The sequence below is a fragment of the Vipera berus genome (genome assembly GCF_964194415.1).
Source record: "Vipera berus genome assembly, chromosome: 1".
Taxonomy (NCBI): Eukaryota; Metazoa; Chordata; class Lepidosauria; order Squamata; family Viperidae; genus Vipera; species Vipera berus.
This window is the reverse complement of record NC_138202.1, coordinates 251,878,045-252,012,980: the sequence shown is the minus strand read 5'-3', so window position 1 is coordinate 252,012,980 and position 134,936 is coordinate 251,878,045. Positions and strand designations below refer to the sequence as shown.

Genomic DNA, 134,936 nt, shown 5'->3' with positions numbered 1-134,936 from the left:
AGGAACATATTTTTTAGATAGGTGATGTAGCTAATAAATAAATCTTTCCATGCATCTTTATTCAAATTGTCTTTTTAGATTCATAAAAAGCAATAATATTTGGATGAACCTAATGTGTTAATTTATTACTCCATTACTTAATGGGGCTTATTTGCCTATTATGCCTTGCATATTTAAGAAATGTCAATATATCAATAATTGAGCAAATAAATTTTGACATTCACAAACCATTGGATAGTTCTGTTTTTTAAAAGTGTCTTCCAGCTACTTCCTTCCATGTCAGTTACTCTGCAAATGGAAGGTGGTATAAAACTAAGTTTAATTGTTTTGTCAATCTTTCCATTAGGCTTTATATTCTATAAATTATAGGTTGAATTTATAAATTTATAAGTCAACAATTCTGTCTTGAACAATGGTATCATACAAAAATTATTCAAATTTAACAAAACTGAACTTGAACAGTAGAAAGAGAAAATTTAATCGTTAGCAAGACAGACATTTATACTGGGATATATTTCAGGTGTATAATAGTTATAAGGGAACAGAATTCCTTTATTTCAATAAGGAAAAGAATAACATTGATGTTACAACATGAATTTCTTCAAGACATCAGTTCTTCCTTTTTTTAGAAAGAATACAAAGAAAAATATAATTAAATTGCAGTCAAAAAGGTCAGCATCTCTTTCCTGTATTGAATTGACAAAAGCAAATATGCTGTACTCAGATTCTGTTCTGAATAATTCAAAACTAGGTCCTATTTCCCATTAAACAGCTCAGTTTCATTTGGCAGGTTAAAGTTTACCTTTCCATACATAAAAGGAAGCCAAACATCAAAAGACAAAAATTGTCCAAATTGTAGCCAATATTTATAAAATTTGGTGTAGAACAGATGCTACCAAGGTTACTAGAAAAAGATAAAAAGATAAAAATAATGTTTGGAACATTCTAGCACTTTGTTTTATTTGGTGTTTGAGTGGTATTACCTGCCTGCCTTGATACTGATTGTATTGTTGGGCAATGCAAACCATGCAGCATGTTCTGCCTTGGTATTAATCATTTTGCTCATCTATAGCAGAATGTAAATAAATAGCAAAGGGAGTAAAATAAGAAAATATACAGAAGACATTTCTGTATTGCTAAGCACATTTGATTTGTGCTTAGATTGTAAGCCGCCCTGAGTCTTCGGAGAAGGGCGGGATATAAATGGGATTAAAATAAAAATAAAAATTTCTTAAATATTCTTTGCATTTTGTCTCCCTCCCTCTCTGTGTGTGTGTGTTTCTTTGCTGTGTGCCTGTGTATCTATTTGCCCCACAAAATAATATATAAAGTGCCCCACAAAACATATATTTTACCCCACAAAATAATTATATAGTGCTGTATATGACTTGCTTTATTCCACTACTAAGTGTACATTGTCTTTAGTACAGCATTACTGAACTGGTTATTTCATCAAAGAGTAATATTGAACAGTTGAGCATAGCCTCAAAGTTATGTTTAAAGCTTTTACTACCGTAATTCAAATTGCACATGATGGCATGGTAATGTAAATAAAATAAGCCTGATTATAAAATCCTTTCAGTACTCAAAAGGCAGTTGTAAACTTAGAAGATTCTTGAGTCACTTCGGAGGTGTCCTAACATATCATTCAGCACATAAAATATATGATATTTTAAATACCATTACATTTCCAATTATAATTCCTTAATCTGTCTTAATTATGCTTAGGTTTGTTACCTACCTGAATTGTCAATTACAAATGGAAAATTGCTGTATAAATTCAATTAAATAAAAATAAATTTTACTGAAATTACATGGTGAAAACACTGCACACATACACACGAAACTGAGATGATACATACATAAATAACAGAATTGTGGGGAAATATGACATACAAGAAATATAAGTTCACTAATATTTGAAAACTTTGTATAAATAAAATAATGTAGCAATGAACTGCTGTTTGTCGTTTTCCCCCACTTCTGTGTTAAAATGGTCAAATCACCTACTGAAAAATATCTTTCCTTGTAGGAATTATCTTTTTATTATTTGAATTAACATAATTCTTATTTCATAAGAGACAGTGAAATATTAGGACTGTTTGAAATATATTTCCCTAGCAAGTAAATTCAATAGTATTTTCAGGATTTTTTTAAAACCAAACAAAATAAAAAAAACTAAACTAAACTAAACTAACATTGCTCTCAACTGCCAGATATTGGTATTAAAAATTTATTTTCAGTAGTATAATTAAAATAAACAATATTTTAGCTTTTTTTTTCCATTTCAAAGCAGTTGAGTTATCTAAATAAAAGTTTTAATACACAATGATGCCAAATTTAACTTCATTTCCATAGCAGGATGAAACAGTAATGGCCAAACAGCTATCTCTTTTATCTCTATGAATGTCAGTGAAATTCATGTTTTCAAAAAACAATGCTTGTCTTCATATTTGTTGTTCTGTGTATAGTTCTCTATTTTCATTTAATGCAACTATTAAATATTCCCTTAACAAAGTACTTCCCCTCATTTGAGAAACATTATTTCTAGAGTCAAAAATGAAGTTCTTACTTTTAACTTGAACATAATAATCAAATATTTTCTTCCCAATTTTTCCACTATTTAAACTGGAAAAAAAATTAATTTCACCATCTGCAATTCCTCATAAGTAATGTAATGCAATGCAATGCAATGTAATACACACAGAGAGGTATACACATTCATGATTGTTTAGAATATGTAATAACATTCTATTAACTGAATTTAAGTTTTTATCTCATTGTTTCTAAAATAAACTTAGCTACATTTAACTTTTAATTCAGAGAAAATGAGAAAAAAATGACCAAGTTTAAGAAGATTAGATTTTAATATTAGTACATACATATACATTTAAATGTTATACTAACATTTCAATCATTGTTTTATCCTTCATTATGGTCTTTGTCTAAAAGTAAATATTATTGTCTTTAAGACAGTGTGAAATTACATCATTTCTACCAAAATGAAGTATGTACAAACATTAAAAAATGTTCAAGTACAGATAGACTTTTCAGTTTGCCTCCTAAAAGGACATATAAAGCAATGCTGAAATCTTGGTAGTAAGTCCTACTGAGTTCAGAGGCACTTATCTGAATAAATGTACAAATCATTGCAGAATCAAAAAGGTTAATTACATGATGTAATAACTTGTCTAGTAATCATCTACACAGTATAATTATATTTTATCAGAAAGTGTATATTTCATTTTTGATAGGAATTATATTTTTAAGTAAATGATTTATTCTAGCTTCTGTTTTACCATTTCTTACTAGCACCACTCTGAAGGAGATGGGTGGTTAAGAAATATGAAATATAAATAAAAATATAAAATAAATGACTTTAAATATAAACTCGAGTTAAATTATATGAAGTTTATGCTACATTTCATTGTTACAAAAACAATCCCACAGAATATTTGTGCTTATTTAGTGTTTCAGGCATTAATATTTTATTGAAGAGAAAAATAGTCCCAAATTCATAATCAGTAGTAATATTTTAGTTAGAGTAATGAGACTTATGTGAGGATAATAATACTGTATAAATGCAAGATTCTTGGCTTTAATTCTATCTACTCTCACATAAAATGAAAGATTAAAATTAGGTCCACAATACTAAGTTATTCATTTTCTGCAAGCAGGTAAGATTTTGCTTTTAGGAAGCTAAAATTTATGAGTTTTACTCCATGCATTCTCCAAAACATTAGTTTAAAAGATCTATATCTCATATGATTTTTTTCTGAGTTAATGAAGCAGTTGCAGCATTAAAAATATTTTCACACAGATTTATAAACCAATTGTTGGTAAAATCTTCATCACTGGAAATTAAATGTCAGCACTTTTTCAGATGTTATAAACTTAAAAATTAGTATATGACACAGAATGACAAATTGAAAAGCATTAATGTTTGCAACATTTGTTTTGGCTGAAGGAAAATATCAGCTTTCAGAGGCATACAAGGTTTGATCTACTATAGCTAAACAAAATATGCAGCACCAAAAAAAAATAGAGATTTATTTTGGAAGTTTACATTTGTATGATTTTGAATGTAGGACAGTTTTAGAGCATTAAATTTCCACCTTTGATTTTATAAATTGGGAGATTCTATGCTAATCATATAAAATTGTAAAGATAGACAATGATATATTTTTATATACTTTTATATACTTTTATATACTTTATAAACTGAATTTTATATCACATATTAATACTTACTAGAAAAAAATATACAAAAATTTATTGGGCTCCCTCATAAATTATATAGCTTGTATTTCTTCATTAAAACATATAAATTTTCCAAATTTGTTTTGGCCAAAATTAAAATTGCTTGAAAATAGGCTGTGTGATTTTATCTCAGTTTGTCACATTTTGCTTTTAATCTGAAAATCCAAAAATTCAAGGATCAATTTATTCTATTTTTAGAAACAAAATGTCAAGCAATCCTGTGTTAAAAACCAAAGTGGGAAATTAAAGTGAACTAATACAGAGCTGTTCTTAAAGAACATTTTTATTAAAATTATTAAAATTTAATTAGCACTGGTAAAAAAAATTACTCATCCATATTTTAAGTTCTTCAATATTATTTCGCAATGTGATTTACCTGAAACTTTAATATATATCATATGCAATTTTTTTACCCTTGGTTAGAAATCTCAACATAAACTTTCATGATGCCTTCCAAAACCTCAGCATCCAAAAATTATTGTTCATGTCTAAAGTCTCTTTTCACAACAGGATTTTTGTTGGATGTATCAAAACAAATTAAACCTATTTCTACAAATTAATCTAAAATCAGAAGAGATATGAGCACTTTGTTCAGCATCAAGGTACAAGACATGATGCGGCATGCAAATAAATCATTTTACAAAAATCAAACAAAGTTGAAAATGTAAAAATAAAAATGGTAGTTAAGTATAAAATAACATTTCTGAAGTTTAGAATATTTTCAGTTGGACATAATAATGATCAAGATGGCTGTCTTGCTTCAGCACTTTGGCCAGCGACTTCATGGATACAGCATCCTGTCATAGTAGGGGCTATTATGTAAATACATATGCTTCTATATCTCTGAAATTATGAATAAAGCAAAGCTAAACTATAACACTAAATTTATTTGAAAAATTATAATATAGCTGTCACTTCTTTCACTGTGACAGTGACCTTTGAAACTAGTATTATAAATCACTTCAGTAGCTGTCTTCTACTTTTAAATAAATATTGTAAGCAACAAGTTCCTCTGGTATACATCTAAGCCAACAAAATAATTTCTTTATTTTAAAAAGACAATTTTCAAAAGTAAGGAATATAACATGATTTAGAATAAAATAACAGAATTTTTTTTGCTGTTAACATTTGCAACTCATTTGTCTGTTCAAGATTCTTTTCTGATTGGGAGGCAGCATTGATATTTTTAAAGAACGAAGTGTAGAGTTTGACAAGGATTATTGTTCTTCTCTAAACGTATTTCAAAATGTCAATCTTTTAAAAAGGATTTAAAAATTACTCTTTTGAGATCCAGTTTATAAATCATCAGATAAAGTTTTCATGTGAAACCCTGGTTTAATTATAATTTTTGATTATTTATTATATCAAATGTGGGATTTTTTCCTTTTTATTCAATCAATCCTGCTCTGTATTAAAGCCATAATTTGGTATTCCAGAGGAAAAAAGAATTTTAAAAGCATTTAGGATGATTAGACAATGGGATTTATTTTCATGCATGTGCAGTTTTTCCTAATAGCAGTATTTATAGTAAATTATATAAAGGTTTTGAAAAAGTGATATTTGATAGTTATTACAGTGCCAATATATATTAAGCACTTTTGCTTTTAAGCTAGTTAAGATTGTTGGAAGGCAACATGTGTCCTCATGTGCCCATTATTTTAACTGGATATATTGATCCTTAGAATATATACCAGATGTTGTATGGCTAACGTCTGGCACATTATTAGCCAAACTATCTTAAAGTTTCATTCTGTTTTCATTCTGTTTTTATTCATGGCTTCATTCTGTTTTCTAAGGTTATATAATACAGTTGTTGCCTATACATAATTTATTGGCCAGAAATAATAGTAATTTTTCGGGAAGTTCACAACTGAGAAAGAAACCAGTCAACTACTTAATGCACTACAATGTGTTCCAGGGTAAATTTGAGTTTATCTGTACAGTCAATTAGGAAAGTGTTTCTCTGTTTAAAAGAAATCATACACAGAATCCCACCATTGTTTTTAAAATCTTGGGGTGATATTTCTGTCAAATTAATCTAACTAGATTTCTGCCATTATTATAAAACCGACGACAGAGTTTACAATACATGCTTTAGGTGCTTTATTTTTTCCCTTTCATTCCAAAACATCTGATACATTGTTTCGCAAGGAATTACTTCTCGCTACATAGTATTGCAAAATAACCTGCATGAAACAAACCTACAATATACATAGCAACTTTGGGAGAATTTTTTTTTAAAAAAATAACGTTCTGTTGGAGAGAGGAGAGCAAAATAATAATAATAATTTAAAAGCAGCAAGACAGACCCGGAGTTCATTTTCTAATGCATGAAATAGTCCAAGATGGCGTCCCATTACTTACGTTTTAAAATCCCATTCAGAAGACCCCCGATTTATACACAAGATCATAAACAATAATGGGCTTCTCCTTCCCATTCTTCCCCCCCTAGAAACCCAAAGGAATTTACAAAGGTGCATTAAAAAAAAAAAGAGTGTCTTTAACGAAAAACCGACTCCATCCATCGCCATCAGTTCAAGCCTCGCGCCTTCGCATAGCAAATAATGTATTGTGCTGTAAACTATCCGTCCCTTCACTTTTCGCCTCGGGCTTCCCACGTACGAGACTTTAAGCTCCAGTTTCCTCGCCCTCTCGCCTCCAGGTTTTGGGTGGCCTTTCCTGAACACCCTTCCTCCCCGCCCTCCCATCACGGGTAGCCTTATCCCTTCGCGGACTTTTCACACGTTAAAGAAGAAAACCGCACTCGGATCAAAGAGGAGAAGGTGGAAAAAAAGGAAAGCTCATAGGGACGGGACATGGCGCCCCCTGGCGGCCGCACTGCGGAAGGCAGGGGCTGACGGCCTCAACCTTGGCGCGACGCCTTTTCAAACCTAAAAAGCTCGAGCGCCGCCGGCTTAAAAGAGGCTGGAAGGAAACTTGGCCCGCCGTGAAAAAGGGAGAGCAAAGAAGGGGGGAACTCGGCTGTCGGCTTCCACCCGCTCGAAGGCCGGCAGGAGGGAGGGAAATAAAGGTGCACAGCCGGAAGTAGACCACCGGCAATGTCTTTTTTTCCTCCTTGCCAGAAAATAACACGCCTTCGCCCCCCCTCGCTTTGACCCCGCCCCTCCGCTTGGCCGGGCGAGCGGCGTTAAGGGTTTGCTTACCTCGCGCGCGCCATGGTCACTCGGCCGAGCAAGGCTCGGGCTTGCCCAGAAAGGGAGCAAATGCTGTGGGGAAAGAAGAGAAGGCGGCGGCGGCGGAAGGATGGGCAGATAGGGGAAAAAATAAATAAAATAAAAGGGCTTCGCTGGCCGGGGAAGCTTGAACTGGGGTTGAGCAGAGTCCGGGCGCTGCCGCAGCCCGGGCTCCCACTTCTGCACGCCTGCTTAAGGTGCCCCGCCCGCGCGCCGCATTGGCCCCGGCAAGGAAAGGAGCCTCCGATCCCGGGTGCTTCGCCGGGAGTCTCCGCGCATCTTCTCGGCTTCTTTTTCTCCCAGACCACGCCTCCTGGAAGGCTGCTTTTTAACCCTTTGCCGGAGCCCTTGCTGGCGGCTGTATTCGCACGACGTAATTTAACCGAAGCGCCAGCCAGGCTCGTTTTCTGCTCAAGAGTGCTGGGCGCAAAGCCCGTCGGTGGGTGTCGGGCGAATCCAGAAGGTGGAGATAATTGACTAAACTACAGATAATTGGATTGCCGCAAACACAAGTCAGTAAGACTGACGTTTACAGGACGCGGGTATCGTTTTTAATCCCCGTTCTGCCCTACTTTACTCACGGCTTCAGATTCACTGCATTGTTGTGATTGGACTCTCAGCTGACACAGCCCCTGCATCTGCTGAACCAGAATTGTATCAGTAATCGATATTGTTCAACGTGGCCATTTCTGTGCAGGCAGCCACACCTTCACTGAGATCTCCATCGTTTAACTTATGCTTCGTGGCGTAAATTGTACAACATGGTTTATGCATGCAATATGCCACAATGCCAGTTAGTTGGTTCTTACTGTGTCCTGTAAGGATAGGCTTCATCTACTTCCCTTGTGGTTTTCCTCCCATCTTATGAATTTGTGTTGGTTTCACACCAGCAATTAATCCCGCTGACAGAAACAAGGCAGGTGAGAACAAACAATAACCAACAGCAACTTTTTCCCACTCTGTGCTACCAGTGGCTTTCAGGACATAAAACTTTAGTTGCTCTACTGTGACCTGGATGGAGTGAGTGTGGTTCTCCTGAACATAATAGGTTTTTCAACAGTGTGAGATGCCATTAACACTAATATTTATTTATTTATTTATTTATTTATTTATTTATTTATTTATTTATTTATTTATTTATTCAATTTGTATAGCCGTTCAACCAAGTGACTTGGAGGCTTAGAATTCTAAAATTATAAAACAAAACCATTTTAAAACAGTAAAAACATCCACAAAATAAATAAGTACAAATAGCAGTCGTGATGATTAACCAGCTAGATGGGGGCCCTTTCTACATTCTGAGCCCCAGACCTGGGTACACAGACAAGTTTTTAAAGCTTTGCAAAAAGGCCAACTGGGATGAGGCCATTCTAATTTTCTAGAGGAGAATGTTCCATAAGGCAGGGGCTACAGCAGAAAAAGCCATGCAGTGTTAAATAGGAGAGGAGAGAGAACTGCCCTGAGGCACCCCATAAAGTAGGGACCACAACCTGGATCTCTCGCCATTTCCTCCCTGCCTCTGCCTCCGCACTCAGACTTACCTGTGCTGCGCCAAGGGGCTGGTGGGCTGCAGCTGGTGCCGGACACAGCAGCCCCGTCTCTTGTGTGCATGCTGGGGAGTGGGGTGCCCAGCTGGGCTGATCGCCCTGATACTGTGTTATCCCCAAAATAAGCCCTAATGCGTCTTTTGGTGCCAAAAAAAATAGAAGACTGGGCCTTATTTTCGGAGAAACACGGTATACTGAAAGTATTACAGTATATTGGTTGACAATAGATTTCTGAGTAGAATTGTAAATATTGTACAGGTAGTCCTTGACTTGTCCAGTGACTTTGAAGTTGCAACGGCACTGAAAAAAGTGACTTATGACCATTTTTCACACAACTGTTGCAGCACCTCCATGGTCACATGATCAAAATTCAGATACTTGGCAAGTAACTTGTATTTATGACAGTTGCAGTGTCCTGGGGTTGTGTGATCACCTTTTGCGACCTTCTGTCAAGCAAAGTCAACAGGGAAGCCAGATTCACTTAACCATGTTATTAACTTAATAACAGCAGTAATTCACTTAACAACCATGGCAAGAAAAGTCATAAAATGGGGCAAAACTCATTTAACAATTGTTTCGCTTAGCAACAGAAATTTTGGGTTCAGCTTACGACCCCAAAGCTACCTGTACTAGCTTTGACCTATACAGTACAGCCTTTCTGGATTTGGGCTCAAAATAACTTTGTGCCTTGGGATGCTATCTATCCCTTCACTTTGGGAGAAAAAGAACCTGGATGTCTTTGGGGATAAAAAACTTCCTATTGTCAGAATACTTGCAATATTGCTGGAAGAAGACTTGGCTTTTCCAGCAAACTTTTGAAGCTGAATAGTCACTGAGGTCACAAAGTTTACAATTTAAATTTTGTTGGGGTTCATGTTATTCCATTTTAATTATGTTAATTGTATTTTCATATGAGAATTTAAATGGTTTTATAGATTATATGATTTGCACAGCATTGTGGAATTTTTGGTGCTCTCTGATTATTTGCATAGAGAGATTTCATTACCCAAATACATGACTTAGACTTTGTAAGTACTGTAAATAGCATATAACCGATGGAAAATAAATGTATTTGTATTTCATATCTTTTGTATTTAAATGTGATGTGCAAATATGAATTAAACGTACCTTCCAATTAACCTGAAATTAAATTTCAAATGGAATTATCTGTTGTAAATTCTGATACTGGCTATTTCATTTCTGGATGTCAGGTTGAACTATGTAACTGAAGAGCTATTTAACTTTGGTTAGTGAGGGATAAAAAGGCAGTGTCTACATTCACATTGATAACAGTATCTGCTGATCATCTGGAGATAGTAGTACTCCTTCAGCCAGTAAAGATTCCACTCACACATTGAAGTGCTGATGTGCCATGTCTTGATTCTGTGTGGGGAAAGTATGAACTCTGAAGCCATATTCTCCCCTCTCAGATATACTGCCCAATGCACTGGCAGATACGTCAGCAGGTTGCGATGGCTCCCCAAGTTTGTTCTTCCATCTGGGCCATCAATTCCTGCTTCCTGCTTTGCTTCCAACTCTACGTGATCAGTCAGCACACTATACAAGCGGTGCCACCCTAGCACAACCTGCTGTAATGGAGGAAGCAAAGCTGTGAAGAAAATGGGCAGATATGATAAGAGCCAGGACAGATAAGAACAATTCCAAAAGGTAGAACAGGCAAGGCCCAATACAAAGGAAGCAGGAAATTTAAACAATAGAAATGAAAAGTGTACTCAGGTATGAAAGAAAGCAAAAAATGGAAATATATCATTTTAAGGAGCCAAAGCAGTCAAAATGTGCTTTTTCCTCCAGTCCCAGCCAACAACAGGGAGGGAAATTTGTGGAAGATTTCCTGCCAGCAGAGAAATCCACCAAGCCCTGCACCTTGGTTTTTCCTGCAATAAACTGCTAGGCCAGCACCACTCACTGCCCTCATTGATGAGGCAGAATATAGTAGAGGCTGGCTATGCAGACAGAGTAAATAATGCTGACATACTTTTGGATCACCTCCCAGAGAGGAAGAAAGCAGATTAAACTGGTTCTCAGGATGTGCCCAAAGCATTCCCTTTAAACAGCAATCAACACTTTTGTGGACTGTACAGTTTCAGTTCAGCCCACCATCGAGGCATCTATGTTATCTTTCCTTAATATAAAGCACTAAAGGTATTCATGCATAAATGCTTCTGTTGCTAATACACAGGGATATTCGTGCTGAGCTTCTAACAGAATTTATGGGTGCAATCAGATAAGAAGAAAAATCTATGAAAGTACATATTATCCATAGTCAGAAATGGTTTCTCCTTATTTGGGTCATAAACCTGTTTATAGTCTATACAGTTTCACTGCATAATTGAATAATTATTACTTGCTCCTTTGTACAGAAACTTCACTGCACATGATAAATGTGCTTACAATTGCAGTCATAAAGAAAGCACTTTCTTCTTGTGTAAAGATAAATTATAGTAGCTATATTTGCATGCATATTTTTTTCTCACTGCTGACCAATTCATATCATATTGCTTCTGTGAAATAATTGCTCTCTTCCAATTCCCTGCAAAAAAAAGAAAAAAAAGAATTGAGAAAGAAAAGGAGAAACTTAAGAACTAAATAGCTAGCAAGGGAACGCAATTGCATACCCTATAAAAGCATTGCCCCATTTGCCGATATTTTTACAGTATCTATGATCTGTATTTACAACAAAGCACTATCTTTCTCAGTGTCATTCCCTCTAACGCAGTGTTTCTCAACTTTGGCAGCTTTCAGAAGGGTGGACTTCAGCTCCCAGAATTCCCCAGCCAGCAAGTGCTGGCTGGGGAATTCTGGATGTTGAAGTCCACCCATCTGAAAATTGCCGAGGTTGAGAAACACTGCTCTAATGTACTGAAATATAATCCAGCAATTTTCACCTATCCCATTGTAATAGTTGTTATTCTATCTGGAAATGATAAGAATGGCATCCAATATACCTTGATGGAAGAGGGCAGATAACTAATACTGAGGCATAAAGGATAAATTCTTCTTCAAGTTAGCGAGGAGGAGTAGTTCGTGGTTTGATGTTTTACATCACCTAGTCACTTTTTATGAGACGGGTGGCCACTTAAATGTGAAAAGTTAATAAAATGGGGTTGGACTAGAACCTGTAGAGATCCAGGTTTAACCCATCTTTAGCCATGGAAGTTCACCAGGTCACTTTAAGCAAGCCTACCCTCCAGGTCTGTTTGTAGGGAAAAATTGGAGAGGATAATGTTATACATGTCAACTAAGGAGGAACTGCATGAAGTTACTAGTCTAGTTTGCAGCTAGCATTCTAGTTCTAATTCTAGCAATTAAGCAATATCCCATTAAAGTCTCATCGTCCTCCATTTCTGATCCCAGACAGATTGGATGCATAGAGATACCCAGTAGTTAACACAGCATTTAATTCTACAACTGTTTGCTTTCTATATCCCAGCCAGGCAGTACATATTTTTTTTCTTGGTTGGAATCTTATCAGGAAAGACATTTCCAAGCATGAACAAATTTCTGGGTCATCAGGAAAAGCAGAATTGACAGTACATGGGAGGACCCTGTACTTTGAAGGTACACGTCTAAGCAACAAATTATGGAATCCACAATAAGAAATGTATGTGTAAGGATACAGGTAGTCCTCAACTTACCACCACAACTGAGCCCAATATTTCTGGTGTTAAGTGAGACAGTTGTTAAGTAAATTTTGACCCATTTTATGACTTTTCTTGCCACGGCTGTTGAGCGAATTTTACTGCAGTTGTTAAGTAACACGGTTAGATGAATCTGACTTCCCCATTGACTTTGCTTGTCAGAAGGTCATAAAAGGTGATTTCATATGAGCCTGGAATACTGCAACCGTCATAAATATGAGTCAGTTGCCAAACATCTGAATTTTGGTCACGTGACCATGGGGATGCTGCAATGGTCGTAAGTGTGAAAAATGGTCATAAGTCACTTTTTTCAGTGCCGTTGTAACTTTGAGTGGTCACTAAATGAACTGTTGTAAGTCAAGGACTACCTGTAAAACTTAATGGGGCAGAATCTGGTTCTCCTGCTTACTTATTATTCATTTAAAACTGAAGTGAAAAAAAATACTCTTTTGGCTTTGTCATCATCATCATCAAACACTTCAAATCTATAATACTAATGCAAAACAAGAAACCTAATTTCTAAAATTATTGTGTTTAGATTTTTTTTTTTTGAATGGAAACCATAGCACGACTGCCCTCTTGTGGTAAGTGGATGAAAAAGCCTCAGTGATATTGCCTCTTCTCTATGAAATCTGAAATTAATTTCTAGCATAAAGACTATACCTTCATTTTAGCAAATAGGTACCAGGAGAATGCTTGTATTCTGAAGTATTTGCTTTATTTGTCTTTAGGGAAGAAAATTTAATTATAAACAAAATGCAAATTATGTACTTGTTAGGAACTAATGTAATCAGGAATAAGGGAAGCACTTTATGACAGTCATCTTAAATGAGTATAAAATAAGTGTAGTTTAGCTGAGCTTTCCAGAAGAAAACAACAAAGAACAATCAAGCAATCCTGATAGACATGCCCCTTGTGTCCATGGCAACACTGCTGAAAAATAATAGTCTCAAAGCATTATGTCCACAATCTCCACTTCATCTACTCTCCAGGCGTGGAAGAATCCAATGCATTCATATAATATTGAATGCATAACACAAGAACACCTGATGTAGCCATCACAACACAGTTTTCATAAACAGGATAGCCTTTAGGTTTGGCTGGAGAACTGGAAAAAAGAAATAACCCTAAAGAAGGCAGTGGTTTAGTCACAATGTTTAAATGCCTAAATGTTGTGTATCTAAAATTCCATCATGTCACAGTGACTCAGCTTGCATAACATATTAACACACCAACAAGGACATCATATTTGGGCTTAGCCCAGCATATGAACTAAAACAAGTAAAAAACAGAACAGTAGTATTCTTGGAAAAGGACTTTCTTCCCAAGACTCCTTTTGTCCCCCCACATCCTTTTTTCTCTCTTTCCCTCATTTCTATGAAATTGGACCTAGCAAAGAAAATAGGCTCTACTGATACAAAGAGAAGAATTTCCCTGTAAGTTTCATTGTTCTATAAAGAAGGAGGATCCAGCTGAAGAGGAAAAGTCTAATCCTTTTAGAGAACCTTTTAGAGACTGAGTGCCCAAACTGCAACTCAAAAACCCACTTACGTATTGCCGGGTGCTGGGTGGGCGTGTCCCATTGGGTGGGCTTGGCTGCAGTGGTCACGGCAGACTGGGTGGGTGTGTCTGGGGTGGGCGTGGCCACCTCGATGTTGCTCATGGGGAGGAACCCTTGTGGGGGGTGGGCAGGGGTGGGGTTTCTGGCAGGTGGAGCGTTGGGCAGGAGCCTCATCCTGCAGGGTGAGGGGCAAGGCAAGGTGAGGCAGGGGCTGGGGCGGCTGCTGCCTAACACCATCGGCCCTTGCACACAAGGGTCAGCGAGTGCATGGGGGCTGACGGTGTCTGTCAGCAGCCACAGCCTGCCGACCCCTCGACTGGCATGCTCTAGGGCTCTGTAGCCCGCTGCAAACTCCAGGCCAGCCCTCCAGCAGCAGGCAGAGTAGGGGAGGGGGGAGGCGCATGATGCAGACCTACTCCATCCCATCTGACTTTGCTTGCGGTTGGAGAGCAGGTCGCTGCTGGTCATCTCCTTGGCCCCCTCGCAGATCTTGCCCTTGGCCCGCACGTGGAGCCTGTTCCCCTCACACACCCAACGCATCTAAGCTCCATCTCGGGCTGCCGCCAGCAGCTCATGAAGGTCTATTAGGTTGCCGCTGCCACCCAGAGTGCCTGGCCTGCCCAGCACAAAGGAGGCAAAATGGCTGGCTAGCAAGCTGAAATAAAGGTGGTAGAGCACGCCCATGACCAGCAAGCCAAAGGCCACCCCAAGTGGGGAAAGTCGGATCCCCATCAGCGCCATGGCCCCCCAGTCCCAGCTAGGATTGCGTGCCTCACCCCATCTCTGCTGGGCCTGGGTGGCCATGATGCCAATGGGGATCTGGCTTTCACAGCTCAGGGTGGCCTTTTGCCTGCTAGCCCTGGGTGTGCTCTACCACCTCTACGTGGGGCTTCCTAGCCGACCGCTTTGCCTCCTTCATGCTGGGTGGGCCTGCAGCTCTGTGTGGTGGCCTAGTGGACCTGCATGACGTGTCTCTTTGCCACTAGCCACAGCCATTTGCCACCTTGCATGTCACACCCAATGCCGCTGCCAGGAGGCCGCAGAATAAACTGGGTGGAGGTAATGAACCGGTATACTGGTTTCTTACCACTGCCCAGCTTGTTTCGGGGTCTCATGGCAGCGGCATTGGGCAGGAGGTGGCAAATGGCTGGTTTCAGCATGACGCGGCTATTTGCCACCTATGTGCCCAATGCTGCTGCAATGTGGCTCAGCTGAAAGCGGCCGTAGAACAAGTGGGGCAGGTTCCCGCCTCACCTGCCCATTCACCTACAGCTTTGGTGGCTCTCTAGGCAGACCTGCAAAGTTCTCTTCTCTGACAGAGAAGAGCCACCAAAGCAGCAGGTGGACTGCCAGAGGCTCGGGAGGGAGGGTGCTGAAGTGGACGGTCAGGCCATTGGCAAGAGCAATGCGTCTGAGTGGAAAGTGGCCTGAGAACAAGCGGTGCAGATAAGGAAAGAAATCCTTGCTCTCCCCAAAAATTGCCTTTCTTTCCTTACCTGACTACCAGCCCTGTGCCTTTTCTCCTTTGCGATCCGCCACTGCCACGTGCAAGGAAACAAAGGAAGTTTTTTTGGGGAAAAAAAAGATCATTCTGTATCAATTGGCCAGGATGTACTTTGTACAGTGTAGTTCTCAAGCTCTTTACCTCTTACCAATATGTTCTTTATTTCAAACTGATAGGTATTTCTAATGCATGTTAATACCCTTTTAATACTTCAGCTCAACAAAATGGGAGTTTTTTTGGTGTGTATACTTTTCAGATTTTTTTAAAAAAATAAAGTGCTAAAAAAGAGAGAAATCTTTCCTACTGGTAAATTGTTCTTCTGAAAGCTGAATAATAGCATGGTTTTCAATTAACAAAGAGTGGATTCCAAATAGGCTTATAGAAAAGATACTTATTCATTCTATTTGAAACACTGATTTTTAAAATTAAATTGCAATGAGCTGAAAGGAGAAATATTTATTTTTTATTAACTAGGACTAATCTTAAAGTCTGCTATAAAGTGATTCCATTGTTCCCTCGAGTGCTTGGCAATAAGTCTCTACTGTAGCTAGAAAAATTACCTGCTATTACACACTGTGTGTAGAGAGCTGCAATCCTACATTTCAATTTGTCGTTATACCTGCATAATACATGTACCAGAGTTCCTTTTATGATGTGCTTTGTTACAAAATCAAGAGGTTATTTTCTGGCTCCTAGATAAGATGGGCCGCCTAAACAACCAAAAGAAAGGGAATATTTTAGAATTAACTTGCAAGTAATATTAATATCGTATAGCATAAAAATGTGCCAAAATGTTAACAGAAATAGAGAGCAATTTCTTCTTGATAAAAATTATGTTGCATTTGGGGATTAGATAAATGGGGAATAAGGGGACATGTTTACAGTGTAGATATTGAAATGGTGGATAGCTTCTACTTCTATTACTATCAACAGTTAAATGAACCAGGAGGCAAAAATGTGCCACTTGGTAGCTCTTTGAAGAAGACTGTAATGCTGTAAAGTTGGAAGGAAAGGAAAGAAAAGAAAAGAAAGGGGCAACCAGCAGCAAAATGGATGGACTCAATTACAGTGAGAAGGCACTGTTGAAAGACCTAGTTAGGATCAGATGGTCATAGAAAAAGGAAATGTATGGTGTTGTTAAGAATCAACACCAACTTGCTGGTACATAATCAAACATTTTCTCCCACAATATTAGAATCAGCGATAATGCAATCTTAACATGTTGTATAAGCTTAACCATGGCTTAGCACAAGGGTCTTCAAACTTGGCAACTTTTAAGACTTGTGGACCTCAACTCCCAGAATTCCTCAGCCAGCCAGGTTATATCAATGTCCTTTACTAGTAACATCAAGTGCTAGAAAACCTGAAGAAAAGAGTGTATTCTGTGGCCACTTTAGGGACAAAACGGACTAAAACAGGGGTAGGAAACCTCGGCTCTTTTATGACTCATGGACTTCAACTCCCAGAATTCCTGAGTCAGCATAGCTGACTCAGTTGAAGTCCATGAGTCATAAAAGAGCCGAGGTTGCCTACCCCTGGACTAGAACTTCTTTTGATCTGACCTAGCAGAATTCTTATTTTCTTATTTGTAAAACAAGGTCAAGCATTATTTCTTTCTTGACATTATTTTCCTCATCATTTTGAGCAAACTGTACAGTAGGATTAATTATTATCTCAGGCAGTGTGAAATGTCATGCTGTTTAATTCTTTGGGATAAAACAGTAAACATGGCAGCATGAAGTAGAGTACATGAAAGGAGAAGTAGCAATTTTCTACAATAACACTTTTAGGTTGATGTTTCATGCAAAAAGGGCAGTTAACCTATTCCTTATAATGAATTATTTTGAAAAGAAAAACTGCAATGTCTACCTTGAAAATAAGATAATTCCAACATTCTCTTGTTCTACAAATGAATTGGTCGACATAAAAAACAGTGATCAAATGTTAGGCATCTCCCTTGTATTAGTGTTGCTGCAGAATCCTAGGATCTTGCCCAAGGCCAAGTGCTCAGATCATGTGACTGGCATTATGCCTATAGTATTGCCTTTCTCACACATTTTTAATCCCGTTAAAAAAGTTGCTTATTTTTTAATGCCCTCAATGACTTGTACAGTATTGCCTAAAATTCATCATGCTACCTTATGTAATTTACATAATTCTGGCTTAGGTGTATCAAATTTATTGATGTATGTAATCTATTTGTAAGTCACCTTAAATCATCATAAGAACTTGAATTAGACAATGAATTTGGCTGCAAAAATCTGGACCGTCACTAGATGACAGAAACCATACCGAAACTCCCAACCTTTTACTGCCATCTCTGGTTCTGATAACTTTACCGGGCAATCTTGCATAAAGCCAGCTAGCCGAGGAATTCTGAGGGTCGAAGTCCACGTAAAGTTGCCAAGTTTGAAAAATTATGATTTCTTTGGTAAACGATGGTTTCTGTGGCATCACTTGGATCACTATGCTTATCTATTATATACGTCACGATGTAGCATGCCCCGCCCAAGAAGTTAAAGGTAGGGACGAATTGAGGGCGGAAGCTTTCCTCTTGCCTGATACTTATCTGAGCATGCGCCTCTCCAGAGCGGTCCCGTTTATTTTGACTTAGCTCTATGGCGTTCCTGCTGTAAGCATTTGGCGCATGCGTATTGCGAAGACGAGAAGCGGTCGAGTTCCAGGAACCGGCGGCGGGCGAGCGTGGTTGTGTTTAGCCTTCGTGGCGCCGCTGGCCATGGGCTGAGCTTGACGGGCTCCGGGATTTCGGCGTGGCAGGCCGGCCATAAGGCGGCCGCAGTGACGGTGTTGGAGGAGGCCTGGCTCCGAGGATGGAGAGAGCCATGGAACAGCTGAACCGTCTCACCAGGTCCCTGCGTCGCGCCCGCACCATCGAGCTGCCGGAGGGTAAGAGCGCACGCTACGGGGACAGTGATGCGAGATTGGTGTGTGCATGCATGTCCGAAGAGCTGCGGCTTGCAGGTCGAGGATCATAGGAAGGAGGAAGAAGTGAAAAGGAAAGTCTTAGATTCTTTTGGGCGGGCGGGGCGGAGATCTAGGAGGAAAAGTACTTATAAAACTAGAGACGCCTTCTTATACTCAAGTGGTGGACTTGAAGCTTTTTCCTTCTTTTCTTCCCATTTACTAATTCATCAGGAATTCCTTCTCAGCTAAGCAAAGTTAGAACAAAAGTGTGCTGAAGTTCGGCACTTGTATCAAAGAAGGGATGTCTAGGTTTTGTAGTGTAACGCTTTGCTTGCAGCGGGAATCTACTAATTATCCAAGATAGTGGCTACCTAGATCTCCTTTAGAAAACCTCAAGCCACGGGAATTCATTTGCTCATTTAAGTAGCTATTACTTAACTACTGATTTAATTTTCAGACCATTTCTGATATGAAGCCTGAATGTTTCTTCACGTTTCGACCACTTTGCCTTGGTATTTGGCAGGCAATTCAATAACCTTGGTCCAGGCACTTTGGGCAGGGTTGAACTTTTGAAGGAGATGGTTTGTGACTTGGACTCTTGGCTGCTGCTCAAGCAGCAGGTGGAAATTGGCCAGGATGTACTTTGTACATGCTCTATTTATGCCCTCATGGCAATGGTAATTTAAGCCCTGATCACCACTCATATGGACTATTGTCATGCATTTTGCAGAGGGCTTGGAAGTTGCGGCTGGTACAAATATGGTGACCAGATTACGGGTAGGACAATCAGGTCCATGTAGAATTTCACCGATGTTATAGTTGCTGCATTGGTTAGCAGGAGGCTTCTGGGCCCAGTTGAAAGTGCTGGTCATTATCTTTAAAGTGGCAGGACGAGATATAGCAGATAACACCATATCAGAATTTTATTTATTTGTATTTTTATTCCAAGCAATTCTCAGTGTTCATATTAGAAAATGAACATATACAGCAGACAACCGCAAATGGGCACTAAATAAAAAAAGAATAGTACCATAAGCAGAATGGGGATTACATCATTTCCCAAATGTCTCTGGGGTAAATCAATTTTAAATTATTTCTGAAGGTCAGCAGCTAGTGTGCTAGCCTGCCCTTAAAACGTGTGGGGGATGTGACCGAAAATCCTTTCTCCCTGGCCCAGAGAACCATCAACAGGTTTATGTGTGGTCTAAATAATAATAATAATAATAATAATAATAATAATAATAATAATAATAATAATAATAATAATAATAATAATAATAATAATAATAATAATAATAATAATAATAAATATAATTGGAAGGGAGCTTGGAGGTCATCTAGTCCAACCCCCTGCTCAGGCAGGAAACCAAATACCATTTCAGACAAATGGCTGTCCAGTCTCTTCTTAAAAACTTCCAGTGTTGGAGCATTATATTTTTCTCTATTCCCTAGTCATTTTAACTTGCAATTCTGTGTAATTTTCATTTTAAATTTACTTTTTAAAAATACTTATCTCTTACCAGGGAATAATTTTATTGTTGCTGTACTGTTTGTGCTTACGTTATTTGTGTTGATAAATAGTTGCAGCACATTTGCTTCTATTTTTTTGTTAATATCATTTTATCTACTGCTTCTTTAGAAATACAGTATTTTGAGATGAGGATGTTGTTTAGTTGCTGAGGGAATTAGTTTCAAACGAATTAATGCTATTTAAAAATTTCCCTGGGTACCTAATGGGATGGAAGCTCTACTTGTTTGAAAAATACTATGTAATGAAGAATATACAAATATCCTTTATACCATAATGATTAACACATGTTTACTGACTGTAACAGGAAAATGTCAGTACTGGAAAAACTTTTTCAGTGCTTCTACAACCTTGTCAAAGTAACAAGGTCATTTTATTCTTCAAAATGTATTACAGCTATAATTTATTTTCTACACAGATAGTGAAACTGCTGTTTACACGTTAATGCCAATGGTTATGGCTGACCAACACAGGTGAGTCTTCACAAGCAGCTCTGTAGTACAAAATGTTAAGGCTTTGCATATTGGATCACAGGAAGAACATTTTTTAAAATACAATGAAGATGCAACATTTCTACCTAAAACTTTTTAAAAAATCTCATTTGAAGCTTATTTTTTATTTCTTATGAAATGTTTCCATCCTAACCATGATAGAGTTGACAAAAGAGATTGTTTTTGAATGTTTCTTGCTTGTGATCCAGAAGTGTTACAAAAACTTTAGCCAAATTTGAAGAAAATGCCAGAGTTGAATAAATTATATTTTCTCATTCCATTGTTTTGGAAAAAATGAAGCAATTATTCACAACTGGTTATTTGAAGGTGATAACCTAATAAAGTTGCTGATAAGCAAGCTAGAATGGCATTGCTTTTATTTTTTCAATGTGTACGTCAATTTTAAACTGGGTAAATTTTATTAAAAAGACACTTCTGTCTTGGGTGTAGTAATATTTCCTATGAATACATTTAAATTGGAACTTTTTACAATGATGTTTCTTATATAAAATAGAAAATTTATAGGACTGTTTTAAGCACTGTTAGTGGAACATAGGAAAACGAATGAAAAATATTTTGTAATTATGCCATTAAGTTGGGTTCATTTCCTAGTGACTGCTCGCTCTATCAGCCTGTCTCCAGCAGTGTACATATTGTAGGTTTTTCCAATGATATTCCCATAACCCCTTTGAATCTGTCTTATCTACCTTATCTATTTTCTTTCCCTTCTACTTCTCCAGCCTTGCCAAGTACAAACACTTTTTTCTAGTTCATCATTTGTTAACATCACACACACGTTCATTTGGCATTTTTTCTTCCCATGTATGGCTTTATTCATCTTTTTTATTTGTTTAATAATCTGTACATTCTCTTGCATTTGTTTCTCCAATACAGGTATACTGACTGGTCTTTTAAATTTTTCAGGCCACAGTTTTGTTTTGTATTTATTAACATAGGATGTTAGTACATCAGTTGCCTGTTCTGAATTCCTAAACAGTTCAGTAGGTATTTTAGCTGTGTCTGTGCTTTACTCTTGCTTGCTGTTCTTTTTCCTGTACAGTGAAATCACTTCCTAAGTATATTCTTTATTGACACATCATTTTATAATCCTCTTTTAAAGGATTTTAATAAAAGTACTCTATCTTTCTTTAAACCTGCAGTTGCCTATTCTCTTCTGTGATTATTCTCGAGTATTCCTTCAAAACCTATGGTTGTTGTGGTTCTTCTGATGTTCTTAAAATCTCTCTCTTTTTTGTTATATTCTTCCTTTTATTGATTAAGAGGTCTGTTTTGTCCTTTCTTCCTTGCTACTGAAAATCTATATTCCAGTGTGCTTTCTTTTCATGCCATAAACTTTCATTCTGGCTGTTATGATAGATTATTCTGAAAATGGCCTCAATCTTACTTGAAATTTGGGAAGTTTTTTTCTCCTTTGGATAACCCTTATCTCCTCTCATTATTTCTCAGATTCATAGTTACTTAAGTATACTGAATATGCTCCATACATTGATCTTATGCTGTGACTATTCATAGGTTATGTCTTGTTGGAACATCTATTCTACCCTATATATATACGAGGGCAATTCAGAAATAAACCTCCGTTTGGTTATCAATTGTAGACACTCGCAGAGATGAAACTTTTATTATACACCTTAGAAAACTACAACATCACATTACTTTTTGACATAATCGCCTTCAAATTGAGGCACATGTCATAACGTCTTGCAAGGTTTGAAATTCCTTAGTAGTTGCTTGGCGCCAAATCTGGACTATGGGTGTGTGTGATCAAAAACATCCCAATGGAACTGTTTCAGAAGTTCTTGGGTGCATCTAGTGATGTGCGGGCAAGCATTATCGTGAACCAATACCACACCAGAAGTGGCGCCATAGAAAATCTCGCCAAATGTGAAGATGCCAAAGGAGTACTGCTGGTGAAGTTCATGGAATGTGGTTCGACCATTAGTTGAGAAGTCTACTGTGAAACGTTATGAAAACTCAGATGAGCCATACATAACAAGCTTCGGGGCATGTGATTTCCGTTGTGTTGGTTCACCGCACACTGTAGACGCACCCAAGAACTTTTGAAGTAGTTCCGTTGAGATGTTTTTGGTCACACACACCACCATAGTCCAGATTTGGAGGTTTATTTCCAAATTGCCCTCGTATATAATACCAATAACTAATGGTATGTGCCACAATTTCTGAAAGTGTTGAGGCTGTCTGGATTATAGGGTGGCTGAGAGTAATTATGTAGGTGGGTATATTTCATATTAATCAACACCTCTTAAAATTTGCTGTGGAACAATTAAAGGAACATTTGCACATCCTGCTTTTAAATATTCCATTGATGCAATTAATATTCAGCTGGGTATCCAAATTTCAACTGAGCAGTAAGGTGGGGTTCTTGTTTTCTTTGACTTACTGTGATGTGTCATACACAACAGCCGTCTGTCCTTATTAAAAGTAGCTGAAAATACAGCTCTCTCGCTAACTAAAATATGTCTTAGATCTGTTTCAGAGTTGCTTTCAAATTCAAAATTTGATGTCAATTATGCATTTGGACGTGTGAAGAGGAGCTTGCTTCATATTGCAGCTAAGTAAGACAGTCCTCAGAAGGTTGTTAAATGTGTTAATAATCTTTCATTATATCCCCCATATTTTTATTTTTAGAATATGTTAATCATTTTTTAATTTGTGCAATGATAACATGTTTTAAATAAAACAAGCAATCTTAAAGAAAAAAAGGTAAAAAATAAAAATAAAAATGCAAGCTAAAAATATAAAGCTTTTTTGTATCTTTGAGTGAGCGCCTTCCAGCTGACTCTTGGCAATTGCTGGACAAGTCCCTGCAGTTTTATTGGCAAAATTTCAGAGTGGTTTGCTATGGCTTCCTTTCTAGGTCTCAGAGTGAGTGACTGGCACAAAATTATTCAGCTGGTTTTGTCTCTAAGGCAGGACTAGAACTCAACATCTCCAGGTTTCTAGCTTGATGTGTTAACACACACAGACACACACAACCTCTTTTGATTAGTAGCAAATATTGTCTTTTCCAAAACAGATAAATCATAAATTTCCAATAACCTTTCCTTGACAAATTGAATAATATCAATTTTCCAATTTGTTAATATAATTCTTCCCTTCAGTGTGCTGCTTGCTCGGTACAACCACCATTTCTGATAAGTGAAATTCCAAAACTTTAGTATATAATTCAATATCCCATTAATATCTTTAACATTTAAAGATTTTCCTGTATATCTACTAATAAACATTAGTACATTTCCCCACATATGCTAAATGATCATATACCCATATCATTTGGGTCAGTGAGCCCTTAAAAGTTTTTCCACCTCTAGCATGGGAAAGTTGATGTCCTTTCAAGTACATCTTTGAATGTATTCTTTCCAATACACCCCAAATTTAATTTTTTGATGAACCAACCTTCATCTCAAATCTGTAGATATCATTTAAACTTCTTAAGGGCTAATTCAATGAGGCCATAGAAGTGGCTTTATGGAAATTCTAGCTTGTTATTTACATTTGAAATATCTCAGAAATGTCAGTTTTAAAAATGTTCTTGAGCTTTTGTTAGAGATGCATTACAGGTTTTATTTCTGTTATGTATTTCATTAAGTATCAAAGTAACTCAGGTGCCTTTGAGGCATAAAAGGTAAAGGTAAAGGTTCCCCCGCACATGCGTGCTAGTCGTTTCCGACTCTAGGGGCCGGTGCTCATCTCCATTTCAAAGCCGAAGAGCCAGCGCTTGTCTGAGAACGTCTCCGTGGTCATGTGGCTGGCATGACTAGACGCCAAAGGCGCACGGAACGCTGTTACCTTCCCACCGGAGTGGTCCCTATTTTTCTACTTGCGTTTTTACGTGCTTTCGAACTGCTAGGTTGGCAGAAGCTGGGACGAGTAACAGGCGCTCACTCTGTTACGCGGCACTCGGGATTCGACCCACCAAACTGCCGACCTTCTGATCGACAAGCTCAGCGTCCTAACCCACTGAGCCACCGCGTCCCTTACCTTTGAGGCATAGAATGTATTAATAATATGTTGAGAAGTCTATAAGATTTGTCCATTCTTGGAAGCAATTTTTGTGTTTGAGCAGCAATTTGAAATACTGAAAGTATTTTTGCAGGAGGACAGCTCTTTGTGTCATATTCCATACAGTATACTACCGGTAGTAATTTTTAAAAATATCGAAGAACCCCTAATTTAAGTACTTGATAACTTATTTAACATGCTCAGCTTTGCCTTCAGTTTCAATATTTTAGTTACTCTGTAATAAACAATTTTTTTATCTTGGCTGATCATCTTAATTTTTAGCTCAAATTTTTTTAAAAAATGATAAGTTGAAATGAAAGTCATAACTTTCAAATGTAATGTGATATCATTATGTTGCTGCTTTTTTTGTGAAAATAATCCTTTTCTACTGTTTTTTTTGTTAAGATATTTCTAAATTTTCTCCCATAGCTGTGGATCAGTTGAATGTCTAATCCTGTTGCTAAAAAAAGGTGCAAACCCCAATTACCAGGATATTTCTGGGTGCACTCCACTTCATTTAGCTGCTCGGAATGGGTAAGTTCTAGTAATCGCCTTTAACTATTTGAGTAGTAGCTCTTACAAAAATAGCTAAGCATTGTACAGTCTTTGATCTTTTAGTGAGCCTTTTTAAGAGGCCTAACAGAATTTTCATTGAAATATAGTGATGCTATACATTATGAGGATTGTTCAGGCTTCAGAGTAATACTTAACAACTATAAGAAGCTATATTTTTGTTCATCTTCTGGATGTGTTAGATGCAAATATTGCCAAATAAATTATGTTCCATATTTTTGAGATTTAAAGGTATGCATGCAAAATGATATTCGGGTTCAATCCAAGGAAACCGACAACCTGCGTTAAAAATGTTCAAATAATGTAGAGATGTTTCTCAGCTTTAATTTTAACTACATCTGATTTCATTCTTTTTTTCAAAATTAGGAATATGCTTATAGGGTATGTTTAAATATAATCAAGTTTATAATAACAGGCTTAGCTTAGTATTTCATTTTCAGTCCAACTGAACTGAGACCATGGTTATAGTACTATCAGGTAATTTTTAATATATTTATATATTTAGTTTCTACTAAAGTGCTATTCCATTTTAAAGATTTGAGTTGCAGCTCCCTAAGAGAGAATGATCTTTGTACTCTGCACTTTTAACTAAATGAGAAACTAGTGTGACTTCATGTATAATTTATACCCAGGGGAAGAGTTGTAACCTGCTCCTGTCATTGGAGAGCTACAGGAATGTCATGAAGGAGTGCTAAAATCAAGGGAAGAATGGTGGAGCGGAGGATTTTCAGCCTGTCATTCTTTCTTTTCCTAAGTTTGGTGACACATTGCTAAGAATATTCCAAATATCCTGAATAGTCTAAAGAATTTATTTGTGCCACTAAATATGACAGCAAAATGATCAAGTACCTATAACTTAGTTTGGACACATTTTGGAGGTGGGGGCTGCAGTGCAGGGATTTGCCTCCCAGACACCTCCTCCTCTCTTTTCCAATCTTGTTTATTTTTTTAAAAAATACACAAACACAAACTGGACATAATTTTATCTACGTAACCTCATCTCTGTACACAGCCCAACCTGTATTTAAGTTTTAAGGTGATGTCACCTCTAAAAGGAAGAAGAAAGAGAAATACATTTCTGTCCGAACATGTGCAGCAATGCTCAGTACAGAATGCTATGCATAGACCTAATGACTTTATTAATTTTCTATTTAAAAGAATGTGACATCGGGCTCCACAGGTACAGAAGGAGGAATATTTGCATGTTATACAGAGGGAATTTCCAACATTAAGAAGGCCTTTTATTGGACGTGTGGGAATTAAAGTGATTTTATATTATTATACAATTATACAGGTTTATGGTTAATATTACTGCATTATTATTCCAGTCCAAGTAATTGTGTGTCATAGCCAATGTTGTCCACTTTTCTTCGTGATTTGATCAGTGCCCAAGGGAACTTTCAGGAATTGGGGAATTATAAAGGTAGCATGTCTGAGGCGCCCAACAATTTGATCATTTATAGCCCTGCTAGTGAAAATAGTTTCAAATTTAGACAATCCAAATTCTAAGTCCTTGCGGTATTGTACTTAGTGCTCCAATAACAGTTGTTTACCACTGTTGGCTTCTTTCAAAATTTTGTGATCTTTATTTGCAAATCTCACTATTTTGTAATCTTTTCCAATTCTTTGTCCTCAACAAGGATTGGGAATAATAGTAATATCTGGTGTTCACGGTGCCAGTCTAGATTTTAAAATCCTGTAACATTTTTGCTATGTCACTTTCAATGACTCTATCAATGACTTCATGTTTCTAATAATACTTAAAACAAACTTTTTACATAAATGTTGGTATATCTTCCCAGCTTGATCGTAACATTTTTTTTGCAACCCAATTATTATGTTGCCATTGTTCTATCCTTATTTCAGTAAAGCCAATGTTTACTATCCAAACAGATCTTTTTTTTTCTTTTCCCTTGATGTAACTTGTTTGCCAGTGGCTGTCCTTGGGCAGCAAATAGCATTTCATCCCTTTCCTTTTTGAATGTACTGTTCATAAACCACTGCCATATTCTGATGTTGCCTGGTTTTCCAAAATGTCTATGAAATACTTTGGTTTTCCATTTTTCTAGTCTGATTTCAAGGTTGTTTTGTACATACATGAGTTTTATTTTCACAAATAGTCCTTTTTTCAGCGATTCTTTCAACAAAGTGTCTTTACTTGCTTTGATGTAACCACGAAGCCCCTGGTGTTTCCTCCTCTTGAATACTAATACTAATAGTTACTGTATTTTGATATATAAGTTATAAACCTCCTAGTGTCCAGTTGGATTGAGGTAGTATATACATTCATTAATGAATAAAACAAAAAAGGATATTGGACATATGATTGATATTTAATTTATTTTTTTCTATGCAGCCAGAAAAAGTGCATGAGCAAGCTACTGGAGTATAGTGCTGATGTCAACATTTGCAACAATGAAGGTCTGACAGCAGTAAGCGCTGTAATTTTATTCCTGCCATCCACATGACCGTGGGATGCAACTGGTTGTAAATGTGAACTGGTTTCCAAGTGTTTAAATGACCATGTGGCTGGGTGGGTGGGTGGGGTAGAGTGGCAGTTGTAAGTTGGAGGATGGATTGTAATATTTTTTTTTAGATTCTTGTAACTTTGAACATTTGTTAAGTGATCATAAGTCGAGGACTAGCTGTATTTTTATATACTTTTCTGAAATTTCTAAGCTAATAGAGATCTTAAGTATTCTGCTTCCATGAACATTAGGTCATTGTTTAACACTGCAATGCATGTGAGCAACCTGTAAATTTCCTTGCTGAATGCATGCTCTTTTATCTTTTGACGCAGATCCATTGGCTTGCTGTTAATGGACGAACAGAACTTCTTCATGACCTTGTACAACATGTTTCCAATGTAGATGTTGAAGATGCAATGGGGCAGACAGCACTTCACGTGGCTTGTCAAAATGGCCATAAGACGGTAAGTTGAGGAAGGTAGCTTGATCCTGAATGCTCTGGCTTTAATAGTAATCAGACTGTAAACATTTTATATGCAAGAATCCTGATCCCAAAAAATCCCAAGGTTATTTATTGACACTCAGCAGATAATATTAATTGCTGATTTTGAAAATGATGGACTTTTTAGTTCAGCATAAATTTTAAACTATTAGATCTTTTAGACCAGGGGTGTCCAACTTGACAACTTTTAGACTTGTGGAGTTCAACTCCCAGAATTCTCCAGCCAACCATGGGAACTCTGGGAATTGAAGTCCACAAATCTAAAAGTTGCTAAGGTTGGACATCCTTATTTTAGACATTTAGTTATTTCAGTCAGATTTTGTTGTTAGCTGTGAAGTCGTGTCCGACCCATCGTGACCCCATGGACAACGTTCCTCCAGGCCTTCCTGTCCTCTACCAAGTCAGGTTTTAGGCTGGATCATAATACAGTGACAACATTAGTTGCACTTGATCATTTGTGGTGCAGCTGGGATGGCAGTGATGCATCTATGTCTGTCTGTCTGTCTATCAGTCATCTTTAGAGACAACATAACCTTGAAATCAGGTAGATTGTATGAATAAGGCTTCTGTCACTTATACACAACATTCTCAGTTTATCTTAAAACATTTTACAATATTGATACACATACTTATTTACAAGGGGCTTAATTCATTGGGAAGATATTATTTAATTCTTAATAATCTAACCGATCTCTCAATTTTAATGAACATTGTTATTTTTTTATTTATTACTAAATTTATACGCAAGCCATCTCACTCTCAGTGACTCTGACGATTATGTGATAAGAAAGTCTAAAATGTAGAGCTAAGGTAGGAAAATAAATTTAATTTTTAATTTTAATTTCAGTATATAAGGCTTTTTTATTGGAAAACATGTTTTTGGTAATGTAAAAACATAATCCTGTGGATGTTTGCATGCAATGGAAATAAGTTGAATTGAGTTTAGTGAAACTAAAGAGCATAGGATTGAAGCTTAAATCATCTTTATACATCTATTTCATTCATTTTTTTTCTTTTTCAAAGACTGTTCAGTGTCTTTTAGATAGCGGTGCAGATATTAACAGGCCCAATGTGTCAGGAGCTACTTCGCTCTACTTTGCTTGCAGGTATAACTTGTTCTGCCATTTTAAACATTACACGAAATATACTTTGTGTTAAAATTGCAATCGACCAAAAGTGACAAAGTATGTATAATGCTGGCTTTGTCCTCCTCACCCCTGTTCTTAATCAACTGCATCAATTGTCTTGGCCTAGCTGGACTTTAAACTGTCTTGTGCCAAATGAGACCAATTATTCACAGTAGGCCCTCACAGTTGCCTTTCTGTTTGTTTCATTAAAGATTTATATCAAATTGATTGTGTAATAATTGTAGTGTAATTAAGTTCATCTGTGATTTTCACAATAATGCAGCGACAGTAGATGTTTTCTTCCAACCTCTGTGTGAAGGATGTCCTAATCAGTTCTCACTCAGACTTTCTTAGAATAATACATATTATTTATCAAATATTTTATGGATTGTGGAAAAGGATGAGTGACAGCAAAGCCTGCATTAACTAGAATTTATCAGGTTTCTTTATTTTATATAGCCATGGTCAAAGAGACACTGCACAGATTCTCCTAATGAGAGGAGCCAAATACTTGCCAGACAAAAATGGAGTCACCCCACTTGACCTTTGTGTACAGGTATAAATTGGTTTCAACTTTATGTATGGACAATTTAAATGTACTTGTTCATTGTCACTGTAATCATCAATCACGTAAACACAGCTGTTTAGCATTTTATCGAGGTGTTGACAGATGATGTAAGAACGATTGCTATAGAGGCCACCAACATGGTGCCCACAAGACATAGTTCAGGTATCACCTCCAAAACCATATTAGTAACTGCCAGATATTCAACTAAAATAATATTAAAGATGGGTGAAATTCCACAAGATATTTTGGGCATATTATTTGTTCATTTGTTCATTCATTCCTTCATTCATTTGTTCAATTTATACGCCACCCATCTCAAACAAGTAAGTCTGGGCAGCAAACAATAGTAACATTTAATAAAGCCGATTAAAAACATAATACAAAAATAAAAATTAATTATAGCAGCCGAGAAATATTATAGTCCTAATATATTATTAGCATAACCAGGAAATGATGCACGGCCTGGGTGTATTTATATCTATGTTTTTTCAAAGGAAAGGCCTAAATTCATAGCCATTCCTTCCAGTAGTTTGACTTGAATTGGCATAAAGTTGGTACTGTTTTATATTGTAACATTGTGGAAAATATATTTTTCTGGTCATCAGTATTCCTTACTGTGGTGAAAGAGAAATGTATCTTTATTTTAGAATTGAAAAAAGGATTTTTTTAAATTTTGAGATGTGACCTAAAACACTTCCATGACTGTGAGTTGTGAGTTTTTGAAAAAAATGGCCTTGCCTTCCTAGTAATGGGTTCTTTTAAATTTGCACCTGTGTGAGATCTCATCAAATATTTCAGTTATCTTCAGCATTTAAGAAACAATTTTTGAGTGTGTAGGACTGTCTGCTTATATGAAAACACTGTTTTTTTTCCAGGGAGGTTATGGAGAGACTTGTGAAGTTCTAATACAACATCATCCTAGACTTTTCCAAACAATTATTCAAATGACACAAAATGAAGATCTTAGAGAAAACATGGTAAATTCAGTTTTCATCCTGTGTTGAACCTACAAATTGATCTGTAGGTGCTTCCTTTAAGTAAATGCATTTTTTCTTCTATGAAATTCTAAATGAATCGTCAGTTTCTATATATGTTTATCTGGAAAGGCATCTCAATCAAATTTATAGGTATACATTTTCATAGTGTTATCCTGATAACCTGCACAAAATAACCTCCTTTAAAATCAGGGGGGGGGGGTTATATCCACAGAGCTATGCATACATAAACTAGCTCTTATTAGTAGCTGAAATGTTAAGTCTTACTTATGTTAACTAATGTGATAATAAATCTTAATGACTTTTCTTTTTATAACCAGTTGCGCCAAGTCCTAGAACACTTATCTCAGCAGAATGAAAACCAGTACCTTAAAATCTTAACGAGTCTTGCTGAAGTAGCTACTACGAATGGCCATAAATTGCTTAGGTAACATAGTTATTGTTATTCCTCCTCCTCCCCCTCCTCTTCCTGCGATGGTATATTCTAATTGCCATCAAGCTGAACTTACGTAGATTCAAAGATAATAGCGAAGCAGCTAGAATTTTCTGAACAGACACAATGGTCTTGTTTATGGAGGAAAGGAAGTAAAGCTAAAATAAGGGGTTGAGTGTGTGAAATGCTTTAATGATATTTATGTCGATAAAGCATAAGCAACCTGTACCATTCAGATGCTTGGATTAGATACAAGATATGGATACAGAACTAGCATCATTTTCTGCATAGAGCTCTTGTCCCTTGCAAATGGAATATGACAGTGATTCTCAACCTGAGGGACTGTGGTGTCATCACAGGGGGTCCATGAAGGCTTGAAGAAATGTTACAATTTAAATTTGAGTTAAGTCTTGGGGGCCATGGTCTGTGGCCACAGAAGGTATTTGAAGGGGGTCCGTGATAAAGAAAAGGTTGAGAACTGCTGGAATATGGCATAGTAATTGATTGGATAGCCTATCTATATTATTTAAAGTGTCCGTCAAAAAGTAGGAGATTTGTGAAATGACTCCTCTGTATTTTGATGTTTGGATATGGCCAAAAATATAAATGGCTTTGGAGAATGGGGCCTTCAGTCTTTATTAGAGTTATTGCATTCCTGCAGTATAAATTTTCTATATACATTTTGTTAACTAGAACAATTGCCTATGCTTTATTTCAGTTTGTCAAGTAATTATGAGGCACAGATGAAGAGTCTGTTGAGGATAGTGAGGATTTTTTGCCATGTCTTTCGTCTTGGTCCATCCACTTCCAATAATGGAAATGATATGGGCTACAATGGAAATAAAACTCCAAGAAGTCAAGTGTTCAAGGTCAGAAAAGTAATGCTACTAGATATTAGTAGACAAATAGATAATATAGAGAGAAATGTTATCGTGTTTGTGTACGGTAATCCAGATGAGAAGAAAATAAATTTGTTTGATATCTATTTAAGTTTTTTCTCTCCCCTTGTAATCATTACTGTTTTATATTTATGTATCTAAAGTTCATTCTATTTAAGATGTTGATAAGTTTATGCAGATTGCATATCTTTAGTTGATTAGTTTAATTACTTAGACCCAAATTTATCCGGCACAATATCTGGGCTTTTGGAAACAAGGTTAGAATTTGTTATGTTTTATTATTTCTTTGAAAATATCTATGTTGTGTGTGAGGCAGTAGATCTCTTAGATATAGGTTTTGGTGTAGGATTTAATATTTATAGTTTCTAGTTAATTATTTCCCTTTTGCACATGATTTTCATAACTATCATCTTCTAATACTTATACATACATTTTTACTTATCTAAAAGCATGACAACTGTTTCTCATTTGTCTGATACTGTGACTTTTCTTGCAATTGAATATTTATTCGGCTTATTTGTGGCTTTGTTACTTATGAGGTTTCAAATATGTTTTTACCCTTTGCCTTTATTATTGTTACATGATTGTGTTACTGTATGAACAAAAAAAGAAGCCAAACTTTCACTTCTTGTTTCATTTATTTTATAAATCAAGTTATCTAACATTCAGTGCATCAGGGTATAGAAGTAATCCCTAAATGTAATTCTACAAACAGCCTTCTTACTACTGTTGTTACTTGGGAAATCAGAAAGTGAAGGGACCATAGGACACTCTTGAAATTGTGATCTATTTTTTCAGCAGGCATCTAACCCATCAAGACTCCAATAACCCCCAGAATTGCTAGCAATACTTGACTAGGAAATGTCTGAAGGACACCAAAATGGAAAATGTTGATCCAGCTTCATAAAGAATGCATTTCATTCTTCATTACAATGAAATTTGACATTGTTGTTTATTAACTCTTCAGTTACAATCCTTTTTAACAGTATAAACACTTTGTTCTTTGGAAGTTGAATATCAGAGTGTTTGACTTGTCCAACTCATACTTTGCTGTCATACTGATAAATTAATGACAAAAATAAATTATCCTATAAATTATGGATAAATGATTGGCATTTGTATATATCAGAATATATTATTTGTTTGGTATTTGCAAAGTATGCTTATCTGCAATCTCTTAAGAATTGAGAACGAAACATTCTGATGTTTTCTGCTGTAGTAGATATTCTTTTAGGTTTTAACTGCCGGATTTTAGATGATCTTCTTCTCCTTCTCCTTCTCCTCCTTCTCCTCCTCCTCCCCCTCCTTTCCAGCAAGTGCAGGATCAACATTTTCCCCACATCAATCTAGTTTTGATTGATTGGTTGCAACAGGAATTAATCAATTAGCTTGTTGCCCAAGCTTGATGTGAACCTGGCTAAGAGAGAGTAACTGGTTCAAAGTTGCCCAGCCAATTTTCATGCCTAAGGCGGGATTAGAACTCAGTCTCCTAGTTTCTAGTCCAGCAATTTAACCACTACATCATACTGGCTCTCATTTATTTCTTTTTAATATTTTATTTTAATATTTATCAGGGAAATGGTTATTTTTCATGACAGAGATATGCCAGAAGAAATGGCTTCCCTACTTGTTTAATTAAAAAAGGAAAATACATTAGAATTGCCAGTGTTCAAATCAGTAAATGCATATAGTAAACTATTGTAAATTGACCTAAAATTTATCCCCTTAACTTATATTTGGTAGCCTTTGGAATTACTTTGGCACTCATTAGACGAATGGCTAGCCCTAATATCTGCAGAATTAATGAAGGACAAAACCAACATTTCTTCTATCTTGCTGAAGCCAAAAGGACCCAGTCACCAAGAAGATAGCATTCTTACCCCGACTTTTGAAGTAGCTTCAAGTGAGACGAATGCACTTTCGGCGGAAACAGAGGAATCTAAAATGTGTGAAGTTGGCAGTGCCCAGGAAGCTTACGTGGACTGCCAAGATGTTATTTCTGTGACAGCAAACCGGCTGAGTGCTGTCATTCAAGCATTTTATATGTGTTGCTCTTGTCAGATGCCTCAAGGGTAAGTTTCAGAGCTTTTCATTTCCTTCTTCCAGATCATTTAAAACCTGGTTTCTCCTCTGCTTCCCACTCAGTGACCTGCGTGTCTTGGGGTTACAGTGATAACTGGGGCTGGCTGGATTGCTGTTGCTAAACATTGTTACACCACACTTTTCTACCACATTGCTTAGCGGCTGCAATCTTGGTCCCAATTGCCATTGTAACTCAAGGCCTGAGTTAAATAATCAACCTGTGAATACTGAGATCTCTGTTTCTGTCCTGTCACCAGAAGCCATATATGATCCCAGCAGAATTCTAGAGAATCACCAGAAGTAAATGTTAACAAAGAAGGATTTACACTTTCTCATTTATTTATTTGAGAATGCACATAATTGTCAGGAGGCAGGTCAAATAGGAAAACTGTGAAGAATGAGAGCAAGTTAATAAGACTCTTAGAACATCATAGCCGGTGGAAGGATGTCACAAAAATTATACTCATTTAGGGCTCCCCCAAAGAACTCTTTAAGACCCCATGGAGTTAACTCTGGGTAGGTTTACATACCATTAACTCACGGTTATTTAACTATATGTCATGTATACATCATATTGACGTGGTTTACACGCCACAGTGGATTAAACCAACAAGTTATGGGCAAGTGCGGTATATCATCTCATCCTTTGTGTTATCACAGTGATAATATGTACAATATATATACCGTATATACTTGAGTATAAGCCGAATTTTTCAGCCCACTTTTTGGGCTGAAAAATTCCACTTCGGCTTATACTCCAGTCAACAAAAAAACTTACCGAGGACTTGTGCGCGGCCGAGGCTTTGGTGCTTCCGGGATCGCGCGCACCTCTCCCAAGCCACCGCCATCCGGAGACCTGCCGAAGTTTGGGGAGGTTTGGGGAGGTGCGCGCGCACCTCCCCAAACCTCCCCAAACGTCGGCAGGTCTCCGGACCTCCGCGCCTTGCCTGCCTGCTTCTTTCCGCAGCGGAAAGAAGCAGGCAGGCAGGGCGCGGAGGAACGGAGACCTGCCGACGTTTGGGGAGGTTTGGGCGCCTCCCCAAACCTCGGCAGGTCTCCGTTCCTCCGCGCAGACCTGCCGACGTTTGGGGAGGTTTGGGCGCCTCCCCAAACCTCCCCAAACCTCGGCAGGTCTCCGTTCCTCCTGCCGACCTTTGGGGAGGTTTGGGCGCCTCCCCAAACCTCGGCAGGTCTCCGTTCCTCCTGCCGACCTTTGGGGAGGTTTGGGCGCCTCCCCAAACCTCGGCAGGTCTCCGTTCCTCCTGCCGACCTTTGGGGAGGTTTGGGCGCCTCCCCAAACCTCGGCAGGTCTCCGTTCCTCCTGCCGACCTTTGGGGAGGTTTGGGCGCCTCCCCAAACCTCCCCAAACCTCGGCAGGTCTCCGTTCCTGTTTGGGGAGGTTTGGGCGCCTCCCCAAACCTCCCCAAACCTCGGCAGGTCTCCGTTCCTCCGCGCAGACCTGCCGACGTTTGGGGAGGTTTGGGCGCCTCCCAAAACCTCCCCAAACCTCGGCAGGTCTCCGTTCCTGTTTGGGGAGGTTTGGGCGCCTCCCCAAACCTCGGCAGGTCTCCGTTCCTCCGTGCAGACCTGCCGACGTTTGGGGAGGTTTGGGCGCCTCCCCAAACGTCCCCAAACCTCGGCAGGTCTCCGTTCCTGTTTGGGGAGGTTTGGGCGCCTCCCCAAACCTCCCCAAACCTCGGCAGGTCTCCGTTCCTCCGCGCAGACCTGCCGACGTTTGGGGAGGTTTGGGCGCCTCCCCAAACCTCCCCAAACCTCGGCAGGTCTCAGTTCCTGTTTGGGGAGGTTTGGGCGCCTCCCCAAACCTCCCCAAACCTCGGCAGGTCTCCGTTCCTCCGCGCAGACCTGCCGACGTTTGGGGAGGTTTGGGCGCCTCCCCAAACGTCCCCAAACCTCGGCAGGTCTCCGTTCCTGTTTGGGGAGGTTTGGGCGCCTCCCCAAACCTCCCCAAACCTCGGCAGGTCTCTGTTCCTCCACGCAGACCTGCCGACGTTTGGGGAGGTTTGGGCGCCTCCCCAAACCTCGGCAGGTCTCCGTTCTTCCTGCCGACCTTTGGGGAGGTTTGGGCGCCTCCCCAAACCTCGGCAGGTCTCCGTTCCTCCGCGCAGACCTGCCGACGTTTGGGGAGGTTTGGGCGCCTCCCCAAACCTCCCCAAACCTCGGCAGGTCTCCGTTCCTGTTTGGGGAGGTTTGGGCGCCTCCCCAAACCTCCCCAAACCTCGGCAGGTCTCCGTTCCTCCGCGCAGACCTGCCGACGTTTGGGGAGGTTTGGGCGCCTCCCCAAACCTCCCCAAACCTCGGCAGGTCTCCGTTCCTGTTTGGGGAGGTTTGGGCGCCTCCCCAAACCTCGGCAGGTCTCCGTTCCTCCGCGCAGACCTGCCGACGTTTGGGGAGGTTTGGGCGCCTCCCCAAACCTCCCCAAACCTCGGCAGGTCTCCGTTCCTGTTTGGGGAGGTTTGGGCGCCTCCCCAAACCTCGGCAGGTCTCCGTTCCTCCGCGCAGACCTGCCGACGTTTGGGGAGGTTTGGGCGCCTCCCCAAACCTCCCCAAACGTCGGCAGGTCTCCGTTCCTGTTTGGGGAGGTTTGGGCGCCTCCCCAAACCTCCCCAAACCTCGGCAGGTCTCCGTTCCTCCGCGCAGACCTGCCGACGTTTGGGGAGGTTTGGGCGCCTCCCCAAACCTCCCCAAACCTCGGCAGGTCTCCGTTCCTGTTTGGGGAGGTTTGGGCGCCTCCCCAAACCTCCCCAAACCTCGGCAGGTCTCCGTTCCTCCGCGCAGACCTGCCGACGTTTGGGGAGGTTTGGGCGCCTCCCCAAACGTCCCCAAACCTCGGCAGGTCTCCGTTCCTGTTTGGGGAGGTTTGGGCGCCTCCCCAAACCTCCCCAAACCTCGGCAGGTCTCTGTTCCTCCGCGCAGACCTGCCGACGTTTGGGGAGGTTTGGGCGCCTCCCCAAACCTCGGCAGGTCTCCGTTCTTCCTGCCGACCTTTGGGGAGGTTTGGGCGCCTCCCCAAACCTCGGCAGGTCTCCGTTCCTCCGCGCAGACCTGCCGACGTTTGGGGAGGTTTGGGCGCCTCCCCAAACCTCCCCAAACCTTGGCAGGTCTCCGTTCCTGTTTGGGGAGGTTTGGGCGCCTCCCCAAACCTCCCCAAACCTCGGCAGGTCTCCGTTCCTCCGCGCAGACCTGCCGACGTTTGGGGAGGTTTGGGCGCCTCCCCAAACCTCCCCAAACCTCGGCAGGTCTCCGTTCCTGTTTGGGGAGGTTTGGGCGCCTCCCCAAACCTCGGCAGGTCTCCGTTCCTCCGCGCAGACCTGCCGACGTTTGGGGAGGTTTGGGCGCCTCCCCAAACCTCCCCAAACCTCGGCAGGTCTCCGTTCCTCCTGCCGACCTTTGGGGAGGTTTGGGCGCCTCCCCAAACGTCCCCAAACCTCGGCAGGTCTCCGTTCCTGTTTGGGGAGGTTTGGGCGCCTCCCCAAACCTCCCCAAACCTCGGCAGGTCTCTGTTCCTCCGCGCAGACCTGCCGACGTTTGGGGAGGTTTGGGCGCCTCCCCAAACCTCGGCAGGTCTCCGTTCTTCCTGCCGACCTTTGGGGAGGTTTGGGCGCCTCCCCAAACCTCGGCAGGTCTCCGTTCCTCCGCGCAGACCTGCCGACGTTTGGGGAGGTTTGGGCGCCTCCCCAAACCTCCCCAAACCTTGGCAGGTCTCCGTTCCTGTTTGGGGAGGTTTGGGCGCCTCCCCAAACCTCCCCAAACCTCGGCAGGTCTCCGTTCCTCCGCGCAGACCTGCCGACGTTTGGGGAGGTTTGGGCGCCTCCCCAAACCTCCCCAAACCTCGGCAGGTCTCCGTTCCTGTTTGGGGAGGTTTGGGCGCCTCCCCAAACCTCGGCAGGTCTCCGTTCCTCCGCGCAGACCTGCCGACGTTTGGGGAGGTTTGGGCGCCTCCCCAAACCTCCCCAAACCTCGGCAGGTCTCCGTTCCTGTTTGGGGAGGTTTGGGCGCCTCCCCAAACCTCGGCAGGTCTCCGTTCCTCCGTGCAGACCTGCCGACGTTTGGGGAGGTTTGGGCGCCTCCCCAAACCTCCCCAAACGTCGGCAGGTCTCCGTTCCTGTTTGGGGAGGTTTGGGCGCCTCCCCAAACCTCCCCAAACCTCGGCAGGTCTCCGTTCCTCCGCGCAGACCTGCCGACGTTTGGGGAGGTTTGGGCGCCTCCCCAAACCTCCCCAAACCTCGGCAGGTCTCCGTTCCTGTTTGGGGAGGTTTGGGCGCCTCCCCAAACCTCCCCAAACCTCGGCAGGTCTCCGTTCCTCCGCGCAGACCTGCCGACGTTTGGGGAGGTTTGGGCGCCTCCCCAAACGTCCCCAAACCTCGGCAGGTCTCCGTTCCTGTTTGGGGAGGTTTGGGCGCCTCCCCAAACCTCCCCAAACCTCGGCAGGTCTCTGTTCCTCCGCGCAGACCTGCCGACGTTTGGGGAGGTTTGGGCGCCTCCCCAAACCTCGGCAGGTCTCCGTTCTTCCTGCCGACCTTTGGGGAGGTTTGGGCGCCTCCCCAAACCTCGGCAGGTCTCCGTTCCTCCGCGCAGACCTGCCGACGTTTGGGGAGGTTTGGGCGCCTCCCCAAACCTCCCCAAACCTTGGCAGGTCTCCGTTCCTGTTTGGGGAGGTTTGGGCGCCTCCCCAAACCTCCCCAAACCTCGGCAGGTCTCCGTTCCTCCGCGCAGACCTGCCGACGTTTGGGGAGGTTTGGACGCCTCCCCAAACCTCCCCAAACCTCGGCAGGTCTCCGTTCCTGTTTGGGGAGGTTTGGGCGCCTCCCCAAACGTCGGCAGGTCTGCGCGGAGGAACGGAGACCTGCTGAGGTTTGGGGAGGTTTGGGGAGGCGCCCAAACCTCCCCAAACAGGAACGGAGACCTGCCAAGGTTTGGGGAGGTTTGGGGAGGCGCCCAAACCTCCCCAAACGTCGGCAGGTCTGCGCGGAGGAACGGAGACCTGCCGAGGTTTGGGGAGGCGCCCAAACCTCCCCAAACGTCGGCAGGAGGAACGGAGACCTGCCGAGGTTTGGGGAGGTTTGGGGAGGCGCCCAAACCTCCCCAAAGGTCGGCAGGAGGAACGGAGACCTGCCGAGGTTTGGGGAGGTTTGGGGAGGCGCCCAAACCTCCCCAAAGGTCGGCAGGAGGAACGGAGACCTGCCGAGGTTTGGGGAGGCGCCCAAACCTCCCCAAAGGTCGGCAGGTCTGCGCGGAGGAACGGAGACCTGCCGAGGTTTGGGGAGGCGCCCAAACCTCCCCAAAGGTTGGCAGGAGGAACGGAGACCTGCCGAGGTTTGGGGAGGTTTGGGGAGGCGCCCAAACCTCCCCAAAGGTCGGCAGGAGGAACGGAGACCTGCCGAGGTTTGGGGAGGTTTGGGGAGGCGCCCAAACCTCCCCAAAGGTCGGCAGGAAGAACGGAGACCTGCCGAGGTTTGGGGAGGCGCCCAAACCTCCCCAAAGGTCGGCAGGTCTGCGCGGAGGAACGGAGACCTGCCGAGGTTTGGGGAGGCGCCCAAACCTCCCCAAAGGTCAGCAGGAGGAACGGAGACCTGCCGAGGTTTGGGGAGGTTTGGGGAGGTGCCCAAACCTCCCCAAAGGTCGGCAGGAGGAACGGAGACCTGCCGAGGTTTGGGGAGGCGCCCAAACCTCCCCAAAGGTCGGCAGGTCTGCGCGGAGGAACGGAGACCTGCCGAGGTTTGGGGAGGCGCCCAAACCTCCCCAAAGGTCGGCAGGAGGAACGGAGACCTGCCGAGGTTTGGGGAGGTTTGGGGAGGCGCCCAAACCTCCCCAAAGGTCGGCAGGAGGAACGGAGACCTGCCGAGGTTTGGGGAGGCGCCCAAACCTCCCCAAAGGTCGGCAGGTCTGCGCGGAGGAACGGAGACCTGCAGAGGTTTGGGGAGGCGCCCAAACCTCCCCAAAGGTCGGCAGGAGGAACGGAGACCTGCCGAGGTTTGGGGAGGCGCCCAAACCTCCCCAAAGGTCGGCAGGAGGAACGGAGACCTGCCGAGGTTTGGGGAGGTTTGGGGAGGCGGCCAAACCTCCCCAAAGGTCGGCAGGAGGAACGGAGACCTGCCGAGGTTTGGGGAGGTTTGGGGAGGCGCCCAAACCTCCCCAAAGGTCGGCAGGAGGAACGGAGACCTGCCGACGTTTGGGGAGGTTTGGGGAGGTGCGCGCGATCCTGGAAGCACCGAAGCCTCGGCCGCGCGCAAGTCCTCGGTAAGCTCCGGGCGGTCACTTGCTTCGCGTCTCCTGAGGGAAGGGGGGGCGACTGGAGCGGGCGTGTTTCCTCGCCTGCTGGGCGCCGCGATTTGCCCGGGGAACGCGCGGGCCCCGAATGACAGCGTGGAGCGAGGAAGCGGACAGCCAGGGCTTCCCCGAGAGCCGCGGCCACACAGGGTATTCCTGTGTATTCAGGCTTGCAAAATGGCGGATCGAGCCTCTGCTGGCGGCAGAGGCTTGCAGAACGGCGGATCGGCTTATACTCGAGTCAATAACTTTTTCCACTTTTTGGGGGTGAAATTGGGGGTCTCGGCTTATACTCGAGTCGGCTTATACTCAAGTATATACGGTAATATCTATGTATATGTAATTGTATGCTGGGCTGTATTTTAAAATAACATTATACAATATGTTTCCAGTGTTCAAATTAGATTATTAGACCATTAAAGGGGTTTGAACCTTCCTCTGGGAGTGCTTCCATAGCTGAGTGTTTTTGTAACTTTTTTCGCCCATCTACTTTATTAAATTAGAGTTTATGCATATTTTTTAAATTATCCTTTCAAAAACATTTATGGATAAAATGTTTTAATATAGAGAAGGTAACCTTAATGAAGCTGCTTCAAAGGTAGTTTTTTAAAATATCTTGGAAAGAAAATATTACAATGAATTATTATTTTTGACATTGGTTACTTTGTTAAACTGCTTGGACTTTTGTTGCAGAATGACATCTCCTCGCTTCATAGAGTTTGTCTGCAAAAACGACAATGTTCTTAAATGCTTTGTAAACCGGTATGTCACCAGAAATACACATGCTTCGTAAGTTGCGCGTAGCTCGGTGAAAGTAGTTGTGGTAACTGGTTGGAATGCTTATCTGATTCTTAGTTTGGAAACATTTTTATTCTTTTGAAACTTTTCTAAAATAATTCCCAAAAGGGATGTTATAAATTATCTGATGAACCACTGTTGATTAGGTAACAAAAAGCCAGTGTGGACTACTGTCCCATCTCTTCTTGTGCTTGTGGGGGAAAAGTTTTGGAAATAAGAGGCTTGTTCTGAGTTGCTATTGATTTGTGTAGGTCAGGGGTAGGCAACCTTGGCTCTTTTATGACTCGTGGACTTCAACTCCCAGAATTCCTGAGCTGGCTGGCTCAGGAATTCTGGGAGTTGAAGTCCACGAGTCATAAAAGAGCCAAGGTTGCCTACCCCTGGCGTAGGTGGAACACTTGAGCGATTCCAAGTATTGCTTTATTAGAATCAGCCAACTTGGAATGTTACAACCAGGGCTTTTTTTCTCATAGAACGCTCAGAATGGCGTTCCGGCACCTTTTTTTTGCAAAACAAAAAACAACAATAAAACCCAGCTCCCTTATTGGCTTTCCTAAGCCTATTGCAGGGCTAGCAATCTTGGCTCTTTTTTATGACTAGTGGACTTCAACTCCCAGAAATCCTGAGCCAGCCATGCTGAGGGGAAAGGGAGAGGTTTCCAAGCTGAGCCATGCTGGCTCAGGAATTCTGGGAATTGGTGTCCTTGAGTCATAAAAGAGCCTGCATTAGAGGAGGACATTAAAATTATTTACAGGATTACTTCTTTAGGAACTAAACTTTTAGAATCTAAAACAGCTAATTCAAAAAAGCCAACAGGAAAGAACCTCACATTTTTCATCTGCTTCTGTCTTTTGGAAGGTAAAATTAGATAACAAAATAATCTATTTCTTATGTTAACATCTCTGCAATGAAATCAAAGGTAACAGGAAAGAAATGAGAAACATTTTTCTCAATGTAATATGTCTAATTTAGCTGATTCTAGAAAAAATAGTATCTTTTGTACACTCTTGAAAACTATTTTGAATCTAAACAATTCTTAAGAATGAAATATTCTTAATTTGGACTTTACTTTTACTGTTTGAACTGTTGTGTGTTTTGAAAAATAGATTATTTAGAATCTAGTTATGTTGCACTTCAGTCTTTAAATAATTAACCTAGTATATACATAACAATATATGATGTTTTTCCTGGTGAGCTTAACATCAATAACAACATTCATTAAAAAGGCTAAAATAATTTCTGGTGCTATTATCTGTATAGTAAAATTTTGGACAAGCAGTGATCATGTTACATATGTGCATAAGCGTAGTCAGTAGCATATGCCAACTTGGAATGTTACAACCAGGGCTTTTTTTCTCATAGAACGCTCAGAATGGCGTTCCGGCACCTTTTTTTTGCAAAACAAAAAACAACAATAAAACCCAGCTCCCTTATTGGCTTTCCTAAGCCTATTGCAGGGCTAGCAATCTTGGCTCTTTTTTATGACTAGTGGACTTCAACTCCCAGAAATCCTGAGCCAGCCATGCTGAGGGGAAAGGGAGAGGTTTCCAAGCTGAGCCATGCTGGCTCAGGAATTCTGGGAATTGGTGTCCTTGAGTCATAAAAGAGCCTGCATTAGAGGAGGACATTAAAATTATTTACAGGATTACTTCTTTAGGAACTAAACTTTTAGAATCTAAAACAGCTAATTCAAAAAAGCCAACAGGAAAGAACCTCACATTTTTCATCTGCTTCTGTCTTTTGGAAGGTAAAATTAGATAACAAAATAATCTATTTCTTATGTTAACATCTCTGCAATGAAATCAAAGGTAACAGGAAAGAAATGAGAAACATTTTTCTCAATGTAATATGTCTAATTTAGCTGATTCTAGAAAAAATAGTATCTTTTGTACACTCTTGAAAACTATTTTGAATCTAAACAATTCTTAAGAATGAAATATTCTTAATTTGGACTTTACTTTTACTGTTTGAACTGTTGTGTTTTGAAAAATAGATTATTTAGAATCTAGTTATGTTGCACTTCAGTCTTTAAATAATTAACCTAGTATATACATAACAATATATGATGTTTTTCCTGGTGAGCTTAACATCAATAACAACATTTATTAAAAAGGCTAAAATAATTTCTGGTGCTATTATCTGTATAGTAAAATTTTGGACAAGCAGTGATCATGTTACATATGTGCATAAGCGTAGTCAGTAGCATATGCCTTTTTAAAAATATCAAACATGCAAAGAAACAAGTCCAAAATATCTGTATTACATCCAGAAATGCCAACTTTGCAACCAATACTTCTCATCCATAACTATGGCACCCTAACCTACATACATGCAAATGTTTCTCTGGGATCAGTAATGCAGCAGGGATTGCCTTTTCCTTCCAGTAACATATACCTAAAACCAGTTTATTGCATTTGGCAATTGTACTAAAAAAAATCTCATTGTCAACCAATATAATTTATTTATTTATTTGTTTGTTTGTTTGTTTGTTTGTTTGTTTGTTTATTGATGGGATTTATATCCCGCCCTATCTCCCGAAGGACTCAGGGCGGCTAACAACAAAACATATAATAAGTACAGAAATCAAGATAAAAATAAAATTGAAATCATCTGTGCAATAAATTAAAATTAAAGAATTAAAAAATAAATTAAAAATTCTACATATAAATTAATTAAAATGCCTGTCAGTCCAGGTCAGCCTGGTGGAACAGGAGTGTTTTGAGGCCGCGGCGAAATGATTGGAGGTTTTGGGCCATCCGAAGCTCAGGGGGGAGCTGATTCCATAGGGCTGGCGCTCCCACAGAGAAGGCCCTCCCCCTGGGGGTCGCCAGCCGACATTGCCTAGCTGACGGTACCCTGAGGAGGCCTTCTCTGTGTGAGCGTACTGGACGATGGGAATTTGTTCCCGGCAGCAGATGGTCCTGCAAGTATCCCGGACCTAAGCCATGTAGGGCTTTAAAGGTAAGTACCAGTACCTTAAATCTCACCCGGAGGGCAACTGGTAGCCAATGCAGCTCACGCAGGAGGGGTGTAATATGGGAGTATCGGGGTGCTCCCATCACAACCCGTGCAGCTGCATTCTGCACCAGCTGAAGCCTCCGGGTGGTCTTCAAGGGCAGCCCCATGTAGAGAGCATTACAGTAATCAATACGGGAGGTAACGAGTGCGTGGGTGACTGTACGTAGGGCATCTCGGTCCAAAAAGGGGCGCAATTGGTATATAAGACGAATCTGTGCAAATGCCCCCCTAGCCACGACTCCAATATGATCTTCAAAACTGAGTCGTGAATCTAGGAGGACGCCCAGATTGCGTGCTCTATCAATGGGAGGTAACATCTCTCCTCCTATAGTCAGAGATGGAACCTCTTGGACTAAACGAGATGACGGTATGTACAGCCACTCAGTCTTGGCCGGGTTGAGTCGAAGCCTGTTTTCTCCCATCCAAATCTGTACCGCTTCCAGGCAACGGGACATCACATCGAGGGCATCACTGGGTTGGTTTGGGGTGGAGATGAATAGCTGGGTATCATCAGCATATTGATGATATTTAATTTGAAATCAAGTGAAAAATTGATTTAAATTATTTTATTAAAACAAATTAATGGCAATTCTTTTATAAAATCTTGCCTCAAACAAAATGAGTTTGACATGCCTGCTCCAGATAGTTGAATGCTCCAAAATAAATTCTAGACCAGGCCTGTACATGCAGCCTACCAAGCACCCTTGGACAGAGCACAGACTTTTTTTAAAAAAGTAATAAAATCACCACCACTGCCCTGAAAGTCATGTTGCCTAGTGCCTCCATGACTTACCATGACCATGAACTCCAACACTGTAGATGCTCCTCTAGTCACCAAATCATTGATTAGCCCACCAGCATTCCTTTGCAGACCACAAAGATTTTTAATTTATCACTGTGGGCCTTTCCCTTCTACAAGTTGCACAGACCTCTTCTAGATTTTCCTCTTGCCTTTCTGAGTTAACTCCTTGGTCTGTCATTGAGCAAGAATTGACTTTGTAGGGAAGCATATTATCATTTGATGTATATTTAACATATGTTCTACCTTTATTTACCAATTATATAATATTTGTGTGCAATCCACATGGTGAGGTTTGGGGAAACTTACAATAGAAAAAAATGTATTTTTAAAACCATAAGATTAAAACATCGCCTGGCCCGCACCTTCTCCGCTGTCCGCACCGCGCAGCCCTGCCATATAGAGTGGGCTCTGCTGCTCCCACAGCACCAGCTGTGCCGGCTCCAGCCCTGGGGGGGGAGCCCGCCACCAATACCCTTCGCACCTGTGACTGTAGTAGCGCCCCCCCCACCTCCTGTGCCCGCCAAGATGAGAGTTCCGGCACTTTTTTTTTTTACAAAAAAAGCACTGGTTACAACAAAACTTTTTCAACTCAGCTGTTTAATTCTGAGTTTGATGCAAGTTTTCTATTTCACGCATGCTCCTTCTTAGACGTAAATATTGAAGTTCACTGTAATTGTTCTTGCATTTAAAACAGGCAAAAACTCCATCTGAGTTGGTGTATATTTGACCTGAATTAGTGAGCTCCATTCCATTTTGTTTGTTTTTCCAGAAATCCTGAAATTATATTTGATCACTTCCATTTCCTTCTTGAGTGTCCTGAACTCATGTCCAGATTTATGCATATCATAAAAGCACAGGTAAATATATTCAAAGCCTAATTTAAAATTCCTCATTCAAGTCATGCTGTGTAGCCTTATGGTGGTGGTGGTGGTGGTGGTGGTTCTTCTCCTGGGAGGGATGAATGAAGAATGTCATTAGTATAGTATATGCCACAGTCATGCCAAGGCTGTATACTCCCAGGAGGGTGATCAAAGGAATAAAGGTAATCCCAGCTGCCCAGCTAAAGGAAGTAAGCACCAATATTGGGCAGAAGCTATATAGAAAGATGTTTGAAGCAGACCATCACTTTACTGACAATGGCAAAAGCATCAGTTCATACTGAATTGAGAAGGCAGTGCTAAACCACATGGATAGAAAGTATAAAATGATTGATGATATAGTGCCAGATGATGTGCCTCTTAACATGATGGCACTCAACATGCTACTGAGGTATTATTTATTTCACAGTTAGATTAAAGCCTTTGTAATGTTTGTTAGCTGATTTTTGCAGTGCAAGAAAAGGAAAGCTGAAGCCCTAAATACAAAATCAAGGGGGGAATGTGGAATATAAGAAACACGAGCATGGGAAAGCTTAACACAATGAAAGATGAAATGCATCTATTACTCACTGACATCTTAGTTATCAGCAAGTTAATATGGACTGGAACTGGATGCTTTCAGCCAGAAGAGCACCCTGCTTATTTCTCAGGACATGAAAAACGAAGAAATGGCAGTGTTTTCATCATTAGGATTGGTTTAGCAAGAAACTAAAATTCAATTACTGGCAGAATAATAATCAGAGTTCTTGGATAACGCTTTATGAAGATTATTCAAGTTTATGCGCTAAACATTGATGCAGGATAAGAGGAGATTGATGAGTTTGATTATTAGTTTGAAATTGATTGAAGATATAAGCAAGATGTGCTGCCTCTGGTTGAAGACTAAAATGCCAAAAATTAGAAATCTTAAGGAAGAAAAATGTAGTTGGGCTAGAGTTATTTTCTTCCAAATGACAAGGGATAATTTGTCACCTATGCAAAGATTTTAAGCAGGAGAAGGACAATCTACCATATTTTCTGGCGTATAAGATGACTTTTTAACCCATGAAAATCTTCTCAAAAGTAAGGGGTCGTCTTATACGCTGGGTGCTGAAACTTTAGGGACAGGGCTGGCTGGAAAACCTGGAGCGGGTCTTCCATTTGGTCTGCGCAGGGAAAGCGGGACCAATTGGAGAAGAAGCTGCAGCCTGTGATTTTTTACAGGCTGGGGTCTGGGCGTCTTTCCTTCTAAAGTTGAAGAGCAGCTGCAGTCTATCCCAACTTGAAAGGCAGGTGGGGAATGCAGCAGCCAGAGCAGCTGCTTAGCTCTAAGGACACATTTGACTCAGGAACTGGGCGGGCTGGCTGGAAAACCTGGAGTGGATCTCCCATTTGGCCTGCGCAGGGAAAGCTTTAGAGTGAATTAGGAAAAGTTTAATCCACTTGCACTGTTTTATGTTTACATGTTTGATGACAAACAGCCTTATGTTTATAAGTGACAGTTTTCCTACTAAGTACCTGCATGTCATAAGCATTTGAATTAAAATTACCATATTAAAATCAAATCTGATGTTTTTTAATTTTTATTTGGTGTGTGTTGGAAGAGGGGTAGTCTTATACGGCGAGTATAGCCCAAACCCTATAATTTAACAGGAAATGTAGGGGGTCGTCTTATACGCCCAGTCTTATACGCCGGAAAATACGGTATATTTTCAAGAGTGGGAATTACTCCCAACTGCCCCTCTCCCACTTTGCAGCCTTTGGGATTCCTCTGATTGAGATTGCAGAAAATTGGAAGTGAGGAACAAGTTAAAAATGTATTGCAAATTCATATCATGGAGAACCCCCCCCATCCGAAGATCCTGCTCAAAGACCTTCCTAAACCAAGCACAACTATTTGTTTTTTTTTTAATCCCATTTATATCCCGCCCTTCTCCGAAGACTCAGGGCGGCTTACAATCTAAGAAGCACAAATCAATGTGCTTAGCAATAGCCTTCATTCTATGTACAGTTGCAAGAAAAAGTATGTGAACCCTTTGGGATTACGTGGTTTTTTGCATGAATTGGCCATAAAATGCGCTCTAAACATCATGTAAGTCACAACAATAGAAAAACACAGTCTGCTTAAAATAATACTACACAAACATTAGCTGTTGTCATGTTTTAATTGAACATAAGATGGAAACATTCACAGTGCAGGGTGGAAAAAGTATGTGAGCCTTTGGACTTAATAACTGGTTGACCCTCCTTTGGCAGCAATAACCTCAACCAAATGTTTCCTGTAGTTGCAGATCAGACCTGCACAACGATCTGGAGTAATTTTGGACCACTCCTCTTCACAAAACTGTTTCAGTGTAGCAATATTCTTGGGATGTCTGGTGTGAATCGCTCTCTTAAGGTCATGCCACAGCATTTCAATCGGGTTGAGGTCAGGACTCTGACTGGGCCACTCCAGAAGACGTATTCTGTTCTGTTGAAGCCATTGTTTTGTTGAATTACTTGTATGCTTTGGGGTCATTGTCCTGTTGCATCACCCATCCTCTGCGGAGCTTCAGTTGGCGGACAGATGGTCGTACGTTTTCCTACAAAATGTCCTGATAAACTCTGGAATTCATTTTCCCATCAATGACAACAATCCGTCCAGGCCCTGAGGCAGCAAAGCAGCCCCAAACCATGATGCTCCCTCCGCCATGTTTTACAGTGGGGATGAGGTTTTGATGTTGGTGTGCTGTGCCTTTTTTTCTCCACACATAGTGTTGTGTGTTTTTCCCAAACAACTCAATTTTGGTTTCATCTGTCCACGTTTGAAGTTTGCAAAAGAGCACCTGGATGTTCCACAGCACTACTGGCAAAATATACTGTGGACAGATGAAACCAAAATTGAGTATATTTTGCCAGTATTTTGCTGCCTCCGGGCCTGGACAGATTGTTGTCATTGATGGGAAAATGAATTCCAGAGTTTATCAGGACATTTTGCAGGGAAACGTACGACCATCTGTCCGCCAACTGAAGCTCCGCAGAGGATGGGTGATGCAACAGGACAATGACCCCAAAGCATACAAGTAATTCAACAAAACAATGGCTTCAACAGAACAGAATACGTCTTCTGGAGTGGCCCAGTCAGAGTCCTGACCTCAACCCGATTGAAATGCTGTGGCATGACCTTAAGAGAGCGATTCACACCAGACATCCCAAGAATATTGCTACACTGAAACAGTTTTGTGAAGAGGAGTGGTCCAAAATTACTCCAGATCGTTGTGCAGGTCTGATCTGCAACTACAGGAAACATTTGGTTGAGGTTATTGCTGCCAAAGGAGGGTCAACCAGTTATTAAGTCCAAAGGTTCACATACTTTTTCCACCCTGCACTGTGAATGTTTCCATCTTATGTTCAATTAAAACATGACAACAGCTAATGTTTGTGTAGTATTATTTTAAGTAGACTGTGTTTTTCTATTGTTGTGACTTACATGACATTTAGAGCGCATTTTATGGCCAATTCATGCAAAAAACCACGTAATCGCAAAGGGTTCACATACTTTTTCTTGCAACTGTATGCCTGCTTATTAGGGCTTTCGGGGGGCCCCAAGCGGCATTTTTACAAAGTCAGCTTATTGCCCCCAACAATCTGGGTCCTCATTGTGTGGCCTAACTCACTTTGCAGCCTTTGATTCTCCCAGTTTTTTTCAGTTGCCTCTGAAAAAGTTGCTTGCTGTGTAATCAGTGGGATGAGTCAACAGAACTATTTTGCTAATTCCCTATGTCCAAGATAGCTTTGCCCTTTTATATCTTATTAGGCATTGTGAAAGACATCCTTCCAAATGATGGGAGTCTTTCAAAACATTTTGTAATAATGCTGTTTGAATCTCTTCTAAGAAACAAACATTATGCTGAATTTTTGCACGGAAATCATAATCTTTGTCTTAGTGTTTCTACTTTTAATTCTACCCCGCCTGATAAATCAAACATTTATTCTTGCATATTCTCCTTAGCCATTTAAAGATCGCTGTGAATGGTTTTATGAACACTTGCATTCTGGACAACCGGATTCTGACATGGTTCATAGGCCTGTAAGTGAAAGTGACATTCTATTAGTTCATAGAGGTAAGGTTCATGTGTATAATATTCTTTGTATTAAATACTTACATATTGAACAAAAGTGAGAAATTAACGTTTTTCATATTTAGATTCTATTTTTAGGAGCAGCTGTGAAGTTGTATCTAAAGCAAGTTGTGTAAAGTTGAAGCAAGGAATTGCTGTACGTTTCCATGGTGAAGAAGGCATGGTGAGTAACATTATATACTTGATAATAATTGTAAGATGTAGTTTTTAGGAGTGTAGTTTCCTTAGGATAGAAATTGTTCAAAAATTGTTATAAAATTTGTGTTTAATGAAGGAGAAAAAAACTCCTTAGCTGTTGAAATGGGCTTGAGGTAGACATTTCAAAACACAAATATTTCTGAAAGCAAAGATTAATAACAGAATTGTGTGTTACTTCTAACCTCCTGCTAGTGTTCCTTTACAAAGCGCTATATATCTGGTGCTAATGCTTGGGTCTTGTTCGAAAGCACTGGGTGGTTGTTAATCAGGTTTGAGCCATAACTTCTTAAAAGAGGGGTCAGAAGTTCGTAATTTCCATGGCAGCTCTATTCTTGTCATTGAAGGTCCAGTACAAATCAACTGACCACCACAGTGGAGGTCAGAATTTGGGTCATAAGCAGTAACAGTTGTAAGTCCGGGGAACCAATTCTTGCCCTGTTCACCGCCCTGAGTCCTTTGGGAGAAGGGCGGTATAGAAATATTATTAAATAAATAAATAAATAAATAAACCAGGTGATTGGGCTCAATTTTATGAACGTTTTTACAACAGTCATAAATTGAATTACTGCATTCATTAAGTTAACCATGTGGTTGTTAAGCGAATCCATACTTTTGAATGGGCTTTTTTTGGGGGGGGCCCTGGAAATTGGTAAAAAATATAAATTGTGGTCATGTGTCCATGGGTCACTGCAAACGGTCATAAATATGAGTTGGTTGCCAAGCACCTGAAATGCAAGCCATTTTATACTAATAATGAACATCTTAGCATATTTCAAATTATGCATATGTAATACTATATATATATTTTGCTTCTAGGGTCAAGGGGTGGTACGTGAATGGTTTGATATCCTTTCCAATGAGATTGTTAACCCAGATTACGCCCTTTTTACTCAATCAGCTGATGGTATGTTGGTGTCTTTCTTTAGGTTACAATACTTATAGTTCATCTAAAATATTTAACTGAATCTCTCCCCAGAAATACATTTTTGCTCTAAATTTTCTTATGGTTTACAAGATCCAATCAATCAATCAATCCAATCAATCAATCAATCAATCAATCAATTTATTATTACAGCCAAAGGCCAACACATAAACATTCAAATAAAACTAAACAGAAGGAACACAAGGAGATATAGCAATATATTACAATTAATGATGTAATCAATGGGTGACCAAGGTCTGCCTAGTTTTACAGACAGCATAACAAAACCTAGCAACCTTCAGAAAAACTGAATCATACTGACATGACAATAAAAATACATTGAGTATAGCCTAATGTATAACAACACATAATAAAATTAATTATAAAAGATTATTTAAAAAGATCTAAAATGTTTGTTTAGGTTTCTGGCGAATCCCCAATGCTGCTGCGCAGAATCTACCCACCTGCGCCGTGATCACTGCCTGATGCAAAGAAATAGTTTTAAATGTATTCTAGTGGCTAGTTCTGTGATTTTTAACTGCTGCATGAATAGAATGAATAGTGAATCACTGCAGTTATTAAGTTAGTGACACGGTTGTTAAGTGAATCTGTTTTCCCCATTGACTTTGCTTATCAGAAGGTTGCAAAAGGTGATCACATGACCCCCCCTCCCGGGACACTGCAACCGTCATAAATATGAGTCAGTTGCCAAGTGTCTGAATTTTGATCACGTGACCATGGGGATGCTGTGATGGTTCTAAGTGTGAAAAGCGGTCATAATTCACTTTTTTCAGTGCCGTTGTAACTTCAAATGATCACTGAATGAACTGTTGTAAGTCAAGGATTACCTGTAATGGCTGCTTTCAGGCCTTTAGATTCAGAATCAAGTGGCCAGACTACTATCCCAAACTTTTGATTACAATTTTTTGACTGGTCTTTTCTTAATCTGAAGATATTGACAAAATCAGAGGTTCATAGAAAGTGAGAATATTGTACATTTTAAAGGAATAATTCCCTCTCTCCAGTCTTGAAATTTGGTAGTTTTGGCAGAGAAGGCAAGAAAGCCACCGTTACGGCTGCTGAAATGGGGCAGTTGTAATTTGTACAATGACAAGTGAAATTAGAAAATCGACAAAGTCTGTGGTGCCTTAAAAATTCAAATTTTAAGATTGTCACCTGTGGAATGAGTAGAAGAGGTTTTCATCCTATTATGGTTATTGATTAACTATGTCATAATGTTTATCTACGTTGATTGATGAATTCTTCCTAGTTATTTTATATATTTTAAACTTAGTCATCAACTGTGAGATATATATTTTGCATCCAATTTACCTATAGCCTTTTAACATTGACCAGGTGTATATTTGCCACTGAGTATGACCCTGTATAATGATGTAACATATGTATAATATGTATGAGGGTCCACAAAAATCGTATACTATGCTTTTTGAATCTATTTTTATTGCTACAGGTGGGATGATTAGAAATCTATTGGTAAAAACCATTTTTTATTTGAAACCAGGATTGTACATCTGAAATATATTTGTTTTCTCCTTTATTGTATTTTTTTTGTTCTGGAGAAAAGTGTATTTTTATCACTTCATTTTGTACATTATTCTGAATCTCAAAAACAAAACAAAAAAACAAAACAAAAGTCTGTAATATAAAGTGACTGATGTTTTAAAAGCCATAAATTTAATCTATTATTTTTTTTTAAAGGAACAACTTTCCAGCCCAATAGCAACTCTTCTGTGAATCCTGATCACTTGAACTATTTTAGATTTGCTGGACAAATCTTGGGTTTAGCTCTTAATCACAGACAACTAGTCAACATTTACTTCACAAGATCATTTTACAAGCATATTCTTGGTATGATTCTATTAAAATGTTAATGGTTTTGTTGAGATGTCTAGTGGATAATAAAGGCCTCTAAAAGTTAATTGTATTGTGTTATTTAAGCCTCTTCCATGCTCTATTACTGTGCTTAATGAGAGCTGCAGCATTACTACAAAAGCAACAATATATATATATGTATATAAAGCTTTAAGCTTCCCATCTAGCTGTAATGATAGTTAAGCATCTGATGGCACCAATTAGCATCAATGTAGTGCTTTTATAAATGCTTTTCATGTAAAAAATATTTATGTAGATATTATAGCAGTTAGGATTAGTTAGCTAATGTGATGGACGTATAACAAATGGCTCCGAAGCTGAAAGTGGCAGGCTAAGTATAAAAGCCCATCTTTTGTGAATCCTTTAGATTTGCAAGAGGCTTTTTCTTATTGTTCTGCTCTTAAGCACAGCAGTAGCCTATATAGTGTAGCTTTAGTTGTCAACCAGTTAACAATAATTTCATGGCAACAGAACGGCTTGTAATAAATCACTTTCCTGAAGGTAATCTCTTTCACCCTGTGTTGTTTCAGAAAGTCTGTAGAGGGCAGACATTGACCACAAATGAAACCATTTCAGCAGGCAAACTGAATTTTGTTTGCATTGTCTCCAAGGTATTCCTGTAAACTATCAGGATGTGGCATCTATTGATCCAGAGTATGCAAAGAACTTGCAGTGGATTCTAGACAATGATATCAATGACTTGGGGTTAGAGCTGACCTTCTCGGTGGAAACGGATGTATTTGGAGCAATGGAAGAAGTGCCTTTGAAGCCGGGTGGTGCAAGCATAATTGTCACACAGGAGAACAAAGTGAGTCATTTGGGATTACATTTGTCTGGGGTGATTCTGAAAGGTAGCCCCCTTCAACTGGTATACTAATTGCAAAGTTGGTTCTAATAGGCAGCTTTTTCCTAGTGTGTTGAGAAATTAAACCAGAAATAAGAAGCAGCCATGGCTACCTATTGTTATGAGGTATCATACAGAGTCTGTTTATTAAATACGCCAGGCATATTCCTTCATTGGTTCTGAAGGGGCAGTGTATAATAAAACAATAAAACATATGTAGCTTTCTTCTGTGCCGCTTCTTTAATAGTATTCTCATTCCCCTTTCTTATCTATGCTTTGAGAAGCAATTCAGTCCTAGATTTCTGTTTACATGCCACTACTTTATACAACTTTTATTTTCATGTCATATTAATAGCCTTTTTAAAGTCTTTAGAAACTTGTTTGGTGTAGGTTTTTTTTAATTTGTGCCTTCAAGTAGGTGTTGTACTGAAGTTTTCTTAGCAAGATTTCAGAAGTGGTTTGCCATTGTCTGCTTCCTAGGGTTGAGTGCATACGTAATGTTATTTCCATTGATTTCAGTGGCAAAGGCATTGCTGAAAAGTTTTGATCATATTCCATTTTCAATAGATATTTATCAGATTTAAAACTAAAAATCCATATGTATGTCTTCCTATGTACATTTATTGCAGGTTGCCAAATCTTGTATGTCTGTCAGGAAGATGCATATAATACCATATGAGTTCAGTTGGTCAAAATTAGAATGAGGTTTGTTTAGATTAAATCCATGCAATGATATGGAATAAGTTCATGATAACTAATTTAAACTCCTGTAGATTTTTATGAGTCTAATCTATGATTAACTAATCTGGATACAGGTTTACTCTTGATGAGTGAAACATATAACAGATATTTCATTTTTACTTTACTAAGGATGTATAGAAAAGGTATGGTTTTGGTATGGCTTTAAATAGTGTAGATTGCACATGGTGTAGATTAAATATAATTAAAACAATTATATTTTTGTAAGATTTTTTGTGGCAATACACTTGGTACCATTATGAAGTATTGGCAAAGGATCTTTCACAGTCTGCTGTTTCTTTTCCATTTTGTCTTTCGTGTAATAACTGCATTTTGTTGGACTAACCAATTGCCATGCTAGTTAGTGACCACTTGGTGTCTCTTTATTTTTATCTCCTCCCTTTTAGCTTTTGTAATGTCACAACCATTTATTATTTGTTTATTTGGTATTTGATCTTGATCAGCGTGAGTGATTTATGGAAGCTAGTTCCATATTCTGCAGGTGATGCAAAGGTATGGATTCAGGTGTTTGAAGAACTATGTTGGAATAGGCATATCGGAGAATAAGCAAATCCTGAAGTGAATCTGATTGTTTATCTGAAGGTTTGTGGAAAAAAATAATAATAAAAAAATACCAGCCACAACTAGAATTCACAGTTGTCATAATTACTAGAATATGCAAAAAACTGGAATTCTACACTGAAAGATGAATAGACATGTCTATTCCTGCATGTTTTCATTAAACTACGGATTTGAAAAGAAAAATCACCTCTTTCTTATCACGTCTCCTGACTTTCCCTCTCTTTATTAGTTTTAGTTATTGAGGAAAGCTTGAAATATCTTTAGTGCCAGTTTGATTCTGAGGGAAAAGTTACTTAATGATTTATGTGGTTAGAGAGATATAATTTTTAAATATTTCCATTGCAATAGACAGCTATAAAATGCGGTTTCCCCTGCAAAATGGGGACATCTGTGTAGAGATGCTCCATCTTCAGTATTGTAGCTGTTGCCTTGTGAAGGGCAGCTCACTATGTTTACCCTGCTTGAAAAATCTCAAATCATACTGACAAAAAGCTGGAGCACGTAGATGATTTTTTTTAGTAAATATTTACTAAAATGAGGAAACGGAACTTTTAAGATATGCAAATGTTGGTAGAATGTTGTGGGTACTATGCAGTGTTTTGAAAGGGATAAATGTTTGCTGAAAGAAGCAAAAAAAAACAACACTATGTAAGAACTTGGATCAGTTCATTCACAACTCATACTTTGAAAGTACGAAAAACAAAAGTTAAGTTGCCATCTGAATTGCTTCCTTAGGTTGTGTGTGTTATGAAACAAGAAGAGGGCAAGAATATATGAGTGCTGAGTGAATCTATGCTAAATGCCAAAGAAATGAATGACCTGAAGGGATGAAGGTTAGCTTATATAGAGAGAATGAATGAGAATCAGATTTTAAGGAGGAGAAGGAAGAGGAGGAACAAGTGAATGGCCTGAGAAGAAGAGACAAAGAAAGTTGTTTTTGGATTGAGTTGATAAGATCTTGAAAAAGAAACAGTAAAAAGTTTTTACATGATTCCATACATGCAGTATGGTTTTTCTAAATTAACTTGAAACAAATACATTAGATTTGAAGCTCAGGTTAAATCCTCTCATTTCGTGGCATCTCTGTGTAATGAAACTGAAATAATGTTTTGCCAACAATTAAATATGTTCAATGTAGGCTTCTCCAAGATGGGGAGGAATATGGGGGATACAGAGTAGTCTGTTATGACCTCTTCAATGGAAGAGCTTTGAAGGAAAGTTGTTGAGTCCTTTCCATGGAAATATAATTTAATTCTAAATATATTGGCACATAATACTTTTTTCTAAAATTAGAAATTTATATATACCTTTCACCAAGATCTCCATATTTGGCTTTCTAATATTGTTCTGAACCAGCCCTCTTCTCGCAACCCCTAATTAAGAGAAGAGTCTGGAAAGCGTCCAAGGCTAAAAGGCTTCTGCCAAGATTTAATTACGCAGTTAACAAAAACACAAGAGCTTGTCTTCTCAAGCGGAAAAGTTGCTTTCAGCAACCAGCCCCTCCCCAAACACTTCTTTTATAGAGAGCTCAGGGCGTGGTCTCCCTGTGCCTCCTCCCGAGGAGTCCCATAGTCTTTCTTTGTTTGTCCCTGCTCGTCTGCCTCCTGCGTCGGGCGTCCTTGAACAGGGCCAGCTGTGGGTCATCATCCTCCGCACTCTCGGGCTCACACAGCTGAGAAGAGGTCCCCGGCTGAGGACTCTGCAAAGCCTCCAAATCATCATCAGCCGGTTCGTTTCCCTCCTCCCCCACATTTGAGTCCTCCGATACATCGGACCCGGCTGTCGGACCCACAGGCTGGCCCTGAGTCACAACACTATCCCGCACCGCAGGGCCCTTCCCTCGGGTCTGCCGATCCGGATGCGGTCGGGATGGGAACTGTTCGTGAAAAGCAGTCACCAACGCAGGGGCATGAACGGCGGTCGCGTCTTCCCATGTGAAGTCCTCCGGCCCGTACCCTTTCCACTCGATCAGGTACTGGAAGCGACCTTTCAGCCAGCGGGAATCCCTGATGCTGGCGACCTCGTACTCGGGGGTGCTGCCTCCATCACGAGTTCCTGATGGGGGAGGTTCCGCTTGGCGAAGTGGACAGGCCGGTTGTTCGGGGACCAACAAGGACCGATGGAAGACGGGGTGCACGCGCAGGGAACGTGGCAGAGTTAAACGATAGGCGACTGGGTTGATGACGGCCTCGACTGGGAACGGTCCAAGGTAACGGTGGTCCAGCTTCCTCGCCGGCCGAGTGGATGGTAGGTTCCTGGTGGACAGCCAGACCCGATCCCCCACCGATAGTGGAGGCGTATCCCTTCTCGACCGATCGGCGAACCTCTTGTAGTCGGCCTTGGCCTTCTCCAGCTGCCGTCGCACCAACCGATGGATCGCCTGTAACTCCGCCATGAATTCGTTCGCTGCCGGCTCCGGTGAGTCCACGGGAGAAAGAGGGAAGAACCTGGGGTGATAACCCACGTTGGCCAAGAACGGTGTCATCTGCGTGGAGGTGTGTTGCGAGTTATTAAAGGCAAACTCGGCTATGGCCAAATAGTCCACCCAGTTGTCCTGCTGCAGGTTAACATAGCAGCGCAGATACTGCTCTAAGATGCCGATGACCTTCTCGGTACCCCCGTCGGTCTGAGGATGATGCGCGGACGAGAGGCAAACCTTAATGTCCAACGCCCGCATCAACTCCTGCCAGAAGCGGGCTGTAAACTGGGCCCCCCTATCGGAGACGACCCTATCGGGAAGGCCGTGCAGCCGGAACACCTGTTGGATGAACATGCGACTAGTGGCGCGAGCTGACGGTAAGCCGCGACAGGGGATGAAGTGCGCCATCTTGGTCAACATGTCCACCACCACAAACACTGTCGTGAAGCCGGAGGATGGGGGTAGATCCGTCAGAAAGTCCATGGACACAGCCCCCCAGGGTCTCTTGGGCGTTGGCAAAGGCTGCAGTAAACCAGGCGGGGCCCCTGTCGCTGACTTGGCCTGCCTGCATGGGACGCAAGAGGTGACATAAGACTGGACATCGTGTCGGACTCGGGGCCACCAGAAAGTACGGGAGACCAGGTTCAGAGTCTTGAACAGGCCAAAATGCCCCGCAGCCGGGTTATCATGACATTGGCTGAGGACGAGTCCCCTGAGTGGCCCTCCTGGAACATAGAGCCGGTCACGATAATACAGGAGTCCATCCGTGACCGACCAAGGCGAATCTGGCCCCACCTCTTCCTTCCGCTGAGCCACCCACGCCTCCTGCTGCTGCGCCTCCCGGATCCGAGCCCGTATATCCACCGGCTCCCGTACCGCAGCAAAAGACTCGACGGGGATCACTGTCCTGGGCGGAAGCTTGTCTTCCACTCGGGTGTACTCGGGCTTCCTGGACAGAGCATCCGCTCTCTGGTTGTGCCCGCTTGGTATGTACCGCACCCGGAAGTCAAACCTCGCAAAGAAGAGGGACCACCGGATCTGGCGTTGGTTCAAATTCCGAGCGGTCTGCAGGCTTTCCAGATTCTTGTGGTCCGTCCGGACCTCGATTTGATGCCGCGCCCCCTCCAGATGATGCCTCCAAGCCTCGAACGCCGCCTTGATGGCCAGCAGCTCCTTCTCCCAGATGGTATAGTTGCGCTCCGAGGGATTTAATTTCCGAGAGTGATACGCGCAAGGGAAAAGGGTACCGTTGGGCGTCGCTGCCTGGAGTAACACGGCCCCAATGGCAATGTCGGAGGCGTCCGCCTCCACGACAAACGGCCGTTGCGGGTCAGGATGCTTCAAGATGGGCTCCTTCATGAAGGCGTCCTTCAAAGCTTGGAACGCCTGTTGTTCGGGGGCGTTCCACTGGAACCGAGTCTTCTTCTGCAGGAGCCGGGTGAGGGGGGCTGTCAAGGCAGCAAAGCCAGGGATGAATGTCCGATAGTAGTTGGCAAATCCAAGAAGTCGCTGAACATCCTTCACGCGACGCGGGGGTTGCCAACTCTGCAACGACTCAACTTTACTTGGATCCATGGCGATGCCCTCAGGAGAAATGCGGTGGCCCAAGAAATCAATGGTCACCTGGTAGAACTGGCACTTCTCCAACTTGGCAAACAGCCGATGTTTCCGGAGGCGCTGCAGGACCTGACGGAGATGCTGATGATGCGCTTCACGCGACAGGGAGTAAATCAGGATGTCGTCCAGGTAAATCACAACAAACTGGTCCAACAGATCCCGAAAGATGTCATTCATAAAATGCTGAAACACAGCGGGGGCGTTGGTCAGGCCAAACGGCATCACCGTGTACTCAAAATGTCCATAGCGAGTACCAAACGCTGTCTTCCACTCATCACCCGGCCGAACCCTGACGAGGTTGTAAGCTCCACGCAGGTCCAGTTTCGTGAAGATCTTAGCCTCCCGGAGTCGGTCCAAGAGCTCGGGGATGAGGGGCAGCGGGTAGCGGTTACGCACCGTGATAGCGTTGAGTTTCCGGTAGTCACAGCAAAGCCGTAACTCGCCCGACTTCTTTTTGACGAAGAGCACGGGCGCAGACACTGGCGAGGACGAGGGCCGGATGAATCCACGAGCCAAGTTCTTTGTCAGGAAGTCCCGCAATGCGGCCAACTCGGGCTCCGACATGGAGTACAAACGCCCCACTGGGAGAGGCGCATCAGGGACTAGGTCAATGGAGCAGTCGTAGGGCCTGTGCGGGGGTAATTGGTCCGCCTCTGACTCGCTGAACACGTCAGCAAAGTCGGACAGTACGGGAGGCAAGGAAACCCCTGAGGAACCCTCCACCTGGCCGGCACAGATATGGCGGGTGTGGTCCACGCACTGCAAACTTGGGAAGGTGACCAAGTTCTGAGACCAATAGATCTGTGGATCATGCGCCCGGAGCCACGCCAGTCCCAAGACCACGGGGAAGTGCAGATCCGAAGTGACGTAAAACTGAATGGCCTCCACATGGGTACTGATGGCCATACACACGGGTTGCGTGGCGGCCGTGATAGGCCCGGACAGGAGCACTCGACCATCGATGGTCTCCACAAGCATGGGCGGATCCACCGGACACTGGGGAACAGCCCATTTGGCCACAAAGGCCGAATCCATAAAGTTAGTGGTAGCCCCAGAGTCAATTAAGGCATGGACCGGAATCCCCTCTGGCTTGCCAGGAAGGATCAGTCGTGCCTCCAAAATCAAATGCCGTGGAGGTTCACAGGCACCGTCGGAACGGCGTCGCTCGGCGTGATCGTTGTGGGTCGCCCGATCTTTCACACCGTCTAGATCGGGCTCGGACCGTTTCCCGATAGCAAAGCAGGGGACTTTCTCGGAGCTGGCTTGGTCACTGACGCCCGCTGACGCTTCTTTGGGCAAGAAGCAGCCAAATGTCCAGGGTCCCCACAGTAAAAACACAACCCCTCCGATCGTCGTCTGTCCATTTCCGACACCGATAGACGGGACCTGGCGGCACCCAGCTCCATTGGCTCCTCCCTCTGGACTGGGGGCTCACGCACAACAGGGGCGGCAGGGGTCTGTGGGGTGGCACGGCGACTCTTACGCTGCTGCAGCCGGGCATCGATCCGCAGACAAAGATGGATCAGCCCATTCAGATCTGAGGGAATGTCCACGCGGGCCAGCTCATCCAACATCTCCTCTGACAAGCCATCCTGAAAGGCATCCACGAGCGCAGCCTCATTCCAGGCGGAATCCTGGCTAAGCAGCCGGAAATCGCTGATATAGGCCTGTAGGGGGCGCTGACCCTGCCTCAAAGCTTTCAGACGTCGGGTGGCGGTCTGCGCCTTAATCGGGTCCTCGTACATGAGGCGCATATGGTCACAAAACCCCCCAAAGTTATCCAACAAAGGGCTAGGCTGTGCCAACAGAGGCGTGCCCCAACGAGCTGCATCTCCCGACAGAAGGCTCAACACGAATCCCACCTTATCTCGGTCAGTGGGGAAATCAGCTGCTCTCACGCTGATATAAAGCTGGCATTGTCCCAGGAAGGCAGGAAACAGTTCTGGTTTACCAGCAAATTTAACCGGCATAGCTAACTGACATTTCCTCCTGGGTGGGGGGGCAGCATGTACCTGAGCCTGCAGTTGTGCCACCTGAGTGGCCAGCAGGGTGAGTTGCTGGTTGAGCTGGGCATTCTCGGCAAGAAGCTGCTCCATCGTAGTATTAAGGGGTGGGTGGCTGAAAGCAAACTGTTCTGAACCAGCCCTCTTCTCGCAACCCCTAATTAAGAGAAGAGTCTGGAAAGCGTCCAAGGCTAAAAGGCTTCTGCCAAGATTTAATTACGCAGTTAACAAAAACACAAGAGCTTGTCTTCTCAAGCGGAAAAGTTGCTTTCAGCAACCAGCCCCTCCCCAAACACTTCTTTTATAGAGAGCTCAGGGCGTGGTCTCCCTGTGCCTCCTCCCGAGGAGTCCCATAGTCTTTCTTTGTTTGTCCCTGCTCGTCTGCCTCCTGCGTCGGGCGTCCTTGAACAGGGCCAGCTGTGGGTCATCATCCTCCGCACTCTCGGGCTCACACAGCTGAGAAGAGGTCCCCGGCTGAGGACTCTGCAAAGCCTCCAAATCATCATCAGCCGGTTCGTTTCCCTCCTCCCCCACATCTGAGTCCTCCGATACATCGGACCCGGCTGTCGGACCCACAGGCTGGCCCTGAGTCACAACAAATATTTCTCAGGCTTTTATAGATTATCTACCAATAACAGAAGAAAATAATGAAACTTATTTTATCTGATTCCAAAATCAACGTTATTGTGCTATTGTACAAAACACATTATCCATGTGTACCCTCAGATGGTGCAACAGTATTTCCTAATTCTGAGTCCACATTCTTTTCCTAGACGTGGATAAAATTTAAATGTGATTTGTGGCAATAAATTTATTCTTGTGCTACTGCCTACATATCCTATCTGTCGGAAAAAAAGGAGGATCGATTACAATTATAGAAGTTAATTATGGAGATTTACTTTTAGATTGCAGAAGCAGAGGCTCCTATCTTCCCGTACTAGTACAGCCCAGTTGAATATTGTGAATGTATTGAAAAGGCTCTCTTGAGCATATTAATATCTTTTTCTTAATTCTTTTATTTCTTCCTCTTCTCTTTATTTCATTTAGAACTTAAATAATAAAATTTTGGCATTGACTTTTTTATACAAGGTCATTTTATAAAGCTCCATATATTCTGATTATGCAATAGCATTAGCAATGCTATTATTTTATGTGTGTAGCAAGTGATTTCAGCATGACAGCATACTTAAACGCATAGTGAAATTCTTTCATGTAGTATAATTCTGCTTACTACTGGTAAACCTTCACTGGCAGTAGAAAACAGCTTTGCAGATGGAATTCATTAGACATAGGCAATTGCTTTGCTCATATCAGAGGAGGCTTAGGTGTTGATTTTTGAAAAATCCAGTTGTGATGTAACCTTTTTCTGAGAAGAGAGTCTGTGTTTATCAGATAACTGTGAAGAACATGATGAAGGGAGCAAGACTGCAGTTTGAGGGTTGTTGGTGAGGAAATATCTGCTTACTTGGCCAGATAAATTACACTTAAGGTGTGAGAGGATGCCTTTATGTGTTATTTTTGATAATTTCTGGAAAAATATGTGAGGTATGAAATGACCGAAGGGGTAAAAGGGTTGTGGCTGTCTTCAAAAGGAGGGAAAAGAAAGCTCTAATAAATTGTACATGAGTCAGAAAAGTTTCTAAAGAACATAATAAAATGACAACTTCAGAACTGTCTAGGAATTAAACTTAATGTGTTTATATAACAAAGGAGATGATGGAACAATTATTATTTTAGATTATACTGTAAACTGTCATCTGGGAAACATTGAAAATGTGTGAACAAAACATTGCTTACAAAGTTTACATATTAACAAAAAGCAGTTTGTAATCAACATATAACTGAAAGAAACAATTAAAAAAACAAAGCTGAATAATGTTCTAGGACCTATTGGTATTTTTACAATACATTATGAAATCTTTCAAGAAAATTTGGTTAAACTATTAGGCAATGAATGAGAGTCAGGAACACTATAGAGCAGACATGTCAAACACAAGGCCTACAGGCCAATTCCGGCCCGCAATGGGTTCACATTTGGCCAATGGGGTTACCCCGGAGACAGTAAGGGACCAGCCCATGATGCCCCACCCGTGGCCCCCTATTGTGCACATAGGTAGTGAGCATGCGAGGTCCGATGGTATCCAGCAGCAGCTGCAGCCTGCCGGTCCCTTGGCTGGGGGCTCCGCAGCCAGCTGTGATCACTGGGCCAACTCTTCAAGCAGTAGGCATGTTGGTGGCACCAGCAGCAAGTGGAAGCAGAAGTGCGGGGGGGGGAAACGTGATCTGGCCCACCAGAGACACCTGCTCCGCCCCACCTTCTGTCTTTGCAGCTGCCACAGCTGAGATGGGGCACGCAGCCACGTGGCCATCTGGTGGGCCGGATTTTATGCCTTTCCCCGCTTGTGCCTCTGCCTTCACCTGCTGCTGGTGCCGCCGCCGCGCCTGCTGCTTGGAGGGCTGGAGGCAAAGGAGCAGGGGGGGAGGTACGTGATACGGTTTGCCAGATGTGCCTCCTCTGTCCTACCTTCTGTCTTTGTGCAGCCATCCTCACGACCATCAGAGTAGGCTTCTCTGGTGGATCAGGCCCCAGCTCTCACTCTAGTCCCGACCCTTGGATTCCTTTCAGCCCCCACCCCCCCAGGCACCCCCGACACGAGCGATGTCGAGGTCTTCATGCCCAACTCGGCCATGCCTACCCAGTCAGTCGGCCGCGATCACAACCACGCCCTCCTGGCCCCCTTGAGGGCAACCACAATGCTTACATGGCCCTCAATGGAACTGAGTTTGACACCCCTGCTATAGAGAAAACTTTTCATGTTTTTCATACACAGAATGAAATTATTTGACCCATCCAGAGTCATATGTCATTTCTTTATTGAATGTAGATTACAGGCTTTTTATGGCAATGCTTACAAAGAGCATAAATGTTTTTTAAAGTAAAGTGATACACTGATCAAGCTGAATTTGTTCCAAAGAAATACATAAGAAAATCAGACATATCTGATGTTACCAATAACATGAATTTTCAAATCAGAAAGTAACTACAATTTTTCTTGATTCAGAGAATGATTTTGATGACTTGGAATGGTCTTTCATGCTTTCAGTTTTTAAAAAGATGAATTATGGCTCTATTTCTTTACACATATACACAGTATGTAAAAGAATAAGAACCCCGATAACAGTAAATAGTTTTTTTAAATTAAAGAATGCAGTATATTGAGGACAAAGTTGTCCTCTATATCCTTCCTTGTCTCCTCTATTGGTATTAGAGTCATTGGCAGTGAAAATAAGACAAGAAAGCAAAATTTTAGGAATTAAATTAGCAGCATAAGAAATACTTTGCAATTATATGGTTATAATATTGTATTCCCATACTCAAAATATTTTTAGTATTAGTGGTAAACCATATATATATATATAGATGTATATCAGGTTTTCAGATCAACAACAATAAAACTCAAATGCTGACTTAAAAACAGAAGGAAAAAGACAACATTTATACCTAAAAACATCACTGCAAAAAAGGTGAAATATTTACTAATTTATTTGATAAAACTGTTATAAAATTAATTATTTACAGATTTAGAAGAATAATGTAGGAGAGAAACTGACTGAGCTGGGGAGGAGTCAAATGGGAACTTAGTCTAGAATCCCTATGTGGGCATAAGAGGGCAAAGTCTGGTCCCCCCCTTGACTGAACCTTATTTGGTTTTACCCAAGTGCAAACTATCAGTCTGAGAAGATTCCTGTGTATAGCTCAAGCAATAAAATAGCTAACTGAATTCTTTAAGCGTGGGTCTGGTTGTTTACACCCGACAGATATAATGCTAGACTTTTAAGAGTGGAGGCAATTGAAGTTGTTTTGGTTAGGAAGAATTGATAGCAGCAGTTAAAATTATATTAAGACTTAACTTTCTGTTCTGAACAATTCTAATAAATATTCAGAACAAATGATTAAATGATTGACATAAACAAGTAACAAATCACATATGGTGTAAAATCAAGGATTAATTTTGATATTCTTCAGTGTTCAAAAACAGGTAGGTGGATTGGCAGCTACAATTCTCCAAACTGTGAATTGTATTACCAAGCTTGGTACTTGATTTTGGTCACGATGATCTTATTGCCTTATGGCTCAGACACCTTTATGGAGAAAGTAAGGAAGATCCAGATGGTCTAGATAAATATAACTTATAAACAGTTTATAAGAAGTGCATGCAATAAGAAGAGCATATTGAAAGTAGGAATAAATACAGAAAAAGCAGATTTATTCCCTCTTGCTTTTAATATATTTAACATTTATTAAATTGTTTATTTTCACGTTGAGAACAGCATAAATAACTTTGTTCAGTGGAGAAATGATCCATATAGATTGCAAGATTTGATTATTAATAAGTTAAAAAAATATTTTTTAGACTCCTGCAATGACCTAGTCTACCTAATTTCAATATCTTTAAATATTGAATCTATATCTATGTCTTTGTTTCAGCAATGCATTTGAAAAAATACTCCATGATATTCTGATTTTACAGGCTAGTGAAGTGTGGACTGGATGGCATGAACATTAAGCTTGACAATGTATTATAAATGCTTTATTGTTGTGAAGAATTAAGTGGATTGTCTCAGTTTCCATTCTGGACCCTGTACTAACCAAGATTCAATTATTTTAATGAGGAAGTGGAGGGAATATTCAGCACACTTACTAATAGCACAAAATTGTGTAGAATGACAAGTATTCTAGAAGGCAGAAATAAAAAGCAGAATGTTCTTGATAGATTAGAGAAATGGGTTGAAAAACAGTTCAGAAATACAAGAGTACAACATCAAGGAGCAGAAACCATGTTTATTGCTAAGATTGTTGAGTGCCTGCTCTGCAAGAAAAAGGGACCAAAAGAATGCGAAAGCAAAGAGTTTATAGAAATTGGGGACTACAAGATGGGGAATCCTAGCAATCTGATTTGCTGGTCAGTTTGGGGGAGCTAGGAAGATCCTTGTCCATGTAACGGGTTATTTCTATTCTTAGGCAAAGTAGCTTTTAAGGAGTGCAGAAGAGATGAGCAAGTCCATTATTAAAGTGATGGAGTCTTGAGGTCATCAGCTGATGGAGGATGGATAGTTGTAGGTCTCCTCTTAGGGCTGCCCTTGCAATGTACTGAAAGTTGGTGAGGGGGCTTCTAGTTTTTGATCTAGTTGTGATTACAGGAGGTTTTATCTGAGGGCAAGGAAGGTCAGTTTGAGTCCCGTGGGATTAGGCAGATAAAGAAACGGGGTTTGACCCCGACCATGTCTAAAGGACAAGGAAGGGTGCAGCCTCCATTTTATTTGCTACATTTATTTTCTCCACCTCAGTGAATGAAATTTAAAAGAGACATACAGAAAAAATGTGATGGGACATCAAAGAGACCCTGGGAAAGTAGAGGAGAAAAGAGGATCGTTGTATCAGTTCCTCAGCTTGACAGAAAGCAAAATCAATTAGCAGTTAATGTGTTGCACTTGGCTTGGTAATGGTGTTTGTGGAAGAGATTTTGGAATAGCATTTGATTACAAACTGAATATGATTCCACAATATGATGTGGCTGCAAAAAAAGGCCAAATGTTATTTTGGCTTTATTTTATTGCCAGACAGCCATCTGTCTGAGGTACTTTAATTTATATTCCTGCACTGAGCAGGAGGTTAGCCTCCAGGGCTTTAAAGGCCTTGGATAGCTCTGTGGTTTAAGATATTACTATAATTAATACCAGAATAGACAGTTTAGACCACTCACAGGTGCTGAATTACAGTTCTTACCATCTCTTGTCCCTAAAAGATCACTTGAGATGTCATCACCTGAAACTAAATATATCTGGAAGGCATTTAAATGCCTCTCTTGATCCAGAGTATAGATTTTACAGCACGCATAAAAAAAAGTTTGACACGAAAATAAACATGATTCACAGGAGAATTTAGTTTATTTTCTTTTTAATCATCATCAACTCTATTATACTTGTAAGTTAATATAAACTTATCTGAGAATTTCTTTTCCATAGTAGTTCGAATTGCAGAAAGTGTCTACTGCTCCAATTTTCAATCTAGACATTCCTTAAATTATTGAGGCAGTATAGTTCAGCCTGGCTGAATTGCCTCCCTTTCTGCTCGAATTACCGTGCAACTTTTTTTTTGGGTGGGGAAGGGCACTTCCCTCTTCCTTTTTTTTTAAAAAAACTATTTTTTTGCCTCTAAGCCAGGGCTTTTCAACCTTTTCACCCACTGTACCACTTTTAGAATATGGCAACATCCGAGTACCACCAGTTGCCTAGCAAGGTTTCAAAAACTTGACCAAAAAAAAAAAAAGGAAAAAAGTGATGAAGTACAGGTAGTCCTCAACTTACAACAGTTCACCTGGTGACTGTTTGAAGTTACAATGGCACTGAAAAAAGTGCCCCCAACTTGGGAAAAGATCTGGGTGAGAAATGTAAAATTTACGCAAGCCCAAAATTTAAGAAAGAATTTTTATAAAATGTTTTATAGGTGGCATTTAGACCCCAAAAAGTTAGCAAGTATGTATCCGAACTACCAGCCTAAATGTTGGAGGTGTGGTGGTGAAGATGCAACGTATTTTCATATATGGTGGACCTGTAAAAAGGTTAAAGCATTTTGGATTAAAATCTGGTGGAATATGCAGAAGATATTTAAGAAAAGGATAAAGTTTTGTCCGCAATTGTTTTTACTGGGCATTATTACTGATACTACTGTTGTGGACACTAAGTTGATGTTGAACTTAATTACGGCAGCAAGACTTTTAGTAGGGCAATACTGGAAGAAGGAAGAACTGCCGACTATAGAAGAATGGACTTTAAAAGTTTCAAACCTGGCGGGAATGGCAAAGATCTCGGCGTATTTGAAAGACCATTCGCAACAACGATATATTGTGGAGTGGAAAAAATAGATTGATTACATCCAGAATAAATATGGGACTAAAAAATTTCATTTAGCATTTGAATAAGTATTGATGTGATATTTATATTGCTTGTAGTCATTTTATAAGAGCTAAAGTGCGATAGACCTAATAGTTTATTGTTGTTAGCATATGGTAGTTTATGATTGTTTCTACTTTTATACCTTGTATTTAGCTCTGGGAAGTCGGGGAGGGTGGAGGGTTGGGTTGGGTTGGGAAGGGGTGGGTGGGTGGGGAGGGGTTGTTTTGTTAAAGATAAAATGTATTGAAAAACTTCAATAAAAAAAAAGAAAGAAAAAAGTGCCCCCCAAGCCACAGCTGAGCAAGACACCTGCCTGCCTGCCCGGTGGCGCTCTTTCTCCTGTCTGAGGTTTTCATTGTTGTGAGCATTTCTGTTGAGGATTGGCAGCGGGGGGTGGGGGGGTGGGGGGGAGTTTGGTTTTTATTCCCCCCCATCTGTTGGGTGGTTGCAGCTGGTTTTGATCACTTCACATGACCCTGGGACACTGTGACCATCAAAAATGTGAATCAGTTGCCAAGCATCTGAATGTAAATCACAAGACCCTGGAGATGCTGCAACAATCCAGCTGATCGGCGCTTCTTCTGGGCTCAGCAAAAGCGCCAGGATCAGCGCCAAGCTCCAGCTGGAGCCTGGTGCTGATCCTGGTGCTTCTATTGAGCCCTGACAGCCCCAAAGAAGCGCTGATCCTGGCACTTCCGCTGAGCCCTGACAGTCCTGCAGCTCCAGCCATCTCTCGCTCAGGCTTGTGCAGTGTTGCCACTGGTTCAGCTCATTCCCGTCCCCCGCTACCAGTTTTCTAGGATGGTCACGTACCACCTGCCAGGTGCCAATGTACCACAGGTGGTACACGTACCACTGGTTGAAAAGCCCTGCTCTAAGCAGTGCAGGCAGTGGTGATGCAGCATTTAAATGTGATGTTGTTTTCCTTGTTTTTGGAGGGTTTTTTCTTTTTACCTGAATGTGTGTTAAGGTAGGTTTAACTCACCTATTTGAAATCTTACAAAATTATTTTCAGAAAGACGAAGAAATTGTACAGCGTAAAATCATCATTTTGCCACATTTCAGGAAGTGAGATCCTTGCAAACTTTTGGGTACTTAGCGCAATTTTGGGGAGCTGTGATTTCCCCATCTTACTCTGTAAATCAAACAAATCATATAGTGTTGCAATTCTGATTATAGAAACATGTGTAATTGTGTAATTGAAACATAAGTTTCTTTTCTACAAGAAGCCATACTGGAGAGAATTGTCGCTTTAACCTCATTTTATATAAATATTTTGTATGTATTAAAGAAATAGATGTGGTTGAACATTAAAAGTGTTACAGATATATACTGCAAAAAATAAGAATGTGACATTTTCTTTTCTTTTGAGAAGTGAAATTGGTGTGTGAACAAAGTATGCCCAAGGAAAATCTCTCCTTATAAGTTTTATATTTTAAAGACATAGAACACATTAGAAAATAGTTTTCTGTGTATATTTAGTTTCATTTCCATTAAAATAAAAATGAATGAAATGTTTCTTCCAGTCAAGGAATTATATCTGCAATAGAACTATGGGACTGCAAATAGCTCTGCATTGTTCAGGGCTGTTAGAAATCCTTACACAATGGCTTTTAAAAGTCAAAATAATATTCTGTAATATTTTTTCTTAGACACTGAACCTTTACCAGAATTGTCTAATATAAGGGTAGGAGTGGGGTGGGGGAAGTTCCAGAAGGGGGAAAACCAACAAGGAGGTAAATGGAACCATGACAAAAATAAAATTCGATTTAATTAGATTAAATATAGTAATTTTAAAAAAATATTTTCACAATTTTCAGGCTGAATATGTCCAACTTGTTACTGAGCTTCGAATGACGAGAGCCATTCAGCCTCAGATAAATGCTTTTCTTCAAGGTTTTCATATGTTCATTCCTCCTTCTTTGGTACAACTCTTTGATGAATATGAATTGGTGAGTAAAATTATATTGTGTGGTTGAGCACCTTATGATTTCTATAGTTAGTGGTGCAGAATGTAGCAACTTTGGAACACTGAACTTATTAATTTGGACAACAGTTTCACTTTATTTTGTTGAAAGTGAGTAGAATATTTTATATGCCTTTTTTCGTAATCTAAATGTAATCTAAAGAACCAGGCACGTGCTGGTACTGTAGTTTTCGGTTTTCTGTGTTCAACAGTTGATCCTATATTGATTTATAAATCCTATCATTCTATGTCATAACAGAATAATGTTTTCAAAGATGAATAGTGTTCAGAAAAATAAACCAGCTAAAAAGGTGACCAGTTTAACTTGTCATATTCATAACAAAATTTGGTTTCTCCTTTTTTTTTAAAAGGAATTGTTGCTTTCAGGCATGCCAGAAATTGATGTAAATGACTGGATTAAAAATACAGAATATACAAGTGGCTATGAAAGAGATGACCCAGTTATTCAGGTAGAGTATGGGATGGTATACATTTCAACCAGTTGCTTCCCCCCACCTGTTTTTAACATATTACCTGTCTTTCCAGGCTGTTCACGTTTTGTGGAAATGAGGCACAGCGGGACTGGTTTGAATTGACCAAAATACAATTTTCATAATGTAGTCATATTTGTATCTGCTTATTAATAAGAATTTGTAGGACAGATTTCAAAACCATTTTAAAGAAGTAAAACATGGAAAGAAATCCATATTAGCACAATGGAAAAATTAAAAACGAAATAAAAAATAAAATGTATGGGTACATAAATCTACATAGCATTATAGCAGAGGCCCTTTCATCTGCCTGCATACTTTCATTTTGCAAATAGTTCAGAATTTGAAAAGTCATTGCAATGAATCTGGCCTGAAATGCATTCAAAAACTGTGCTGCTTCAGAGTATTACATATTTGTGTTGGCAACCAAAATGAGTACCTTAGAAGCTACATATGGTTACATGACATTTTCAAACTATATTCAAAACTATCATGCCTTTTAGTAAGAAATTGCCAGTTTCCGCTTGCCCAGAAAGAATTGCAATTGATAAAAACTTCCTAATAATTGATAATAAATAAATGATAATGGAATAAATAAATGATAATGGAAGATGTCTAGGAACATCCCAAACTGCATTCATGCCCCTGAAGAATATTGTCTTAATTTTTTTAAAGATCATTACATAATATATAAAGGTTATATAATATAATTACATAGCATGATATACAGTTGTATTGTAATTGTAACTGTACTAATTATGTCATGTAAGAACGTAATATAATTATAATCGTATAATTGAGTTAGGTTGATAAATTAGCTGTTAACTTCTGTTTTGAAGATTTAATGTTTATAATTTGAAACTCATTAAACTTTTGGCTTGCATCTAGCAGCTAGGTTTTAACTGAAGAAACCTGAACAAAAACAAATTTATTTATTTTTCTTTCTAGTGGTTTTGGGAAGTTGTAGAAGAACTGACTCAAGAAGAACGGGTGCTGCTATTGCAGTTTGTCACTGGCAGGTGAATGCATTTTGTTTTTACTTGTTTGTAGAAAAGTATTCATAACATGTTCTGTTCCAGATAAGAGCATGACATTTTCAGCAAATATTGCTACAACTACCTATGGATTTTCGATCATATAGCAGCTTGCGATTTTGGATATCTAACAAATAGTTTTTGTTTTGTTTTTTTTAAAAAATCAGATTATAGATCTAATACTGTAACAAATAAATACTTTTTCATTTGGACTAGTTTCCTTGTTTTACAATGAAATAACAACTTGGCACCAAAGCTCAAAATTATTCTACGGTCAAAGCATCTTGCAGAGGTACCATCTTTAGCCCTGAAGATCCAGTAGTAGAGCTATAACTACTGTAAGAATGCCAAGTCCCTGCTGTCAAAGAGTTCGCATAATAACTTTTTTATTGTGTGGATTTTTTTTTTAAAAAATTGATCGCTGTATTCCATAGACAAAGTGAATATGTATCCCCAGTTATAAAGTTAAAAACCAAGAAAATTAAACCTCCCTATCATAATATAAGGGACGTGGTGGCTCAGTGGGTTAGGACGCTGAGCTTGTCGATCAGAAGGTTGGCAGTTTGGTGGGTCGAATCCTGAGTGCCGCATAACAGAGTGAGCGCCTGTTACTCTTCCCAGCTTCTGCCAACCTTGCAGTTCGAAAGCACGTAAAAAATGCAAGTAGAAAAATAGGGACCACTATGGTGGGAAGGTAACAGCGTTCCGTGCACCTTTGGCGTCTAGTCATGCCGGCCACATGACCACAGAGATGTCCTCGGACAAGCTCTGGCTCTTCGGGTTTGAAACGGAGATGAGCACCGGCCCCTAGAGTTGGAAACGAGTAGCATGCATGTGTGGGGGAACCTTTACCTTTACCTTTACCTTATCATAATATAGCCATATTTTAGGTGAAGAAAATGTAGGGATTTTTCTTTATATATTTATATCTGTATCATCTATGACTATAGCTGTATCAGCTTAAAAATAATTTCCATATACCGTATATACTTGAGTATAAGCCGACTCGAGTATAAGCCGAGACCCCCAATTTCACCCCCAAAAACTGGAAAAAGTTATTGACTCGAGTATAAGCCGATCCGCCGTTCTGCAAGCCTCCGCCGCCGGCGGAGGCTGGATCCGCGCTCTGCAAGCCTCTGCCGCCAGCAGAGGCTCGATCCGCCATTTTGCAAGCCTGAATACACAGGAATACCCTGTGTGGCCGCGGCTCTCGGGGAAGCCCTGGCTGTCCGCTTCCTCGCTCCACGCTGCCATTCGGGGCCTGCGCGTTCCCCGGGCAAATCGCGGCGCCCAGCAGGCGAGGAAACACGCCCGCTCCAGTCGCCCCCCCTTCCCTCAGGAGACGTGAAGCAAGTGACCGCCCGGAGCTTACCGAGGACTTGCGCGCGGCCGAGGCTTCGGTGCTTCCAGGATCGCGCGCACCTCTCCCAAGCCGCCGCCGTCCGGAGACCTGCCGAAGTTTGGGGAGGTTTGGGGAGGTGCGCGCGCACCTCCCCAAACGTCGGCAGGTCTCCGGACCTCTGCGCCCTGCCTGCCTGCTTCTTTCCGCTGCGGAAAGAAGCAGGCAGGCAGGGCGCGGAGGTCCGGAGACCTGCCGACGTTTGGGGAGGTTTGGGCACCTCCCCAAACCTCCCCAAACGTCGGCAGGTCTCCGGACCTCCGCGCCCTGCCTGCCTGCTTCTTTCCGCTGCAGGTTTGGGGAGGTGCGCGGACGGCGGTGGCTTGGGAGAGGTGCGCGCGATCCCGGAAGCACCAAAGCCTCGGCCGCGCACAAGTCCTCGGTAAGTTTTTTTGTTGACTGGAGTATAAGCCGAAGTGGAATTTTTCAGCCCAAAAAGTGGGCTGAAAAATTCGGCTTATACTCAAGTATATACAGTATATTCTCGTCTTTTATGTGTTGATATATCTTGTATTCATTTTTTGTGATATTTATCCTTTATATAAGGTCAATGGATATTTAACCATACATTTATGCTAATTTTTATCTGATATAGTATACTGTTATATTTAGATCCACAAATGGAACAAAGCTTCGTTGAATTACTATCGTTTTATTATTCTGAGTAAGGTTTTTTTCAAATTAAAATTGTCTTCTGTATATAACTGTGATTTTAAAGAATATTGTCATCTGATTTCCCTGTTAAGCTTGGCTGCAAAAATATTGGAAGCAATACTGTCCTGTAGACTTGTGATGTTGTTACTTTCATCTACACATACCAAGTCATCTAATTTTATAAAATGGGAGAATGTTTGGATAATATTAATTACTAATTGACATTTTAATTATACATTCATAAAAAGTGAAAGGAGTTATTTTGTTGGATGTGGAAAAGGTTGCTGTCCACTTCTCTTCCTCATGCTTGCCCCAAAGAAGCCTCGCCTATCCCCTTCTCTCCCTCAGGCTTGCCCCACCGATATATCCCTTCCCTATTGCCTTCTCTCACCCCTCACTCCTCCTTCCCGCCAAACCCCCCTCCTTTTATATCCTCTTCCAGCTGGCCTTTTCATGCAGCACGTCAGCTGGAACTGTATGCACTGATTCTGGGGTGCCCACGCAGCCCCGCAGCTCCAGCCATCCCTGAGGCCGCCGGAAACCGCAATCAGCTGGAGCTATGTGTGCCGATCCTAGGACCTCAGCAACACCGCAGCTCCAGCTGACTCCCCCCCAGGTCTCTCTGGCGTTGCTGCCACTTCAGCTAACTCCCCCCCGCTACATAATCACCTCCTACTAGTCTGCTTGCGTGTCAGATCTAAATACATCATGGGCCAGATCTGGCCTGTGGGTCTCGAGTTTGACATATCTGCTTTAAAGGGAAAAAAAGCATTATTAGCTCTTATTAAATGTAGCTTTTTATTAAATGCAAGCCTCTGACCACAATTAAGAACAGAAATACTATAGTTGCCCAAGTTTATGATCTTTTTGCAATAGTTAAGTGAACCACTGAAGTTGTTAAGTGAAGCACATGGTCATTAAGTGAATTTGACTTCCCCCATTGACTTTGCTTGTTGAAAGCCAGCTTGGGAAGTCGCAAATGGTGATCATATGGTCCCAGGACACTACAATCATTGTAAATATATTTATTTCTTCATTAAATTTTTTTGCCACCCATCTCACCCCGAATGGCTCTGGGCAGCTTACAATGTTACAAAGAATAAGACTGTACAAAAATGTGTATACAATAAGAATAAAATACTATAAAAAGATAAATTATCAGCTATAACTAAAAGATAGGGACGCAGAGAAGGAGGTGGGATATATTGTTAATCTATCTTCAAGGTGACACTCCCCCATTGGAGTGCTGGTTGCCAAGGCCCCAAACTCTGATCACATAACTGTTGGGCTGCTGTGACAGTTGTTAGTGTAGTCCTGGTCCTAAGTCACTTTCAGTGCCATTGTAACTTTAAATGGTTGCTAAATGAATGGTTGTAAGTCAAGAACTAGTTGTACTTAATTGTTGCTAGTTCTTTCTTTAGATAAACTGTTTGTTTACCATTTTATTTTATTTTGCTCTTGAGAGGAATTTCTGAAAATGTTACAGTTTTAAAAGTTTGGATAAATATATTTTTAATGAATTAGAGCAGTTTACAGTTCTTGGAAGAGGGACGCGGTGGCTCAGTGGGTTAGGACGCTGAGCTTGTCGATCAGAAGGTCGGCAGTTTGGCGGGTCGAATCCCGAGTACCGTGTAACAGAGTGAGCGCCTGTTACTCGTCCCAGCTTCTGCCAACCTAGCAGTTCGAAAGCACGTAAAAATGCAAGTAGAAAAATAGGGACCACTACGGTGGGAAGGTAACAGCGTTCCGTGTGCCTTTGGTGTCTAGTCATGCCGGTCACATGACCACGGAGACGTCCACAGACAAGCGCTGGCTCTTCGGCTTTGAAACGGAGATGAGCACCGGCCCCTAGAGTTGGAAACGACTAGCACGCATGTGCGGGGGAACCTTTACCTTTACCTTTACAGTTCTTGGGGAAAGTGACTGATGCTTGAAATATCCTCAGTTTCAGACATGATTACATAATTATAGAATCATTACATAGTTCAATAATTTAGGGTCCCCCCCCCAACTATTGTATTGTACAGACCACTAGATCCCACCAGAAACACAAAAACGTGAAAACAAGGCAGTCGGTAGAGGCTTGCTGACTGAATCTTCTTCCATAGTGCTGGGTTTTTTTACATGATAACAAGGGCTCAAGAAAATAATAATAGGCTTTCCAAGTCTTTAAGAGTATCTCCCAGCAGAAAATAAATTTCCTTTGTGGAATTTTTGCCAAACAGACAGCAGCTAAAAGCAGCGCTCAGTAAACGTTTTAGAAGAGCATCTGAATTTCTGCTTCTGATGGAGCTTGGTTGGTATCTGAGATCTGGGCCAGTCTGGAAGCCAATCCCAAACCAAGTATCACTGTGTGGGGCTTTGACAAATGACAGACAGGCAAAATTCTTTCTTCTTTCAAGGGAAAATGGATGCCAATGCTAGCCCAGATTTAATGCAGTATGGATTAATCCAATGCAGTTTGCTCTTCTTCAGATTAAGGCTTTAACAAGTTGCCTTGTACCCCACTGATAGAGTGGGGAGTTTTTTTATCCCACTATTCTTTACAAAGTAGTGTATATTTGAACTACAATTATAATGAAGCCTTTGCTTTCTTCTGACAAAACTGAAAAGTTAAAGCAGAATGTATGACATAAGAAAAGCTTTTGGAAAATCAATAAGATTGTTAATTATATGCCTTTTTATTCTGTAATTCTTGTGATGTGAAATGAAAAACTGATTACCTGACTTTTGGCAAAGTAGTGTAGACATGTTGACTTGTTTCTAACAATGGCTATACAAGATGGGAAATCCAATTGTTATGGTTCTTTTCTCTCATTCTTCATGCTTCACTAAAAATTGTTTCTGAAATCTAGGAATGTGTCCTGTGAAGAAGGCTGGACTTTTGCAAAAATCTAGTTTCGCTCACAGTCTCCTTTGTGAAATAAAAACTCAATATATCTGAGTTCTTAAGAAATATAAACATGAAATGGTTGCTTTTAAGCCTTTTTAATAGAAGTTTGTATAATACTTAATGAAGGATTTTTCTTCACTGTGTATTTCTGGCCCAATTAAGAGAAAACATTTCCAAATGCTGCATTAGGAAAACCAGTAACTAATATTGTTATTTAGAGTGTTATGTATTGAAATACAGCTCTGCGAAGGACACTATTTCACAAAACAATATTAAAAGGAAGGCAACTTCATTTTTACCCTAAAGCCATTACTTTTGTTCTGTAAGTACTTAAAAGAAGTTGGAACCTTTAGCAGTTGCTCTTTATATTAGAACTGTAGCAGCCTTAACAATTTATTTCTGTCACTCACAAACTTGTATATTATATGGATTTTTAGTTACTATTTCATCCCGCAGCATACTAATGCATTTTCAGTGTCTGTTTGCAGTGGTTAGCGGTGTGTTTCACATACTTCAATAGCTTCATTGCCGAAATGAAAATGTTAGTTGCATAAAAATGTAGATGTATTGCTTAGATGTTTTAGAACCGAAAATGTGATTGCTGTATTGGAAAAATGTGTATTTGACCTAAATGTAATAAAGAGCACAGGGATACTAATACTGTAGAAGTAATAATCTTGCATATCTTTCCCTTCTCCCCTCTGAAAAGCTGATAAAAGTATGTATCACCTCTATTCTGTGGATCTTCCAGTGAAAGCTTTGAGGGGAAACTGGCACAGTGTTGTATTTTTTAATTTCAGTTCAGCTTGTTATCTGTTCTTCTCTAAAAAGTCATTGCAGGGTTCATGTACTAAGGATGCGTGCGGTTTCTCTTAAACTTCTTATCATCAATGTTTTTCAGTTCTAGAGTGCCCCATGGTGGCTTTGCCCATATAATGGGTGGTAGTGGATTGCAAAATTTCACGATTGCTGCTGTGCCATATACGCCAAATCTGCTACCCACATCAAGTACATGGTAGGTTATTGAAATACATTAAGGACAGAATGTTTTCCTTAAATTCTTTTTCTTTGGGGTCCCAGACAAGTACTTGGCTAGGTACCCTCTTGCATAACTTAATAAAACACTCGCTTCTGATAATTTTGATGTAGAATTGATTCTACCTAATTTAAATTATGTCTTCCATTTCGTTGGGAAAAAATGTAGCTCTTGCAGTAGAGTATTAATGGGCAGTAGTACAAAATCACTAGAAGGATCCTTAATTTAAAATTGCTCTATTGCTTTTTCATTTTGTAAAGGATTTTTTTGTTTTCTTTTGGCTAGATAACATTGGAATACTAAAGGGGACTGCAGTGCAGTGCATTTGTTCTTTTATACTTTACTTCAGACGAGTAGGAATTTGAATGCTGATTTGAAAGTGTGGTGCATTTGTTCTTTTATACTTTACTTCAGACGAGTAGGAATTTGAATGCTGATTTGAAAGTGTGGTGCATTTGTTCTTTTATACTTTACTTCAGACGAGTAGGAATTTGAATGCTGATTTGAAAGCGTGGTGTCACATTAATTACCTCATGCAAAACAAATTTCTACTTTCAAATGCCACGTTTTAATGGGGAATTCTTTTTTTTTCTATTTCAGTATCAATATGCTGAAGTTGCCTGAATATCCTAAGAAAGAAATCCTTAAGGACAGACTTCTTGTGGCATTACATTGTGGAACCTATGGATATACAATGGCATAATGAAACGGGGCAACATTTCTGATTGCTGATGTGCAATTCCTCGTGGCAAAAATAATTTAGCTATCTGTCAACAGGAAGGAGACGGTGATAGTTAGGAAGAAGTCTTGGTTTTCAGTTGATAGGTAGCATCGATTTTTTACAAGTTGCAAAAGGTACAGGGCCTCCCCTTCCTCTATGCCGTTAAGCATTTTTACGGATAATTCTGAAATTCAGTTTTTAAATGCTATTTCTCCATTAAACATAGCATATATCCCAGTCCATCTCTCTAATCTCTCTTTTTTATTGGAACACTCTGAAACTGTTCTAGTTGTAACAGATGTGAAATGTGTTTGCCTTTCCACCCTAACTTTGCCATTAGTAGGGGTTGCGGTCAAGTATTATAATACTAGCTGACTGTGTTATATAGCCAGAGAGATGCTATTCTCCTCCATGATTAGTGTGAGATCTGAAAATCACTGTCTTTAACTTCCAAGGGCTTGTTCATTCCTGTAAGATGACATAAATACTAAGCATGTTAGAAATATTGTATACTTTTTGCCCATGTATTTTCTTGCATGCAAAAGAGTGACATATATTTATTTATTTTTTCTTCAGGGGACATTGAACAAAATTAGAGAACAAAATATCAAATGTGATTTATTTTTTTCTGCTAAGTTTAAATACTTGTTTATTTTTATAGTTATTTAATATCTAAACATTTAAAAGGTTTATTGGCAAAAAAATTAAATTTCTGGAAATAAAAAAAAATCTGTATTGTACATTTCTAATGCACAACATAGTCACAACTGAACTATTAGCAATTTCATGACCTTTGAAAACATGTATATTTATTTTAAAGGAATATTTCCCTTTATTGGGTAAGGAGTCATTTCTTGGTGCCTGAACTTTGAAAAAAAATAGTCATTAAAATGAAATATTTTATTTGTAAAATACCATTGGTCAGTTGTGTTTATCAATATTAATGTGTATCCGTGTTTTTTATGCTTGTTCTAATAGTAGACTACAAACATTTGCTTCATTTACTAAGATTGATATGAATGGGTTATAAGGTAGAACAGGTTTGATACATTTTCCCTGTTTTATTTATCTATTCATTCAATTTTACAGTATTTGTAGCTCATCATAAATGAAAAATGGGTGGGTACAACTGTCCACAAAGAAATGCACTAAAACTTATATGCATAATAAAAATCAATAATATAAACAAATACATGAAAGCCCCTGTTCAGTTAATATAATGGCCAGTGCCCATTGGAACATGATTACTTTGAGGTGTTTTGGAATTCTTGTAGGTTAGAAATCTCAGGAGGAGAGCATTTCATAAAATTGGGGCCACAACTGAAAATACCTTCTTATAGGAATAGCAGGAATAGCCAACACTCCAGAAGACAGTCTTAAGATACAGGAGGATCTGGACAGACTTGAACACTGGGCGCTATCTAACAAAATGAAATTCAATGGTGAAAAAAGTAAGGTTCTACATTTAGGCAAGAAAAACGAAGTGTACAGGTATAGTATAGGTGGTACCTTGCTCAATAGTAGTAACTATGAGAGGGATCTTGGAGTCCTAGTAGACAATCACTTAAATACAAGCCAGCAGTGTGCTGCAGCTGCAAAAAAGCCAACACAGTGCTGGGCTGCATTAACAGGGATAGAATCAAGATCACGTGAAGTATTAATACCACTTTACAATGCCTTGGTAAGGCCACACTTAGAATACTACATCCAGTTTTGGTTACCACAACATAAAAAAGATGTTGAGATTCTAGAAAGAGTACAGAGAAGAGCAACAAAGATGATTAGGGGACTGAGGGCTAAAACATATAAGGAACGGTTGCTGGAATTGGGTATGTCTAGTTTAATAAAGAGAAGGATGTGGGGTGACATGATAGCAGTGTTCCAATATCTCAGGGGCTACCACAAAGAAGAGGGAGTCAAGCTATTCTCCAAAGCACCTGAAGGCAGGACAAGAAGCAAAGGATGGAAAATAATCAAGGAGAGAAGCAACCTAGAACTAAGGAGAAACTTCTTGACAGTTAGAACAATTAACCAGTGGAACAACTTGCCTCTAGAAGCAGTGAATGCTCCAACACTGGAAGTTTTTAAGAAGAGACTGGCCAGCCATTTGTCTGAAATGGTATAGGTTTTCCTGCCTGAGTAGGGGGTTGGACTAGATGACCTCCAAGGTCCCTTCCAACTTTTTTGTTATTGATCATCGAACAGTCAGCCAGAATTTCAGACTGGATTTGGCATTTTTGTCTACCTATCGAGTCCTTACCAAGGACCTGGGATAGGCAGATGTGGATGTTTGATGCTATTATAGATATCGTCACAGGATGGAAGCAATTCCTAGTAAGGCCGCCTTTTGCAATTGACTAATGGTGAATTTGTCAATGCCAATGGTGTTCAAGTGGTGCTCCAGTTGTTTTGGGATTGCACTCAAGGCGCCTATTACTATTGGTACTACCCTTGCTTGCCTTTGCCACAGTCTTTCTATTTGTAGGTCTTTGTATTTTGTTATCTTCTCCAGTTCTTTCTCGTCTCCAGGCACTGCCACGTCCACTATCCAGACTTTTTTGTCTTTCTTATCGACAATTGTTAAGTCCGGGGTGTTATGTTGCAGGTGCTTGTCTGTTTGAATTCTGAAGTCCCAGAGCAGTTTGACTTTATCATTTTCTATGACTTTCTCTATTTTATGATCCCACCAGTTCTTGCCTACAGGCAAATGATATTTGTTGCAGATCTTCCAATGCACCATTGTTGCTACTTTGTCATGCCGCTGCTTGTAGTCAGTCTGTGTGATCTTCTTGCAGCAGCTTACCAGGTGGTCCACTGTTTCTTCAGCTTCTTTGCATAGGCAGCACTTACTGTCTGTTGCTGTCTTCTCAATTTTGACTTTGTATGCATTTGTCCTTAAGGCTTGGTCTTGTGCAGCCAGAATTAGTCCCTCGGTCTCTTTCTTCAACTTTCCTGCTCTTAGCCATTGCCAGGTCTTGTTATTATCTGGGTAGCGGAGGCGGCGGCATCGTCGGCAGCGGCGACGACGAGTACCCCGCGGGGCCCTAGCCTGTCATCTCCCCACGGGCCCGAACACCGGCGGGGGCAGTGGCGATGGGGCGCCTCTAACCCGCCCCCGAACCGCGGCAACTGCTGCAGCCATCCGGAGTGGGGCCGGTGCCTCCACCCTCGGCTCCCTATTATGCCTCCCTGGGCAACAGCGGCGCCAGGGATGATCAGGAAAGACCCCGCGGATCAAATGGATCAGCTAGGCGGCGGAAGAGACAGCCGCAGCAACCGCCCTGAGCAGGACCGGAGTCGTTGCCCTGCTTCGACCTCCTGGCCTGCTCCTGAACAACGGCGGCATCTCCCTGGGATCAAGGAGATGCCGCAGACCGGCTATGCGGACCCGATCGACCACCACCGAGGGGCCTTGACAGCGGCGCTAAACTTCTCCAGGCCCCGGTCAACCAACTCACCGAAAACCCCTTGACGGCAGCACCACGAGATGCGACGTGGCGTTCCCGGCCCGCACCCTAGGTGCCGACGGTATCTCCGTGCCGATCAACACCCCTAAAGGCGCCAGGATGCAGCTGACCGTTGGAGATGACGGCGACTAGACCACCGAGGCCATCAACATCTGGCCTCCACCAGCTCCGAACCCCCCTGCCCTCCCTCGCCCCACAGGACATGATGGGCCTGGGTGCAAGCCACGGTGGCAGAGTGGCCTGTCCTACACCTGCAGCCCCATAGAGGTGAGAGCTCTATGGGGTATGCTTCACCCAGAGTGGGTCCTGGACCACCCCCAGAAGCAGAATCACAAGCCCATCGTGAGAGGATGGGGAGTGGCCTGCTTCTGGGGTTCACCCAACCAAGTGGCAGTGGCTGGGTGACGGTCCAGATACCCACCTACCTGACTAGACCCTCCTTCTAATGCTCCACCCAGGGGACGCCTTCACAATGCTCCCCAATGCACCCTATGCGTCTTCAATACTCTTGCATAGATCTACTCACCCTCAGGAGCTCCCCCCTCTCCTGGGTTCGTCCTGCCTTCAATACATCAAACCTCGATGACGGGCCCGACCATTGGGCCTCTGAGAGATGGCCAGGCAGGGTCAGGGGCCTCCATCACAAGACCAACAAGAGGCCCCTGGTTAAGTTTCTTGTTAAGTTTTTTGTCGGGTTAGGGAGGGGGGCGGGAAAAGAGTATGGCTGCTCGGGGAAGGCAGGCCTTCCGGGTACCATTACGCAGGCCAGGCCTACGACCATTCGCGATGGTGAGAAACGAGGACCAGTCGCCGACAATAACCAATGGCGTACTGACGAACATCCTATTCCCAGGACGGTGGGGAACGGCAGAAGGTGCACAAACAGAGGGCCGTATCGTCACCGGGAGTGTCATCTCCGCTCTGTACAAGCGGTGAGACGCTCCGACCCTCTGTACTTCCCCGGAGGACCCGGGAGCGAAGGTGTGCAGCCTCCTATCCTAAGGCTGGTCTACCTGAATGCCAGGTCCGTAGCTAACAAGGCACACCTTGTTCGTGACCTAGTGGAGAGCGAGCACGCGGACCTGGCTTGCATCACGGAAACCTGGCTGGGCCAAGAGGGTGGTGTCCCTCTGGTTGACCTCTGCCCGCCAGGTTTCCAGGTGCTGCACCAGCCTCGGACCCATGGGAGGGGCGGGGGAGTGGCAGTTATCATCAGGGAATCCCTTAGCCCGCGAGAGATCACCGTCCCTCAGATGGTCGGGTGTGAGTCTCTCCTTCTGAGATACGGCCCGGGGGCGCAGTTGGGCCTGCTGCTGGCATACCTACCACCTAATCGTGCAGCGGCAGCCCTGCCCGAGCTACTCGATGCCCTCTCAGGGTTGGTGGTTGAATTCCCAAGACTCATGGTCTTGGGCGACTTTAACCTACCGTCCCTGGGAGGATCGTCCGATCTGGCTCGGGAGTTCATGGCTTCCATGGCGGCCATGGACCTGTCGCAAATAATTTCTGGACCGACTCATGAGAGAGGCCACACCCCAGACTTGGTGTTCTTGTCTGGACGGTGGCGCGATGATATCGGTGGGGGTGCCACGACTGTTATGCCCCTGTCATGGACCGATCATCACCTCGTGCGGCTAGACTTCCCCTTTACCACCCCCCGCCGTGGGTGCGCGGTGCCAACCAGATGGTACCGCCCTAGGCGCCTAATGGACCCTGATAGATTCCAGGCAGCGCTTGGGGACGCACATGCACTCCCTGCTCACAGCTCGGCGGATGCCTTAGTGGAAGCCTGGGAAAAGGCAGCCACGGAGGCTCTGGACCGAGTTGTACCCTTGCGGCCTCTGACCCGGCGCAGATCCCAGCGAGCCCCATGGTTCACCGCGGAGCTCCGGGAGATGAAGCGTCGGAGACGGGGCCTAGAGAGCCGTTGGAGATCCAGTCGATCCGAATCCGACCGATTGCGATTAAGAATCCTCACCAGGTCTTATCTCGCTGCGATAAGGGTGGCAAAATCCAGCTACTTTTCCACCCTCATCGCGTCCGCAGATAATCGCCCGGCTGCCTTGTTCAGGGTGACTCGCTCCCTACTGAACCAAGAGGTGAGGGAGGAACCCTTGCAGGGTCGAGCCGAGGAATTCGGACAATATCTGCTGGATAAAATTGCTCGGATCCGAACCGGCCTGGACTCCAACTGGGCTGAGCTGGAAGAACAAGGCATGGACAGTCTTGTCGACGTCATCTGGGAGGAATTTGATCCTGTGACTCCTAAGGAAGTGGACAGGATTATGAAGAGGTTGAGCTCCTCCACATGCTTACTGGACCCGTGCCCTTCCTGGCTGGCATATGCAGCTCGAGAGGGGACACGAGGCTGGTTCCTGGCGGTCATCTCCGCTTCTTTGAGTGAGGGTCACTTCCCCACCGCCTTGAAGGAGGCGGTGGTGAGACCTCTCCTCAAGAAGCCCACCTTGGACCCATCCTCACTGAATAACTTTCGTCCAGTCTCCAATCTTCGCTTCCTTGCGAAGGTTGTTGAGAGCGTGGTGGCGCACCAACTCCCTCAGATCCTGGATGAAGCGGTTTATCTAGACCCGTACCAATCGGGCTTCAGGCCGGGCTACAGCACGGAGACGGCATTGGTCGCTCTGATAAATGATCTCTGGAGAGCCCGGGACAGGGGCCATTCCTCTGTCCTAGTCTTATTAGACCTCTCGGCGGCTTTCGATACCATCGACCATGGTATCTTGCTGCGACGCCTCAGGGGACTGGGAGTGGGAGGCACGGTTCTGCGCTGGTTCTCCTCCTTTCTCCAGGGTCGCTCGCAGTCGGTGTTGGCAGGGGGACAGAGGTCGACCCCGAGGCCTCTCGCTTGCGGAGTCCCTCAGGGGTCGGTCCTCTCGCCTCTCCTGTTCAACATCTACATGAAACCGCTGGGCGAGATCATTCGCAGCTTTGGAGTAGGGTACCATCAGTATGCTGATGACACCCAGCTTTTCATCTCAACTCCAAACAACATCAGTGATGCCCTCGACATGATGTCCAGCTGCCTGAAAGCGGTCCGGGAATGGATGGGGAGGAACAGGCTTCAACTGAACCCGGACAAGACTGAATGGCTGTACGTACCGGCAAGCCAAGATACTCAGAACATCCCATCCCTTAACATCGGGGACAAGTTACTACCCCCTGTTGATAGGGCCCGCAACCTGGGTGTCCTCCTTGACTCGCAGCTCTCCCTGGAAGATCACATAGGAGCTGTGACCAAGGGGGCCTTCTCCCGGGTTCGACTAGTTCGCCAATTACGGCCTTATCTGGACCTGGATGCCTTACGTACAGTCACCCATGCTCTTGTGACCTCTCGCCTAGACTATTGTAACGCTCTCTACATGGGGCTGCCCTTGAGATCCACTCGGAAGCTTCAACTGGTGCAAAGTGCAGCGGCACGGACACTCTTGGGAGCCTCCCGATACTCCCATATCACACCTCTCCTCCGTGCGCTGCACTGGCTTCCGGTTGCCTTCCGTGTGAAGTTCAAGGTGCTAACAATGACATACAAAGCCCTACATGGCATGGGTCCGGACTACCTACGGGAGCACCTTCTGCCAATGTCAGCACCCCACCGTCCTGTGCGCTCCCACAGAGAGGGCCTCCTCAGGGTGCCACCGCTCAAGGAATGTCGGCTGGTGGCCCCCAGGGGGAGGGCATTCTCAGTGGGTGCGCCAGCCCTCTGGAACAGCTTACCAACCGAAATCCGGATGGCCCCCGACCTCCGCACCTTCCGACGCGAATTAAAAACTTACCTGTTCCACCAGTCCGGCCTGGCCTGATAGCTCTAATTGGGGTCCCAGTTTGTATTTTACTATTGTTTTTTTCACTATTGTTCATTCTGTATGCCCACCTTATTCTGTACACCGCCCCGAGTCCCTCGGGAGAAGGGCGGTTTATAAAAACAAATAAATAAATAAATAAATAAATATTATCTGCTTTCCCAGCTATTTTTTCAATGTACTGGCCATGTAGTGCTTTGTCTTCCCATGCCTCTTGTAGGCCAGTTTGGTTTCTCCAGTAGTCAGTAAGCCTTCCTGATATACTAATTTCAGTGCATCTTCATCATTGTCCTTCAGATATTCTTCCAAAGCCATTTTTTCTTCTTCAACCATCTGATGTACCACCTATTTGCCTTGGTAGATAGAGTCTGTCAATGTCACTGCATGGATGAAGGGCATGATTCATTGTCATTATTTTTCTGGTCTTCCTGTTCATTGCTTTTAGTTCTGCTTGAGTCCAGTCCACTGTTCCAGCTGTGTATCTAATGACTGGAATTGCCCAGGTGTTGATTGCCTTCACGGTATTTCCTCCACTGAGTTTGGACTTTAAGATCTTCTTTGTCTTTTGCAATTGACTAATGGTTTATTATTATTATTATTATTATTATTATTATTATTATTATTATTATTATTATTATTATTATTTATCGCACAGTCAGCCAGATGTTCAGACTGGATTTGGCATTTTTGTCTACCTATCGAGTCCTTACCAAGGACCTGGGATAGATGGATGTGGATGTTTGATGGTATTACAGATATCGTTGCAGGATGGAAGCAGTTCCTAGTAAGGCCGCCTTTTGCAATTGACTAATGGTGAATAATAATAATAATAATAATAATAATAATAATAATAATAATAATAATAATAATAATAATAATAATAATAATAATAATAATAATAATAATAATAATAATAATAATATCTAAATAGCTAAGATTTAGCATTGAAGCCCTGAACAGTATTATGCTAATTGACATTTTACTTAATGACTGCCATGTCATTTGCTCCTCTTAATTTTCATATCTAGATTAATTATGTTGGTCATGGCATGTTGTAAAATGAGCTTCTGTCTTCCACAGCCTCTGTGCAGTTCCCAGATGTATCCATAGAAAATTAAAAAGTGTGAATTATTTAGGTGGATGTAATTCAGCAATTTATTTTGGACATGCCCTTTCATTTTGAAATCAGTGTAGTTAAGTTCCAACTAGAGGGCTAAAATGTGTGGTGGTATACAGTTACAGTATAAAGGAATCTGGGCTATTGTGTGGGGTGTGTTAGGTTAATTAGCTTACTGCTTGAGAGGTCTTTCTTGGTTTTGAAGAGAGGGATGGTTGCTTAAGCGTCATATTTATCCTTTGTGAAATGAATATTTTCTTATGTTTGGCATTTAAAGGCTAAACACTGCTTAGATGGTTGGGCAAGTCACCTTTTGTTTTTTAATGTTCTACCAGTTTCCTGCTAAGATATATATTGTTCAACCATTTTACAAGAGTATCTCTCCCTCCCTCCCTCCCTCCCTCCCTCCCTCCCTCCCTCCCTCCCTCCCTTCCTTCCTCCCTCCCTCCCTCCCTCCCTCTCTCTCTCTCTCTCTCTCTCTCACACACACACACACACACACACACACACACACAGAGAGAGAGATTGAGATTTAGATTTGGTCCAAGGGAAGTCAGGAAATCTTTTGTAATTCAGGGCTACCCATTTGTTTCATTTATTTATTTTGCTTCCAAAGGAAGGAGAGGACATACCCAGTTGATTTAATGACATTCCTCAAGAATGGATGGCCCAAGGGAACAGTTTATCAAAATCTGGAGTACACTGCACCACCTTCAATCAATGTGATGTGATCTGGGGTTCACAAATTGCTCTATTCTAGACTAGGATATCTTACTATATTCTTAATTGTAAATGATTTTACCTTCTCTAACTTATGACATTAATCTGCAGTGATAGAAGCTATCTGTACAGAAAAGGTAATCAAAGTATTTACTGCTTCAGCATAGATAATGAGAATTGTAAATTATGGATGAGAAAAGGATGAACTGTGGATGTCTCTGAAAAGTGCTGAGATTCTGCCAGGTTCCAGTGGAACATTTCTGGATAAGGAGAGGACGAGAGATTGCCCATTTGTGCTCTGGAAGGCTGCTCTTCATGAGAGATAGCAGGATGGGGCTCATCCCACTGGTCTGAGCACCAGGAGACAAAGGAAGCCATCAAGCTCTCAACCATAGGGGAGCCTTTAAGAACACTGGCTCATTCAACTTCATTTTCTAATCACCTTTTGATTTCCAATTATTTTACAGTTAAAAGAGATCTTCCAAACAACAAGGTTGAAAAACGTCTGGTGAATATATATCCAGAAGATTCTCAAATCATCCAGGTCATGGTTGTCCCAAAGGTTCTTTTCTAAAAGGCAATTGGAGTTTCTTGATTTTTTGCTCGCAAAAGTTCTGAACTGAAGAAGCTTCTTGGATGAGAAATGAAACATTTTTAAGGAAAAAAAACAACCAAGAAAGTCCAATTGCCTTTTGGAAGAGCACCTTTGGGACACCTGGTGAGTAAAACATCCCAAAATAGAAGAAAAATTAATTAGCAGTTTAAAGAACTTAACGTAAAACAAGTGGCAAAAGGCTGAATAAGGATTCAATGTAAAAAAATTTTTTAAACTGATTAAGGGACCAATAGTAAAAACATGAATTAAAAAAAATGATGAATTAATTGAATTAACATGTTACATAATTATACATTTCAGTAATTATCTAATTCGTATGGTTGGGGAATATGTACAAATCCCTTTGAATTAGGTTATGTGTATTTCTAGGCATTAGAAATGTGTTAATAGGGCCCCCTCATATAAGCTCTTGGGCTCAAAAGAAACCATGTACTAGTGTGCATATTCTAAGGATAGGATCTGACATCTTGGCTGCATGAAATTAACCTAACAACACCAGGTTTCTTTCTCCAGTTATTGTGATTTAGCTCTCTGGATAATAGATGTTAGTTCTAAAATGTGGGTTCTTTCCACAGGGCCCAGTTGTTGTTTTTGCCACCACCTGCGCAGTGCAGAAAGAGATGTTTCGGACACTCCCATAACAGGGCATAGAAAAATAAACTAAATATATAGTGAGTCTTTCAGATTATGGGTATGAGACCTTTTCTGCTCTACCTATCACAACTGTAAGTATTTGTGACATTCGATGTCAAGAGTTCAGTGGATGTGTTTTCCAGAGAGCACAGCTATTCATCAAGATTATTAGGATTCTCTGGAGATAGCTTTGGTATTCTGATTGCCTTTGACACATCAGTTTGCTTAGATTAAAAGAAAATTGCTACTGTCTACTTGAATTTTAAACACTTCAAGGAAAGGAAATAGACCTCTGAAAGGTTTAGTTTACAGAATATTCTATAAAATGATTTTGAGATACAAGGAAAACATTGAACGGTAATACCCAATAATTAATGCATTTATTTTAAAGAATTGCATTTGATAATTGTTACTTATCCTTGAATAACTTATTTTTCATATACAATTTCTACCATTCTTTTACTGTGAAACTGAATATAGCAATATTTTCTTCTAGGTGTAGAAAGCTTTTTGATCTAGTGGAGCTACTATGAACGATCAACCATCTCGGGAGGGATTTAACCTAAGTAGCAGCTTAGGTTAGTTAGTTATCTCAGATTAACAATTCAGATATTCTTTATTAAACTCGATGAAATAAGCTAAAATTAAGACTGCAAGTTGTCTCATTTAGAAAAGCAAAACAAAGCATTAACTGTATTGCTGCCCAATGATATCATAGATTTCCTATCATTGACGCTTGGCTGAAGAGTATATAAATTTCCTATAATAATAAGCTCCAAACAACCAACATTCCCAGAAGAGTCAAATGGGATATAGAATGCACTGTAGACTTTATTAAACTGCTAGCCTTGAAATATTGTAAATGCAGCTTTCTTCCATGCATTTTTTAGCCCTTGAATGATACCCTTTCAACCAATAATGTAGAACAGTGGACCTTGGAATTCACTTCAGAATCTGTAAGTGTAGGCATACACATATATCATCTATATAAAATAAGACTGATTAAACCATCTTGTGGTTTGGGCTGAATGGGGAATTCCCCATGGCTGATTGGGGAATTCTGGGAGTTGAAATCCACACAGTGTTGCTAAGATTGGGAAACACTGTCCCAGGGGCAAAAGTTTTTTTTGCCTGCCACAGTAGTCCTTGTTTAGCAACTGCCTCATTTAGCTACCTTTCATAGCTACAACACTGAAGAAAAAGTCACTTTGCAACCATTCCTCAAATTTACAACCTTTGCAGGTTATAAAAGCAAAGGAAAGCTGAAGTAAGATCCTAAGCTCAGTCATTGTTTCTCTTAATGATTTTAGTAAACTAATGTGTTTCCAATCCCAATTGTCACTAAGTAAGGACTACTGAGTGTATTTACCTTCAAAATCTGCACCAGGCTGTTCTGAAGGGCTGTAGGTAGTAAGGGAGGAAAGCCTCCCTCTTACTCCATAAGTTTAAAATACTTCTAGCTAGGGAAATTCACTGTAGGGCATGCCAAATTAGGATGCCTTACTTATTTGAGATTTTCTGCTACTGCATGAAAGCTACAGCTTAGGGAAGTAAGCAAGGATAGTAGGAAACAGCAGCAAGGTTGAAAATGCCTATAGCAATGCAACCCAAAAGAAACAATTACAGGTAATCTTTGTTTAGTGACTACAATTGGTATTTCAACTCTGTCACTAAACAAAATGGTCACTAAGTGGGAAATCACATTAACAATGGTTCTTGATTTGTTATAGATAACTTTGTAGATCAGGGGTCTTCAAACTTGGCCCTTTTATGACTTGTGGACTTCAACTCCCAGAATTCCTCAGCCAGTGTGTCTGGCTGAGGAATTCTGGGAGTTGGAACACAAGTCATAAAAAGGTCAAGTTTGAAGACACCTGTTGTAGATGATACTGTAAGGATTACAACAGCTGCTTTGTAGCACAGACAGAAGACTAGCAGAGCACATCCATGAACACTAAGTAGCAGTCAGAAGACATGACATCTCACATCACAGACAGACTTAGCTGTAGTTTTAACTGGGAAACTGAGCATCCTATGCTTGGCATTCAGACAAATCAGCCATGAAGAGACACATAGAAATAAACTATATTCACAGATCATTAAAAAGAAATAACAAGCTAAGAAAAAAAAAAGATGAGATCACATACCCTCCAGCAACCAACACCCAGATAAACATAGTTAAACACCAGGCAAACAAGGAGAAAAAAATAATCTACCAAGGAGAAATCCACACAACTAACAATACTGGCAGGATGAGCTACTAAATATAAATGGGGAGCACACCTCATGCTTGTTAGCACTGATGGTGTAGATCAGGGGTAGGCAACCTTGGCTCTTTTATGACTCATGGACTTCAACTCCCAGAATTCCTGAGTCAGCTATGCTGAGTCAGGAATTCTGGGAGCTGAAGTCCATGAGTCATAAAAGAGCCAAGGTTGCCTACCCCTGATGTAGATTAATGAAACATCTGCAAGCAAACAACCAGGCCAGAAAGCACCAATAACTCTACAATCCAATCCTAAACTATATATATTCTCTTCAGTTGGAATCATAGAATTGGAAGGAACTGTTTAGTTCACTGAATCCAGCAACCCAATTGCTCATTGCAGGCACTGAAATTAAACCATCTCTAACATCTATCTAACCTCCTTTTGAACACATTCAGTAAAGGGGAAATCTACATTTTTCTTCTGGATAATTGGTTCTACTGTTGAGTTGCTCTTACTCTTGGGAAGTTGTTCCTCATATTCAACATAACCTGCTTTTCTGTACTTACATCCATTATTCTCCATCCAGCATTTTGCAGTTATACGGAGCATACATCTTTGTGATGTTCTTTCAGGCATTTAAAGAGCACTATCATAGTGCCTCAGGCATTTTTCCTGAAGGCTAAAATTACCCATCACCTTTCAGTTCCTTTTCATAGGATTTATTTTCTAGTCATTCTTGTTGCCTTTCTCCAAAGCTATTGTTTTTTCCTCTTAAAGAATTCTTATTAACATATGGCACAATTCTAGAAATGGAACCTCATCAACACAGAATCAAGTCAAATAATTAGTTCCTATGATCTGGAAACTATATTGTTGCTGCAGACTAAAATTGATTTTTTTTGCAATCATATCATACTGCTATCTCATATCCAGTTTGCAATCAAATTTTACTTCTAGCCCTTTTGAAAATCTTAGCTGCCAAGCCAGTCATTCCCTATTCTGTGTCAGGGCATTTGATTTATGTTTCCAAGCGAATAACTTTCCATTTGTCTCCATTAAACTTCATTCTGTTGCTTAGGATCTAACCTACAGAGGCCCTTCTGATTTTTATTCTTCCTGCAGAAACAGACTCAATGTGAGATTCTAAAAGTCTGCCAATTGGGAAAGGCAGAGCAAAAACAAAGAGGAAAACAACAGAAGCCCTTCCCAACTATCCTTTCCCTGATGCTCCTATGGTCCATCAGATAACAGGTGCAAAAAAAGGTGATGCATCTGGAGTTGCATCTCTACCCAAACCACATTTCCCTTTCTAAGAGAATTAGTGTGCAATTAGTGTCCTCAGATCTGTATTGTGTAACTAAATGACTTCTGGGCCCACAAAAACATGAGACAAATTTGACTCAAATATGTATGGAACATCACTGATTTTTTAATAACATACAGGTAATGTGAGAGGTGGCAGAGCAGATTCCATGAAAAGAGAGAGTACCTTCATTAGAATTCCCGTTGCTTCTCTGCATTTCAAACATGTAGATCATGTTACTTGCTGTGGTTTGCAATTGTTCAATAGATACATGTGGATCAGCCCATCTAGAAAGAATTCAGTGGGTCATTTAATCTTCTATGCAGTAGGATGCTTGTATGCATTATGACAGGCACTCTGGATGAGGAATTCTGGAAGTTGAAGTCCACAAGTCATAAAAGGGCCAAGTTTGAAGACCCCTGCATTAGGACCTCTTGCAGATAGGGTAATAGCAGGAAAGGATTCAATATGTTCTGAGAAAAATAGATTTCATAGGCAACCACCAAATGTTTGCCCCTCTGTTGCCTAACTGCAGATAAGAAGTCATGGAAATACTTTCTTCTCAACTGCAAAGCTGAATCCCTCAATAGCAAGCCTTATCTATCTAAGTTAAATTTAAACTGTTTTGTTATCATGCTTTTTAGCTCTCTAAGCTTGCAATAGAGTTGAAAAAGTAATATTCAGGACTCTGAGGACTTGCTCAGTACTACTGTAGCCTTTTCAATACTATAGAGGCATAAATGACAAGATTGACACAGAAATGAGATGTGAATAATAGGAATTAATGAAAGGTGGGTTCTCTGTATAAGTAAGATAGGCAGAACATTCTTTGATGTTTATAGTATACAATAGTGAAAATTACACGTGTTGGGTGAATACATAATCACTAATGCCTGCTATTGGAAACAAAAAAACTTCTGAACTATTCTTTTAAACTTTTTATTTTTTTGAGAACACTATCTTTTTTGGTCAATATTAGTTCTTTACCTCACCTGGCATTTTAAGGAATAGTGATAACCAGAATCCCACGCTCAGTATGAAACAGAGCATGCAGCTCCAGTTTCATCTTTATTTCTGATAAGGTTTCCTGAACCCTCTGCTTACGTGAGACAAATTTGATTCACTGCAGTGATGAGCCTTTGTGTACAGTATAGTCCATGATGAGATGCTTTGTTTCACTTTGCAGAGTATTGTTATCATCTTCTGGCCCTTTGTCAAAATGTTTTCCAGATATGGAAAATGCTAGAACAGCCCGGGGAAGGCTATGAACAAGTATGGCAAAACAGAGTGGTTGCTTCTCTTAGGAAAATGAGGGAGGAGACTTTTTAATTAGATCACTTCAAGAAGTGTTTCACGTGATCATTTGTCAAGGATCTTCATAGTTCTATTGAAGCCATTTAGACTCCATACATGCAGGCATCTGGAGGATTTGAATGCTTTTGTCAAAAGGATGACAACAGCCCTGTGCCATCACAATGCTAACTTTGTATTTTTTGTATGTACATGTGACATCCAAATACACAGAGTAGACAAGTGACATTTTTTTATCATGGTCTTCTTAGAAATGCAGAGGTTGTCTAGAGCCTTCTTCATCAGCTCAGAGAGTTGATAGCTGTTCTGATTTTTGTGGGGGTAGAGTTGGGATTTTAGTAGTTTGGTAGAAGGTTACTTTTTGTTTTTGACAGAGCTGGAAATCAAACATTTATCAAGATTGTAAATTAAAAGTTTGTTTGAGCTTTTAAGAAACATCTCCCAAAGTTGCATTTTAGCACATGGCACCAATTGTTGCAGTTGGATGGTATCAATGACACAAATGAGATGTGAATCAGAGAATTTCTGTAGTTTGTTGAGTTGCAGATTTCCTTCTAGGAAGGAACATTATTTTATGAAATAGGAACATATTTTTTTAGCAACTGGATGTTACAAGATGTACTTTAATTTAAAAGGACCAAATCAGTTTGAAATGGATGTCTTTCAAATAGTTGGTCACACCAATAGTCAGAATTGTCTATTTATTCTATTGTAACTAAAAATTCAAAACTATAGAATAGCTATTCACTGAAAGTGGAAGAGTCAATTGCTGCTGGATTGAAAAGCTGGGCAGGGGAAAATGCCTTGATCTGTTCTTTGGTAGAACAAGGCAGTTTTAGAAGCTTGGAGAACTCATTGTCAAGAATGCTATTCCTTCAGATTCAGTGATCAACTGAGGACTAAGAAGGTGGACATAGTCAGATTATCGTTTATCATGACTACTGCCAGCTACTGACTCTAGAAATAAAGAGACTATTGCCTTTTTTGAGAGTCTTGCACAGCTGAAAAAATTCAAACATGAGCGAGTTATTCCTTGACTTTGAGTATTTAGTTGTTGTTCAGTTGCTAAATCATGTAACTTTTCATGACCCCATGAACCATAGCATATCAGGTCCCCCCCCTTCCTCCACTGTCTGCCAGAGTTTGCCCAAATTCATGTTCTTTGCATCAGTGACACTATAAAACAATCTCATCCTCTGCCATCCTCTTCTCCTTTTGTTTTCAATCTTTCTCAACATCAGGGTCTTTTCCAATGATTCCTCTCTTCTCATTTGGGGGCCAAAGTATTTAAGCTTCAGCTTCACTATCTATCTTTTCAAAAACAGTCAATTTCCATTAGGAGTGACTGATTTGATCTCCTTTGAGATTTGAGCTTTGAGGCAATGGGTGATGTTCTCAACCTGAATTGTAAAAAGAAGGTTTATTGAGATTTGTTTGGATTGGAATGACCTGGAATTCATTGTACTCAGAGTCCTCTTCTTGACACTGCTGAGTTTCTATTCCTTGAAACATGAGAGCCACTGTGTTTTGCCACTCAAAAGTGGTGGATTTGGTATCTAGCTGAACATTGATGCATTGAAATTTGATTTTGTGAAAATGTGGCTGGTTGCTCCTGCTAGACACATACCAAGGAGTCAGTCCAATTAAATAGCAGTGGTAAATGGTTAAACTAGTATGGGGAAATCCCATGCAACCATAAAGCTCACAGGTGACTTTGGGCCAGTCACTGTTGTTCTTCCTTTTACAGATGGTGTACATTTGGGATAGACTGAAGAGGGCCCACATGTTTGTTGTTGAAATATAAGCTCACTGAAGGGTTTCTCCCCACTTTTTAAGAATATGTTTGTGTCCACTGAAAATGCTGGATTACTGTCAACATTCACAGTCTTGACATAGCCACGCTAAGGTTTTGAAAGAATGCAGTGCCTTGATCTTTTGTGCACAAGGCTTGGAGAAGTGCTTTGTTCACTTTGTAAAATGCAATTCTGAGTGATTTGCACAGTGCCAAGTTGACCTAGAGAGGCAAAATCATGGAGGTTATTACCTGAGTCAGGAAGGCCACACTTGATTGATGGACTTGTGCTAAGGTTGGTGAATCAAGAGTTTTCCAAGTCTACTTTAGGTTCCTGGCAGGAATCAGTCTGGAGTGCTTAAGAATTTTGGTGATAAACACTAATTTTAGAGGTGAACCTTTCACCATAAGTGCCTATTTCTGTTGATTAAAATCTGTACCTTTCTGTTTCTTATTGTCAAATAATAATAAAGGGAAATGGCCTTATGAACTAAGTCATAAAAATAGTTGACAGCTGATAAACAATAAATAAAAGTTTATCTAAAAGCAGTATGTGATGTTTATTAACACTGCTACTAGGTAACAGCAGAAATCTGATGTTAAACAACTTTTAAAGTTTAATTTCCCTCTTTTTTGATATATTATTCAGATCAAAAATAGCATTGTATATGCATGAGCATAAAGCAAATAATCCATATTTGAGATTTTTGGAAAAGTTAAAGGGTATTACTATTTAGTCTAATTAATATATTTAATTGTAAGCTGCTCAGAGGGCTTGAGGAATGGGCAGCCTATACATTATATAAATAAAGTATAAATAATTTTATAAATTAAGATTTTAAATGGGGAGGATTTATGGCAGTGGGATATTGTTTGCTAAATATTTTAATATAAATATAATTTATATTTAAATGTCAAATAACAATTATTTAAGACATATTTTTGTTTCTTCAGCTCACAAATGGGATAACCCTGAGGATATTTTTATATGATATAATTTTATCTTAATAAATATCTGTCCTAACAGTGGCAGACATGCAGAAGGTTTTGTTGCTGTAATGAACTAATTTTGTCATAAAGATAGAGAGGCTAATAATATAATCAAACAACACACTGTTGTCAAGATGAAAAGTGAGAATCAAAAAGTATCCAATGTTTTTTTTTTACTTTTAAGGAGTGGAGTATCAGTTATTATTGAAATAGGAAATTCAGGAGTGTTGGGAGGACAGTGGGAATAATTTGCATATATACAATCTGTTGTCTTTCAATAATCAATAATGAAAAGCTAACTTTTCAAAGATTTGTATACTAAAAAACCACATATCTCTGTGATACAAAATAAGTTGGCAGCATTACTGTGTAAACATAATTGATTTTTCTCCCTTTAGGAAAAATGATCAAATATGTGAATACCCCCTCCCCTACTTTTACAATCAAAGATCGTGGTATCTAATAGTGATAGTGATGAACAGCACCATATTGTGATGTGATGAATATTTTATTATTACATTTCTTAAGGGTCCCCAGAACTTTGTTTTTAAATATTTTCTTTGTTCTGATAGTTAAGTCAAGGTCGTATGTATAATTTCTCCATTTGCTTGTTTACATTTAACTACTGCAGATTCTAGCATTCAGTTCTGTGGCTGTTACTTGCAATTAACTCACTGGGCTTTTCTTCAGATTAAATATCCAGATGATAATAGCTGTGGTTGGTAATTTTTGTCAGAAGCTGAACGTAGAAAGTACGTTCCTCTTTATCTATTTAGATCTTTCAGGCCCATTTCATACCAAGAACAGTGGCATTAGAGGATCACACTTGGAATACTGCATCCAGTTTTGGTCACCACAACATAAAAAAGATGTTGAGACTCTGGAAAGAGTGCAGAGAAGAGCAACAAAGATGACTGGGGTTCTGGAGGCTAAAACATATGAAGAATGGTTGCAGGAATTGGGTATGTCTAGTCTAGTGCAAAAAAAGACTAGAGGTGATATGATAGCAGTGTTCCAATATTTGAGGAGCTGCCACAAGGGAGAGGGGGTCAATCTATTCTCCAAAGGAGGATGAGAAGCAATGGATAGAAGCTAATCAAGGAAAGAACCAAACTGGAATTAAGGAGAAACTTCCTAACAGAGGGAACAGTTAATCAGTGGAACAGCTTGCCTTCATAAGTTGTGGGCTCTCCATCACTAGATATTTTTAAAAAGAGTTTGGACAGCCATTTGTCTGAAATGGTATAGGGTCTCCTGCATGAGCAGGGGATTGGACTAGAAGACCTCCAAGGTCTCTTCCAACTCTGTTATACTTCAGGACTCTTAGCAAGTGTTAGGAGCTGTGCTTTGGGGTTATGCTCCTTCCTGAGTAAGTGGTACCTGTCAGTTGCAGTGAGGGAGCACAGGTTGGCTCAGATGTTTTTACTTGGAGAGGACCCAGGAGGTTTGATTCATCTAGTCTGCTGTTTAATGCCTATGCAAAACTGTTGGGAGAGTTCAGCCATTGGTTTGGGGTAAAATACCTTCCATGTAATGACGACACTCAGATGTACATTTACATTGTGATGGCTTAGGCCCGGGATATTTGCAGGACCATCTGCTGCCAGGAATGACTTCCCATCGCCCGGTGCACTCACACAGGGAGGACCTCCTCAGGGTGCCGTCAGCTAGACAATGTCGGCTGGCGACCCCCAGGGGGAGGGCCTTCTCTGTGAGAGCGCCTGCCCTGTGGAATCAGCTTCCCCTTGAGCTCCGGATGGCCCCGGATCTCCGGTCCTTTCGTCACAACCTCAAAACATTTCTTTTCCATCAGGCTGACCTGGACTGACGATAGGGTTTTTTTTAAAAAAAAATGTTTTTAATATTTTATCACTGGGGTTTGTTAGTTTAATCTTTTTTTAACATTTGTATTATTGTGTTTTATTGTTGTTAGCCGCCCTGAGTCCTTCGGGAGATAGGGCGGCATATACTGTAAGTCCCAATAATAAATAAATAAATAAATAAATAAATAAATAAATAAATAAATAAATAAATAAATAAATAAATAAATAAATAAATAAATAAATATTATGAATTATTATGGGATCTGCCGCAATGTCATTTATGTTAGGATCTTTAAATTATAGGTTATTATTAAGACATTATTCTTCTTGAACTAAGACTAGAATCCTCACTGGTGATTTTCAGGAAGTTTCAGGAAGTTTCTGATGATTGAGCTGTTCTAAGGCTTTGGTCCCCATATGAAGTTTTCTAGTGCACCACAAATCAACAATGATAAACATATTGCAGAACAGGGTGGGCTGTGCTAGAGCCTTGAAGCAGCAATAGCAACAGCACTTAGACTTATATACCGCTTCACATGCTTTACAGCCATCTCTAAGCAATTTACAGAGTCAGCATATTATCAGCATCAATTTGGGTCCTCATTTTACCGACCTCGGAAGGATGGAAGGCTGAACTAACCTTGAGCTGGTTAGGATCAAACTCCTGGCTGTGGGCAGAGTTTATATCTTGGTATATCTTTTAATACAAGGAAAATAGAAAACTGGGATTATAGTAAAAATAATTAGACTATATGATTCAAAATAGAGCAAACTATAAATATGGAAAATATGTTATTGTACACTGTATAAATCAAAGATACTTTTAAAAAAACTATTCTTAATGAATTTTAGTATGAATCTGTTGTCGTCATTTTTTTGGCCTAGTGATCAGATTTGGCACTTTGTTGAAAACTGTAACAGCAATTGTTGATTTTAAAGAAGGGCATTTTTAATTTTTTTTTTAAAAAAACCAAATACTTAAAAAAATATGTCAATGATTGTGCTCAGTCATTTAAGCCCTGGTTATCTGATACTTGGATTAGTGCTTTGTGCTTTACATGGGGCTACAGTTGAAGAACATCCAGAAGCTATAATTGGTGCAGAGTGTGGCAGCATGGGCAGTGTTTTTATTAGGAACCCCAGGCTTGCTGTGAGCAACCCGTGTCTTTTTTGTATTTTTATCATTATTAGGAACCTTTGGAGTAGCAACAGGATCTCTCTCTGGGACGTCTCTCTCTGGGCCTGTGCTTTTTGGAACGTGTATACTTGCCTGCTCTTGCTGCTTAGACTTTGGTTTTAAGTAATAAACACCACCAATCAACATGGTTTCAGCAACAATATCTCCGTCTTTGACTATATAACTTGCTTTTTCAAGATGATGGACCTGAAAATGAGAAAACCTAGACAAATGACTCTGACTAAGCAAATTACTACTGGCAGACGGAACATAGTAAACATTTGGAATGAGAGCACCGAGCTCTTCAATATAAACAGTTCCTTTTCCCATGACCTGAACAGGATGATTGGAAAAAGAGTAAAGTTCACGAAGTTCAGGTTCAGGCTCGTGCATCTCGGTGTAAAGCTCTTTTCTGTAGGTAACATGTAACGCTGCTCCACTGTCCAAAGTCCAAAGAAGTCGTCTGTCGTACTCTGGTTGAGGCTGTGGATCGTTGGTCACAACCAATGTGACAAGTGGAGCTTGTGGATCACGCTTGGAACCACGACCACGACTTTGTCGTCCGCCTCTACCTCTGCCTCCTCTGGAATCTGTTCCTCTGGGCTGGTATGTGACGGGCGCTGGAACTCGTTGGGGACAATCCCGGGTGGCATGTCCCACACGATTGCAGATATAGCATCTTGGCATCCTTGGAACGTAGGTCCTTCCACGGAAGGCACGCCTCGCTGAAGCTCTTGATGCAGGTGGTTCCCTTAAATGTGGCGCAGCTTGCATAAGTGCCTCTTCTTCGGCTAAGATCCTGCATACATGATCCACTGTGCGTTGAGCAATAGGCACTTGATTAATCTTGGAAATAGCATCTTTCCACTCATGATTCAAAGAATTGATGATAATGCTGATCATTTGAAAATCATCAATAGGATAGCCTTTTTCACCCAGTTCTTTTCTAATACCTTTCATTGTAGTCAAATGTGCTCCAATATGTTCACCAGGTTTTAATCTGGAACCATGGAACTCAGACAAAAGCAAACATGTAGACTCAATTGATGTAGACCGATAACATGTCTCTAACTGAGTCCAAATTTGTTGGGCAGTTGCATCTTGTGAAAACGTGAGCTGCAATTCAGTGTCCATTGACATCAATAATGTTGTGCATGCTCTATTATCCAAGTCCCATATGTCAGGAGTCCATGGCTGGGCAGGAGGATTAAACACCATCATGTGAGTACCTTCTCTGCGTAACAAAAGTCCAACCTCACTGACCCATGCCCTGTAATTCTGTCCTGACTTCTTTAATTTTGAGTCACCAGCCAGTGGTACAATGGAAGGTGTTTGATGAGGAATATACAATTGAGGTACTGGCTGTGCAGGTTGTGCAATCCGACCATAACCTGCAGGGGGCACCAGTGGCGTCCGTGCCTGGACATGCGGCAGTTGCATTGAAGCTGCCGGTAGTCTTGGTGCTGGCTGTGACTGTCTTTGAGCTGCTATTCCACCCTGGCCAGCAGGAGGCGCTGGCGCTGGGGCTGGTGCATTAGCATAATCTGCAGATGACACTGGCCTTCGCATATAAGAACCCGGTGGCAATTGCATGTGGGTTAAATATGGCTGTGTTCTGCCAGGTAGAGGGGCTTGCATAGAAGCAATATTAACAGGAGAAGCAATAGTAACAGGAATCCTAGCACCATCAAGGGCTGGAGCCTCAGATAACGGCAGAAATCTTGTATCTCTGAGCAAAGACTCCTCCATAGACAATTGCGAGAGTGAGAGCTCCAATTCATGTCTTAATGCAGCTTCACCAGTAGATGGTGCTATAACATTTGCTTCAGGCATCACTGTGGCTCTGTATGTCCTTTGGGACAGCCCATAATCATGTGACATAGGAGCCTCCGGTTCCCATTCGTCTTGCATGACACTCAATGATGGGCGTGACTTTGGCTTTGGGGAAGAAGGAGGCAATATGGCTTCTCCTTGTGGGTGTGGCAATATGGCCGGTTCATGCTCATAATTCCTCTCATATTGCTGAACCATTGACACATATTTCTTTGCCTGCTGCAAACGCCTTTCAAAAACCCCAATTTGTTCACAGTAGCCTTGCATAGCCCTATCTCGCATAGTTTGCTTGGGGCTTGAAGGAGCAGAAGGAATTTTCTTCGGCTGAACTTTAGGTTTCGCTCCAAGCCTTTGAAACTCATCTTGAGCCCCTGGAGTGGGAACATTTCCAAAAACAGCTGCCAGGGAGCTTGGAAAAGTAGAAAAAGGAGTGACTGACCTTACATCGTCGTCAGGAGCAGGTGCGTCTTCTCCAAGGCGTGTGGCCGAAGCTATCGGAGTTTTTAAAGTCGAAGGGAGCTGGCCCACAGAAAGACTCCTCTTTAGCCGTGGCTTCCTTCCTGACATGTTTCAGCAGTTAATCACCGCTGCCTCACTAGCACTAACTAACTGATAACAGCCGCAGAAACATGCATCTCCAAAAACATAAATCAAACCATCCTCGATACCAAAATGTCAAGGTAAAAATCACCTTTGTAGAGGGCGACGGACCGTGCTTCAGAGAATGCATGATATGCTTGCAGGAAGGCAATAAAAACACAACGCATAATCTTACTAAATACCTTTTACTTAAAAAAATATAGAAACTAAATATATATTATACAGAGCTAGCTGGGCTACATCCTAACGTAACAGACAGTAACAGCAAAGAGAATAAAACAATACAGATAACAACCCAGAACTTTCTCTAGACATGCGCACTAAACAGACTGAAACCATAACATAGCTAGTCATATGGGATTCACTATGGTTACCAGATAAGTTATCACAACAGGTGCAGAGAACAGGGGAAAATGTACAGTTAGAAATGAACTTTCTGACGAACAAAAAAAAACGTGCAGTGACAGGGAGTGTGTTTTGAATGGTGGGTGTGTTCTGATTGGGTGGGGATGTGTTTTGAGTGGATGGGCTGGTCTCAGCTGCCAGCCTTAGACCTGAGCTGGTGAGTTGTGCTGCTTTTGTTCGGCTTCGTGTTTGTGGTGGTGCCATGTTTTTATAGTGGGTGTCAGTTTGCTTATTGTGTGGTTTAAACCCGAATAACCAAAGATCCACATTATATATATATATATATATATATATATATATATATATATATATATATATATATACCCACCTAGCAGCTCGAAAGCATGTAAAAATGCAAGTAGAAAAATAGGGACCACTACGGTGGGAAGGTAACAGCGTTCCGTGCGCCTTTGGCGTCTAGTCATGCCGGCCACATGACCACGGAGACGTCCTCGGACAAGCGCTGGCTCTTCGGCTATGAAACGGAGATGAGCACCGGCCCCTAGAGTCGGAAACGACTAGCACGCATGTGCGGGGGAACCTTTACCTTATATATATATATATATATATATATATATATATATATATATATATATATATATATATATATATATATATATATATATATATATATATATATATATATATATATATGTGTGTGTGTGTGTGTGTGTGTGTGTGTGTGTGTGTGTGTGTGTGTGTGTGTAAAAGAAATAGTATAATGTCCTTAAAACTTTAAAATATTGTTTAAAGAAAAAGCAAGGTGAATTGACCCTATTGATCAATTACAGACAAATATGTTAGGGATTCATAATATATTCACACAGAAAATGGAAATTTTGCTTTAGCTGTCAGTCTCAGTTTCCATTATTCCATTCTTATAATTCCAAGAAAATGATGATAGGAAAAATAATTAGACTATATGATTCAAAATGAAGAAAACTATGGCAAATATGGAAAATAAGTCATTGTACGGTGTATAAATCAGAGATGAAGAATTCATTTTTCATGAATCTATATAATCTTCATATAACTCCAGGTAGCTAAACCAGATACACCAGCTACTCCAGAATGCAAATCAATCCAGCAAGTGGGGAAGAACTAATCCGGCAGATTGCCCTTTCTTCAGCAATGCCCCCCAGGAGGCCCAGGAGTTTACCACTGAACACCTGCTTCCTTGCCAGAGAAATACGTTATAAATACAAGCAAGCTTACCACTTTCCTCTGAATATCTGTCTGAGATTAGCCTGAACCATGGTAGGATTTTGAACTGAGGAGGCTGGAAAGTACTACGAAGCGCACCCGAAAACCAAACTTAAAAATGCTGTTAGTGTGAGATTCAGTGTGAGAAAAGGATGCAACGTTTCAGCTGCTAGAACAAGATGTGGGCTGGAATGGGGAAAAAAAACCCTTAAATGGTCAGTGCGAAGAGGCCACAATTCCAGATATGAATGCATTAACCCAAGTGTTCCTGGAGATACCTGGAAAGCTCAAAGAACTATGAATGAGCTCAGATGAGAAGACATCACTACTCTCTTTCATGTCTTTCCTCCCCTTTCCATTCCCTCCCCCCACGTACTGAAGACACCTGAAGTTGAATCCATGAAACAGGGAGCCAGCAGAACTCTGTTCACGACCCAGGGGAAATTGTGCCACTGTATTTAAAGGTTATATTTATACTGTGTAGAATCAGGTCATTTTGCATGAGTGCACCTTCTGAGCCAACCTCCCTTTAGCTTCAACTAAGGGCCATAACTGTGCAGAGATAGTCATCAGCCTTACGTCTCCTCATCAGGCATATTGGGGAATCATGCAGTTCCAAACGGCTGGCATGAAGGTGTTCCACTTACCCTGTGAAACCTTTTCATTGTTTTTATAAACAAATCATTTAAATTGTTTAAATCAGGGATAGGCAATTAATTTTCCCAAGGGGCCACATAAGAAATTGGGACTCTTGTGGAGGGCTGCTGCCCTGCCCCCACCCCTGCCACTACACCACTGTCTAACCCTCCACCACTGCCCTGCCACTGCCCTGCCACTCTGCTTCCTGCCGTCATAGGCCCGCCCCAAATGCTTCTGACTCCCCATGCCCCGTTTAGTGGTGGGATTCAGCCAGTTCGCACCACTTCGGCAGACTGGACAGCCATTTGCCTGAAATGGTATAGGGTTTCCTGCCTGAGCAGGAGGTTGGACTAGATGACCTCCAAGGTCCCTTCCAACTTTATATTATTATTATTATTATTATTATTATTATTATTATTATTATTATTATTATTATTATTATTATTATTATTATTATTATTATTATTATTATTATTATTATTAACCGGTAGTTAATTTTTTGTTGCCCAGGTTCAGAATGGACTTCCGGAAGCGGCATCCACACAGAGAACCGGTTGTTCACATATTTGAATCCCACCACTGACCCCATTGCCAATGTCACTTATGCCACAGACTGGACTGGATATGACCCGTGGACTCTGAAATGCCCAGATCTGGTTTAAATAGAATTGTTCTGTACCAGCCTACTACCGGCCCTGCAGAAAAGGCAGGGACAACCCCTTTACAAAAAGGCAAGAGGCTGGAACTAAGCCTGCCAAATTTATTGACATAAAACAGAGCAAACAGAGCCAAACAAAAACACGAACCATGAAACAGGAGCTATTCAAACGGTTGCCTTCAGCAAACCAGCCCTCCCACACATTCCCCTTTTAAACAGTTCAAGGCGTGGCTTCTCTCTGCCTCCTTCTGAGGTGCCCCATTGCCTTCCTCTGTTTACTCCTGATTGACTGCCTCCTGCGTCGGGTGTCCTTGAACAGGGCCAGCTGTGGGTCATCTTCATCCATGCTGTCAGGCTCACACAGCTGGGTCTGCGTAGTGACCAGATGGGAGGGGCCTGGCTGAGAGCTCTGCGAAGCCTCAGAACTGTCCTCTGCAGGCTCTCCAAACCCCTCCTCCTCCTCCTCCTCTGAATCGTCTGACCCAACTGCCGAACCCACAGGCTGACCCTGAATCACAACAAGAATGCAGGTTTCTGTCAGCAAAAACAAAAGGATAACATTCTGCTACTTCTCAAAATTGTAAGCATGGGCTTTCCTTCACTGACCATATTTATGTTAAGATTGCCAATGCATAATAAGAACTGGACAAAATAATAGAAAACTGAGAAGCTAAAATGCTCTGGGACTGTGCACTTTAGAATCCAAACAGAGAGACTCCTGTCATACAACACCTTCGACTTAAAAATGGCCGATAAGAAAGACAAAAATAAATAAATAAATAAATCTGGGTAATGGACATGGAGTGTCCTGCAGTGTCTGGAGACAGCAGAATAGAAGAGAAAGAAATGGAGAAAACTGGAGACTTGCAAATAAAAATAGAACAGCTATGGCAAAAGAAAGCAAAAATAGTACCAATCAGGTAATAGGAATCTTGGATGCAATTCTAAAACATCTACAGCATCTTCAGCCCTGACAAAATCATCAGTCAATTGCAAAAGTATGTTTGCTTGGAACAGTTTACATTCTGGGATGATACTTTTAAAATTATTAAAGAACACTATTTGCCTATTGCAGGTCCTTGGGAAGGTGAACAAAAATGCCAAATCCAATCAATGCTGATGGTGTTCAGTTGGTGTTATAAATGCTTTGGAATTGCTTTCAGGTAAATATATTTACTACTACTACTACTACTACTACTACTACTACTACTACTGTTGTTGTTGTTGTTGTTATTTTAATATACTGCTGTATTCATGGTCTAAGACTGGTGAAAGCTTAATAATTCAAGTCCTAATAAAGGACCTAAAATTATTAAGGTTGCACCTAAGTGCTATAGGCAGTTCCAAACGAGGTTTTTTTTAAAAAAATAGAGTGTTCAGGACAAATAAATTCAAAATTACCAAATATTGAGAGAGAGATTTAGCCATTGTTCCAAGGCCTCCAGTCATGATCCAACCTTGATCTGCAAACTCAGCCTTGGTGGAGCAGTGGGCTAATGCCTCCTTCAGTAACACCAGCTGCCTGCAATTAGTGCAGGTTCGCATCCCACCAGGCTCAAGGTTGACTCAGCCTTCCATCCTTCCGAGGTAGGTAAAATGAGGACCCAGATTGTTGGGGGCAATTAAGCTGACTTTGTAATAATGCCGCTTGGGGTGTGTGTGAAAGCCCTAATAAGCAGGCATATACATAGAATGAAGGCTACTGCTAAGCTTGTAAGCCGCCCTGAGTCTTCGGAGAAGGGCGGGATATAAATGGAATTAAAATAAATAAATAAATAAAAATCTAACCTTGATCTGCAAGTTTAGCTACTTTATAAGTTTTTCCAATTGTGTTTCCTGTCCGAACATCAACTAGTCTAGTGACATTAATGAACCAGGCTTTCTTCTTTTTGTTAACTGTTACATTAGGTGTGTTGACTGTTATTATTCTTACTATTATTTAGAAAAAGCTATATTACAATAAGCCTTAATGATAGGAGAGTGTTGACCAATTCTTGGCTGTAGCTACTTGGGATCAAGCCTGTGTAGAAAACTATTTAATTTATTTTATTTTTTATTTTAATCCCATTTATATCCCGCCCTTCTCCGAAGACTCAGGGCGGCTTACAATCTAAGCACAAATCAATGTGCTTAGCAATAGCAATTTAATAGTACTCTCTTTGGAATGTACATTAAACCAGTCATGTTGAAATAGATGAGGGTGATTTCTGACCTTTTAAAATATGAGAATAGGCGTTCCTATACTTATAATGTTAAATTCCAAGAATATTTTCATTTTGCCAGCAAGTGGTGACAGGTTTCTTTCTTGTGCATTTAGGTGTACTGAAAGGCCCAGTGATTTACTGATTTTTATTTAAAATAGACCCTAATTATAGAAGAGAAATAGAAGAAGTATCCTTTGAGCTTGTTTAGCAAACTCTTGCCTGCTGCTTATTCATTTTCTCCCTTTCAGACCCCCATCCACTGCAACGCCTACGCTAATCCAAGCGACAAACCATTTATATCATTACGTTGACTTGTTCTAACTACAATGACTAACAACACGTGGCTCCTTCTGAACAAACTTTCAATTTTCATTTTTTAAAAAGTATAATGTGACAGCATTATTGACCACATCTGCTTAATTTGAAGTTGTTTCTGTAGCTGAATGTAGGACCCTGGTTAGAAATAAGATTGTCTGGAAAAGTTAGTGACTCAAGAAATACAAGTTCTGATACTTTTGCATTCCTTTCCCACTCTGACCATTTTTTTAAAGCTTAGTCAGCATGAATTCATATTGTCTAATGACTTTCATTATGACACCAAAGTTATATAGGATAAGGATATTGGGAGAAAATCCAACATAAGCTCTGTATTTGCAGAATTTCTCTGAAATATTCGTGGTTATAAGCGTTGGCTCTGTGAAATCTGTGTTAAGCTACCATGAAGTTCTAACTATGCAGTGGGAAATCATCAAGTAAGACATAGGATTTTAAAGACCAAGGTGAAGGTCAGAGATATAAAGTAATATTTTATTGTACATGGTAACCTTTGAAGAATGGATGCCAGACACATTTTGAGAGGTAGTGTATACAAGCATTTGACTCTCCAATAGATTTAGAGTGCTGAATGACTGAAGAGAATACAGATTCTATTTATTTATTTATTTATAGATGTTTATTTTATTTCTATTTTACCTTTCATTCAGGTTCAAGGTATACACAATACTTCCACTTTCCCCTCCAAAACTACAACCCTCTGAGGTAGCCTGTGCTGAGAGACTGGCTGACCCAAAGTCATCCAGCAGCTTCTGTAGCTGAAACTGGGCTAAATCCCTCATTCGACTTAACCACTACTCCAGACTAAATCTCTAGTCAGCCTGAGCATAATAGACATGTGGTCTAAGAGAAATACTCAGGTTTTATTATACTGGATACAGTTTTTCCAGGGACAGGGAAATAAGTTCTGATCATAGTGTTGCTTTCTATTTCCTTGAGTTCATTGAGAAAAACCATCTGGAATTTTCAGATGTCGAAGAGTCTTTTGCAAAATTCTGGTGGGTATTAATACCCAAATCCAAAAGAAAAAGGAAAGTTAATGTCATGGATATGATTGTGATGCTTGGGATGAATTTAAATGGAAAACAAATTCATGGAAGCATCTGTTTACTTGTGGATAGCTGTAATCATAAATGCCTAGTTTTGTTATTACTGGAGAAAAATCTGTAGATACCAGAAATAATTATGCCTTGGAATGGATCTGTCTGTCTGTCTGTCTGTCTGTCTGTCTGTCTGTCTGTCTGTCTGTCTGTCTGTCTATCTATCTATCTATCTATCTATCTATCTATCTATCTATCTATCTATCTATCTATCTATCTATCTATCTGTCATAAGCATTTTGTGTAAAAGAAACAGATCATATTGTCATTTAGATAACATTTGGGGAAAATAAAAAAATGTAAGTTTGAAGGTAAGCATATCAATTCCAAGAAATTCATTGAATTTAATTTGATATAAAGTTCAACCATAAAACTGAATGTCATTTGTTTTGTTTCCTTTCTCTTACCCTAATCCTAAACACTGAAGGTTGGCTCTTCTCAAGGGCTGAAATGGCATGTCTCAATGGAACACTGGTATTGGATCCTCCCCAATACTCACAAGGCCTAACTAAACACAGTGGTGAGATTCCTGCAGAATGGGATATTAAACAAGATTCCTGCAGAATGGGATATTAAACAAAAAGTCTCCAAATTGGAATATCCACAGAATCTGAACTAAAGATTAAAGACGTATCTAGCAAAAGCACACTGAATAAGAAGTTTGATATTTTTATTTTGTATATGTCAAAGCACTTTCCAAGTGAGAAAGAGAGACTCAATGCTATTTTTATTGCTTTCTCTTCCTATAAAACTGCTGCCAAGAAAACAGAGCCAAAACAAAACAAAAAACTCCTCTATGATCAAATACATCCCTCTGCCCCTTTATTTCTATCCCCTATTTTCTCTTCCCTAGGTAGTGACCTGTCCATAAGAGGACCTTTCCCTTTAACTACAAAGCTGATATGAACTTAGCCTTTGGCAAGAGACTCAAAAAGTCAAAAGCTATTGGAGAGTCTGAATATAAATCTTCAATTTACATACCTGATCACACACCCAAGCAATATCAATTATCCCCTGCAGTCCCCCTCTTCTCCTCTGTTGCTGTTAATTTGTGCATCAATGCTTACTTTAGAATTTTCAGGATGGATTCCGAAAAATGAGAATGCTAAGTGAGATGCTACAGGGACGCGGTGGCTCAGTGGGTTAGGACGCTGAGCTTGTCGATCGGAAGGTCGGCAGTTTGGCGGGTCGAATCCCGAGTGCCGCGTAACAGAGTGAGCGCCTGTTACTTGTCCCAGCTTCTGCCAACCTAGCAGTTCGAAAGCACGTAAAAATGCAAGTAGAAAAATAGGGACCACTACGGTGGGAAGGTAACAGCGTTCCGTGCGCCTTTGGCGTCTAGTCATGCCGGCCACATGACCACGGAGATGTCCTCGGACAAGCGTTGGCTCTTCGGCTTTGAAACGGAGATGAGCACCAGCCCCTAGAGTCGGAAACGACTAGCACGCATGTGCGGGGGAACCTTTACCTTTACCTTTACTAAGTGAGATGCTAACCTGGTAATAAATCTTGAAAAAGTTAGCAGAATGTTTTAAGGCTAAATGTGCTTCCTACTTATTCACTTTATCTTCATGTGAATTAGGGAAGGGTTTGTCAAGTTAGTTTCCTGACTAGTGACTCTTCCTCCTGTCCTTCTGTTATATACTGGGTTCGTTGCTTGATTGACGAGGCGAGGTGAGTGAGTTCAGCAAGAATCATTCTTTATTTGCTTACAGGAACTGAACTGAGAAACAGGGCTGCAAATGCAGCTATTTATACCCTGGCCTCTAGGTGAAGGCCAATAGGTTTAAAGCAACCTATTGCCGCCCTAGAAGCAGCCAATGGTGGCGCTGGAGACGGGTTGTCTGAGAAGCTGGGAGCCATTAGCCAGCTTCCCTGCTTAAACAGCCTTCCAGCAATTAACCCCACGTGATACTCTTTAGTAAGACAAAACCCAATACATTACACCCCTCCTCCCTAGAATGTACACACATTATAATAACAAAAGGAATGATTACAGCAATTACAAGTTTTACAGAGATACAAAAAGAAGTATGCAAAAGTACACTTTTTTCCATTTTGCTAATACAGAGGCTCTCCTGCCTAGTAGCAATTCGATGACACATACAACATTATAGCTCAGTTATTTTGGAACAAAATCTTGTAAATAAGCAGGAAGCTTGTGAACCCTCGTGGAATGCCTGGGAGAGCCGGGCACTCCCTGGTCTACCAGCTTGCCTGCCGGGCTGGGTAGACCAGGGTCCATAAGTTCAAATGAGTCTGGCTGACTTGGAATTCTCTGGCTGGCCATTCCAGGTCAGCCCACCCCAGAGTCTAATCCTTCCGCAGAGTTAGCACAGTGGCTGTAGTGTTCTGTTTGACTTTCTCCATCAGGGACCCGAACTCAGAGCACATGGATTGATTGGACTGGCTGTCGGTTTCAGGTCCGTGGATGGGACCTGAGACGAAGTTCTTGCTTTGTGGCCGTTCTGGAAAACGCTTCCTAAGCTGATCAATATGGTGATGAATGACTCGCCTGCCCTCTAGGCCCACTTCGTATGAGAGAGGGCCCGACGTTTTGGTGATTTTCCTTGGCACCTACAAGTTCCCATGCCCATAGTTCTGAGCCCACACCCCATCACCCACTTGCAACCCCCTCGGGGGTCTTGGGCGAGAGGCCTCTGCTGCCACCCGGTCTGGGTGCAACCTGTCCAGTTTCGTGATTAGTCGCCTCCCCCAGCGCAGCTCTGCTGCGCTTTTGCCCATTGCTGTGCACGGTGTGGAGTGTTGGCAGAGCAAAAAGTAAGCCAGTCTGTGGTGCCAGTCCCCAGTCACTATGCACTTTAGTGATTCTTTCGTGGTGCGCACCATTCGTTCGGCTTGCCCATTACTAGATGGATGAAATGGAGCTGATGTCGCATGCCTAATGAGGTTTGCTCTCAGGAAAGCCTGAAATTCTGCCACAGTAAATTGGTCCCCATTATTGGACACTATGATGTCTGGTAGCCCATGTGTTGCAAAGAGTTTCCTAAGCACCTGGATGGTCCTAGCAGTAGTCATGTTTGCGATTGGTATAACTTCCAGCCATTTAGAGTGCCTGTCGACCACTATAAGAAATAACTGTCCCTGAAAGGGCCCAGTGAAGTCTATATGAATCCTCGACCAGGGTGTATGTGTCTCCTCCCATCTATGGACAGGAGCATGTGGCATTTCAGGCCTCGACTGCTGACATGTGTAACACCCGTGTACTTGAGCTTCAATGGCTTTATCTAATCCTGACTACCATAAATAGCTTCGTGCCAAAGCTTTCATGTGAACAATACCCAGATGACCTTCATGAAGCGATTGCAATACCTTTTTCCCTTAATGAGGTGGGAACAATGACCCTGTTCCCCCATAGAATACAACCCTTATGAGCTAAGAACTCGTGTCTCCTTGTGAGGAACTCAGGACCCGGGCTTTTCTCTAGCCACCCCATGTGTACCCAAGATAGCACTCTGTTTAGAGTCTTGCCTGCTGTCATTTCTGTGGCTATGTCCCCTGCGTGGAGGGGCAACTCTGGCAAGTCCTGAATGGACAAAACGCGGGCCACTGAGGCCAGATCTGGCTCAATTTGAGGCAGTGGAAGCCTGCTCAGGCCATCTGCATGGCCCATATCCTTGCCGGGTTTGTGAATTAGCTTAAAGCTGTAAGCCGATAAAAAAATGGACCATCTTAATTCTAGGGGATAAGATGTGGGGTGTCTGTCTGTCTGTAGTGAATAACCCCAATAGCGGTTTATGGTCTGTGAAGACCGTGACGTCCCTGCCATACAAGTAGTCGTGGAATTTTTTTACTCCAGCTACTATGGCCAATGCCTCCTTATCAATTTGTGCATAATTACGCTCTGCAAAGGACAGTGTCCTGGAATAAAAAGCAATCAGGACTTGAGGCCCATCGCTCTCCACATGACTTAGGACAGCCCCTACCCCGTATGGGGACACATCACATGCAAGGCATACCAGCATTGATTCTTTAAAATGAGTGATCGTAGAACTGATGGATAGTAGAGCCTTCAATTCTTGAAAGCTGCTTTCGTGAACACTAGTATTTTTGTCCAAGAGCCAGTGTAACGGCTCTGCCACTGCGGCCTTGTTAGGAAGGAATGCATGGTAAAAAGTTAGGAGGCCTAGGAATGCCTGAAGTTCTCCCTTCGTTTTGGGGCTGGGTGCCATCTGAATGGCTTTCACTTTTGACTCAGCAGGGTGGATGCCGTCAGCATCAATACGGAAACCCAAGAAGTCAGTTGAAGGGACTCCAATACTGCACTTTTTTTTTAAGCTTGAGGGCTGCTTCGTGCAGCCTTTGAAGGACAGCTCTGAGCCTCCTTGCCAGCACCTCAGTGGACTCACCGGTGATGAGCACATCGTCGAAATAGGGGCAAACCCCCGGGATACCCTTGGGCGTTTGCTCCATATTGCCTTGAAAAATGCCAGGGGCTATGCTGACCCCAAATTGCAGGCGTTTTACTTTAAACGCACCCCCTGTGGCTTACAATTGTCTGTGCCACAGATGTGGCCTTGTCTACAGGAAGCTGTTGGTAGGCCTGAGCCAAATCTAATTTTGCAAAAATTATACCACCTTGCAAGGATGCCAGGATGTGGCTTACTACTGGTACTGGGTACGCATGCTGTTTGAGTGCACGATTAATTGTGCATTCATAATCAGCACAGATTCTGACCTCCCCATTGGCTTGTAGTGGTGTGACAATTGGGGTTTTCCATTCACCCATTCACCCCCATCTACGGGCTGAAGTACTATGAGTTTATCTAACTCAGTGTTTAAGGGCAAATGGCACTCTACGAGGTTTAATCCTGACTGGCATACAGTAGGATCTAGTTTAAATGTTATTGGCAGGCCCGTGTACATCCCCAGAGCTGAGTCAAACACATCTGCGCATACTGTCACTAGACTCGCAACTTGCGTCCGGTTGATTCCGTTTACTTGGATGCCTAGTGCATCAAACCAATCGAGCCCGATCAGGCTCGTTTGCTGACCCCCTAGTACGACAACGTCCAGGTGCCCAGAAAACCCCTTAAAATTGATGGCCAGTGTGGCCTCCCCCTTGACTGCGACTCTGGCATTCTGGAAGTCGGTCAGTATAATGTCAGATGGCCTCAGCTTGGCCCATCTCTTACTGCGATTGCAGATGAAGTTAAATGTCTCAAGTGATATAATGGATATGGCTGAACCCGTGTCCAGCTCTATCTTGCAAGGGACCCCTTGCAGCTCCTCTTAAAGTCTAAACTTCGGCTTAATAGGGTGGTGAGCTCCCGTGTGGCAAATGCTTCTGCGGCTGGAGCAAAACCCTACTCTATGCTGCCCTGGGGCCCCGGTACCTCTCCTAATTGGAATGTCCAACTGGTGATTCGATTGTTGGTCCCTCTGGCAACCTCTGCAGACGGATGCGATGTGGCTGTCCGGAACCTACAGTCCATGCATTGGTGGCGGCCACCATACCCTGGGCACCTAAGGAAGGGATCTGTCTTGTAAGTTGCCCCTTGTTGCTTGTCGCTGTGATGCTGTTGGTCATTGTGCCTTTGTAGCTTGTCAACTTCCGTGTTGTCTTCGGGGTCTTCCGCGTGTTCGGCGTCCTCGTGGTGGATAACTTCTTCGTGCTGTGCTGATTTGGTGGGCCGCATGGCTCGTACGGCCCTGCCAGTGGCTCCATCTGCCATGATCTCTTTCAGCACATCTGGGAACGACAGGGTCTCTTTGGCGAAGAGTTTTTGCTGTAACTCTTGATTCTGGAGGCCGCAGACGAGCCAGTCCCAGAGCCTCTCCTCTACGTCGGAGAACTGGCACAGGCGTGCGGCCTGCCTCAATGCCGTGATGAATTCAGATGCTGTTTCACCTTGTTGCTGAACTGTCTGTTTGAATTCGTGGCGCCAAGCGATTACTGACAGCTTGGGCTGGAAATGGTCACTGAGCCGTTTCTTTAAGTCCGTGAACATTACGGACTCCAATGGTGTTGGCGTGAACAAGTTCTCTGTGATGTTGAACGTGGCTGGGCCACACACACACAGGAGCACAGCGGCCTTCAGGCTGTCCTCGGCAACTTGATTCACGCAGAGATAGTTCTTGACCCTGGATAGGTACGAAGACCATCTTTCCGGGTGAGCTATATCAAATTCTTCCAGCTTTATGACCTTTGCCATTTCTGCTGGTCTTCGTGGCTGAGGTTCGTTGTCTTCTTATCCTGCTTTTCCGTATGCCCAGGGACTGGTCCTCTGGGCACATGGTCGCTAGCGTGGCTGTGCTAGGCCGACCATGGGGGGAATTGTTTTTCCTGCCAGGCACGTTCGGCCTCTCCCCTAGTGACTCTCAGCTCTGTTGGAGAAGCAGGATCCCACCTTCGTCGCCAGTGTTATATACTTGGTTCATTGCTTGACTGATGAGACGAGGTGAGTGAGTTCAGCAAGAATCATTCTTTATTTGCTTACAGGAACTGAACTGAGAAACAGGGCTGTGAATGCAGCTATTTATACCCTGGCCTCTAGGTGGCGGCCAATAGGTTTAAAGCAATTGTATGAATTAAATCATATCCCTGTTGAATATACAGTAGAGGTGACAAACAGATTTAAGGAATTAGATCTGATAGACAGAGTGCCTGAAGAACTATGGACAGAGGTTCGCAACATTGTAGAACAGGTAGCAACCAAAACCATCCCAAAGAAAAAGAAATGCAAGAAAGCAAAATGGTTGTCTGAGGAAGCTTTGCAAATAGCTGAGGAAAGGAGGGAAGTGAAAGGCAAGGGAGAAAAAGAAAGATACGCCCAATTGAATGCAGAATTCCAGAGAATAGCTAGAAGAGATAAGAATGCCTTCTTAAATGAACAGTGCAAAGAAATAGAAGAAAACAATAGAATAGGGAGGACCAGAGATCTTTTCAAGAAAATTGGAGAGATGAAGGGAACGTTTAATGCAAAAATGGGCATGATAAAGGACCAAAATGGCAGGGACCTAACAGAGGCAGAAGAGATTAAGAAGAGGTGGCAAAATTACTCAGAAGAAATATACAAGAATGAGCTTAACGTCCCTGATAATCACAATGAGGTGGTCACTGACCTCAAGCCAGACATCCTAGACTGTGAAGTGAAGTGGGCCTTAGAAAAGCTGAGCAACAACAAAGCTAGTGGAGGTGACAGTATTCCAGCTGAGCTATTCAAAATCTTAAAAGACAATGCAGTAAAAGTGCTACACTCAATTTGCCAGCAAATTTGGAAAACTCAACAGTGGCCACAGGATTGGAAAAGATCAGTTTACATTCCAATTCCAAAGAAAGGCAGTGCCAAAGAATGTTCAAACTATCGCACCATTGCACTCATTTCTCATGCTAGTAAAGTTATGCTTAAAATCCTACAAGCTAGACTCCAGCAGTATGTGGATCAAGAACTACCAGAAGTACAGGCAGGATTTCGAAGAGGCAGAGGAACTAGAGATCAAATTGCCAACATACGCTGGATCACGGAGAAAGCTTGAGAGTTCCAGAAAAACATCTACTTCTGCTTCATTGACTATGCTAAAGCCTTTGATTGTGTGGATCATAACAAACTGTGGCAAGTTCTTAAAGAGATGGGCGTACCAGAACATCTTATTTGTCTCTTGAGAAACCTATATGTGGGCCAAGAAGCAACAGTGAGAACTGGACATGGAACCACTGATTGGTTCAAAATTGGGAAAGGAGTTCGCCAAGGCTGTATACTGTCGCCCTGCCTATTTAACCTATATGCAGAGCACATCATGAGAAAGGCAGGGCTTGATGAATCAAAAGTTGGAATTAAGATTGCCAGAAGAAATATCAACAACCTAAGATATGCAGATGATACCACTCTAATGGCAGAAAGTGAAGAAGAACTAAAGAGCCTCTTGTTGCGGGTGAAGAAGGAGAGTGCAAAACTTGGGTTGAAACTTAACATTAAGAAAACCAAGATCATGGCATCCAGCCCTCTCAATTCCTGGCAAATAGATGGGGAAGAAATGGAGGTAGTGACAGATTTTATTTCCTGGGCTCCAAGATCACTGCAGATGGGGACTGTAGCCAAGAAATTAAAAGATGCTTGCTCCTGGGGAGGAAAGCCATGACAAATCTAGACAGCACACTAAAAAGCAGAGATATCACCCTGTCAACAAAAGTGTGTATAGTCAAGGCTATGGTCTTCCCAGTTGCAATGTATGGCATTGAAAGTTGGACCATAAAAAAGGCTGAGCGCCAAAGAATGGAGGGCTTTGAACTGTGGTGCTGGAGAAGACTCGTGCGAGTCCCTTGGACTGCAAGGCGATCAAACCGGTCAGTCCTAGAGGAGATCAACCATGACTGCTCTTTAGAAGGCCAGATCCTGAAGCTAAAACTCAAATACTTTGGCCACCTAATGAGAAGGAAGGACTCACTGGAGAAGAGCCTAATGGTGGGAAAGATTGAGGGCAATAGAAGAAGGGGATGACAGAGTACGAGGTGGCTGGATGGAGTCATTGAAGCAGTAGGCGTGAGCTTAAATGGACTCCAGAAGATGGTAGAGGACAGGAAGGCCTGGAGGAATGTTGTCCATAGGGTCGCGATGGGTCGGACACGACTTCGCAGCTAACAACAACAACAACCTATTGCCACCCTAGAAGCAGACAATGGCGGCGCTGGAGACGGGTTGTCTGAGGAGCTGGGAGCCATTAGCCAGCTTCCCTGCTTAAACAGCCTTCCAGCAATTAACCTCACGTGATACTCTTTAGTCAGACAAAACCCAATACATTACACCTTCATTCCTCTTTCATAAGGGATTGGCAGTGGCAACAGGAGAGGACCTCTGTATAGGGAGATTCCATTAGAGATGTGTGGGCAGTTGGGAGGCACTTTCTTAGTTAGCTCTGTCTTCTGGGCCCCTGCAACTGCTGCATATATTGGGTGCAGGCCTCTGTTTGCCTTACTCAGGCTTGAAAATTAGGCTTGATTCAGTAATGTGATGAAGCACAACTGGAAGCTTTGTCATGTGAAGTACAGCTGCCCAATATAAATGAAGCGGGGTGAGGGGAAATCTACTGCCTAACCTCCTAGGGTAAGCACTAATGCTCACTTTGGTAATCATAATTGTTTGTAATTTGGTTGTCTTGATGATGCATATTCCCACTTATCTCTATTAGCCTTGTGATTAAATGTCAGAAGAGTATTCGTATCTGCTCCTGGCTATGAAATCTACTTGTCAGTTTTCACAAAGCACAAGTAATTAACTTCCAGTGACACCTCTACCCTTATGGAGAGGGAATACATTTTCAAAATTTATGCTATGTCACAGCACAGGATTATGGTGCATCTATTGTATAGTTTTACAACAAGGGTTAGCAGCTTGGATCTAAAACGTACAGAGTTTTAATTCTTTTTTATAGGCCTAGTTCAACTTATGGGTAATAAATAGAAGTAACTCAGTAGGCTTATAGAGCTTCCAGGTCTTTCTATCATGGGAGAAGATGATATCTAACTAAACATTTGTTGTGCTTGGGGTTTTTTGCTTGTACTGATTCACGTGTCTGTTTAAATGCTGCTTAACGGTTACTCAATGGTGTGTCTGTGTAACGGCTACGGACCAAGCCAGAATTGTTGTCTCCAGGAATATCATTGGTAGATTTGGGGTGGGAACGGGTTCCTTTAAACCTATTGGCCGCTGCCTAGTGGCCAACCGTATAAGTAGCTGTGCAGCAGCCACTGTTTCAGTTCTGTTCTGCTTGACTCAAATAAAGCATGTTACTGTTTGGAACCTTCCATCTCGTTTATTGCCTGCAAAGAACCGACTACACAACACTTGGATTATCCTAATCCTGAAGATGTATTAGAAAGATCCAGGCACTTTCTATTAATTAGAATTAATTTCTTTTAGAAGGAAAAAGGATTGTAAACTTCTTTGTAAGCGACCTGGCCCCAAATATGTATCTGTAGACACAGATGTGCTGAATTTCTGTCTAAACAAGTGAATGTGGCTGCCCACAATGCATACCTATGACCTATAGATAAAGTGGTAGTCTAGATGAGAACAAATAACTTGAATGTGAATATTCACATGGCTATAAACTGGTTCATTATAGGTAGAGGTTTCCCATTCTGGGATTTATCTGTCCTGATAGGATTTCATTCCCGGTGCAGGAAGATAAATAATAATAATTTTAGGTCCTTTGTTACTTGAATTATTAAACTTTCACCAGTCTTAGACCACGAGTACAGTAGCATATTAAAACAACAACAACAACAACAACAACAAATAAATAAATAATTAAAAAAAACTTGGAAGGGATCTTGGAGGTCATCTAGTCCAACCCCCTGCTCAGGCAGGAAACCCTATACCATTTCAGACAAATGGCTGTCCAGTCTCTTCTTAAAAACATTCAGTGTTGGGACATTCAATGCTTCTGGAGGCAGGTTGTTCCACTGGTTAATTGTTCTAAGTGGCAGGAAGTTTCTCCTTAGTTCTAGGTTGCTTCTCTCCTTGATTAGTTTCCATCCATTGCTTCTTGTCCTGCCTTCAGGTGCTTTGGAGAATAGCTTGACTCCCTCTTCTTTGTGGCAGCCCCTGAGATATTGGAACACTGCTATCATGTCACCCCTCGTCCTTCTCTTCGTTAAACTAGACTTACCCAATTCCAGCAACTGTTCCTTATATGTTTTAGCCTCCAATCCTCTGATCATCTTTGTTGCTTTTCTCTGTACTCTTTGTAGAGTCTCAACATCATTTTTACATCGTGATGACTAACAGATTAACTGTAGATTCATATTAGTCATTGTGGGCCCAAATTCCCTCAAATTACTATCACCTTTGGCTGATATGACAGCCTTGAACTTTCTCTGCCAAGGATAAATTGGCACAATGATCCATGTGCTGTTAAGAACAGACTTCTAAAATGTAGCTTATGGTTGCTGCCCCTGACTGCTTTAGAAGCTGCAGATAGAACAATGTGACTATTGATAATTCTGCATTGATAGATAATTAGCCAAAGAAGGAGGCTGAAGGTAATATAGCAAACTTATACAAGATGTGATAATCTGAAAAAAGAAGACTCTCCCTTCCCTATCTCACATAGGCAGTGGTGGGATTCAAATATGTGAACAACTGGTTCTCTGTGTGGATGCCGCTTCCGGAAGTCCATTCTGGGCCTGGGCAACAAAAAATTAGCTGTCGGTCCTGTTGAAGTGGTGCGAACTGGTTGAATCCCACCACTGCATGAAGGAATGAATTTTGTGTGATGGTCCCAATATAGAAATATTTTCCCCTATTGATATCAAATGGACCTCTATAGAGCCACTGACAATTGAAGATACAACTCTGAAAGCTTTATTTGATTTGTCAGTGTGGTCTTAGAGGTATGAAATAATATAACTTTATCATTTTAATTTTTTATGGCTGGGTTTGATTGCATTTTATTCGGACTTTATTGTGAACTGCTTTGAAATTGTCTCTGAATGAATTGAATGAATGGACCGGAGACATCATTTTAGTGGAGCTGGGACCTAGGAGACCAAGATTCATAGGAAGCGTTTAAAACCCATGAATATATTTAAGATTAAAGTGCAAGATTACTCACGTGTGCTAAGGTTTTTAGTAGCCAATTTTCTATATGTCATAACAATAATATGATAAAGACAGGTGAAATATATTTTGTTTGTTTTTTTAAAATATATTTTCTTAGCCTATAGCAGCTACTGTATGTATGCTTTTTTGCTTTTTTTTTTTTAAAAAAAATCAGCTTCCTTTGTGCAGCTTATTTGCTAATCATGTTTTGGTGACTGACTTCTGTGCCTATTTCTCAAGACGTTTAGGGCAGGCTTAATCAACACGAATAAGACTGCATACAAAATGGGATGATTATTATTCTTGGTTGGGATTATGCAGAATTAAACTTTCCCAAACTGAAGCTAACATATTCTGCGAGACAAGAAAGTAAGCTGAATTTCCATTTGGTTTGCTTCTAGCTGAGCCTTCAAATTATGAAGTGACGCAAAGCCAAAAGATTAATACAATGAAAACAAAGATTGGGAAATTAAATGACACGATGCAATTTTCTGCCTCATTGGGCTGGCACCAATAATATGCAAAGGAAAGCCTACTAGGTATTGGTTAGCTGCTGAATAAAAAGCAGAACCATCCGTCTCTATCTCAAGGAAAGCTGTTCCTTTGAGTGATACAGCCATTGACCCCTCCAATTACCTGTCTCTTGCTGCTTTCCCCCCACCTCCTGCAGTAGAAGACCAGAATCTCTTTTCTACTGTTATGGATCACAAAACAACCATTCTGGTTTAAACAGAGACATTGTTCACCAATACTGTTGGGACTTTAGTGTGAGTTTGGGCCATGTGTAGAAAAACAACATATTAGCCTATGAAAAAATATGCGCTTTTGACATCCAGGCTAATCTACTTTCTCAGGGTCATTTGTGAAACTCCATGATTTTGGTAGGGTCTGTTGTGTGTCTTGTGTTCCTGTGTTTCCAGGTTTGTTCTTTTTCTCATTGATGTTCATCTTATTTTTTTTTATAACAAATTTTATTTTTGACGTTCATCTTTTGTCTGCCCAAAGACAGAGGGCGTTGCTTTGTAAATTTAGAGGGAATTGCCTTTTCTTCAGAAAGGTCAGGTTTCAAGGGGAGAGCAATATTTCAGTGTTTTCTTTTCTAAACTCTATTTTGAACTGCATTTTATTTATTAAATTTATTTCTTGTTATGGAAGATAGTGAGGAATAAAAACCACACAGTCATAAACAATCAAGACAGTTGAAAAGTTATTGCATAAATGGCAATGTAGCCCAGATGAAGAAAAATCTGGGAAGAAAAAAAAATCAAAGAACTCAAAGAGATTTCTACTTTTTAATTGTCAGAAAGGCAGCCCAGCATGTGAGACCCTATTTCACACATGTACTGGGGCTAAAAGAACATGCCAGGCAAGGCCACAATACCTTCCTGGAATTCACTAACTGCATTTCCTTTGCGAAGGACTCTTGACAAGGGATGGGCTGCACCTCATGAAAACAGGGAAAACTGTATTCGGAAAAAGACTGGCCCAACTCAACAGGAGGGCTTTAAACTAAAATTGATTGGGGAGGATGACTAATCTTCAGAATCTCTAGAACCCAAAACCAATCATAAATCCCAAGAAAACAAAACGAACAATGAGGTGGGCAGAGATGAAAAAAACAAGAAAAACTCAAACAACATTCAGGATCACTGGAGATTTTTAAAAAGAGGCTAGGCAGTCACTTGTTTGAGATGGTATAGGTCAGACATGTCAAACACAAGGCCCGGGGGCCAGATCTGGCCCGCGAAGTGGTTTCATGCGGCCCGCGAAGCCATCCTGGAAAGAGTGAGGGAACGGCCCCCACTGCCTTGGCCCTGGCCCAGAGACCCTCCTTCTGCCAGAGACCCTCAGATCTGTCCCACTCCTGCCCAGGCCCCCATAGGCACCCTTGATGCGAACAATGTAGAGCTGGCCACGCCCACCCAGTAGGCCATATGCACTCTAGCCACACCCACCCAGTAGGCCACGCCCACCCTGGCCACACCCACCCAGCCCCCTGAGGGCAACCGCCATGCTGATGCGGCCCTCAATGAAATTGAGTTTGACACCCCTGGTATAGGTTCTCCTGCTCAAGCAGGGGGCTGGACTAGAAGACCTCCAAGGTCCCTTCCAGCTCTATTCTATTCTATTCTATTCTATTCTATTCTATTCTATTCTATTCTATTCTATTCTATTCTATTCTATTCTATTCTATTCTATTCTATTCATTTCTTTTTCTATTTCTATTAATTAAAAGGCTATTATTGTGTCTTTGGGTGGACTCCTTTGGACATTTTTTTGTGTACCAAATTGATGTGCTAAGCCTATGAACACATTTTACACCCCTGTGGGTATCAGGAGTAGGAACTAGACAAGATTCACAGACTGAGTGTTCCAAACCTCACTAATACTTTTTTCTCCACTCCTCACTCTTTTAATCTAACCATTCATTATTTCACAATCATAATTCTCTCTTCTGTCAGTTAGGAAGAATTTCATGTTGGATTTAGTTTTGTTAGGCTTAATCTTGGCCAATGAGCAAAATTCAATATCAGGACAAAGCAGAGTTCCTGGAGGTTACAAGGGTGCCATTAAAGAGATTGTGCTTGTGGAAGACTTCCACCAAATCTATTACTTATAGGAAATACAACAGATATTTTGAAGAAGCCCCAGTGAAAAAGGAACTATGAATCTGAAATAAGCTTGGTTTATGAGTGAGTTAGTGGCTAGATCTCACAATTCCAAAAAAAAAAAAAAGCAGTCTAGCTGGTGCTGGCAAATGCAGTCTTCATTTTGTAAAAAGAGCCAGCCCTTAAAAATAAATATATGTGCTTTTCTCAGTAATTTTGGCAAGTTTCTAAAAAAAGTTACTCTGATTAATATGTGAGATGAATATTTGCTAAATTATTTTTAATCGAAATGTTTTTCTTACCCTGATTTGCATGATGGTTGATTCCTAGATTAATCAAGATTCAAGACATCATTATATGAACAGATAGCTGGAAACTTTTCCTTTATAAGCTAAAAAAAATTCTATGATTCCAGATAGAATCATAGAATTAGAATTGCTTCAAAGGTCATCTCTGCTCAATGCAAGATCCACTAACAAGGACCATTCATTCTCTGTATGAAAATTACCAGGAAAGGAGAATTCACCACTTCATGTGGTAAGCTAACAGCTTGTTCATCCAACTTGATTTCCATTCCTTTGTCTCTTTTGTAGACTAAACATACCTAGATGCTTTAGGTTTTCTGATAGGGCTTAGTTTCCAAACCCTTTACCATGTTGGCAGCTTTCTCTAAACTGACTGCTACTTGTCACCTTTTTTAGCTTGGTGGTGAGAACTGAATATAATGTAGCAAATGGACCATTTAAAAAAATGGAACAATGTTTTAAAATGGAACAATGACTTCCTCTGAATTGGGTTCTTATCCGGGATGACAATGAAGGTGCTTATAGGGAAGAGGTGAAGGCTCTGGTGGACTTGTGCAATAAAAGTAACCTGATTCTAAATGTTGTTAAAACACAGGAGATCATTGTAGATTTCAGAAAGAGCCAGCATACTCATACTCCTGTCAGTATCAAGGATGCAGCTGTAGAGGTGGTCAACACTATTAAGAATCTGGGGGTGCAGATAACTAACAATCTAAATTGGTCTCTCCACACATCATCCTTAGAGAAGCGTGCAAACCAGTGTCTGCATTTCCTGTGTCAGATGAGGAGAGCACATCTTTCTCCTTCTGTCCTGGCCACTTTTTACAGAAGCATGATTGAAAGCATTTTAACAAATTGCATCACTGCCTGGTTTGGTGGCAGCAGTGCCTCAGATAGAAAGTCCATACTGAGATTGGTAAGGGCAGCCGAGATGATCATAGGAAGCTCGCTCCCTGTTATTCAGGATGCTGCTTATAAGCACTTTTATGTGCTTAGAGCTCAAAGCATTTTTAGTGACCCCGCACACCCACTTTACAGTCTGTTTCTGTTGCTTCCCTCTGGGAGGAGGTTTTGAAGAATTTCTAGCAGGACTATTCGATTCTGTAATAGCTTTGTTCCCTATGCCATCCATCTGGCAAACTCGCAAGATTTGTTTTTCTCGCCATGCACATGTATACAGTCTAGACTATTCTTTCTCTGTGTCATATAATATATATTGGTATATGCATAATTCTGTATTTATTTATTTATTTTGGTCATATTTATGTAGTGTATATCGGAGGTGGTGACCCTTTGAGAGCTGAATGCAATGAAATTTCATTTTAATGTGTGCCAATTAGCGTACATTCAAAGTTATTTTCCTATCCTATCCTATCCTATCCTATCCTATCCTATCCTATCCTATCCTATCCTATCCTATCCTATCCTATCCTATCCTATCCTATCCTATCCTATCTCATCCCATCCCATCCCATCCCATCCCATCCCATCCCATCCCATCCCATACCATACCATACCATACCATACCATTCTATATTCCTGTTAATGCATCCCAAGGTAGCCTGTTTAGCAGCAGCATCACATTTCTGCCTCATATTTGACATGTGCTTTGGAACAGTGGTGGGATTCAAATATGTGAACAACTGGTTCTCTGTGTGGATGCTGCTTCTGGAAGTCCATTCTGGGCCTGGGCAACAAAAAATTAGGTACCGGTTCTGCCGAACTGGTGCGAACTGGCTGAATTCCACCAGTGCTTTAGAAGGATATCCGGATCCCTTCCACATGGAGAAGCCTTTCTAGTCTTATACTTGGACCTTTCATTTTTCCTATCCAGGTGAAGATGCTCACATTTTCCCCCCTGTAAGATTCCATTCTATTCATTCCAGCACCCTGCTGATACCTGTCTAGATCTTCTCCTATCCCTTTTCTTTCCTTTAAAGTATTAGCCACACCTCCCAATTTTGTCTCACCTAAGAATTTTGTAAACATCTCCTCAACCCCCTCATCCAAATCCCTGTATAACATAGGGGTGAAGACAGAGCTCTGTGGCATTCCACTAGATGCTCTCGTCCAAGCTGAAAGAGAGCTATTAATGAATCACTTTCCTTCAGCCTTAAAAAAAGGCAAACTACTTCTGAAAAAAATTGTCAAAAAACCCCTGCTGGGACCAGTCCAGGCAGTTGCCAGGAGTCAAATGTTGACTCCCTGGTATAAAACAAAACAAAACAAAATCCCATCCAACTCTAGAACTTGAAAAGAAGTAATTGAGGTCAGATGGGTATTCAGCCACAGTGATAGATTTAAGATTAGGATAAGTACCTCTTTGATGAATTGTCTTATTCATTAGATAGAAAATGCTACAAACATTATTTAGATCCTGACAAAAAGGTTGTTGCTCAAGGGTTCTTATCTATGTCATGCTTCCCCCTGATGGAAAACACCAATTAGGTTTTAATTAACCTAGATAATTTATATGGGAAAACATGGGAAGGTCTAGGGTTTAATTGCTGAGTACATTTTTCTTTACAAAAGGTTCCTGTTTCACAAGTGGGCATCTCAGGGTGGGGGTGGGGAGTGAAGACTACTTCCTAAGGCCCAAGAGAAGGACTGCAAGTCCAAATAGAAAATGGCTGACTTAAGGGCCTGACTGGGTTTAGAGCATTTTCCATTAACAATGGGCTGATTTACATGAATACTTAACTGGGTCACGGTGTGTGTGTGTGAGTACATTATACAGACAGAAATAATGAGCCAGCCAATTGATGCTAAATAATTAACACACGTCTCCCTTAAATCCTTCAGTCTGTTTAGAATCAAACTAATGCCAGCATCTTGCTCTGTGCACGTCATCCAAATGTTTTATTTATTATAGTTTAACATGTTTCTTAAAATATAATTATCTGTCTACATTAGTTAAAATATAATAAATTGCATCAAACACTATTAACTGATTTAATTTTAACCTGAAGAATAATCTTGAGCTTACTAAATATTACTGGGAAGAGAACTATATAGATTTTGGGGAGCAAACTATTCCCTAGTGAAGGGGCTGTGACTAAGAAGGCCCAGTTGTGGACCCTAGCCTTTTAAACTACCTCACACCTCTTGAACCGCTGTCTCATCCCTATCCTGCTAGCTTGGATGAGCTACGAGGGCAAGGTTCCAGTCCACATGAGGTATGTACTGCCCTGTAGAGAACCCTGCTCATTTTCTCAAATGTTCACAGATTTGAAAGAATTCCAGAAAAACCTCACAAGGCATCACCCCTGTTACCTCATTTGGTTCCGTCCAGCTGCCATTTAACGCCAGGGCCATATGAGCAAAATGCTTACAAAAATGATCACAGTGATCTGAAGGCAGTTTTTCTGCCCCACAGTGATCAGAAAGTCATATCACACTAGCAAAAGAAATTGATCTGATCATGGCAAAAAATGAATGGCAACGTCTCTCACCCTTGGATTATATTCAAATAACTTTGAAGAAAAGGCTGGCGAAAGGCATGGCCACCTATGTAGGACATAAAATGAATTTTCATGGAGGCCATAAAGTCCCCAGCTAATCTCAAAGTTATCAAGGCATCTTTTTTTTTTAAAAAAAAATGCGTATTTTTATAGCCATTTGAAATAACTCCTCATGGTTAACAATAAAAATGAAATCATAATTATTAGCTGAGCAGATACACATTAAGAAATAAATGTGGTTGCCTGACAATAAAAGTATCTTACAGCACTGACCTGCCAAACACCTGTTCAAAAAGTGCTCTATGGAAGACCCTTTTTGAGGGGGTCAATGCTGAGATGTTCCCAGCCAGTTCTTGCCAGGGCACAAAGAGCAAATATTTTGTTAATGGACCTGTGGAAATGGTTTGCAATGAATTCTGTGGAAAGACTCTGAAATTCTCCAGCAGGCTACTTAATGGAGCTTCAGCAATTGTACAATCTAAAGCAAATCTGCAGCCACTTCATTTCACATAATTAGGTGATAAACAGAATTAGTTCTGGCAGTTAAAGAGGCAAGCTTGAATTTTTCAGAAGAATAACTTCTGGAGAGCATGGTTTTATGCCATTAGATTTCATCTGGCTGCAACTAGTCACTTCTCTGCCATGTGTTTTTCATTTAGTGACAATGAAGATTTTGGCTAAGGGAAACTATTTGGTATTCTCTCCGTCGTCCTTCTCTATTCCTCCTTCTTAATCTCTTTGACATTTTGAACAATATCTAAGCATGAAGTACATCTTTGAGAAATGAATTGGGACTTATGATGGACAGTCATGCTTCATCTTATTAAACTAAACTATGCACACAGCTTTTTCCTCACACAGGGAGTCTCTTTTCTCTACGTGAGATGTTATTAAATCAGGAAGTTTCTAATTAATTGTTTCCAGTTTGGGCAATAATAACTACAGAATAAACCAGGTGATAGAGTTTATGTATTTAAGGATTTATTTGGCTGCTTAACTTTTTTAAAAAATGCAACTGTGGTCAGCATTAAAATAGAACTACAATATCCCCCATGAATAAAATGACCAAAATAAACAATGACCACAAAAGACACAGCTGGGCACTCTAATTTTTACTATACCTCTCCAGATAAGTCATCTAATTTCTCTTTCCCCCCCCTCCCCCGAACATCCAAGTTTTTAGAGCCTTCCTGGAGGCTAACAGGGTCAGGCCCAGGCAAATCTCAGAGGAGAATTTATTTCACAGGGCAGGCACTACAACAGAAAAGACACAAGCTTTTTCTTTTTTTAGGCTAAGAAATCCAACAGCAGCAAGTTGCAATTGGTGTAATGATGGAACTGGGATTCAAACAATTAAGAAGGCTGGTAGAACACTCAACTTAGCAATTGCACACCAGCTGCAAGAGAAATGAGATCTTGTTTGATAGCCAAGCCCCAGTGCCCATAGTGTCAAACTGGATCGAAGCCAAGAGTTCAGCAATCCAGAGTGCACAGAACCCAGTCCAGAGATATAGGCATAAGACAGGGGTTCCCAATCCCCAGTCCATGGACGGGTACCAGTCTGTGGCATGCCAGCAACTGGTCCGTACAGACAAGCAAAGCCCCATCCATGAAATGCAGGCAGCACATAAAACCACGCACCTTCCGGTCTACAGAAAAACCTCTCTCCATGGAACCGGTCCCTGGTGCCCAAAATGTTGGGGACCTCAGGCATAAGAGATAAAAGACAAGGCTAGAAGGCAGCCAGTCAATGGCATGTAGATTTTGGAAAATGAGGCAAGGCAGTGTTGGAGAAACAAGAGTGGTTTTGACAGAGTGGGGTCAGGGTAGGAGCTGATATAGATGCATGCACAACCACGCGTGCGTGCATGCGTGCACACCCACCCATCCACCCACCCACACAGAGACAGAGTACTTAAACTAGACATTTCATTCTGGACATTTAAGCTAATAAAGTAGTGTGATCAATATTATGTACAAGTGAAAATATTATTTACAAAAACCAGTATGCCTTTCCATGTATGTAGAGAGTAGTATAAGAAATATAAGTTGTAACCTACTTAATTTTCCTTCCTTTCAAGTCTATTTCCCTCACTTACTGCTTGTACTTTATTATAATTCTTCTCCTTCCTCCTTTTCTCAATATCTGCTACTGAAATGTCTGTGAGTTTTTCTGGCAGCTGCCTTGCTGCTAAACAAATCTTTTAACTCACAAAGTTCCACTGTGTAGCACCAGAAACTCCATACTCACAACAAAGCCTGTCCTCCTGGTCTGCCCACATTTTCACACATCCTCTGGTTTTTCTTTCTCCTTGCTCCAGGACTACAATTTCTGGACTGAGTAGTCTGTATCATCCCTCCACTCCACTCTACTCCATGTTAAGCAGGTGATGTCCTCTCTAAACACATGTCCTCCTCCCACTTTTTTGGGTTTGACTTACTTATTTTTATATTCTATGTCTAAAGCATTTTACTATTTCCCCCTTTTCTGCTCACATGTTCTTTGTCTTGTGCTGAGTCATCTGCTTTCCTCAAAATATCCACAACACAGAGCCAATGTCAGACCTGCCATGATTTGTTGTTGTTGTTGTTAGTTGCAAAGTTGTGTCTGACCCATTGTGACCCCATGGACATGTTCCTCCAGGCCTTCCTGTCCTCTACCATCTTCTGGAGTCCATTTAAGCTCATGCCTTCAGTGACTCCATCCAGCCACCTCATTCTCCCCTTCTTCTCTTGCCCTCAATCTTTCCCAGCATTAGGCTCTTCTCCAGTGAGTCCTTCCTTCTCATCAGGTGGCCAAAGTGTTTGAGTTTCAACTTCAGGATCTGGCCTTCTAAAGAGCAGTCAGGGTTGATTTCCTCTAGGACTGACCAGTTTGATCGCCTTGCAGTCCAAGGAGGAGTCTTCTCCAGCACCATAGACTTAGACCTCTGAATAGAAATAATCCTTGGCTCTATTTGTTGAGAAAGGTACAGTTTTATTAAAGATCAAGTATTTGCAGTATTACATAGCTGGAATTGAGATTCGTGTGCCAAAATCCCTAAGTTCAGCTTTTCCCTTAACAACTTCCCATTGCCCTCCACCCCACCCCCTATAGACAATCTGGTTCAGGCAAGATATTTTCATAACTGTCAGTTCAAGCACAGATTGGTATGTAGCTTCTGCCTTCTTCCAGCCAAGTGACCTTGAAGCAGGTTCTCAAGGAGATACAACACTTACTTTCATTTCCCCCCAAGCATTCTCTCCCCCCCCCACCTCCGCAGTTCATGGCAGTCTGTCACCACATAGCAGTGAAACACAAGCAAATGTGAGGTGGTAGCTGACAACCAAACATGTTTCTACAGCTAGGCATTTCACCCTGCTACAGGTCTGGGTCAATTTAACCACAAGAAAATTCCATAAGTTGGTCTGAGTTGTAAAGCCTAGATCTGAAAGTAGAACAAGATTCAGGAATGCAGATTGGATGTTGGAGGGTTGTTTCCAGCAGACAACAAAATCTAGTGGCTGCTTTGAAAAAAAAACCCCAGATGTAGGCATGGCACAATTAGGGGTGTAACTTTTTTTCTTCTTAAGTATCTGAACAGATCAACTTTGTTCAGTGCCAAAATTGTTGGCTCATCCTGGGGCTAAAAAACCTGCCAGGATCTAGACCTTCCTATGAAACTGCCTTTCTCTCATCCTACTCACTTTCTGCCCCATGTGCTTCAAGCAATCAGTTGGGGAATACAGAATTAAAGCCATTCTGTGAGTGCCCACAAACCTACCAGCAAGTCTTTTATGTTCCTCTCCCATCTTCATGGACCTGCTCAAGTTGAGGGTAGAGGTCTCAGACAACTGGGAGGAGATTAGTATTATGATGTAGGTTTAGAAACACTGATAATCAGTAGACATAGTAGAGGATATGGAGGAAGACCTCATGAAGCTGCTCAGGTGGAAAAACTCCTCCTTGGAACTAGCAGTGCAATCTGTAAATCCCCAAGGATATCTTCCAAGAGTTTGCATACATATTCATAACTAATCCTGCCAAAATATCAATTCTGATCATCATCCCTTACTCGGAGTAGCTAGAAAAATAGCAAAAGCAGTCTGTAAAACAAAACAAAACAAAACAGCAACAACATCTCCCCCGATGAATTAATCTAGGAGCCAAGTAACTTTAATCATACTTTATGTACCAAGGATAAAACTCTGCTGGTTGCTATAGGTCTGTGGGAGGAACTGATTTATATGCTATTTAACAAAATGGAAGATGACTCTGAATTTAATACATCCCACAGTATAATAGCCTCAGCAAATGTAGTATAACTCTTCCATTTTAAATATAAACTATTTAGGGAAAAGATAGGTTTCTTGTGCTCTGAATTTTTATAGCCAAGGTTTTAAATGTTTAATGTCTTTTATTACATGAATGAAAAAAGACAAAGAAAGGGTACCACAAAATGCAAAACAAAACATAAATACAGGAAAAAAGCAAAATACATACAAAAACACACTTATACATACACTTACATTGTATGACATACAATACATAAAAGCAACATTTTAAAAAAAGTTAAATCTTGCCCATACAGACTCAGATTGATTTATTTGTCTAGAATTGGCTACTTCAAAGGTTAAAAATAAACATTTTCAATCCAGGAACACTTTATCATCCCAAAGGTGGAGGAGGGAACTAGAAGTAAAGCTATACTGGACCTAAACCTTACTAATCGAGAAGAAGTAATAGAGGGAGTTGAAATTGTTGGAACCTTGGGTGAAAGTGATCAAGTCATGCTGAAATTCAATATAATGCAAACACAAACAATAGAAAATAATCCAACCAGTGTCTTAAACTTCAAAAGAGCTGATTTTAACAAACTCAGAGAACCTAGGAAAGATTCCATGGATGAAAATCCTAAAGGGGAAAACAATACAAGAAGCATGGGAAACTCTGAAAAATATGATCATAAAAGCCCAGTCCAGCACAATATCACTGTAAAAGAAAAACAAGAAATTCAAGAATAAACCGGCATGGTTGCATAAAGATCTCTTTGACAAACTGAAAGACAAAAAGGAAAAGTACCAAAAATGGAAAGAGGGACAGATAACTAAAGCCGATTATCAGCAGACAGCCAGAACATGCAGAGATGAATTCAGGAAAGCAAAGGCTCAGAATGAACAAATACAGTATTTGCAATAGAAATCAAGGACAACATATTAATAACAAGAAAAAATGTCAAGGAAACTGTAGGTCCACTAAAAAGAGAAGATGGCAAGGAAGAAACAGGCAGTAGGGAGAAAGCAGAGCTGCTTAACTCATTCTTTGCATCAGTCTTCACACAAAAGGAAATTATAGCCCAAAATATCAAAAAAAGTACTGCAGAAGACAAACTAGAAACAAAAATTAAAATAATCAAGAAAATGGTAAGAGAACACCTATGCGACCTTGATGAATATAAATCACCGGGACCTGACAGATTATATCCCAGAGTTCTGAAGGAGCTGGCAGATGTTATCTCAGAACCATTGTACCATATCTTTCAAAAATCCTGGAGAACCGGGGAAGTACCTGATGATTGGAAAAGGCTGATGTGGTTCCCATCTTCAAGAAAGGGAAAAAAAACCTAACCCAAGAAACTACAGACCAATTAGTCTAACATCAATATTTGGGAAGATCCTGGAAAAGATCATCAAAGAAACAGATCTGTGAACAGCTAGAAGCAAAGTTATAACAGTAGCCAGCATGGGTTTGTCAAAAACAGATCATGCCAAACCAATCTTATTTCGTTCTTTGATAAAGTGACTAAATTAGTAGACCAGCGAAATGCTGTGGACATATTATACTTAGACTTCAGTAAGGCGTTTGACAAAGTAGACCAAAACCTTCTGTTTAGTAAGCTAGAAAAAGGTGGGATAGACAACAATACCATTAGATGGATCTGTAGCTGGCTGAGAACCCATACCCAATGAGTAGTCCTCAATGGTACTACATCTACACTAAGAGAAGTAAGAAGTGGGATACCACAAGGTTTCATCTTAGCCCTGTACTCTTCAATATCTTCATTAATGACTTAGATGAGGGAATAGAAAGGGAACTCATCAAATTTGCAGATGACACTAAACTGGCAGGAATAGCCCACACCCCAGAAGACAAGCTCAGGATCCAGAAAGATCTTGACAAACTTGAACAATGGGCCCTATCCAACAGAATGAGTTTTAATGTGGTGAAAAGCAAAGTTTTACATTTAGGCAGGAAAAATCAAAGGTTTAAGGTATTAGTACCATTTTATAAAACCCTAGTGACACCTGGAATACTGCAACCAATTTTGGTCATCATACTACAAAAAACATGTTGAGACCATGGAAAAAGTACAGAGAAGAGCAACTAAAATGATCAAAGGCCTGGAGTCTAAAACATATAAAGAATGGTTGCAGGACTTGGGTTTGGACTGTTTAAAGAAAAGAAGAAACAGAGGTGACATCAGTGGTGGGATTCAGCCAGTTTGCACCACTTTGGCAGAACCGGCAGCCATTTTTTTGTTGCCCAGGCCCAGAATGGACTTCTGGAAGGGGCATCCACACAGAGAAACAGTTGCTCACATATTTGAATCCAATCACTGGGTGACATGATAGCAGTATTCAAATATTTGAGAGGCGGCCACAAAGAAGAGGGCGTCAAACTGTTCTCCAAAGCACCAGAGGGCAGGTCAGGAATCAATGGTTGGAAACTGACCAAAGAAAGAAGCAACCTGGAATTAAGGAGAAACTTCCTAACAGTGGGGACAATTAACCTGTGGAACAGCTTGCCTTCAAAATCACTGGAGATTTTTAAGAAGAGACTGGACAGTCACTTGTCTGAAATGGTATAGGTTCTCCTGCTTGAGCAGGGGGCTGGACTAGAAGATCTCCAAGGTCCCTTCCAGCTCTATTCTATTCTATTCTATTCTATTCTATTCTATTCTATTCTATTCTATTCTGTTCTGTTCTGTTCTGTTCTGTTCTGTTCTGTTCTGTTCTGTTCTGTTCCGTTCCGTTCCGTTCCGTTCCGTTCCGTTCCGTTCCGTTCCGTTCTGTTCCGTTCTATTTTTATCTTTACAGCTACATTCCAACATTTAAAAATCAGTTCTGCTGATACATTCTAAATTTTTGGTATATTGCTCAATATCAAAATATAATCTTCAAAGGCTCTTCCTTTTCCAAAATCATATTAACAATAACGTGACTATTAAATCAAAATGAGATAACGATAGAACAAGCCCAAATCATGTATGCCATATTATTTTGAAATATATAACATGTATTTATTTTATTTTTTGGAAAAATTAACAATTCTTTTAAATATGTACCATTCTTCTTCTTAAAGTAGTTCCATAAACATAAAATCAACTCTTGATAATATAATTTTAAAATAATCATGATTGTATTTTGTATTCCTTAAAATAAAAAAAATTGATGCACTCCCTCTTGCAAATCTCCTATCCATCTTCATAACACTCTTTCATTTTTCTGCAGAAATAAATTGTACACTTAAACTCTTCCAAGACTCTTTCCAACACAAGAGTATTTGGAAATTTCAGTAGCTGCAAAATTGGTCAATCAAAAGAGATTTTAATTGAACATGAGGATGAACTGCAATGGTTTTTGAACATCAAATATTTTGAAGAAATTATTAACAACAAGATGTAGAGTATCTAGAGTATCAATATCTTTTTCTGCCCAACTACTCCCTCAAAAAACTTGGGATTATGCCTATGGATCCATTTGTTATGCAAGGAGAAATCAATTTTAATATTTGGCCCCAGAAGCTTCCAAATATATCTTTCAGCCTTTAATGCTGATAAAAAAGTTGATTTCTAACTACGGAAAGAATCCGTCCTCTGACAAAGTACTGAGAAATCAGATGGGCTTTCTAGTTGTGCTTATAACCATTTGTGAAATGAATCATTTAGATTCTGTAAACAAACAGAAACAAAAAAAATCCAGAGGTCAAAATAGCTCAGGTATGTTCATCTAGTTGTTCTGTCACCTCTCATCTGAGCTGTCATATTTAAGTGAAGCATAATTTAATGGAACAGATCAGTCTAGAGAGCACCTGCCCTGAATGCCTATGTACGTATATGTGGTAAAATCAATACTCCATATTGCTTTTACCATGTTGTGAAAAGGAACGATAATGACAGTTGGAAGAATATGCCAGTTACAATCTAAACAAAATGCACTTCTCTAAGAATGTCAGACCATAGTATATTGTGGCTAAATGGATATCAGTAAATTTCAAGATATAGGAAGGTAGTTCAATCATTTGGAATTATACGTAAGTAATTATGTAAAATGGAAATCACCTTTTTCCCCCCTGTAGAAATATGTACAGACTTGTGAATTGCAGAAAAAAAATCTTATGGAATATTGGCAAAGCTATTCTCCAGTGATTAAAGCAGAGAGTCATGTATCA

The 134,936-nt window shown here is 41.1% G+C and overlaps 1 protein-coding gene and 1 long non-coding RNA gene across 3 annotated transcripts; both read left to right on the top strand.

Moving 5' to 3' along the window:
* The first annotated feature begins 18,399 nt into the window (after window positions 1-18,399).
* HACE1 (HECT domain and ankyrin repeat containing E3 ubiquitin protein ligase 1) lies at window positions 18,400-79,654 on the top strand. 2 transcript variants are annotated; one of them, XM_081324241.1, is made up of 24 exons: window positions 18,400-18,632; window positions 20,597-20,651; window positions 23,177-23,266; window positions 25,143-25,247; window positions 27,643-27,718; window positions 28,087-28,218; window positions 29,280-29,362; window positions 29,843-29,939; window positions 30,827-30,928; window positions 31,267-31,373; window positions 32,098-32,248; window positions 34,022-34,350; window positions 41,342-41,410; window positions 46,036-46,123; window positions 50,115-50,226; window positions 50,310-50,407; window positions 51,259-51,346; window positions 53,084-53,233; window positions 53,869-54,065; window positions 70,238-70,369; window positions 70,755-70,853; window positions 71,823-71,893; window positions 77,756-77,869; window positions 78,491-79,654. In XM_081324241.1, the coding sequence occupies exons 1-24, from the start codon at window positions 18,557-18,559 to the stop codon at window positions 78,591-78,593; spliced, it is 2,724 nt and encodes a 907-aa protein (XP_081180367.1). In that variant the 5' UTR covers window positions 18,400-18,556; the 3' UTR covers window positions 78,594-79,654. The 2 variants fall into 2 exon arrangements, with proteins under 2 accessions (XP_081180367.1, XP_081180368.1); XM_081324242.1 differs by having other exon boundaries at window positions 41,342-41,437.
* A 26,404-nt stretch (window positions 79,655-106,058) lies between these two features.
* Window positions 106,059-109,201, top strand: LOC308667600. Its single transcript, XR_014026329.1, has 3 exons — window positions 106,059-106,092; window positions 107,791-107,885; window positions 108,994-109,201. It is a non-coding gene; the product is annotated as an uncharacterized lncRNA (long non-coding RNA).
* The last annotated feature ends 25,735 nt before the right edge of the window (window positions 109,202-134,936 follow it).

Coding starts and splice junctions, on each gene's coding strand:
- HACE1 (XM_081324242.1), top strand. CDS start 18,557: ATGGAGAGAGCCATGGAACAGCTGAACCGTCTCACCAGGTCCCTGCGT. Junction 29,363..29,842: donor TCGCTCTACTTTGCTTGCAG/GTATAACTTGTT, acceptor TATTTTATATAG/CCATGGTCAAAGAGACACTG. Junction 50,227..50,309: donor CATTCTATTAGTTCATAGAG/GTAAGGTTCATG, acceptor TTTCATATTTAG/ATTCTATTTTTAGGAGCAGC.